Source organism: Eleutherodactylus coqui, chromosome 10, assembly GCF_035609145.1.
Source record: "Eleutherodactylus coqui strain aEleCoq1 chromosome 10, aEleCoq1.hap1, whole genome shotgun sequence".
NCBI classification, from domain to species: Eukaryota; Metazoa; Chordata; class Amphibia; order Anura; family Eleutherodactylidae; genus Eleutherodactylus; species Eleutherodactylus coqui.
The window spans coordinates 142,256,057-142,400,235 of record NC_089846.1 but is presented as its reverse complement, the minus strand read 5'-3'; the positions used below and the strand labels follow the sequence as shown (position 1 = coordinate 142,400,235).

General features: G+C 47.2%; 2 protein-coding genes across 5 annotated transcripts; one reads left to right on the top strand and one right to left on the bottom strand.

Moving 5' to 3' along the window:
- Window positions 1-29,149: 29,149 nt before the first annotated feature.
- Window positions 29,150-98,258, top strand: TMEM91 (transmembrane protein 91). Of its 4 annotated transcripts, none has more exons than XM_066579913.1 (4): window positions 29,150-29,212; window positions 77,743-78,416; window positions 93,804-93,947; window positions 97,684-98,258. In XM_066579913.1, the coding sequence occupies exons 2-4, from the start codon at window positions 78,024-78,026 to the stop codon at window positions 97,840-97,842; spliced, it is 696 nt and encodes a 231-aa protein (XP_066436010.1). In that variant the 5' UTR covers window positions 29,150-29,212; window positions 77,743-78,023; the 3' UTR covers window positions 97,843-98,258. The 4 variants fall into 4 exon arrangements, with proteins under 4 accessions (XP_066436010.1, XP_066436012.1, XP_066436009.1 ...); XM_066579915.1 differs by lacking the exon at window positions 29,150-29,212 and adding an exon at window positions 40,981-41,050; XM_066579912.1 differs by lacking the exon at window positions 29,150-29,212 and adding an exon at window positions 47,419-47,520.
- Window positions 98,259-128,808: 30,550 nt separating this feature from the next.
- Window positions 128,809-130,785, bottom strand: LOC136581167 (adhesive plaque matrix protein-like). The gene has a single exon (XM_066582148.1). It carries the CDS (start codon window positions 130,783-130,785, stop codon window positions 128,809-128,811), a length of 1,977 nt encoding a protein of 658 aa, XP_066438245.1.
- Between the last annotated feature and the right edge of the window lie 13,394 nt (window positions 130,786-144,179).

Here is a 144,179-nt window from a genome sequence, read left to right as displayed (position 1 = left end):
GAAGCACTCGGGGATGTCCGCTAGGACTGTTCTACATAAGTCTTCAGGATCCGAGCGTCTACTACACCTGCTGCACAGGGAGAAGCAAATGAAGATGTTGTAACACTTCTAATGAAGTGCACTTAATTAGCATCTAATTGACACTTATTTCATTAGCAGGTTTCTTCCAGCGTAGTACGAGGTCATATCACAGAATAGCAGAGGGTAGTGGTGTGATTAGAACACGAGGAGGCGATCAGGATGTTATGCCAGTGTTGTGCCTGCTGGCACAAGCTGAAATAAGACCTTGACCCTTGTGTTTGGAGGCCCATGGGTTCCACTGCTGTATAAGAGAGCCCATCACAGTGGGCAATGTGTGGGCAGAATGGCATACTGCAGTTTGTGCAAAGACATGCATGGCATTACAAGGGCAACGCAGGATTTTTTTCCATTGATGTCCACAACCAGAGGCGTAACGTAAAGCTCCTGGGCCCCAATGCAAAATCTGTAACGGGGCCCCAACTATAATGCTTTAGTCATAGTACTGGGCTCCCTATATGGAGAAGAGAAGCCTTATGGGCCCCCTAAGGCTCCTGGGCCCGGGTGCAGCCACATCTCCTGCACCCCCTATAGTTACGCCCCTGCCCACAACAGAGGTGGCAAAATATCCCTTCTACCATTTATTATAATCACAATACAGATTTTCGACATGTATGTATCGGGTGGCTTAAGGGTTATTGGTGGTATTCTTGTAATGTCCCTGGCAGTCTAGTGGGGTCTAGCAGCAGGGTCACACAAAGAACTCCTAAATACTGCAGTAATAGTTATTGCAGTGCAGTTACCTCCAGTGATCACAAGTTACATCTTCTCTGCTTTGCCTTTTCTTTTCCATCTGGCTGCAGGCTGTCGTAAATACTTCTTGACAAGTCGGTGTACACTCTTCCTGTGCCGCGGCTATCTCCAGTGCGCCCCAATGCCTCTCTCAATACCCACCATAGCACTAGTATCCCCTTTGTGGCCCCATTTAGCACTAGTATCCCCTTTGTGGCCCCATTTAGCACTAGTATCCCCTTTGTGGCCCCACTTAGCACTAGTATCCCCTTTGTGGCCCCACTTAGCACTAGTATCCCCTTTGTGCCCCCACTTAGCACTAGTATCCCCTTTGTGGCCCCACTTAGCACTAGTATCCCCTTTGTGGCCCCACTTAGTAATGGTGACCTCGTCCTTCCCGCTAAACCTCCATATGCCAGTAGTAATCTTCATACTGACACAGTCCCACATTTGAGTGTCCGGAGCGCTCAGAGCTCCATCCAACTCCTCTTCCTCCAGTCTTCTGCAGTCTGTACTCTTACAGCAGGAGGGCGAGATGAGTATGAAGATTTTTACTGACAACCGGTGGAGGGCTTGAAGCTCGGCAGGTGGGGTACGGGTGGGGACATTTGGCGCAGTCCTACAGCCTCTATTGGTGGCATGCCATGGTGCAGCAGGTAATACCCAGTATCTGTAGTGTGGGGTTTAATATTGGTATCAAAGCCAGTCTACGGTTCTGGATTACTATGTGATGCCCCCTGCAGTCTAGGGTGGCTTAGAGGTTAACATTTAGAGGGGTCGCACGGTGGAATTGTTTTCATGCCTGTACGAATATAAAATAATGAATAAAGCTATTCTCATCCTGTTTCCTGGCTTCTCCACTTACTTCTGTCCGATTGCACATTGGATCTATGCAATTACTTACTATTTCATATTATACGGTATACATTGTGATGTCATCACACACACAAAGCCAAATGACATCATAAATGAATAGTTGGAGGAACCCATTACCGGGTCCTGGGAGTTGTAAGCTGTGCAAGATCAAAAGTGATTACAACAAGAAGACAAAGTGCGAAGTGTTACTATAGTCAGTGGAGATCTAATAGTGCAGGCGCTCAGAGGATCGCCGAGGCCGGGGCTGCGCAGCTGACAGATGGTGACGGGCGGAGGCCGGAGCAGCACATATATAAAACTGACCTGTTACTAAAGGGGCAATATTATTTTCATTCCATCGGAGGGCACTTATTATTTAACCCCTTGGGGACCAGGCTGTTTTGGTCTTAAAGGACCAGACACTTTTTAGGGCTTTCACCCAAGCGGTGGTTTTACCATAATTACTTTTGCTGCAGTTTTTTTTGTGACATATACGGCTATTTTTTAATATGTTTTTTCACTGATTTTTTTCCCGTGTTTTAGTTTTATTCGGGGTAAAAAAACTTTAAAAGATTTTCTTTTTAACTTTATAGTTGTTTATTTTTAAAATTAGTAGATTTGGCTAAAATAAAGTACAGGAATGGTTTTCTCATTATGTTTTGGATTACAGGGTGCATATGGCAACGATTTTGGTTGGCGTCGGCGATAGGTCATTTTTGTTACGTTCGTGTGGGCAAATGAACACCAGGCCCATACAAATGTGACCCGGATTTATCGGAAACACCAGGTGAGACTACCACAGATTAACACCTCTTGCTATGTTCTACTAGGGTAAGTGATACTGAGCTACCTGAGTGGGGACATCGTCCCAATAGGGTGGCGGCCCAGTGGTCTTCGGATCTGGGCCATTACTGCCCCTAGGAACCCATGCACCCAGACGAGGACACATACACATGCCAACACCGACAGGAACAACTGGACAGAGTAAGAAGACACACAGAGCCAGAATCACACCATACAGCCGCCAATACACAAACACTAGTAGCCGGTGTAAATGCTATAAATGCCAGGTATTTGTTGACATTTTGGCCAAAATATGGAAGCTAGTGGGCCACGTCATGGCTCCGAGCAATACCCCTAGTCCCTACACTAACCAGGAGTCCAGCGACATAACCAAACAAAACACAAATCTTACTTGCAGCCACAACACATAGAACATGCTCACACCACACAGAGAGAGAATGAGAACAGAGAAAGCTGACCACCCCCACACCTGGGAAGACAGATGACCACGCCCACACCCGGGAAGACAGCTTTATGTGTACTGACCTGGAGTGATTGGCTGGCTGGAGACACACACACACCCAGCACAATCACCCACACCTGAGCAAGGAAAACTCCAGAGAACCTGTAGTACCACAGATCTCAGGAGACAGACGTGACAGTTTTCTTTTTTATATATATATACAAGCCCACGTGCTAATGAGGTTTTTTTAAGCAGACTGAAAAGTCATCTTAAACCACCGCGAGTGACAAGTGAGCGATTTTTTTCGCTTTCACATTGAACGATTATCACTCACTTTCGCTCGTTTGAATGAATTTTGAGCAGTAATCGTTGTGTGTAAAAGGGCCTTTAGTAGAGATGAGCAAGCATACTCGTCCGAGCTTGATGCTCGTTCGAGTATAAGGGCGCCCACCCACTGGCGTTTGCGTTTTCCGCGGGGAAAAAACGCAGCGTTTTCGCCGCGTTTACCGCGATTTTTCCGCGCGTTTTTCGGCTTTTCCATTAATTTCCATTGACTTTCATGGGTGCATTAGGAGAAAAATAAGGACACATATGCAACTGACAGTTCCTATGTTAAAAACGCAAACGCAACGCAAAAAAAACGCCAGTGGACAGGAACACATGTTATCTCTATGCCTGTGCAGGAAAAACGCAAAACGCAGGTAAAAAAACGCCAGTGGGTGGGCGCCCTTAGGGTGCTTGAGATGCTCGTTACTCGAGACGAACACCACGCGGTACTCGTCTCGATTAAACGAGCACTGACCATTGAATTCAATGGAGCCGGCAATACAGCAGGTTCCACTGAAAGCAATGCGCTGCGGGCGATCGCGGGATGAATTGTCAGGAAGGGCTTAAAAATATAAGCCCTTCCCTGCAATTCATCCTGAAATGTGTAAAAATAAAAAATATATATATACTCACCTTTCCGCTGCAGCCGGAGTTCAGCTGCGGCCGCCGGCAGTTCTCCTGAACTGCTTCTCTATACTATTCAGCAGTCGGGGCTTTGAAATCCCCACCTGCTGAATGAGCTGCCTCTAATTGGTCACAGCCTGACCAATCAGAGGCAGGTCTCACTCACACACCCATTCATGAATTCATGAATGGGTGACTGCTGCCTCTCATTGGCTCAGCGCAGGGACCAATCTGATTGGCTGTGACCAATCTGATTGGCTGTGACCAATCAGAGGCAGCTCATTCAGCAGGCAGGGATGGATTTTAAATCCCCGGCTGCTGAATACTACAGAGAGCAGTTCAGAGAACTGCCGCAGGCCGCCGCTGAACTCCGGCTGCCGGGACCGGGTGAGTATATATTTTTTTATTTTTACACATTTCTGGATAAATTGCAGGAAAGGGCTTATATATTTAACCCCTTCCCGACAATTCATCCCGCGCACGCCGGCAGCTCATTGCTTTCAATGGAGCCGGCTGTATTGCCGGCTCCATTGAATTCAATGGGCTAACATCGTTCTTCTCTGCCACAGCTGTTACAGCTATGGCAGAGGAGAACGATCTTTATGCTGACAGTGGAGAGGGGGGGGGCACTCTTTCCGCTATTGTGGCTTAATAGTGGGACCTGGGAACTTGAGATGCAGCCCAACATGTAGCCCCTCGCCTGCCCTATCCGTCACTGTGTCGTTCCCATCACTTTCTTGAATTGCCCAGATTTTCACAAATGAAAACCTTAGCGAGCATCGGCGATATACAAAAATGCTCTGGTCGCCCATTGACATCAATGGGGTTCGTTACTCGAAATGAACCCTCGAGCATCGCGGGAAGTTCGACTCGAGTAACGAGCACCCGAACATTTTGGTGCTCGCTCATCTCTAGTCTTTAGCCATTCATTAAGGAGTGATATCACTGTACAACAGATAGTACTAGCTTTCCTTCAGCACTGAATCTTGTGAACTCAACTACAGTACTTAAATATAATTTAGATAAAGGTTTTTTTGTTCAAAACTCCAGTACATATTAAGATCTGAAAAACTTATAAGGGCCCTTTTACAAGCAAAGATAATCTTTTAAATGACTGAAAGATTTAGCAATATATTTGCATAAAGTTTTAATGGCCATTAACACTTTATCATCTTCATTTGCATGTAAAAAGTTGTTTGCAGAGCCCAGTGTGTGTTTAAACACACTCCCAGCTGTGGACACAGCTGCATTGTTCTCATCATGGCTGCCGGCAGATTACATTGTTCTCTCCCGCCTAGTGTAGACATGCCGTGGAGAGAACAGCCTGCAGTCTACTGAGAGATAAATGTGTTTGCTTTATCTCTCAGTGGCTGAACAGTGGATTTTAAGTTAACTTTAGAATCATCGTCCACGATGTCCACATTTACATGTAAAGATTATTGCTCATTTTTGTCCGTTTGAATAATTTTTGGGTGATGATTGTTGCATTTAAAAGGGCCTTAAGTGTTGAAAAAATAGACAATGTCTTTCTTTACTGTATACTAGTAATTATTAGGAAATGATAGTGCCAGTGTTTCCACTTACTAATATAATATGGTGAAGAGATTGGAGTTGTAAGCACACGGCTGCTGTTTTAGGACTTGTGATGATGTTACCGTCATGTGATCAGGGGTGGAGCTGAGAGCCCCAGTGAAGGGATTGGAGTTGTAATCACACGGCTGCTGTTTTAGGACCATAGGAGCCCCAGTTACAGGGTAAACATCCCCCTGTAGTGACATCAGTCACTAACAATGCTGATCAGGGTCTGCTAGGACCCTGCAGCTCTGCTGTGACAGAGGGCACCCGGCAGTCATGTGATCACTGGGTCACATAGTGGAATTAACACTTCCGCTTTCACTTTTCAGTACGCAGTTCTCATTGAGTGCTATGTAGCCTGGAAAGGAGAAGGCAGAAGTGGTTAAAAAGCTTGATCTTTAGGGGTTGAAGTGGTTGTCTGAGTTATATAAAGTGACTTGTAATGAGTAACAACAGCTGATACTCAAGTCTTTTCCTCTGGCAAAATGCCGATCAGCTGAGCAGAAGTCGAATGGCCCGATTATGGTCAATGGGGTCCATTCAGCGCTGTTTGATTCTGCCATAGGACGCATTCGTTCGGCCGTGGGATTCCCATTCCCTGCTCCCTGAATGGCACAATAACATGGAATCCCCATGCAGGTATGAAAGCAGCCTTACTCAACAGTGATGGACTACCCAAAAAGTGTAACCACTGTGATGCTGGTATTTGTTATTAGTCTATGGTTCGGTCTTCTGGAAGCGCGCACACCATGCGCCTATGAACAGCAAAAGTCATTTTCACGATCTTTCCTAAGTGCAGATAGAGCCGCACACAAACATTGAGAGTCTCACCAAGTCATTGCCACAATATCGATAGGAAAAACTCCCCTGCACCGAACCCCATTACAATCACACCCGACAACCTCATTACTCCCAGCCGGGTGTCATTGCCTCTGTAACAGCTGACCGGGCTGACATGGCTGCATCCCCTGCCCAGCAATCATGTTGCATCTGTCCAGCTACACTGAATATAAATTGATGCAGATAGGGGTGATGCAAAAAGTCTCTTGTGTAGACCAAGGCTAAAGGCCTCTAGTACAAGTAGAACCAGATGATAACATATCAGCAGAGCCTGTTGGGTCAGTAAAGCACAGATATAACAGACACATAAGAGGATAGGAGAAAATGCCCGACCACTGGGGTCCACATCGATCAGTAGAATGGGAGCCCCGAGCCCCCCTTCTCGTTCCTCCTCATTGTACAACCACACAGAAAGCTAGTTTGACCAGAGTTCCTGCTGCTGCATTCAATGTCTATGGGGTGACGGATGCAGGTGGATACTGTGCTCAGCTGTCCAGGTGACCATTACTGCAGCCCAGTTCCATATAAGTTGCAATACCACACACAACCTGCAGATAGGAAGGGCATTTTGCTTGGGAGGAAGCAGCCATATTTTTATAGTTCTGTACAACTCCTTTAAGAGTGACCATAGCAGCAATGATAGATGGTAAGACATCTCCAAGTCAGCAGTAAAGGAGAGCTCCAAGTCATGATGGAACATAGTGGTAGAATTCTATATAGGATAGAGAGGGAACTATGGTGTAGAAAAAGAGGTTGGAGAAGATATGATTCAGCATATGCGGCCATTACCGGAATATAGGAGGTAGGGTAGATTAAAAGAAAGTTGTTATACAAATAGGGTCGCCCCAAAGTATTGTGGAGGCATCAGTGAGAACATACAGTTACAGCAATGACCCAAAGCACACAAGTAAATCTACTAGGAAATGGTTAAAAGATTTGTGTATAGAATGGCCAAGTGAGAGCCTTGGCATAAACTGAAGAGGAGTGCGCACACAAGATATCCCAGAAATATTGATGGACTGAAACATAATTGCAGGGAGGAATAGTCCAAAATTCTTCTCAATGTCATACAACTCTTAATTGCAGCTATGAGAAAAAAGTGAATGGAGGCGATTGCTGCTGAAGGAGGATCTCCATCTTATTAAATTCAAGGGTTCCCTTACTTTTTCTCCCTGCACTGTGGATTTTTACCCAGTGTGCTCAATAAAAGACATGAACGGTACAACTGACTAAGTGGTCAACGGCCGCACTGTTATACCTATCTTTCATGAGAAAAACTGATTTACCCATAACCAGGCTTTGCTTGTCTTTATTTAATAGGCAAAGCACTGGTGAAACCCACATTTTTCAATCTCATGTCCGAAATGAAGCACCTTTTGTCAATTATCTCTTGGAGAAGACATTAACAGAGGCTCACTTACTTTTTCTCCCTGCATTACTCAATGTGTTCAATGAAAGACAAGAATGGTACAACTGTCTGTGCTATTAGTTACTTTGTGTTTGTCTATAATTGCGGCTTAGATCAGAGCTTCCCAACTCCAGTCCACAAGGCCCTCCAACAGGTCATGTTTTTAGAATATCCTATAGTAAGAGCCCCTGTGGCAATGTCTGAGATGATGATAATTACATCACCTGTGCAACACTGAGGACATCCTGACAACATGACCTGTTGGTGGTCCATGAGGACTGGAGTTGGGGAACACTGACTTAGATAACAATTAGACCACATTTCATGAGTAATCAATGCGGAAATCCAAGAACTTCCAAAGGGTTCACTTACTTTTTCCTGCAACTAAGCTTGGTTTAAGCATGTTTGCTGCTATGTGGTCTTGTTAGAACAAATATTGTGTCAGTGTATCGGTTGTATAATTGTCATCTTTGACCTGAGCTGATTTTTTGCAGCCATTTTCAGTCTCTCCAAACAGATGGGGCCCCAAATAATGATTTGCCCAAGTCCTATATTGTCCTTGGCCCGGTACGGCCTGAATCGTTGGACTGACACGCTGAGATTCTAGCAGCATAGTGGTATTTGGGTCAGTACAGGAATAGCAGAGTGAAGTAGGAAGGTGTAGTGATGGTGGCAGGTAGGTTGATAAATGTGCCTGAGCTGTAGCAGAAGACTCTGGGGGCCGTGATTGAGTGGATACATGTAGGTCATCTTCCTCTCCTGTCTGTATATTTAACATCAATTTGATTCCGGCATTTTATATTTAGACTGGGAACATTTGGAGCCCCGGAGTCCCCGTGTCGCCTCTGACAGATTGTGATGAGTGACACAATGCCTTCGCGGTGGGATTTTAATACATTTTCCGGCGCAGGAATCAGCCGCGTGCTTCTTTGTGCTTTTGTTTTTCTGTATGTGTCTTAAAACATGGCCTGTCACAGCAGAGCTCACATGAACAATGGTCATGCGGCGGCCCAGGATGTGTGTTTGTCAGCCGCTGGCTGGAGTCCAGTCCTTGATGAGAACTGGGAGTATATCCAGCAGGTGCTGAACACTTACAAATGATTCAGAGCAGCCAGGCAAGGAGTGCGGAGCGAACGAAACGAGACGAGAATTGGTGATATAAATGCAGAAAGACTGAACGTAATGGACCAAAGCAGATGAGGAAGAGTGCTGGAGAGGGGGGAGAGGACCTTCTGCAACACCCGTCAATTTGTAGCCCTTCGGTTCTTCTGGAGCCATACCAGCTAGAAGCTTGTGAATGCTAAGGGGAGCCTAGAATTGTCAGAGCATGTCCTGTCAATCAAAGACTGCCAATATATGGCTATCATGCTGTCGAAAAACTAAAACGCCAAGTCAACACATAGCTGGGAGTGCCCTGTCACGTTCGGTTAGAGACAGGCTGAACGATGTGCAAAGCACAGGAGATTACTAGGTACTAGACGTATGAAACAGTACGAGAGACAGAGGGGGAGTCTGGGACCTACCCTGGATCTGCCCTTACTGCACCAAAAAGAGAAACTCCAGGGCTGGAGCTTAACTAGATTCCCTAAATGCCACTAGGTGTAGTATGGGAGAAAGGGAAACCACCAAAAGGGCAACACTGTATCAGAGGGAAAAGACAAAAGAGTAGCCGAAAAAGAAGTCCAGAATATAGTCCATACCAGAGGGAAGGGCAGAAAGTCCTAGTCAGAAGCACAAAATATCACACACTGAAGGTCAAACACCGAAACTCAAGCTCAAACCCACCAAACTCCCACAAGGGTCCAAGATACAAAAGTATTACTGGTGTCCTCTGGACAGATGCGTCGGAATACGTACCTGAAGAGAGATACTGATGAGCTGTCTGAGATGTTAGCACAGTCCTAGAAGGAAGATGTTTCTCCCTCGGCGTCCAGTGCCAAATGCCTCAATAGACCCATGCAGGAAGCTAGTCAGTGCTAGCGCCAGCGGGACATGACTGTTATAAAGTGGTTGTCCAGGACTAGAAAAACCAGTGCCACACTTCAGATTATATGTGGTATTGCAGCTCAACCCAATTCACTTCTGGAGCTGAGCTGCAACCCATGGACTGGTTATGACGTTATTTTTGGAATGGCAGTCATGTTTTTCTAATCCTGGACGACCACTTAATTAAAGGTGTTGGCGCAAGAAGACAACTCCTGCTCATTTGCCCTTTTAGGATATGTGGACATTATAGACATAGACCCCTTGCTTGGGACCTCCCTCTACAAGCCAGAAGAGCGGCCCCCATTGTGGCTCCCTTTGAGCTCTCCTTGTATTACAAGAACAGCCATTCATGTGAATGGCATAATGGCATTATGAAATACTACAGCGGCCACTGCAGGGGGAAGTGCCCACGGCTGCCCCTGCCAAAATCAGCTGTTTGCTAGGGGTGCAAAGAGAAGGAACCAAAGCCATCACCCCAGGGACTGCACCCTGAAAGCGGTTGTCTCTTTTGGTACATTTTTATTGCTACATGAATTAAGCATTATCTAGGTACAATACACATAGTAACCCTATATAATATTGACTGATGACGGGGTAAGTGAAATGTATCATTGCTGGTAGAGGTTTGTCCATACATCCCAGCAGTCCCATTATTCATAGGATTGCTACTTGGAATGGACCTCCAAGAGATAGGGATGTTTATGGGCATTCATAGGCAGTACTCAAAACTGAACGACAAATGGGGATTCAGAAGTTGGGAGATAAGGCTGTACCCTTGGCACTACCGGCAGTGGATTATTGTACCTTAGTAGAACAATGGGGTGGTAGGCCTCACCGCTATGAATAATGTCCCAAACATACAGGAGTCTTTCACATAAGATACATTAATATGGCATTTGGGGCATGCTTTATAGTACATCTGGGGCATGCTTTATAGTACATTTGGGGCATGCTTTATAGTACATTTGGGGCATGCTTTATAGTACATTTGGGACATGCTTTATAGTACATCTGGGGCATGCTTTATAGTACATCTGGGACATGCTTTATAGTACATCTGGGACATGATTTATAGTACATTTGGGGCATGCTTTATAGTACATTTGGGACATGCTTTATAGTACATTTGGGGCATGCTTTATAGTACATTTGGGACATGCTTTATAGTACATTTGGGACATGCTTTATAGTACATCTGGGACATGCTTTATAGTACATTTGGGACATGCTTTATAGTACATCTGGGACATGCTTTATAGTACATCTGGGGCATGCTTTATAGTACATTTGGGACATGCTTTATAGTACATTTGGGACATGCTTTATAGTACATCTGGGACATGCTTTATAGTACATTTGGGACATGCTTTATAGTACATTTGGGGCATGCTTTATAGTACATCTGGGACATGCTTTATAGTACATCTGGGGCATGCTTTATAGTACATCTGGGACATGATTTATAGTACATTTGGGGCATGCTTTATAGTACATTTGGGACATGCTTTATAGTACATTTGGGACATGCTTTATAGTACATTTGGGGCATGCTTTATAGTACATCTGGGACATGCTTTATAGTACATTTGGGACATGCTTTATAGTACATTTGGGACATGCTTTATAGTACATCTGGGGCATGCTTTATAGTACATCTGGGACATGCTTTATAGTACATCTGGGACATGCTTTATAGTACATTTGGGGCATGCTTTATAGTACATTTGGGGCATGCTTTATAGTACATTTGGGACATGCTTTATAGTACATTTGGGACATGCTTTATAGTACATTTGGGGCATGCTTTATAGTACATCTGGGACATGCTTTATAGTACATCTGGGGCATGCTTTATAGTACATTTGGGGCATGCTTTATAGTACATCTGGGACATGCTTTATAGTACATCTGGGACATGCTTTATAGTACATCTGGGGCATGCTTTATAGTACATTTGGGACATGCTTTATAGTACATCTGGGACATGCTTTATAGTACATCTGGGGCATGCTTTATAGTACATTTGGGGCATGCTTTATAGTACATTTGGGGCATGCTTTATAGTACATTTGGGACATGCTTTATAGTACATTTGGGACATGCTTTATAGTACATTTGGGACATGCTTTATAGTACATTTGGGACATGCTTTATAGTACATCTGGGACATGCTTTATAGTACATCTGGGGCATGCTTTATAGTACATTTGGGGCATGCTTTATAGTACATTTGGGGCATGCTTTATAGTACATTTGGGACATGCTTTATAGTACATTTGGGACATGCTTTATAGTACATTTGGGACATGCTTTATAGTACATTTGGGACATGCTTTATAGTACATTTGGCACATGCTTTATAGTACATTTGGGACATGCTTTATAGTACATCTGGGACATGCTTTATAGTACATCTGGGACATGCTTTATAGTACATCTGGGACATGCTTTATAGTACATTTGGGGCATGCTTTATAGTACATTTGGGACATGCTTTATAGTACATTTGGGGCATGCTTTATAGTACATCTGGGACATGCTTTATAGTACATCTGGGGCATGCTTTATAGTACATTTGGGGCATGCTTTATAGTACATCTGGGACATGCTTTATAGTACATCTGGGACATGCTTTATAGTACATCTGGGGCATGCTTTATAGTACATTTGGGACATGCTTTATAGTACATCTGGGACATGCTTTATAGTACATCTGGGGCATGCTTTATAGTACATCTGGGACATGCTTTATAGTACATTTGGGACATGCTTTATAGTACATCTGGGACATGCTTTATAGTACATCTGGGACATGCTTTATAGTACATCTGGGGCATGCTTTTTAGTACATTTGGGGCATGCTTTATAGTACATCTGGGACATGCTTTATAGTACATTTGGGGCATGCTTTATAGTACATCTGGGACATGCTTTATAGTACATCTGGGGCATGCTTTATAGTACATCTGGGGCATGCTTTATAGTACATTTGGGACATGCTTTATAGTACATTTGGAACATGCTTTATAGTACATTTGGGACATGCTTTATAGTACATTTGGGGCATGCTTTATAGTACATCTGGGACATGCTTTATAGTACATTTGGGGCATGCTTTATAGTACATTTGGGGCATGCTTTATAGTACATCTGGGACATGCTTTATAGTACATTTGGGACATGCTTTATAGTACATTTGGGACATGCTTTATAGTACATCTGGGGCATGCTTTATAGTACATTTGGGGCATGCTTTATAGTACATCTGGGGCATGCTTTATAGTACATCTGGGACATGCTTTATAGTACATTTGGGACATGCTTTATAGTACATTTGGGACATGCTTTATAGTATATCTGGGGCATGCTTTATAGTACATTTGGGGCATGCTTTATAGTACATCTGGGGCATGCTTTATATTACATCTGGGGCATGCTTTATAGTACATTTGGGACATGCTTTATAGTACATTTGGAACATGCTTTATAGTACATTTGGGACATGCTTTATAGTACATCTGGGACATGCTTTATAGTACATCTGAGACATGCTTTATAGTACATTTGGGGCATGCTTTATAGTACATTTGGGGCATGCTTTATAGTACATCTGGGACATGCTTTATAGTACATTTGGGGCATGCTTCATAGTACATTTGGGGCATGCTTTATAGTACATCTGGGACATGCTTTATAGTACATCTGGGACATGCTTTATAGTACATCTGGGACATGCTTTATAGTACATTTGGGACATGCTTTATAGTACATTTGGGACATGCTTTATAGTACATTTGGGGCATGCTTTATAGTACATCTGGGACATGCTTTATAGTACATCTGGGGCATGCTTTATAGTACATTTGGGGCATGCTTTATAGTACATCTGGGACATGCTTTATAGTACATCTGGGGCATGCTTTATAGTACATCTGGGACATGCTTTATAGTACATCTGGGACATGCTTTATAGTACATCTGGGGCATGCTTTATAGTACATCTGGGACATGCTTTATAGTACATCTGGGGCATGCTTTATAGTACATCTGGGACATGCTTTATAGTACATCTGGGACATGCTTTATAGTACATCTGGGGCATGCTTTATAGTACATTTGGGGCATGCTTTATAGTACATCTGGGACATGCTTTATAGTACATCTGGGACATGCTTTATAGTACATTTGGGGCATGCTTTATAGTACATCTGGGGCATGCTTTATAGTACATTTGGGACATGCTTTATAGTACATCTGGGACATGCTTTATAGTACATCTGGGGCATGCTTTATAGTACATCTGGGACATGCTTTATAGTACATCTGGGACATGCTTTATAGTACATCTGGGACATGCTTTATAGTACATTTGGGACATGCTTTATAGTACATTTGGGACATGCTTTATAGTACATTTGGGGCATGCTTTATAGTACATTTGGGACATGCTTTATAGTACATCTGTGACATGCTTTATAGTACATCTGGGACATGCTTTATAGTACATTTGGGGCATGCTTTGTAGTACATCTGGGGCATGCTTTATAGTACATTTGGGGCATGCTTTGTAGTACATCTGGGGCATGCTTTATAGTACATTTGGGACATGCTTTATAGTACATCTGGGACATGCTTTATAGTACATCTGGGACATGCTTTATAGTACATTTGGGACATGGTTTATAGTACATCTGGGGCATGCTTTATAGTACATCTGGGGCATGCTTTATAGTACATTTGGGACATGCTTTATAGTACATCTGGGGCATGCTTTATAGTACATCTGGGACATGCTTTATAGTACATTTGGGGCATGCTTTATAGTACATTTGGGGCATGCTTTAGAGTACATTTGGGGCATGCTTTATAGTACATTTGGGACATGCTTTATAGTACATTTGGGACATGCTTTATAGTACATCTGGGACATGCTTTATAGTACATCTGGGGCATGCTTTATAGTACATTTGGCACATGCTTTATAGTACATCTCGGGCATGCTTTATAGTACATCTGGGGCATGCTTTATAGTACATTTGGGACATGCTTTATAGTACATTTGGGACATGCTTTATAGTACATCTGGGGCATGCTTTATAGTACATTTGGGACATGCTTTATAGTACATTTGGGGCATGCTTTATAGTACATTTGGCACATGCTTTATAGTACATCTGGGGCATGCTTTATAGTACATCTGGGACATGCTTTATAGTACATCTGGGACATGCTTTATAGTACATTTGGGACATGCTTTATAGTACATTTGGGGCATGCTTTATAGTACATCTGGGACATGCTTTATAGTACATTTGGCACATGCTTTATAGTACATCTGGGGCATGCTTTATAGTACATCTGGGACATGCTTTATAGTACATCTGGGGCATGCTTTATAGTACATTTGGGGCATGCTTTATAGTACATCTGGGACATGCTTTATAGTACATTTGGGACATGCTTTATAGTACATCTGGGACATGCTTTATAGTACATTTGGGACATGCTTTATAGTACATTTGGGGCATGCTTTATAGTACATTTGGGGCATGCTTTATAGTACATTTGGGGCATGCTTTATAGTACATTTAGGACATGCTTTATAGTACATCTGGGGCATGCTTTATAGTACATTTGGGGCATGCTTTATAGTACATTTGGGGCATGCTTTATAGTACATCTGGGACATGCTTTATAGTACATTTGGGGCATGCTTTATAGTACATTTGGGACATGCTTTATAGTACATCTGGGACATGCTTTATAGTACATTTGGGGCATGCTTTATAGTACATCTGGGGCATGCTTTATAGTACATCTGGGACATGCTTTATAGTACATCTGGGACATGCTTTATAGTACATCTGGGGCATGCTTTATAGTACATTTGGGACATGCTTTATAGTACATCTGGGACATGCTTTATAGTACATTTGGGACATGCTTTATAGTACATTTGGGACATGCTTTATAGTACATCTGGGACCTGCTTTATAGTATATCTGGGACATGCTTTATAGTACATTTGGGACATGCTTTATAGTACATCTGGGGCATGCTTTATAGTACATTTGGGGCATGCTTTATAGTACATTTGGGACATGCTTTATAGTACATTTGGGGCATGCTTTATAGTACATTTGGGACATGCTTTATAGTACATTTGGGACATGCTTTATAGTACATTTGGGACATGCTTTATAGTACATTTGGGGCATGCTTTATAGTACATCTGGGACATGCTTTATAGTACATTTGGGACATGCTTTATAGTACATCTGTGACATGCTTTATAGTACATTTGGGACATGCTTTATAGTACATTTGGGGCATGCTTTATAGTACATTTGGGACATGCTTTATAGTACATCTGGGACATGCTTTATAGTACATCTGGGACATGCTTTATAGTACATTTGGGGCATGCTTTATAGTACATTTGGGACATGCTTTATAGTACATTTGGGACATGCTTTATAGTACATTTGGGACATGCTTTATAGTACATTTGGGGCATGCTTTATAGTACATTTGGGACATGCTTTATAGTACATCTGGGACATGCTTTATAGTACATCTGGGACATGCTTTATAGTACATTTGGGGCATGCTTTATAGTACATTTGGGACATGCTTTATAGTACATCTGGGACATGCTTTATAGTACATTTGGGGCATGCTTTATAGTACATCTGGGACATGCTTTATAGTACATTTGGGGCATGCTTTATAGTATATCTGGGACATGCTTTATAGTACATTTGGGACATGCTTTATAGTACATTTGGGACATGCTTTATAGTACATTTGGGGCATGCTTTATAGTATATCTGGGACATGCTTTATAGTACATTTGGGACATGCTTTATAGTACATCTGGGACATGCTTTATAGTACATCTGGGGCATGCTTTATAGTACATTTGGGACATGCTTTATAGTACATTTGGGACATGCTTTATAGTACATCTGGGGCATGCTTTATAGTACATTTGGGACATGCTTTATAGTACATCTGGGGCATGCTTTATAGTACATTTGGGCTATGCTTTATAGTACATTTGGGACATGCTTTATAGTACATTTAGGACATGCTTTATAGTACATCTGGGGCATGCTTTATAGTACATTTGGGACATGCTTTATAGTACATCTGGGGCATGCTTTATAGTACATTTGGGACATGCTTTATAGTACATCTGGGACATGCTTTATAGTACACCTGGGACATGCTTTATAGTACATTTGGGGCATGCTTTATAGTACATCTGGGACATGCTTTATAGTACATTTGGGGCATGCTTTAAAGTACATTTGGGACATGCTTTATAGTACATTTGGGGCATGCTTTATAGTACATCTGGGACATGCTTTATAGTACATCTGGGACATGCTTTATAGTACATTTGGGGGATGCTTTATAGTACATTTGGGGCATGCTTTATAGTACATTTGGGGCATGCTTTAGAAGCCTGCAAACATTCTGAATGATGGGCGCTGTCGGCAGAAGTGAAGGACTCATTAGTTTTAGTCAATCATTGATGCCGTAACCCAAACGCCGTGATGCTTACCTGACAGGTTGTCACCTTGTGACTCGCTCCACAGTGTTGTCAGATACCATGGTGCGGTGCGTGACGTTTGTGGTTGGCCGTGTTATGCGCTTTACACAAATACATTACATGAATTAACCAATTAATATCTTATTGCCAACCAGAAGTGCTGTACATAGATAACTGGGATGACTCTGAGGCTGTATTGTGGGCGCACACTGTACCAGGTTGATGCTCACTTGGAGGACATACTTAAGGTTTACTCTGCAGATGGTGATTTTTGCTTATTTTCTACCATGTAAGTAATACTTATCCAGCCATATGTGAGCCGCGCCATCATGTCCTTCCCTAAAGGAGCGGCCTGGTGTATTAACAAATATATATCCTACTAGGCAATTCTGGGGTCTTAGAGGGGTGTTCATTCAGGACCCGAGTCTAATAGCCAGAGCAGAGAATGACTGCACCGAGCATCTCCGGAGGACCGACAGCTCCATGCAATTCAGGGACAACTCATTGATTTCAGCAGGAAGTATATCACAAACGCTATCTTTTCTCCTTATTGAGAGCACCTAGACGGTGAGTGAGGAGACTTAAAAGGCCATTCATGTTTGTTGGGTAATATGCAAATAAGGGAGATTGAACAATACCTCTGCAGCGCCACCTATTGGAAGGCAGCATTCCTTCAAGTCAATGCCAGACTCCTTATACGAGCCTTGTAACAATGACCGGGAAATTAATTGCTTCTATAAGGGGTCTGGCATTGACTTGAAGGAATGCTGCCTTCCAATAGGGGGCGCTGCAGACGTATTGTTCCATCCTACTTATTAACTGGAGGTATATAATGCTTTACTCTTGCGGTGGCGCTGCAGAGGATTTGCACACTTGCTGCAAGTTTACCCTGCAGATTACAGCAGATCACTTGGGAAGCGAGAAAACGACTTATCATCAGGGTACACCAGTCTTACTATATTCCATGCTGTGGTAAGATGTGCCTAATGTATGAACAGGCACACATCTCTGCATACATTAGGCGCATCCACGCTCTTCCTAGCAAGCCACGCCTATGTTTTTCACAAGCCACGCTTGCACCAAAAATTGACTTTTTATGCCAATTTTTGCATGATATAAATCCCCCCAAAGTATTTACATATCACCAAAAGAGTTTATTCCTTATTAGGGCTCAGTCACACGGGCGCATCGGCGCTTGTGTTACTGCAGGAAGAAGACGGCCGCACTTCAGGGCGAACGTCTCTCTGCAGCGCCCGAAGAAAGAACATGTGACCGGCTTCATTGCTGATCATGTGTTCTTTCCTCGGCGCTGCAGAGAGACGTCCGTCCTAAAGTGCGGCCGTCTTCTTCCTGCAGTAAGGGCTCAGTCACACGGATGCATCGGCGCCCGTATGACTGAGCCCTCATTGTGTAGTGGGTGGCATCATAGCATTGGTTCCTTCTTTACCCCTTCGGATCCAGAACAAGGTCCCTGGCTATTGATGAGAGTTGGAAGGACAGTGGTGACTTTCTTACCATAGGGCACAATGGATGTTGCATCTTGATCACATTTTACCCTGATTGATGCCCGACTTCATGTTGCTGTACAGCCATCGCCTCGAGGATTGTCATGGTTTGCAAGCTGGCAGAAATCAGAGAGGTCTATGATAAAACAGGCTTTATTCTGCTGTTCTGTTGTTTAGTTGCCACCTTTAATAAGATTGACTGCGGGTGGCTTCCCTGCTGTGCCGCCTGATTCATGTTGCTGCTGCAGACACGGTGGCCTTTGACCCCAGTAAAGGCGATCCTGCTGATACGTAATTGCACAACCTAAACTTAGCACATCAATCTGCTCGCCAAAACTGACTTATTAAATTTGTCAATTTAGTGAAAATCCACAAAATTCTACAGTGCAGATGACAGAAGCTAGGTTCTGCTCTTCTACAAGGGATGCTGAGAGGTCCTCGGCTTCTTGATCTTCATTTGTTTTCACATCTATGAAAGTTTTATAATTTGAAAGCTCATTTTTTTTCAACACTTTGTGAGATTTCGTGCGTAATTGTTATGTAGTGCGGGTCTGAAGACAACATGGCGGAGGCTGCGGCAGATGTCACTGCAAAGGAGAGCAGAGCAGTGATGAAGCCCCGATTCTGAAAGGGATGTCGGCCAAAGACATTCATGCTGACACAGTGCAAACATTACGGACAAGAGCTCTTCATACGCCAAATTGGGTCGCCAGGTTTTAATCTGGCCATTTTAACACCAAAAATGAATACCAGACCTCCAGTGGTGACTGTTCTAAAACCATAGACACCTTCCATGACATGATTCTGGAAGACAGGCCAGCAAAGACGATAGCCGAGGGCTGAACATTTCCAGAGAAAGAGTTGGATCCATAATTCCTGATCATCTGGACAGGAGGAAGGTGTTGGCCAAGTGGGTTCCGAAAGGTTTGCCAGCAGATCAGAAGTGTGCCAGATGGAAGCCTCCTGGGGAATTCTGCAGCACTTTCAGCAGGATGCTGATACCTTCCTGTCTTGACTGGTGATGATGGATGAAATGTGGATTTTTATGTATGATCCGGAGTCAAAAGGGCAGTCAAAAGAAGTGCAGTACAGAGTGCAGAAGTCACCATCCAAAATAATGGTGCCTGTCTTTGAGATAAAGATGGGATACTGCTTGTGGACGACCTTCCAAAGGAGTTATTATCATGGCTGTGTATTACATAAAAGTTTAGGATAAATTGAAGGAGGCATTGAAGACTTAAAGGTGAGGAAAGTTGGCCCCAGGTGTTCTCACACAACAATGCCATCACCAAGAGCAAACCAGCTGGCCTTGAAGAAACACCTCAAGCTTTCATTAAAATAAAAGGAGCAGCTTGTATTGCTGGGTGCCAGGATGCTTTGTGGTTGGTCATATTGGCATTCACATATCATCCTAGATGTGCTTTGCCTGCATTAAAGGGACTTTATCACTACAGCAAAAAGTTTTCGAGCAGCTGGGTCCAGCTCAAAAATAAAAAACAGGCTATAGGTGAACTATTTCTATCTCAAATGGTGTGCACACCAGAAGTCTCAGCTGAGGCCAGCCTCACTTACAGTTGATGTGCAGAAGTTGCCACTTCTACTGAGCCCAGCAATCCTGCAGCATTATCTGGATTTAGGAGCACTACTCTGCGTTCCTCCTTTCATCTCTCTGCAGTCACTGGTTGATTCTGTCCTTCAGCTTCTTTAGCCATAGTCCTGTGCCAACTCAGCTTAGCTCTCTCTGGTGTTTTCTCACAGTCCCTGCGTGCCTATTCAGCCCACCATGTAGCAAAACTTGTCTGTTTTTATATCAGAGCATCACCTAATCAGTTACCGGTAGTTCTCCGTGAGCATGCTCAGTTCGGATATTCCAGAGTTTGACAAATGCCACGATTTTTTTTATCATTTGGGCAGATATAATTTAACCCCAGTTTAACCAAGTAAAGGTATGTGAATCCTTTGGATTTGTGCATTACTAATACAATGTGGTATGATTGTTATCTAAGTTACAATTATAAATGAATGCAGTGTAACTAATAGCACACAATCAGTTGTACCATTCATATCTGTTATTAAATACATTGAATAACCCTCCACAGTGCAGGGAAAAACCTAAGTCAACTTTTGTGTTATTGACTTTGCCAAGAGCTAGATGAGATTGGAAGTGCGAGCTTCCTGTGAGCTTTGCCCATTAAATAAAGCCACACAAAGTCTGGTTCCTGACAAATCTGTTGTGGAACCACTGTCTTAATGACTGATTTTGCTTTGAGTTACTCATGAGGGTTGCTCTAGTCTAAGGGGTCCCCTGATAGTCACCCTTTACCTCCTTTTTGAGGGATCCATAAAGGATCCCCAAGAGTAGTCTCAATATAGTAACAGCTGACCCAGGCGAGTGAAAGGACACCAGAGTGCAGTGCCAAAGAGGACAAGCAAGAGGTTAGTCAGAATAACAGGCTGTGGTCAGGATTGGGGGTGGAATTCCATCAACATGGTTAATAAGCAGAAGGTCACAGCAGGCAGTGTTGAGGCAAAGTGTTGTTAATATAATGGGTCAAGGCCATGAGAGGGAGAGTTCTGAAAGCTGGGTAATCAGACAGATGATCAAACCAAGAATCAAACAGGATACAGTTACACATTTACAGAACTACTAGGAATCTATTGCTCAGGCACCTTTCATTGGGAGAAAGTGCCCAAAATAACGAGAGAATGGATAGGATGAGGATGGATGGAAAAGATAGGATAGAAAAGCTGGGTGCATGCACTGGCCTTTTGAGGGGTGGGCTAAGTACATATGCACACCCGATGGGTAGAGGCAGCCGCTGAAGGAATAGTATGGTATGGGCAAACAGTAGATGATGAGCAGAAGGATGCTGGCAGAAAGGAGATGTAGAGGTCATTCTACAAGGGACCATTGTCATCCAATATGGGAATAATCTACGAGTGGCCCCTCCATATTTATGAGCAGGCATATCAATAACTTATAATCAGATCAGCATTTGCTGTCGTATCGGCCGTCACCAGAGCTATGACCTAATTCTCTGAACCTAACAATACAGTGGCTCATGGAGACCATGCTACCACTAATAACGCACTTCAGAAATGATATTTACACAAGGCACACTTGTCACCACATCCCATATGACCCGGATCCTTGCACTAGTTAAATGTTGACTTTATGAAGTTCGGTGGTCTGCTGCCTGCTTGGTGAGAGGAGGCAGCTATGTGCCCTCCAAAGTCAGTAAGTAACGGCCGTCTTCTGTGATAGACTTTATGAAATCTACATTTAAATTGTGTAAATTGTCCATTATTGTTTTATATTTTGGGGAAAAAACATCCCATAGATTTCAAACTAAAATCCTAACAGACTGAGGAACTGATACTTTGTTTCAATGTACATCTGATAAGTCAACACAGAAGTATCCGGCCTGGAGACACTCGATAACTCACTCTCTTCTTTCTGTCCTTCATTCTCTTTGTTCCTTCTTTCCTTCCTACCGCTTCCTTTATTCCATTACTGTTCCCTCCCTTCTTTCTGTCCTTCCTTTTCTTCCTTCCCTCTGTTTTTTTCCTTTCTTCTTTCTTCCACATGCATAATAATCCGATCCAAAATCTTCTATCCTTTCTTAATTTCTTTCCTCTATCCTTTGCTTTGTTTTTTTCCTTTCCTTCAGCTTCCACATGTATAATATTCCGGTCAGTAAGCTTCCTTCCTTACCTTTCCTCTCTCCCTCCCTCCTTCCTTCCTTTCTCTTCCTTTCCTTCCTCACTTTTTCATTTCTGTCTCTTCCTTTTCTTCCTACCATCTTCCTTCTCTCCTTCTTTCCTTCCTCTTGCAGCTTTCCTATTTATTTCCTCCTGTCTTTCTTCTTCCCTTTCCTCAATCCTTTCTTCTTTTCTTTCTTCACGCCTTTCTTCTTTTTCCTGCTGCCTTCCTTTGCCATTTCTTCCCTTCTTCCCTTTCTCTTCCTTTCTTCTTTCATTCCTTTCACTTCCATTCCTTTCTTCCTTTGTTCTTCATAACTTCCTTTCTGCATAAATACTTCATTCTTACTCTCTTCTTTGCTTCCTACTTCCTTTACAAAGTCTTTTCTTCCTTTCTTCCTAAGTCCTTACCTCATTGTGTTTCCACTCCTTTTCCCTCCCTTCCTTCCTTCTTGCACATGCATAATATTCTGGCCCATACTCTTCTTCTGGGTAACATTAAAGTCATCCTAGTACATTTTTCTTGAGGTTTTTCTGTTTTACATCTCATTGTTTCAAAAAATTCCAAATCCCTTCTCATTCTCTGTAAGAATAGTTATTATTTCACGCCCCACAGTTCACTATTATCACTAGTGTAACTACAATGCAAATACACATTTTGGGGCAAAATGCTCATCCACTGGGTTATATGAATACCAGTAGTCCTTTGGTTGTCTATACCAAATAAAGCCTTTAAAGGGGCTCTCCTCCTCAAACAATAACCATTTATTGGAAAGGACCATTGACCATAATCTGAACACCGTGTCCCCCTGCTGAGACCTCATAAATAACTGTAATCGGGGAGGGAGCTTGAGTAAGAAAAAGAGAGGCCCATGGGTCCCCGGTCTTGGGATTGGTGTTGGTCTCAGCGGGGAGACCTCACTGATGAGACAGTTATCACCTATCCTATGGCTAGCTGCTAAAAGGTAATTCTGGTATATCCTCTTTAGGCTCCTTTAAATGAAGCTTTAGATAGATGCGATAGCTCTGGGCACATACAGCAGTCGCCATGGTGTGCCCATTATTGGCCGCTGTTACAATGACATTCCAGCCTAATAACCCCCGGAGACACATGTTGTTATTCCCGTATCCACGCGACACGTGTTTTCTGACCACTAGACAAACACATTCTTACCTGATAAGTCAACATGTCCTACAGCAATGAGGACAGACTGAAGAGCCACGCAGAAGCAATGGGAGCCGTGAATCTCACTCTGTCCCCAACCCTTCTGGGCTAATTACTTCTACTCTGACCTCTGCTGTGGGCCGATGCGGAGCGACCTTATTTAATAGGCAATTAGTCCAGACTGAGTGTAATTAATTTCTTGGTGGTGTTTCTCCGAGCTACTGCTTTATTGTCGGGTAAATAAAGCTTCCTACGCATCTTCATGTCACTTACCATCCATCGCCTTATGGAAGACCATAGGGGCTGCAGCGGTGGCATCTGGGTCCTAGTGCCTTAGGGGAACAGAAATCCCCTTCCCACATAAGAATGAATCCAGCAGTTATTATAAATGGCCCATGCTAGGTAGGGGATATGTTACAGTAACGCCTGGAGCACAAAGGGATTGGAATAAGTGGATCTGATGACTATCGATTATGGCAGCAGGATCGCACTTGCTCTATTGCATTACTCATGCAGAACCATGTGAACAGATTGCCTTCATAGCCGGGGTGAACAGCCTTTACTGGTCCGAGAGGGATATTGTCTGCCCTAAGGCCTCGTGCCCACGGACGGAGCAGGATACGCTCGCAGATCTCCACCGCGGGAGTACTGCGTTTTAAATGCAAGCGAACAATTGCGTAATTCTGCCGTGGAAATCTCGAGGTCTCCATTAATACCATGTTAACGTTGACCTCCGGCAGCGGAACGCGGTAAATTGGAACATGCCGCGATTTTTTTCCAGCAGCGGAAATCCATGACAGAATCCCGCATGTGAGCTTTGAGCTATGAGCTTCAATAGAACCTAAGAGCAGCGGAATTCCATCACGAATTTACTCCACGGGAACCGCTGTGAAAATCCGGCATGAGCCCTAAAAATACATGTGAAGCATTTATGGCATCTTGATAGCGCATGTCGTACATATCTGACAGGAGGGCTTCATCTTATCATTCCTGATATATTGAGTTATTGGGTCCCAAAGATGGAAGCCCGACCTGCCGGGTATTTGTGGCCAACCTGAGCTACGTGCAACCCATGTGGTGGCACAGGGCACTAGACCCCCTTATATGGGGGGTATCATATCATGTAGGTTGGGGGTGATTGCCCCCCCTGGTACCCGGCCAGAGGATTTTCTTTCTTATCCTCCTCCGGCTCCTCACCTCTGATGTTCCTAAGCAGCAGTTTTATCCCACAACACAACTGATTAGCTCTGCTGCTGTGTTTATGTTATGAGCTTGGTTCTGTGTCTGTATTTATGTTATCAGTTTGGCTGCCATATTGTATCTATGTACTAAGGTGGGTTTGTGCTGTATTTATGTTATAACTTGGTTCCCATGCAGTATGTATTCGCTATGCTTGGTTCTGCTGCTGTTCTTATGTTATGAGCTTGGTTCTCATATAGCCTTCAATGAGCTTGGTTCTGGTGTTGTGTCCATGTACTGAGCTTGGTTCTGGTACAGTATTTATTTACAGTGAGTTGTCCTGGTGTGAGTGTGCTGCTATCCCGCTGCTTTCTGTACAAGCAGGATACATGCAGAGATGGCTATCAGTGCAATATTTATTGTTTTTTTCTTATTATGGGGGTTACTATAAAAACTCCTTCCATGCTGCCATCTAAGCTAAGGCTGGCACTGTGTGGCTGTCATGTGGCAGCGGTGCCTTTTGAACTGTTTAGACACATGGTACCTTACCGCACTACATCCTGGGTTGCGGGTTTTGCACCGCTGCTTGACAATCATATTGTACGTTAATTAAGGTGACATGAAGCTCCAGATTTAGATTTGTGAGCAATTATCTACAATCTTCCTCAAACCTTTCATTATGAGCGCTGCTAATCTACCATCAGGGCCCCTCACTAACGGCAGGATGATCCCCGGATGTCCGACTTCATTATCCCGTATCTGCACCGTCATCCAATGTTATAAATCACCTAAAGTATATTTCTTCCCTCCCAGATACCCATTTAGGCCAGTGGTCTCCAACCTGTGGCCCCCCGCCGTTTGCAGAACTACAACTCATAGTATGAAATTGCTAATATTTGCAGATATTGCTGGTATATAGCAATGCCATCTACTGCTCCGGAGATAGGAGATCTGCAATGCTGTCAGGATGGATGTTGCATTGTAACCAGTGCATATGGCTATAACTGAGGGCTTTTATGGGGAGCCATATAGCTGGGGATCGCGGGGCACATGTGGCCACTGATTTGGGACCACTGCCTTATGGGGAGCCATATAGCTGGGGGTCGCAGGGCACATGTGGCCACTGATTCAGGACCACTGCCTTATGGGGAGCCATATAGCTGGGGGTCGCGGGGCACATGTGGCCACTGATTTGGGACCACTGCCTTTTGGGGAGCCATATAGCTGGGGGTCGCGGGGCACATGTGGCCACTGATTTGGGACCACTGCCTTTTGGGGAGCCATATAGCTGGGGGTCGCGGGGCGCATGTGGCCACTGATTTGGGACCACTGCCTTATGGGGAGCCATATAGCTGGGGGTCGCGAGGCGCATATGGCCACTGATTTGGGACCACTGCCTTATGGGGAGCCATATAGCTGGGGATCGCGGGGCGCATGTGGCCACTGATTCAGGACCACTGCCTTATGGGGAGCCATATAGCTGGGGATCGCGGGGCGCATGTGGCTACTGATTCTGGAACACTGCCTTATGGGGAGCCATACAGCAAGGGTCGCAGGGCGCATGTGGCCACTGATTCAGGACCACTGCCTTATAGGGAGCCATATAGCTGGGGGTCACGGAGCACATGTGGCTACTGATTCGGGACCACTGCCTTATGGGGAGCCATATAACGGGGGGTCGTGGGGCGCATGTGGTCACTGATTCGGGACCACTGCCTTATGGGGAGCCATATAGCTGGGGGTCGCAGGGCACATGTGGCCACTGATTCGGGACCACTGCCTTATGGGGAGCCATATAGCTGGGGGTCACGGGGCGCATGTGGTCACTGATTCGGGACCACTGCCTTTTGAGGAGCCATATAGCTAGGGGTCGTGAGGCACATGTGGCCACTGATTCGGGACCACTGCCTTATGGGGAGCCATATAGCTAGGGGTCGTGAGGCACATGTGGCCACTGATTCGGGACCACTGCCTTATGGGGAGCCATATAGCTAGGGGTCGTGAGGCACATGTGGCCACTGATTCGGGACCACTGCCTTATGGGGAGCCATATAGCTAGGGGTCGTGAGGCACATGTGGCCACTGATTCAGGACCACTGCCTTATGGGGAGCCATATAGCTAGGGGTCGCGGGGCCCATGTGGCCACTGATTCGGGACCACTGCCTTATGGGGAGCCATATAGAAGGGGTCGCGGGGCCCATGTACCACTGATTCGGGACCAGTGCCTTATGGGGAGCCATATAGAAGGGGTCGCAGGCCGCATGTGGCCACTGATTCGGGACCACTTTAAGCTCTTTGTTATTCCGCAGGCCGGCTATAATGCATTCTCTCTTCTTCATGCTCTCAAGCCTTCTCTTCCAGAACACTATGATTTATGGATTATCATAAGAACCTCCCAGCTGTTGAAGCCTGTTGACGGCCATGATTACCAGCCTGAGACCCTATCAGGTTATTAATCAATCCTCCTGCAGGCTGATCCCACTCTTATAGGATAAATATGTCACTTATCTACACAATGAGCCACAAGCTGCCAAGTGCCTTCACAAGAAACCTCTCATCCTCTGCTACTCGCGTCTCTCCATCTGTCTTTCCTCAGTCTCTGGTGTCGTACACCTTCATTGAATAATTGCTTCCTTCCCCGGTAATGGGGTCTAAGTTTTAGCATCAGACAAAAGCTAAAATGACACCATTATTTTTTCTGTGTTTCCAAAAGCAGCAGTAAACCCTCGGGGCTGTTCTGGGTTCGCTCTATGCCGGTCATTTATAATACTTGTCACAAATGCAGATTGCAGCAAAAAGTAAAATTATAATATTCGACCATATTCAAAAGGGGATACGTGCCCGCTACACGGGGGTCCGGCCAACACCGGGACATAAACAAGCCTACATGCTACAAAACAGGTACTGCAAACACCTAGCCTATCACAAAGGGAGTATCAACTACCAGACTTTACTACTGGTAACCTATCATCTGGGTGGCTCATCAATATCAGATTCTTGGGGGTCTGATGCCTGGCACCCCGCCAATCAGCTGTTTGCCAGGACCAATACAGCTCCCTACATTGTGCATCTCCATATTCGGGGACTTAGCTTGCAGTACCATTCCAGTGTATAGCACTGTCCTAGTGAAAGGACTTCCTGGCAGGTAAGCCTACAAGCAGGAACTTTCCTGGACTTACTAAAGGGAAAACCGCGGAGCTGGCCAGCACTCCTTTTCTGATCACCATTGGAAACTACTTAAAGAAGGTCTGGTCGCAGGTCATACCCAGCATCCTGCAGCGTGTCGACAAATCACCTCAGACAGATCACGTCCAAATGGCGGCAGACCAATGCGGGGGAGACCACGGGCATCAAGATGGATGTCATGGGTGGCTCTGACAATGGTGGCAAAACGTCTCAGTCCAGTGGAACAGGAGTAATACCTCTAGCGATTAGGTTTAACGGTTGTGTCACGTGACGCCAGTACCTTTGGGGGTGAACGTCAGTAGATGGTAATGAAATAACTGAGACAACTCTACTTTAGCTTAGTTGTAAAGCGAAGGTACACAGTTTACTCAGCAATTTGTCAAACATGAAGAATGGGTACGGCTCAATGTGATGCAGGTTCAAGCTCAGTATTGAAATGCTATTGATTCAAGTGCATCAATAACAGATTTATTCTTCAACGCTCTCTCTTCGTTTAAGGTTACTCAAGACCAATCCCATCAGTCTTGGTTATCTGACAGTTGTTTCCAAAGGATTACTAGGAAGATATTTTGTTCGCCTGTACTTTCCCAGGCTTTGGGTGTTACAGGGACTTGTACCACTCACTGCTGCATAGAATGATCCCGGCTTCTTCTCCTCGGCTGCACTTGGTTTTGAAGCTTGTAGTCTCTCACTCCGAGTAACGCTAGATCCTGCAGCACCGCTGTGAACTTGGACGCTGCCTCCATAGAGCCATGCACATCCATGGCTAGTTTTCTCCTGTGTTCCTCCCTCCTCTGGCCACCATAGTAGACATGGCCACCTAGTCAGCGCCATCGATGGACCATTAGAGTTCTGCTTTCGGACTGTGAGTCCCTTCAGTTCGGCCGTGCGGTTCGCTTTACTCAGGCTCCTTGGTAATAGTGGATGTTTACAAGGATGTTGTGATTGTTCCTTGTGTTTAATTACAGGCTGTCTAATTACAATGCTCTGACAGTGAAGTAATAGACTGTAATGCGGTAGTGAGCCGCCTCAGTGAGCCGCTCGCATATTCCTCACGGCTCTGTGCGCTGCACCTGTTTTACACATTTTACTTCTGTACCTTCTCCCTGCTTGCTACATCCATTAGCCGTTCAGCAGGACTTCATTCGATTGAACGTAGCTATGTATTTAACAGTCTGCTGCACCATACCCGAGTGGAGTCATCCATCTATGTACATTTCCATTCCTCGCCTCACACCTCTTGCCGTAAGTCACCGCTGATCTTGTTTTATATCACATTTAGAGGATTTTTCCCACTGGTGTCTTTTTTTGCTTTTGATCTCACGGCTGAAGAAACTAGAAAGAGCTTATTAGACATCAACTGATTCCATATGTAGACACTATAAAAAGGTGCTACAACAAAGGAGCAGACGTCACCAGCGCTTCAAGAGAAGCTGTTCGTATCGGTCTATTTGCATCGTACAAGTACACACTCCAAACTCTGGCACTTCTTTTATTGTGGCATCTTCTTCCTCACTTTCCAGCAGACCGCAGTTTCCTTTTTTCTCATGCAAGTTCTTTGGAAATGTGCAAAAACGTTCTCTGTCCCAAATATAATACATAGCAGAACTGGGGCGAGGGGGTTGTAGCAACCATTTCTCTGTCGGTGAGACTGCATTCTATGAGGGTAGAGGAGGGGGATGCAGCTGCAGTTTCTCCGTGTCTGTGAAATGCATGCTATGAGAGGGGAGGAGGAGCAAGAATAGGTACGGTCTCTTTCATCACACTAGAAGGACCCAACCACTAAGCAGGCATGGAAAGTTTATAGCTTCTGTCTCCATGGGCTATCTAATTTAGAAAACCAGTTTTCATAAACCCTATAATAGAGGCTCAGCTAATAGAGGAAGGTCCTCATCTCAGTATTCCCATGACCAGTGTGGAGAGTGATTACAAAGACTGTTTCTCTCTCTGGTGCTCTGGTGGACCTATCCCTTCTGGTGGACCTATCCCTTCTGGTGGACCTATCCCTTCTGGTGGACCTATCCCTTCCCGCATTACATAGACAACATATTGATTCAATTGGGCGCTGTGCAATGCCTAATTTCCCCTGTAGGGGCATTGCAGGGGAGTTAAACAACTTACTGCCTGGTTTCCTCAGCTGGTTGCTGGGTTCACCTAGCAGGAGGACACTTTGTGATCAGTTTATTGTCAAGAGGCCCTCCTATTAATTGGGAATACTTCAAGCATCCTTAAGGACCACCGTTTTCTCCAGTGAGGACTAGTCCTTAAATATAGCTTAAAGGAGTATTCCAGTAATATCAAGGTATCGCCTGTGTATAGGTCCCAGTGGTTGGACCCCACCAATTGCCAGAAGTAGGGTCCTGTGTCCTCCTGTGTGACTGCCAATGAATGAAGTGGTCACCGCTCCATGCATTTCAATGACTGCTGGACATAAGGGCTTGAACTTGGGCCATTTCCAGTAGAATGGAGTGGTGACTGAGCATGAGCGTTGCCACTCCATTCATTGCCAGTCAAACAGGAAGACATGGGAATCGGTGGGCTCCCGATTGGTTGGGCCCCCTCTGATCAGGCAGTTTTCCTCTATACTATGAAGAGGGGATAACTTCATACTATAGGAATACCCCTTTAAGTTCAGACTAGAAGTGAAGTTCTGCCACCAGTAGCCGGCTGGAGAACCCTACTCATCGTTACTGATGTATTCATCGTGCCATCTGCATTTTTGGTAATGTCTTGAGGTGAAAGTCCTAGGATATAAATATTATATTTGATGATTTAGCTTCACACTGGGTTTCCATGACAACACTGCATGTGACCGCTGAAGGGGGGCACAGTGTCATTAAAATGTCTCAGTAGTGCAGCCTTAGGCCAGGGGCCTGTAACTTCAAACACCTATATCAGTCATGTAAATGTGTGCCGAAGGTTTCGGATTAACCCTTACCCTCCTGTATAGGTCTCATTTAGTTCCTTCAGTGCTACTCTGCCAGGATGAAATAGTAGACTCAAGTATTTGGAAAGTTTTGTAAAAACTGGCGCAGCCGATTAGATGTGCCTCAGGTTCGTGGGAGCTGCTGTGACGGGTGACGGCGGTCATCGCCTGTTTTATATGCACTACTGTATCCCCATGCCTCCTCCCTGGATGCGCGGTGCGTGGCGTGACGATGTATTTGGAGATACCTCCCGGTGTTTGATGATTTATTCTCAGTACTTGTAGCCTTTCTTCCTGTTTTATCTTATTGCGTGAGGTGCCAGCTATTTATCGGCGCCGTGCAGAGCCGGAACGCAGTGTACAAAACCTTACCGAGGAACATTCCAATAACAGATGTAATCTCCCCTCTCGCTCCTTGTTGTCTGTCCAAGCTCTGCCGCCCATCTGTCCGTCCTTCTCATCCTCGGCTCCATATATCGCTAACATATGGATCCTTTTAGGCAGGATGTCTGATTGGATTTGTACGTGACATCGAAGTGTCTCCTCACCGCATGTCTCACACATCGCTCTCCTCGGCTCCCATTGATTTCAGTGAACAGGCGGTGCATGCATTATGGTTCCTCTAGATCTATTCATGTGGGACTCTGGTGGGGTTCCATCTACTCGGCCACCGGTTGCATTTTATAGCCTTTTAGATATTGTCCCCTATGAAGAACATTTTAAAGGGATTTTCTGAACTATGGATGACCTATCTTCGGGAGTCTGCCACTTGGGAGCCCCAGTTGTACGGCCCTCTGTCAATGTCGGCAGTTCACAGGTCTGTCCACAATGCAGCAGCTCCTGATTTCAGTGGGAGCGGTGAGTGCATTACTGACCTGAGTTGCTCCAATGTGGACGGAGTTGTCAGCTTTCAGCTCCATCCACATTGACAGCAGGCCAGAAAACAGCTGATCACTGGGGATCCCAAATGGCGGATCCCACTAATGAAGTATTGCTGACCTATTCAGAGGTTAAGATATCCTGAACCATTGTGTGGTGCATCCAGTCTGTTAATGAAGTTTGCCTGAAGAGAGGGCTGACATTCACATTAGCATTCGTTCTATCTTCAGGTTAGGTCATCAATAGTTCAGACTTGGAAATCCCTTTAAGACTTTGTACCGTGTGCTTCAAAGGAAAAGAGCATGTAAACCCATAGATTGCCAGCTGCCCATTTGGGCATCAGGGCAGTGCCTTAGAACCCATGGCCAGAGGAGGCCCACTGCTCCCGAGAGAAGTGCAAGTGATAAGCGCTCCCTGCATATAATTTCTTAAACCAAGATTAGTCGACCAAACTATTCTCTCCAGCTAAAATGATGGAAATCTGCCAAAACGAGACAAAGGCTCACAATTTTTAGTGATTGCAGCCTATGTTTCAAAAGTTCCATCTGAACTCTGTTATTGGTGATCCGGACAGGGCCTGGGGATGTAACCCCGACAGGGTTTGAAAAGTCATGTGATTGTAGCCCAAGGCCCACATTTATTAATCAGTTTACGACACTTTTTGCTGAAAACCGGCCCTTAAAAAGTTGCAAATGATGGAGCGCAGCAAATTTGCAAAAAAATCTGCAACTTTTCTCTGCACTTGCCAAATTTGAAAAGTGTTGAAAATATGGATGTGGTCTTCAAGGAAGTGAGAATGGTCTCCGAGTTTTAGACTAATTTACTAAAAAGAATGCCAGAAAATGGTGCAAATCTACACCGTCTCGCGGCAGGCATTTATTTCATTTTTTGACAGTCGCAAATGTGACAAATTTATTAAGAGACAAGCGACTTTTCACAAATTACTCCAACTATCTTTTGTTTTGACTGGCATAAGAAGCGCCAGCCTTAGTCATTGTGGGCTTACGGACTGAGTGTTTCACGGCTCTGGTGGTGCGTGAGCAGAATATGACGGAGCCCCTTTAATGCAGGGGAGCCCATGTCAATATCATGCCATCCCTGAAAGAACTTGAATGATTCCCCATGGGGATTCTACAGGGTTGGTGAATGCATGTACTATCAGAGGTCTACATACCTGGAGTCAATACTCCACCTGCGTTATAATCCGTATAATCTGATTATACCTGGCATTATTAAGCGCTGCGGAATAAGTTGGCGCTATACAAATAAAGATTATTATTATTATTATTATATTATTACCGTGGGTGGAGTATTGACTCCAGGGATGTAGACCTCTGATAGTACATGCATTATGAGTGCTGCGGCCGTTTTTGGTTCTGCTTCTATGTATGTGGCAGACGTGGTTTAACCTGCACCCATATAGTTCTGTTGGGAAGTGCTGAAGGATTGGTAGGGAGTGATTGTCCATCATCTATCAGGCTGAACATCAAGGTCCGAAGGCGGTGGTGGCATTCTGAAGCCCAAAGACAATTGTTGAGCACGAGTGGCTTCTGGATGGCTACCAAATACTACATGGAGGCGACACTTTCTATAGATGATCTGATTCATCCTCATGTTCTCCATGACGTCTCCAGTGTGACCTCCCTGCATCAGGCGCCTCTCATGTGCCCTCCTTATCTTTCTTCTTCCTTCCATCCTCCACAGCCGGCACACGCTCCCTTGTTTCCTTCTCCTCCAGCTCATTATTATCTCGCAGCCGCCTTGTCTTTCCTTACAAATAAACATAAACTGAAGGTTTAGCAATGCCCTTTATAAATGTCCTTGAACTTTGGCTGCCATGACAACAGTACTCTGCCACCCGAAGATGCCAACCCTAGCCCCTTATCCCCCCACCTTGCCAGGCTCACATTTATATATAGAACAGAACGTCCAAATGTGACCAGCTTGCAACGCAGTGAAGTAATGAGCAGAGATGTAGCAGAGCTGGATTTGTCATTTGGCATAACGCATTGTGCAATTAGCAGTCTTAGGCAGGATTGTAGACGCTATTTAACTCTTCTGCATTGTCTTAGGTTGCTCATTTAGTGCTGCTGCAACAATAGCCCGCCTGGTGGCACTGGGAGTGATGATGGCATTGGGGGCTGCGCAGTGGGGGCGTTAGAAGGACACCCACAGGGAATAACAATGAGATCGACTCCAGATACAATGTGTGTGTATTAGTCACGCACTTGTCAGACATAACCACACGCACCTTGCATCTCCATGCTCCTGCTTCTCTATACTTGACTTTGACATCGCTCTCAACCTGAACGACAATGGACTTTAATTAGGAGGAGCAGAATTAATGGGTGACCTCTGGCAAGGAGACACTCAGGAGTAATTGTAGTTTGCACACATCTCATCTTCATGGCATGAAGTCCTGGGTGCCACAGTGCCTTGTATGAAGACCCGACGCTGATGGAATATGGCTGTTGTGCGGCGTTGATTAGGGGAAGACAACATTACCAGAAGTAGTGATGAGCGATTAGTGGAATAATCCGTTTATGTCAGTATTGGACCGATTTCAGGAAAATCAGGGTGAATTGGATGGTCGATTCTGACTCCCATGAAAGTCAATGGGAGTAAAAATTGGGTTCACTAATTTGCTCTCTAGAAGGTTCCCAATGCAGCCAAAGCCCCCCAGGAGAAGGAGAGCAGCACCACAACCAGCAGGAACGGCACCTTGAGGGCAGAGTGTGCTGAAAGCTGTAGCTCCGTATTTCCATATTGACATATTTTGCATTTGGGGGGGAAAGTCGAAGGAGGAAACATGTCAGAAGAAGGAGAAGAGCAGCCGCAGCACCGCAACCACCTTGAGAGCGCAGTGCGGGCTTTGATATAAATCTATGCTCAGTCATGTGATTAAATTACCTGTTGCGGAGCATTGTTCTAGTCCCGGGCACAACATAGAACATATGAAAGTTATTATACTACAAGACAACTTCAAATCTCAACGTCATGGAAGAATTTGGGAGTACAAGTTTATAACTATTCTTGATACTCTCAACAAAGGACTGAACCTCGGAGGGGGCTTCGTGCATCAGTGGAGAATATGAGAAATCTGGAGCAGAGAAAACACGCTGGCCTGGAGACCATTAAACCTTCCCATCCCTTATCAGTGGACTAATTAAGTATTTACCCCTCTACTCATCCTGTTCTGGTATTTGTGGTAGTGCAGATTGATCACACCATGTCTGTGCCTGTCCATATGTATGTGTATATATGTATGCCTCCGCTGATCTATTCCATTTAAGCCTGAGGACGAATCCTGAGTAGATCTGAAGGTTCGCTATAACATCATGCATTTTTGTAGCCATTAAAAGGTCTCCTATCTACAGGATGACTCGGTTTCTCTTACTGAGAACAATCAGATTTTAAAAATTGCCAGAAAGCTAACCAATCAATGGAATCTGCCACGGGGCTGCAGAATCCCGGAGAAATCCATGACTTGTTCAGTCTGATAAACATTAGGCGATCCATATTATATGTGGCCAGGCGGATTCCTCTGTCAGTTATCACACCCCAGCTCTACTGAACACCCCTTCTGATAGCCCACTGGCAGCGGGGCAGATGAGCACCTCTAAAGCATGTTGGCCAAGCTCTGGCCACTCATCCAGCTTGGACACCCAGAAGTCAATGTGGCCGACGCCATGTCTGAGTACATCCACACTGAAGCTGACACACTCTTGTGCCATCATGGATAAGTGCTCCCTGTGAATGTCGGTCCTACCCTATAGTTTTGCTGCAGCTCCGATAGGCTGAAAAAACTATTCCACACCTCTGTTAGACTTTGCTGCCACCAGTGGAGATGCTGCTGCGGTTTCCTGCTCATCTGCTATGAGCCACAGAGCTGCGATCCATTGTGGATGCATCCCCGCACCCATGGGGAAATGCTGTTCTCAAGCTGCTTAACAGTCTGTCCCAATAATGCTGCATTTTGAGATCCCTCTCCACTGCTGGAATGAGATTTGTCATTTTGGTCTTGTAGCAGAGATCAAGGAGTTTGACCACCCAGTAATGATCTGATGTTTTGATGTGGGATATGCGACGGTCCTTTTGCAAGCACTGATATGCTTAAAAGTGCCTAGGGGTGTTGGTCAACATTCCTCGGGGTCAGGCCTAAGAGTGTCCTTCTGCTGGTTCCACCATCCATGTCACTGGGATTAGTGATGGATGGAAGGACCGTTGGGTAGCCCCCTACCTCTGGACCTATATTGTCGCCCTTCTCTTCCGCCTCATCTTCCTCCTCTTTACTTCTCCCACAGGTGGAGTAACGTGTTGGAGAAGACGCCCTCTTTCTTGCCCAAAGCCACCCTCCCTGTGGTGTTAAGTGATGCCAGACTGTACAAGCAGAAACAGAAAAACATATAACTCCAATATAAATACTAACCACATAAAAAATGCCAGGTTCTTAGTATATAGTCTGATCAAAGTACATATATCGGCCCATCCACCAACGCCCAGGTGGTCATACTTTCAGTTGGGTCCTAACAGTAATACCAGGCATATGGGAAAGTAGGATACTAATGCCGGACTGTGACAACAGCATGTCCCTGAGGGCCTGTAGTGTCTGTCCAGCAAGCAGACAACAGAGATGGTCATACTGATCAGTACATCATCCCGACTGACTATTTTGGTTGCTTCCTCAAAGCAGGTTATAATGGCACCCGTCTTTGATCTGTAGCTACTTCACAGACGTCCAGTGAGCGACCTCCATACAGCGCCTGCTAACGGCACACACCATCTGATGCTCCATGATCGTTTCTGCTGCCGTCTTACCCTTTGCAACATATACAACGTGGGATTCCACCATGTAGGCACGTCACAGATGAGACGGTTGGGTGGTAGGCTGAACTGTTGCTGCACCTCTGCCAGATAAGAGGCGGCTGGGTGTAAACGCCGAAAGTGTGAACTGTTTCCTGGCCTTTTCCAGCAATGGATATAAACCTGGGTAATTGTTTAAGTGCTGCTCTACCAGGTTCATTACATGGGCCAGGCGAGGTACATGTGTGGTAATGCCAAGGTTAAGGGCTGACAGCAGGTTGGCTGCATTGTCAAAAAAGGCCTTGCCTGGCTACAGATTGTGCGTGGTCAGCCATGTGTCAGCCTGGGCCTGCAGAGCCCATGTGGTCAGCCATGTGTCAGCCTGGGCCTGCAGAGCCCATGTGGTCAGCCATGTGTCAGCTTGGGCCTGCAGAGCCCATGTGGTCAGCCATGTGTCAGCCTGGGCCTGTAGAGCCCATGTGGTCAGCCATGTGTCAGCCTGGGCCTGCAGAGCCCATGTGGTCAGCCATGTGTCAGCCTGGGCCTGCAGAGCCCATGTGGTCAGCCATGTGTCAGCCTGGGCCTGCAGAGCCCATGTGGTCAGCCATGTGTCAGCTTGGGCCTGCAGAGCCCATGTGGTCAGCCATGTGTCAGCCTGGGCCTGTAGAGCCCATGTGGTCAGCCATGTGTCAGCCTGGGCCTGCAGAGCCCATGTGGTCAGCCATGTGTCAGCTTGGGCCTGCAGAGCCCATGTGGTCAGCCATGTGTCAGCCTGGGCCTGTAGAGCCCATGTGGTCAGCCATGTGTCAGCCTGGGCCTGCAGAGCCCATGTGGTCAGCCATGTGTCAGCCTGGGCCTGCAGAGCCCATGTGGTCAGCCATGTGTCAGCCTGGGCCTGCAGAGCCCATGTGGTCAGCCATGTGTCAGCTTGGGCCTGCAGAGCCCATGTGGTCAGCCATGTGTCAGCCTGGGCCTGTAGAGCCCATGTGGTCAGCCATGTGTCAGCCTGGGCCTGCAGAGCCCATGTGGTCAGCCATGTGTCAGCCTGGGCCTGCAGAGCCCATGTGGTCAGCCATGTGTCAGCCTGGGCCTGTAGAGCCCATGTGGTCAGCCATGTGTCAGCCTGGGCCTGCAGAGCCCATGTGGTCAGCCATGTGTCAGCCTGGGCCTGTAGAGCCCATGTGGTCAGCCATGTGTCAGCCTGGGCCTGCAGAGCCCATGTGGTCAGCCATGTGTCAGCCTGGGCCTGCAGAGCCATCAACAGCATTTTGCTCCCCTAGATATATGCGTTTTAGGACAGCATTTTTGCGTTTACCACATGCAGCGCTCTATGGAGCTCGGATTTTGTCACAAATGGATATCTGTCTTGATGTGGGAGATGTTGAATGGTGGTCTGAAGAGGTGGAGGAAGAGCAGTAAAGGGTTGAAGAGAGGACAGACAAGGATGAAATTCTCACAACTCTTGGGGGTACCATGAAACGTGGACCACCACTTTTGGCTTCATGCCCCACCTGCTGGACATTGACCCAGTGTGCTGGACTACATGTCCATGTTCAGGTGCACCCTGCCACTGACAGCGTTCTTCAGTGTCATGGACATGTTATCCCTCACATGGTGGTGCAGGGCAAGGATGGCTTTCTGGGTAAAGAAATGGGCATCTGGTACTGTGGGTTAGCATGGAGCATCATGTTACGAAAGGCGTCTGTGCCCACTAGACTGAAGGGGAGCATTTCCATTGCAAGCAGATGTGAAATCCTTGCATTCAGGCTCTGTGCTTATGGATTGTTGGGGTGGCTGCTGACCTGGTGATCGTGGTGGCTCAACTTCTGCTCTCCATTTCCTATTCCTGGCTCTGAAGCCTGCAGCCCCATCATCAATGGTGGAGAAGTGGTCTGAAGTAGATGTGCTACTGCCCCTACACAAAACTGCCTCTCTGTGCTCAGAGGCTACTGTATGATCAGAGAGGAAGATGGAAGAAGGTGCAGTGGAAGAGGGAGCAGGATGAGGCTGACTCTTTGACCTCTGGCCCAGATGAACTTTCCAAGGCAGCGGGTGGTGGGCGTTCATACGACTGTTCGCACACCTTGTGTTGAAGTTGTTTACATTCTTGAGGCATTTTAAACACCGCAGATCTTACAAATGGCCGCTCTGCTGTTATCAAAGAATGCCCCGGCTGCACACATCTTGTGAGCAGACCTAGCTGAGGCCTGATGTTGGTGCTGCTGCGACTAGTAGTACCAGAGGGTGACGGTACAGCCCTTATGTTTGTCTGCGACTCCCTACTCCCTGTCTTAGCATGATGCTGCCCCGCAATGTCCGCCTCTTCCTAGTCCCCTGCGGGCTGCTATGATGACTCTCCCTGTCTGTCCAGGTTGGGTCAAGCACAGCCTCTTCCACTTCGCTGTCCTTCTCCTTTTGAGTGGACCCTATATTACTGGAAGCAGCCCCTCCATTTACACATCCCTTTGAGTACACGTTGCTAGTGGAAAAAGATGGTTGGGCATCAGTGCATTCAATGTCTTCGTCTTCTCCGTCTTTGTTTGGACTGCCTCGTTGACATCCATGACACTGAATGATCAAACAGCTCCTCAGACTAATCCATGTTGACGTCTGTGGTGGATGTGGGGGATTTGGTTTGGGTGAAGTAGAGGGGGATGCCCATGGCTGAATGCCTGCGAGTGTTCTGTGTACTGCGGATGTAACGCATGGGTAGAACCACTTATCATGAATGGCAGCGGGCTTGCCTCGCCTCCTGCAGAACACGGAGCTGTTGCTTTCAGTGGGAGCCACTTATAATGCCGACTTGGCCTGTTTTCTACCACCACCACAGACACGTCCCCATACCATTTCTTTCTTCATGCTTCCTTCTTATTTATTTAGTTTTTTGGGTTCACTTTTTAGTGTAGTTTCATGTAACTTATAAACTAAGGCCCCCTGTCCATGGGCATTGCGGTATCCAGTGGTGGATCTCCGCCGCGGGAGCCGCCGCCCGGGAACAGGAGCCGGCAGACGGATCTTTGCTGATCAGTCTATCTGACAGATAGTCTGACTACTGAGAATCACGCAAATCACAGCATGCTGCAATTTGCCGGCCGCGAGCGGAGAATCGCTATGATTCTCCGCTCATGGACAGGGGGGGGGAGCGCTCTCCATAGCAACGCTATGGAGAGCTTTCACTGCGTTCCCTGCGGCCGGATTATCGCCGCGGGGGAACGCAATGAAAACCGGCCCGTGGACAGGAAGCCTAACTTTGTAATTTGCAGAAAACCACTGCCAGCTGCGTAAGGCCTGCAAATAATTCGTAGTAGCTGGACTGGAGACTTTGAGCGCCGTCTGAGGCCGCTGACACACACTGTCTGTAGTTGCCATTTCCCTGTTTGGTTTTCTTTTTGTTTTATGTTATGCAAAAAAGCACCATCAACCAAATAATCTGCAGTCCTGGGAGGCAAGGGAGAACAGAAGGCCACACAGTATGCTGTATCTATGGGCACTGCTCCCAGTTGGCGCAGCATTACTGAGTTCCCCAAACCACACTGCTAGCTGCGTGAGGTCTACAAACAATTCAGACTGATCAGACTGACGACTTTGATTGACGTCTGAGGCCACAAACATACAACTGCGATATTCCCCATGCCAAAGCGTATTTTGTCTGCTTTACTGCTATATACATTGACAGCAGCAGAAATATACCCTCTCCCAATACACAGACCCCGTATAGGAATATAAACCTAATGCAGCTGGTATATAAGCTTTCACACCCAGCACCTATATATCCATATAACGGGATGCCACTTCTCTGCCCTGTAAAATGGCCGCTGGTTACACTGTGCCTATGTTATATATGGCTAGGTCATGTGATGCAAGTGTCCAATGAAACTGCTGCCCATATCCAGGATGGCGGACACATTTGGTGACATCAGCAAGGTGCCCTGGCTGCTGAATGGCTGAACACTGACCTCTGCAGCAGGCATAATTTGAAATTTTAATTTCCTGCGATTTTCCCCAAAAATTGTTACGTGCTAATCCGATATGATTTTGTGATAATCGGGACAATTTTATCGCCCAGCCAATCAGGATGAGCAGCACTGACCAGAAGCCCCATGCTGACTTCACACGCCTGTAGATGCTGCATCCTCCATACACGATGCGTACAGCTGAGTGCTGAGCATTGCACGGTCTCTGGGGACGTCGGCGGAGGATAATGTGCGTTATCAGGGATGTTCACAAGCTGTTGTGGTCTGTGTGTGTTTAGAGATAATGTATCCTGATGGGAGGGGGGCGGCCGGTTCGGATCGCTCCAAGAGGAGCAGAGTCGCCTACTGCAGTCACCTCCCTCTACATGGAGCCACTGCTGTACAATCTGCTGTTGGAGTCACCGCGGACGGTCATTCCAGTGACCAAGGTTCATTGGTTTGCCGAGATGTCGCTCCCACAGGGATCTCCATGGGGACAGCTGGGACTTTACACCAGCTTTGGTAAGCTGAAGCGCATCTACCAGCGGCTTCTCGCCCGGCGCCCCGCGGTGTGGCCATGTTTACACTGACTTCGCCCTCGTCAGACCTTATTCGGCTGATAGTCGCCTCATGTAAAGGTTCCTGCTCCAGTATAAATCCATTAGGATGAGGGAATAATTCCTTCACACGGAACGGTAACATCTCATTCCATAACCAGAACTTTTATTGCGAAGCTCTTCACGGAGATTTCTTGAATTTCAGCTGATTTCACATTAGACTTTTTTCAGCAGGACAGGAAGTCATCTTATTAGGTAATACCTGTTATAACGCTGGAGACAGATAATACCGCATGGCACCATTAGAGATTGGTAGGTGATGGGGATGGTGCAGCTCCGGCTCCCTCCTCCCCCTCTCTGCAGTGACCTCTGTCCTCTGTACGTCTCACACAACAAGATACGATGCAGACACCGTCTACAAAGATACAAACTATCACTATTAGACCGGGTAACGACAAGTAGATACGTCTGAACGAGATACATAAAAGATTGATAACTGCAACACTTTAATGTCCAACAATGAGGCCCGACTATCCCTGCCTAATGATGGCGCCCCGCGGTAACATAGTAACATAGTATGTGGGGTTCAGCCTGTTCCCCCCCCCCACCCTTGTGGATCTAGAGGAAGGCAAAAAAAACAATGAGGCAGAAGCCAATTTACCCCATTTTGGGGGGAAAGATTCCTTCCCGACTCCATAATGGCAGTCACAATAATCCCTCGATCAACATTTGGAAAGTTCCTACCTGACTTACTACGACACAGGCAGTCAGAAGATACCCGGATCAACTACCTTTCTGGTTATTTTATGTCTATATCCTGTAATATCCTTCCGCTCTAGAAAGACATCTAGTCCCTCTTAAACTCCTCTATGGATCCTGCCATCACCACGTCCTCAGGCAGAGAGTTCCACAGTCTCACTGCTCTTACAGTAAAGAACCCCCTCCTGTGTTGGTGATGAAACCTGCTTTCCTCTAATCGTAGCGGATGCCCTCTTGTTACCGTCGCAGTCCTGGGTATAAACAGATCCTGGCAGAGATCCTTGTATCGTCCCCTCATGGATTCATACAGAGTTATTTGGTCGCCCCTTAGCCGTCTTTATTCCGGGGTGAATAATCCCAGTTTTGGTGCCTCTCTGGGTATTCCAGTCCCGTCATTCCGTTTATTGGTAGATAGAAGATAGAAGATTACCCATGCATCAGGAAAGTCATGTCACACTTATGCAATGAGGGACAGTTCTATAAAATAGCAGCTTTCCACCTACGGTCAATATTTAATGGAGAGGTGTCCCAGAAGCCGATGCCCAACAAGGAAAAAGATCAGCTTTATCAAAGTCTTTACCTAGCCGGCCTGCTTACTACTTACCTCTGATTGCTCATCTGTGCAGAGGTACTTTCCTCACTGCAGTGTCCGCCTCACGATGACGGGGTTACAGAGTTTTCCAATATCTGCCATCAGTCTCCAAAGCATTCAACTGTAGAAGAAAGGATCAGTCCTAGTAATGGCTTAGGATCCATATGGCGGTGGCCGTTGTGAATTTGCAGTCCGAATTAATGCCGCAGTATGTTTCAGCAAATCTTCACAGTCCAGCGCCGCTACGGACGCAGCACGCTGCTCACAGACCCTTTCAGCTGCGCCTGGTCTAGAATAGCTAACCTGCATACTCGGAGACTCCATTCGCCTCCGTGTCGCCTTACTCTCGCACGGTCTTTTCTCACTTCCCCCATCCTCAGGATAGATTTGAGAGTAAAGCTGCTCTTTATTAGATGTTTCATTAGTGGATATGGTGATCCATTCTTAGAGTTCATACATCTCTCTTCTTTCCTTCTCCTCTTGCACTCACCATCCTCTCACTCAAATGTTTGTATACTAAAAGCATATATCATCATGGAGATCTGAGGGCTACCTGAAGGGTTAAAATGCTACCATGGAGATGAACTGTAACTTGTGCCAAGAATTACGCCAAAATCACCATGTATGTCAAAATCTTCCCCATTCTTTGGCACATTGGAACTGAGCATGCTCAGTAGGAACTTTCTGGAGAATTGGTTATAAAAAGGATACAGTGGGGAGACAGTGCTGAGCAGAGTGAGCTGGAGGTGCTGCTGAAGCTGAGCCTAAGGGAGCTGAGCAGACTGAACTGGAGGTGCTGCTGAAGTTGAGCCTAAGGGAGCTGAGCAGACTGAACTGGAGGTGCTGCTGAAGTTGAGCCTAAGGGAGCTGAGCAGACTGAGCTGGAGGTGCTGCTGAAGCTGAGCCTCTGAGCCTAAGGGAGCTGAGCAGACTGAGCTGGAGATGCTGCTGAAGCTGAGCAGACTGAGCTGGGGGTGCTGCTGAAGCTGAGCCTAAGGAAGCTGAGCAGACTGAGCTGGAGGTGCTGCTGAAGCTGAGCCTAAGGAAGCTGAGCAGACTGAGCTGGAGGTGCTGCTGAAGCTGAGCCTAAGGGAGCTGAGCAGACTGAGCTGGAGGTGCTGCTGAAGCTGAGCCTAAGGGAGCTGAGCAGTCTGAGCTGGAGGTGCTGCTGAAGCTGAGCCTAAGGAAGCTGAGCAGACTGAACTGGAGGTGCTGCTGAAGCTGAGCCTAAGGGAGCTGAGCAGACTGAGCTGGAGGTGCTGCTGAAGCTGAGCCTAAGGGAGCTAAGCAGACTGAGCTGGAGGTGCTGCTGAAGCTGAGCCTAAGGAAGCTGAGCAGACTGAGCTGGAGGTGCTGCTGAAGCTGAGCCTAAGGGAGCTGAGCAGACTGAACTGGAGGTGCTGCTGAAGCTGAGCCTAAGGGAGCTGAGCAGACTGAGCTGGAGGTGCTGCTGAAGCTGAGCCTCTGAGCCTAAGGGAGCTGAGCAGACTGAGCTGGAGATGCTGCTGAAGCTGAGCAGACTGAGCTGGAGGTGCTGCTGAAGCTGAGCCTAAGGAAGCTGAGCAGACTGAGCTGGAGGTGCTGCTGAAGCTGAGCCTAAGGAAGCTGAGCAGACTGAGCTGGAGGTGCTGCTGAAGCTGAGCAGACTGAGCTGGAGGTGCTGCTGAAGCTGAGCCTAAGGGAGCTGAGCAGACTGAGCTGGAGGTGCTACTGAAGCTGAGCCTAAGGGAGCTGAGCAGACTGAGCTGGAGGTGCTGCTGAAGCTGAGCCTAAGGAAGCTGAGCAGACTGAGCTGGAGGTGCTGCTGAAGCTGAGCCTAAGGGAGCTGAGCAGAGTGAGCTGGAGGTGCTGCTGAAGCTGAGCCTAAGGGAGCTGAGCAGAGTGAGCTGGAGGTGCTGCTGAAGCTGAGCAGAGTGAGCTGGAGGTGCTGCTGAAGCTGAGCCTAAGGGAGCTGAGCAGAGTGATCTGGAGGTGCTGCTGAAGCTGAGCCTAAGGGAGCTGAGCAGACTGAGCTGGAGGTGCTGCTGAAGCTGAGCCTAAGGAAGCTGAGCAGACTGAGCTGGAGGTGCTGCTGAAGCTGAGCCTAAGGGAGCTGAGCAGACTGAGCTGGAGGTGCTGCTGAAGCTGAGCCTAAGGGAGCTGAGCAGACTGAGCTGGAGGTGCTGCTGAAGCTAAGCCTAAGGAAGCTGAGCAGACTGAGCTGGAGGTGCTGCTGAAGCTGAGCCTAAGGGAGCTGAGCAGCTGCTATGTGGGAGGCAAAACTGCTGTGGCTGCTGACCAGAGACTGCCTGGTGTCTGGAGCCAAGAGAGAGAGAGACAATGTTGTGTCTACAGACCAGCGGGACACCTGGACAGCAACAAAGAGGGCAATCATGGTGGAGTAGCGCTCCTGACCCTGGACTGCCTGGGTCAATCAAACTGAGTACTCCAATGTCACACACTGTAAGTGAGGTTAGCCTCAATCTCACAATAGATGTGTGCACCTAGGATAAGCTTAAAGGGGTTTTCCAAATTAAAATTGGTGGTGGTGGATTACCTCCTGCAGCCGTGCTGCTTCTCTGCCAATGCCAATGCTTTTTTTGGTCTTCTCTTTACTTTGGCAGCAGCGGTCCAAAAGGAAGCTGGACAGAGACATCATCAATGATGTCCCATAGATTTGCCTCGGGGCTTTTACATTAGACGCCCATGTGATGGGTTTATGGGACGTGACCAGGCCTTCTCGTCCAGTAAATAAAATCTGCATGTCTGCGCGGAGCCGAGGAATCTCAAGCACATCTATGGGTGAATTGAGCGTCGGATCAACCGCGCCGGTGACAAGCCCCAGATCCGCAATTCAATTTGCCGTGTTCGCATGAGGCCTTAAGCTGGCTGCACAAAAACGGGTCGGATTCCGTATGTGGGAGCCTGCAGCGGAATCCGACCCTGTTCCCAGCCGGCGTCCGCACGTACCGCTCATTGTGTTTCTTCTTCTGTACTGTGGATCGACCCAGCGGCTCGCGTCGGACATGTGCAGTATAGATTTTTCTTTAAGCTCCTGCCTTACCCACATCATCGCTAGGAATCTGCGACCTTTCCGTAATGTCAATTGTGATCGGGCCGCGGGAACCGTCTGCCTGGAAGACGATCAAAAATAGGGCATGATGCTCTATATTAACTCTGCGAGCAGAAAATCACAATTGATTTCCGCTTGTGTGCAGGACAAAGTGCTTTTCCATAGCATGCTATGGAGAGTACTTGCTGCGGAACCCAGAGGTGGACGCCCGCTCCCGATTCCACAATGCAAATCTGGTCGTGTGCAGCCGGCCTTAGCTGGGACCACTGCCAACCTTGTAAGGTTTTCTCATGTAATGGTGTGGAGAATATACTGAAAATGGCGTGATCGAGAAAAAACATCCAGCGACAGGGGATCCTGTGGATGGAAACAACTTGTCAACAAAAGGGGTCGGAGGAGGATGGCAAGAATCATTCTGACAGTCAAGCAAATTGCAGTCGATCCCAATGCTGCTGCTCCAACTAGCATGTACCAACACACAAAAAGACACAAACAAGTGTCTTTTTGCGGAAATGCTGCGGATTTTGCCTACAAATTATGCACTATGGAAAATCCGCAGCACTTCTACTATGTGTAAACATACCCTAAGAAAAGACAGAAAGGCGAGACTGCAGAGGGCGAAAGAGCACAAACATTGGAGCGCTGAACATCTGCTGGTCCGATGACTCCCGGTTTCTATTGTTCCATGCTGATGGGAGGTCAGAATTCGGCGCAAGCAACAAATATGGATGACCCCTTCCTGTCAGCCGGTCAGCACATGTCAGGACCTCCATCTAATTTGCTGGAATTGCAAGAAACAAATGTATCCATATGGGCCGATATTCCAGAACTATTTAACACCCAGTTGTATCAACACTACGACGAGTCACTGCGGCTCTGAAGGCCAAAGGGGGTCCAACACGCTACTAGATGGGGGTTCCTAGTAAAGTGGCCATCCAGTGTATAAACCCAAGGGTGTAGGTATAAGGGGGGCTAGGTGCCTGTAAGGCAGGGGTGAAGAGACCTAGCCATTGCTCTGTGCAGGGGTAAGAGCTGCACCCGAACCATGGTGCCAGAGGAGAACAAAAGGACACTAGTACCATAAATGGCACATGGGGGGGGGGGGGGGCGCTTTCAGAGATTCTGCATTGAAATTGAGGGGCTTACATTTACACCTCTATATAGAGCTGTGCCCTGCTACCCAGAGGAAGAGTTAAATGAATCCTACTACGCAGGCACATGGCCAAATGCTTCACTTTTGGATCTGCCCCAGGCCAGCTGCTCTGCCTCCCCATATTTATAACCTTGGTCCATTAACCCATTTCATATCTGCACCTTTCTGCATGAAGTATATGATGGTCTGCAGCGGGTATCAGTAAAGTCCAATAACGGGGCAGCGGAGGTGACTTTAGTGCTGACCTCCCTCTATACGCCCTAGTATATACATCCCGGATTGTCCTGTCTCCGGGGCTGTAGGGGCATCACCACTAAAGATGGTAAGCAAGGACACTTAGTAAATGTCGCACATCTGTCCAGAAGGGAGTACAGTGTCTGACATGTGGATTACAGGGGATTACACCGAGGGGATTTGTATGTGCCAGATTAACCCTTTGTGAATGGGAGAGGCTGCCCATCTACCCCGTTAGCCTTTTTCCTGTCCCCACGCATTGATGATCTCATTATGATGTACCTTCACATTGGTTTGGACCCCGGGAGACCATATAGATAGCGTCTCTCCCGAATGTCCTGTCTTCAGGCAGGGTCTCCAGTCTTCTGAAGTGTCCATGGTGCTCATGATTGATAAGATGCATTTCTTTCTACTGCTCAGCGGGGGTTAAAACATTCCACTCAATGCTTCTCAAGCGTTTAATGTGTCGTTTATATAGAATTGGCCAGGTCTCTTTTCACAAGCTGTTTGTCAGCAGTCGTGTACCACGGTGGCACTGAATGGGTTACAGCGCACAGCATCCTCTGCTCCCTCCCTTCTTTCCTAGCAGAGAATCAGAAGCAGCCGGAGCGGAGGACGGAGCACACCGCCACTCTGTACATCCAGGTATGTGATCTATACCGCACAGAAGTCAGGGTCCCCAGGATATAGCTATGGGCATGGATCAGACCGTGTCCCCTTCATACAGGGAGCTGCCAATGGGGTCCTGACCTGCCTATGGAATAATCCGTTACCCCTGTACTTCTTGACCCTGACTCTTCCAATGAACATTTCGTGTCCAGCTCAGATATCCTACACCTGTACCTGTCCGTGAGTTTCTTCATCATTACTTCAGATGTGCAGTAAACACAAGACCCCACAGAATCCATTGTACATCTTGTAACTTGATCTCTAGATCCTACACTTTTAAAACTAACCCGGTATGTTCCATACTTTTGATCCAAGTATATCCTACTCTTGTTATCTGACCCATCGATCCTACATGTCTACACCTGATCGTCCTTCACAACAGCCAAGTTAGGATCCATCAGCCATCCTGATTCTATCCTGTCGAACATCAAAACAGGTGGTTCCAAGATATTGCATTTCTGGGATCTCACTAGATGGAACGAAGCCTTCCCATGCATAGGTGGCCCCTGACCTCATATCACTGTCATTCAGATTCCCTACTCTAAACCTTAATATTCTTGCCCCTAGACGCAGCCCAATGCTCTACTGTGGAGCCCTACTTTCCATAGTTCTACAATTGACTACCACATAACTCTCATATCTACATCTCATTTTGCCAATCCTGATGCCAATACTATACTGTCTACTCCTTTGTCACGTCCAAGGTCACCAGGAGCTACTGGTGTAAATGGTGGTCTACGAGGAGCCCATTGTTTTCCACTCATTTGCTTTCTGGTCCTTTATATTATTTTATATCGGCATTATCCATATTTTATGCTACTTTTGAGTTTTGCTACTTTGTCAGATGAAGTTCTTCATGTTCCTTTTAATTCTGAGTCAGATATTGATTAATGATGGACCAGGACATTGGATGAATACTTGTGGGCTCTGGTGTGGATGGGGCCTCATATACAGTCCGTATGACCCGTATAATTCACACTTTGTGCTGATTGACGTTTTTAAACCTTTGTAGTACCTGCATGACAGGTGATCTATTGTATGGCCACACGATCTGTTACCGTCTTCTATCCAGCTGTCTCATCTTGTATAGTCATGTGTCTAGGGACTGCCTGATGTACACCACCGTCTAAAGACTAGGAGTGCTTTGTGTTCTTTGCTATTGTATTATATGGCAATAATTCTATTTTCCACTCACTAAGTAAATCTCCTCAACTCATTTCCCCATTAATGTCTCCTGAGCCTCCTTTTTCATCATTGGATGTGATTACTCAAGTCCTTTGCATGTCTCTTCAGCACCCGTCCCTGTCCCTGAGTTTCTCCTCACTTACCTCCTCCACCGTATCACAGTCTATCTGCTCAGTCCACATCTCTGAATGTCTACCCACAACTTCTTTGGTTATTTTACCCCACCGTCTCAAAGTGTCTCTTAACCCCATTCGCCACCGTTGCTGTTTTTATTTATATCCCCATCCCTTTTACAGTGTCTTCTCAGTTGACCCTCACCAAGTCCCCCTCTACCCAACCAAGGTTGTCTTCTGAAGTCTCATTTTGTATGTTATCCTCATAGCGACCCTTATGTATATCTCTACACTTCTCTTAACTAATATTGTCCTTTTAATTCCCCATATCTTATACTTTGTAATCCTCCCACACCCGTGCTCTCCTAATCTTCACTTCACAGTGTATCTCATTAAACATCACCTCCTTAGTGCTCTGTTGTCTTCCATTTACTGAAGATGATCCCATGTCTTCTCCTAACCAAGGATCTCTCCTCAATTTAGAACAACCGCTCCTTCATTTAATAAATGTCCATATCCTGTCTATTCTTTGGCAATATTTCTCATTGTTCCTCCCATTTATTGTTTCGTTAGATATCTAACTCAAGGAATGTTCTACAAGATCTATGTTCCTTGAGTGTTACCTTGTATGTCCGAATATCCCCATACCATTTATCTAGCTCTGAATCATCCAAAATATGGCATTGGATGAAAATGTAGGATTCATAGACACAATTCAGATTATTTGATTTAACTGAGCAAAGCCCTTTTACATGCAGTTGCAAGAAAAAGTAAGTGAACCCTTGGAAATTATGTGGATTTCTGCACTGAAAACTATTGAAGTGCAGACTGATTGTTATCGTAATCATAACTATAGAAACATGAACTAATAACACACAAACAGTTGTGAAGTTCATGTCTTTTACTGAGCATATTGCGTAAACATCCTCAGTGCAGAGAGAAAGAATAAGTGATCCCTAGAATTGAATAACCCGTAGATTGTGCTTTAACAGCAATCACCGCCATCACATTTTACTGTAGCTGCAAATAAGATTTGCACAATGTTGAGAAGGAATTTTAGGCCATTCCTCCCCGTAAATGTGTTTCAGTTAATCAATATTTCTGGGATGCCTTGAGTGCACAGCGCTTTTCAGGTTATGCCACAGCATCTCCATAGGGTTCAAAGGTCAGGACTCTGACTTGGTCATTCCAAAGGAAATAATATTCTTTTTTAAATAGAGGGTTGTTGTTTTGTTGCATCACCCAGCATCTCTTAGCATGGACCGCTGCCGTCGGATATTCCTGTAAAATATTTTGATCCTTTGATCCATCTTAGAATTCACTGTTCCATCAATGATCGCAAGGTGTCCATACCCTGGAGCAGCAAAGCAACCCCAAACAGAGGAGGAGCAGGAGTAGTACAACTGAGAGTTACATAAAGTACACAAAAGTGAATGTGTGTGCCGTATTCTGCGTCTGCCGTATTCTGCGTCTGCCCTATTCTGCGTCTGCCGTATCCTGCGTCTGCCGTATCCTGCGTCTGCCGTATCCTGCGTCTGCCGTATCCTGCGTCTGCCGTATCCTGCGTCTGCCGTATCCTGCGTCTGCCGTACCCTGCGCCTGCCGTATCCTGCGTCTGCCGTATTCTGCGTCTGCCGTATTCTGCGTCTGCCGTATTCTAAGGTGTGCGGTTTGAGATTCGGTGCAGATTGCTGAATGCATCTCTGCCTATTTTATTTGCATTTAGTTATTTGTGTCTTGTATCAAGTCGTCGTAGTCTTTTATCTTATACATTGTAGCTGTATTGTTTCTTCCTAGAGGTTAAATACATTGTGCTGAAGGGGTTGTTGTAGGGTTATTGTTGTTAGTCGTTTATGACCCTCGGCGACCCTAAAGGCAAGCTTCTTCTCATGTATTTAAGTTTTGCACTGTTTCTTCCAGTTGTGTGATATCCATGCCAGTATCAGCCGTGACAGTATCGGCCATCGCGTCCTTTGGCATCAGGTCGTCTTTTGTCACTGATGTGTCCAAACATTACAGTTTTTTCTAGCGACTCTGCTTGCATTACATGGCCAAAATCTGTGAGTCTGAGTCCGGTCATCTTGCCCTCCGTGAGTCTGAGTCTGGTCATCTTGCCCTCCGTGAGTCTGAGTCCGGCCATCTTGCCCTCCATGAGTCTGAGTCTGGTCATCTTGCCCTCCGTGAGTCTGAGTCTGATCATCTTGCCCTCCGTGAGTCTGAGTCCGGCCATCTTTCCCTCCGTGAGTCTGAGTCTGGTCATCTTGCCCTCCGTGAGTCTGAGTCCGGCCATCTTTCCCTCCGTGAGTCTGAGTCTGGCCATCTTGCTCTCCGTGAGTCTGAGTCCGGCCATCTTGCCCTCCGTGAGTCTGAGTCTGGTCATCTTGCCCTCCGTGAGTCTGAGTCTGGTCATCTTGTCCTCCGTGAGTCTGAGTCTGGTCATCTTGTCCTCCGTGAGTCTGAGTCTGGTCATCTTGCCCTCCGTGAGTCTGAGTCCGGCCATCTTGCTCTTCAGTGATACATCGGGCTTTATATGATCCAGGACTTCTCTGTCTGATACTCTTGCTGTCCAGGTCATACGCAGCAGCTTTCACCAGCAGCACAGCTCGAACGCATCAATCCTCCTTCTATCAGCTGTTTTTCAGGTCCAGCTCTCACATCCATACAAAAAGGTTGACAGGATGCAGCCTTGTCGGACATCTTTGCCATTCCCAAACCAATCTGTGTCCCCATACTGTGTTCTCACAGTGGCTTCTTGATTAATAGATTAGATGTGCCAATACGCCCGGCTCTTGTAGGACGTTCCATAGCTTGTCATGGTCGATGCAGTCAAAGGCCTTGATGTAGTGGATGAAGCACATGTAGATATTCTTTTGATATTCTTGAGCTTTTTCCATGGTCCATCGCAGGTTTGCAATATGGTCACGGGTGCCGCGTCCTCACCGGAATCCTGCCTGCGCATCAGGGAGGGCCGCTTCAACTACTGATCTCAGTCTTTCCTGTATGGTTTTGAGAAGGGTCTTGCTGGCATGTTGAATGAGGGCTATTGTTCGGTAGTTGGAGCGATTCTGAGAGTCGCCTTTCTTTGGTAGAGGATGAAGACAGATCTTTTCCAGTCCTGTGGCCATTGTGTGGATGCCCATACTGCCTGGCACAGTACCATGATGATTTTCACTGGTACTGGCAGCACTAGCTCTGCCAATATGTTATCTATGCCCGGCGCTTTATTTTTGGCTAGTTATTTCATTGCCATAACCACTTCTGACTGCATAATGGAGGCTCCAAGTCCACAGGATCCGCCTCTTGACCTGTGAGAATAGGCCCCGGATATGGCCTTTCATGCTTCTGCTCCAAGTTGTTCGCAGCGCTCATTTCAGTCCATTTTCCTGTGCTTCTTGCTGCTCACTGACAATTGGCATTTAGTTGCCGCACTTCATCTTTGTTGCCGGCGGCCTTTGCTGCTCTCCTTTTATCGGCTATTCTGAGGGTTTCCTTGGACAACCAGTAGCGTGGTTTTTCTTGCCTCTTATAGGTGAGATGCCTACAGGACTGTATTTGCGCCATAGTTCCTCTGGATGCTTTTCTGATGTGTCACGCAGTTCGAATCTGTTTGCTACCTCAATAGTATATAACAGGGGGATCTCAGAAGAGTCACATTTTCTCAGTGGTAATGCTACAGAATGTAATCTTGATCTTAGCTGCAAGGAGTTGATGATCAGAACTGCAGTCGGCATCATGAAAGGTTTTTATTGTAAGGACTGAACTTCGCCAACGATGATGACACGGGATGTAATCGATCTGATTTCGATGGAGGCCATTGGGAGACGTCCGCGTGTCGTCAGTAGTTGGGTTGCATAAGCCGTGTGTTTGTTATCCTGAGGGGATTTTCTTGGCAGAACTTTACCAGGCGATCACGGCTTCATTTATTTCACCAAGCCCAACTCTCCTGTGATATTTGCTTCTGGCTGCTGACTTTGGAATTGAAATCCTCCATAATGTAAATCATGTCCTTCTTTGGACCTTCATTAAGAGTTTTCTGGTGTTGGCATAAACCTGTAAGATTGAGATGTTCACTGGCTTACCACATATCTGGATAGCAATGATACGGTTGCTGATTGTTCTAAAACTTTCTACTGCCTTTGAGGTCCACTTCTTCGTAATAAAGGCGACTCCACTCCTCTTGGTTTCCTTGTGTCCGCCATAGTGCAATGTGAAGTCATAGACTGAAGATCTCCATTACCTGTCCAGTGCAATGTTGGAGGGTTACATTTGAGTCACTGAGCACACAATCGCTGGGGTAGATGTGGGGGTGGATGATATTATGGGAGTGCAGAATAATAAGGCAGCAGGTTGGGTAACAATTAGAAGGAGGGGTAGAGGGAAGAGTGTCAGAAAGACTAGTCCTAAACTGGAAGACCGCAACAAGTTGGCAAAGTTGGCAGATGAGGTAGAACTGCTGCAGGGGAATCTCTGTTCTAGTAAGAAGGGGAATAGGAACAGTAGGGCTAGACAGGTCCTGGTGGTGGGATACTCAAATATTAGGTGCACAGACAGGGCAATCTGTCACAAAAACAAGGATCTTACAGCAGGGTACTGTCTTCCTGGCTCTTGAATTTGACACATCATGGAGGAGCAGATTAACAGATTACTGGGAGGGGCTGGTGAGGTCAGAAAGCACATTAGTACCAATGACAAGGTTAGAGGTAGGTAGAAAGTCCTTAAAAATGATCTCAGGGAACTAGACGTAAGTTTAAGGCAAGGACCTCCACAGTAGTATTTTCTGTAATAACCTTTACCACATGTCACATCTAAAAGGTAGCGGGAGATTAGGGAGGTAAACAAGTATTTTAAGAGTTGATGTAGGAAGAAAGGGTTTGGGTTCCTGGAGAACTGGACTGACTTTGATGTCGGCTATCGTAGTGAAGGGCTGCATCTCAATAGGGAGGGTGAAGCTGTGCTGGGGAGAAGATGGCTAGGAGGTTGGAGAAGGGTTAAATCAGGGACTGGGGGAGGGCAACCAGAGTGACAGAGGGGAAGACAGCATAGACAGTGATCTGGGATTAAGTAATAAAAAGGGGGTGGAGCAGTGGGAGGGGTTAGTAGAGTTAGAACTGGCAGAAGAGTTAACAGGAACACACCCAATATAACAAATAAACAAAAACCTTTAACTGCTTGGTGACTAATGCTAGAAGTCTGACCAATAAGGTTGACAAACTGGAAGATACAATATCTGAGGAAAACTATGATATAGTGGGAATAACTGAGACCTGGTCAAACAAAACCTGTGATTGGGTGGTTAACCTACAGGATTACAGTCTGTTCAGAAGGGATCGTAGAAAACAGAAAAGGGGAGGGATTTGTCTTTATGTAAAATCCTGTTTAAAGCCCACACTATGGGTAGATATATGTGAGAGAGATGAACATGTGGGGTCTCTATGGGTAGAGATACATGGAGGAAAAACAATAATACAATCCTTATAGGGGTTTGCTATAGGCCACCAAATATAACAAATATATCAAATAGATGAAGTGGCAAATCACAATTACCTTTCCTAACTTGTGCAGGAGCCACCTAGAGGGACGGTCATTTGGGACTTAATATTAACCAACACACCAGACAGAATAACAGGGGTGCAGGCCCAGCGGGCATCCAGGAAACACTGACCATAATATCATTTTCAACTTGTCTTTATGACTAAAATGTTCGATCACCTTGGAGATGCCCTTAACTTTATGGACTGGGACAGTGTGCTCAGAAATAACAGTACAGACAGTAAATGGGAACTATTTAAAAGCATCATAACTCTTCACTGGAGCGGTTCATACCTTACTGGAATAAAAGGGTTAGAATAGGAGAAATTAATATGTAAAGGGGGCAATAAACAGCAAAAACATTTAAACTACTAAAACAAGAAGGCAACAAAGAAGCACTGAAACCTATAAGGAAAAACTACATTATGTAAAAAGCAAATAAAAACAGCAAAGATGGAGACAGACTCATTGCCAAAGAGGGTCAAACTAACCCTAAACTGTTCTTTAACTATATAAATACTAAAAGGATTAAAATGGAAACTGTTGTCCCATTAAAAAATTGTAAAGGGTGATGAGAAGGTTCTTTACTGTAAGAGCAGTGAGACTGTGGAACTCTCTGCCTGATGGCGAACTCGATAAAAGATTTCAAAGCGGGCCTGGGTGCCTTTCCTGAGTGCAACAATATAACATGTTATAGTCCCTAGATTACAGGGCTGGACTGGGACTGCAAAGCAGCCCTGGGACACAAACCCCACCAGCCCACATACAGAATCATCCCTATTGGGGAGAATTCACTGCATACCACGCTCGCAGCAGCAACCTTTGCTTTCCTTGGTCCCGCTCAATGCCGTTCATTTAAAGGTGTTTCTTCCCTTTATCATTATTTTCATGAATTAGCTGGAAACAGCGATATATTAAAAAGTGTCTAATGCTGTTTACTGAACATTTGTGAAAGTAATGATAAACTAACTCCTGTAAACATGTAACCTACCTCATTACCACCTGAAGGAAGGTAATAGGGGAACATATCAACAACTTATCACACGGTCAAGCACAGGTGCACATACGCCGCAGACAGGAATTCCGTCGGCCGGGGGGGAAGACTTTAGCGCTGCTAAAGTCTCTCCCCCTCTCTTTGCCAGCTGATCGCGGCAATAGAAGCTCCCATAGAAGCCTATGGGAGCTGCCGCCAAAGGGAGGAAAGGGACTTTAACAGCATTTGCCATGCTAATTTCCCTCCCCTATGTCCCCAGCCTATGGGAGCTGCCGCCAAAGGGAGGAGAGGGACTTTAACAGTGCTTGCCATGCTAATTTCCCTTCCCTATGTCCCCAGCCTATGGTAGTTGCTGGCAAGGGGAGGAGGAGGGACTTTAGTAACGTGAGCCGCTGCTAATCTCCCTTGCATCTTCCTTCCCCTCCCCTTTTCTGACGACTCTCATAGGCTCCCATAGGTGTCTATGGGAACTGGCTACGTTTTCCGGTAAAAAGTTAGGACAAGTCCTATTTGTTCCAGCTGCGCGTAAAAGCGGCCGGTCGGAATGCACACCGTATGAGAAATCTTTTCCGCCTGGCTGATTTTACGTGCCGGAAAATTGCCCACCTGAGCAGATGCTTTGGAATCCAACGCTTCAGATGGTCGCGATGTTCGGATGGCGCTTTATTGTGGCAAAATGCTCATGTGAAAGAGGCCTCCTAGCGCACTGCGGGGCTAATTAGTGGACTGATGGGCCGTTTACTGGGCTGCTGGCCACTCATCAGCAAAGCAGTCTTTTCAGTACTGTCACTATGAATCAGTAGCAAGGGACCAGGCGCCGCTTCAACCCCCCAAATCTGATGTGTTGACTACTAGTGACTTTCTTTGCTCATGGACTCCACTGACTCCCCCACACCTGACAGCAGGCAGCGTTCTGAGTGGGAAGCGGCTCAGATAGATAATGAGTCAAGAGGCGCCAGGAGGAGTCCGGACTTGGCGGCAACAGTCTTAGTCTGTAAGGAAGTGGCTACAGCAAGTCTGCAAATGTGCAGAACAAGATGCCGGGGAACTTCAAAGGTGGAGCTAGAGTAAGAGGCTAAGATACTGGCAAGTCGTGGGGAGACGGAGCCAAGATTGCCACAAGCAGACAAAGTGTTAGCTCTGCCCTGCTTCATGAGGGAGAAATGTGTATTGTGACCAGCAGCGGGCACTACACAAAAATGTTGTGTTATGGGTCGGAGTTAGTGGCCTAATAAGTCAGCAGGCAGCGCAGCCTACGCGGAATCTGCCCGGTCCGTAGATTGCCAGTCCATGCCTCTTAGATGACTTCACAAGGGTTGTTAGTCCTGGGAGTTATTCTGACTGCCAGACATGGAGTTGGGAAGTAATTCTTACCCTACAATGAGTAAAATTGGCTTCTATCTCACTGGGATTTTTTTGCCTTCCTCTGGATCAACACGGCAGAATAACAGGCTGAACTGGATGGAAAAATGCCTATTATAGGCCTATGTCACCCCAGACAAGGCTCTTCCCTCCGCCGGGCTCCATGGTTGGATGAGGGTTTGGCCTTGGTGTTTGGGGCTCCATGGTTGGATGAGGGTTTGGCCTTGGTGTTTGGGGCTCCATGGTTGGATGAGGCATTGGCCTTGGTGTTTGGGGCTCCATGGTTGGATGAGGGTTTGGCCTTGGTGTTTGGGGCTCTTTCCCTCCTGACAGTGTTGTGCATTTATGCTACAAGATTTCACTTTTCTGTCCCTAGAACATTTCCCAGAAGCATTATGGAGGCAAACTCAAGATGTTTATTTGGACAGAGGCGAGCTTCCTTTATGGTGTCCGTCCATTAATATCCTCCTTGTTCGATGTTTTCCTCGTGGTGGACAGCTAAACAGAGGTTTAGTATGGAAGTATGGAAAGTAGCAACAGTCTATATTTTATTAGTAATCAATACAAAAATCCAGGTCATTTCAAAAGGTTCACTTACTTTTTTCTGGAAACTATATACATGTCATGCAGCGTCTCTTACAAACCGCAGAGCTAGCAATCTGTGCTTTGTTCAGGCATGGGGGCTACATCCCGTTCTGCCATCTCCTGGTGGCATGGAGCTCCCATCTGCTGGTACATCTGTCCCTATCGGTAACACTCGTCATCCTTCACTCAGGTGTGACATCGCAGCAAGGAACAGGCGCCCTGACTGTCTTATTGCCGGGTGTCAGTTGTCACTTTGCCTTCATGTTTCTTGCGTGTTGCCTACAATATTGAGTTATACATAGTCTGTTTCCTCCATTGTTTTTCACATCTTCCTCTTCTTGCTTATCAGAATAATGTCATTTCTTCTTGCTCTCGGAATCACACACCTTTCCTGTGAAGTCACCATCGTGAATCAAGAGTCATAAAGACCTGTTGATAACATCGTCCCAGTATATACATATACGCTTTACTATCCTTTTTTGTTCCAAGGGTCCATCATCAACAAGCTGGTCCCCAGCTGTACCGCTTTTGCACTGTAATCTCAGTGGACACTCGGCAGCAAGTGTTCAGTTTTAATGCAGTGCCCCCACAGGAGAAATAAGGCATAACACGCTGCCCATTGAAATGAATGGGATATTCATGTAATGCACAGACAAATTAGGTCCTCCAGAAAGGGAGATGCTCTTTTTTATAGCCCCTCTCAGTTGTGGCCAATTAATGAAGGTTCTGCACAAAAGATACCCTGTAACAAATCCGAGTGTTCTAGCATTTCCCCTACATAAATCATTACCCACAAATATGAATCCTTGAGTTATCTTCTGCCTGATTGTTAAAAATCTGTTTCTGGGAGAGTCGGGTGGTAACCTATATGGCCACCATTACAACTCCAGCTGGGTTGTCACCTAGCTTTCCCAGACCCCTGAATGTAAAATGGCCTAGTTCTCTGGTAATATAGGAAAAGAGATGTATCACTACTTAATTGGATGGATTTGCTATTCAAACATCTATAAAAGCTAAGTGACAACAACACCTGAGGGAGCCGTAATGGGATATTGTTTGGCAACCTTTCCGTCAGCATGTGTATAGCTCAGGAATGATGTGTATCCCATTGTATCCATTCGACGGCTCGCACTGTTTGACGTTTAGGCGGAGATGATTAATTGTGATTTGATTTACAGTGGAGCATGGATGGAAGGATTTCTATATTGCCAGCAGTTGTCCTTCCAACACAGACTGTTATAGGACAGACTACAGGCTAGATAAATAGAATATCCTAGCTCACCTGTCTTCTCCCCACTTCCAGTTAGGGAGCATGGATGGATCCTTGTTGAGATCCTCAAGTTGAGAAAAAGCCAGAATGCAGCTCACAAAATTGTCACGTCTCATGGACAGGCGTAAACAAGCGACTAACAAACACCCAAAACATTCACCTAGCATAACTGAACGCATAAACAGATGGCATTGCCACGGCACAAGGTATTGGTTCATATTTTGGCCAAGACATTTAAGCCCATGAGCCTGCAACAAGGGTCCTCGTTGTTTCATGGGTCCCTACTCTCACAAGACAACTTACCCCATGAAGCCTGCCTGCAAGCTGCCCAATTGGGACGGCTCCATGCTGGAAACTAAGGACCTGCCTTGCTCTAGATGGAAACCAATTCAAGCAGAACAGGACACCGTTCACACCAACACATAATGGAATGCATACTAACCGGAACAGAGCTGTTCACACCATATGTCCGGTCGCCTGCGCGGACACACAGAGCACATCGTAATTCACAACTACAGAACTACACGCATGAGTGCGAACACAAGGGGGAATGAGGAAACCAGCTACCTCTAGCCAGAGGGGCTGGTATTTATATGCAGCAGACCGGTGGGGATTGGCTCGCTGGAGACCCCACACCGAGCCAGCTTAAACAAGCCACGCCTGTGGCAGTGTGCTCCTAGAAACCCATAGAACAACAGGTCTCAGGAGCGCAACCTGACCTCTTCTTTATTTAAAAAACTCCATTAAAAACGAGACCAAATAAAGAATGCAAACGCCCTGAAGCATGTTGGGACTAGGAATGCTGAGGGGTGTTTGAAACGTGTTGGAATTCGCGCTCCGTGTCAATTTGGTTACATTTTTTCTGGAATTTTTTCCATAAAGAAGATTTTCTAGTAGGATTTTGTGAGCTGGATTTTGGCTTTCTGTCATCCATGTCTGCTGGTATTCTGCTCAGGGGCGTAACTATAGAGGGTGCAGGGGATGCGGTTTCACCGGGGCCCAGGAGCCTTAGCGGGGCCATAAGGCCTCTCTTCTCCATATAGGGAGCCCAGTACTATGAGTAAAGCATTATAGTTGGGGCCCTGTTACAGGTTTTGCATTGGGGCCCAGAAGCTTCAAGTAATGTCTCTGTGCAGCATGGTTTAGGTATGGGTACGGGTACAGATACAGATAGAGGGGGGCCCAGCTCACGTTTTGCATCAGGGCCCCTGAGCCTTTAGTTACGCCCCTGATTCTGCTCACAGGTTGGCCAAGCTAATTGGTTCTCTGTTTAGTCTCCTGCTTCTGGTCTGGTGAAATGCCATATTATGTTGCAGTTCTGTGCCGGACTTTGTGAATTGTAGATTACAACCCTATAGGGTTCAGCCATAAGGAGTTTACGTTAGAGTTGGTTAGATGCAATTTAAGGGCTGCTTTCCACTGGCGAGGTAATCGCACGTTTTCAGTGCGATGCGAGAGTGCGCGCTCACGAAGGAAAGTCCCCCATGTTGTTCTATGACAGCCTTTCCACTAGCGATGTTTAAGGGCGAGCCGCGATGCGAGGGTTAACAATCGCAGCAGGGGGATTGTTTCAGCGTTTTGCATTTTTCTGTCGCCCATACAGTGCAATGGCAAAACAGATTCTCGCATCGCAACACAAAAGCTTGAGATTTTGCAGCGCTGTGATGCGATTTTAACATTGCGATTTTCTGGCAGCGATATCGCTATCGCCAGTGGGAGGAGCCTTAATTCATGCATGAACCCAGGATAGGTACGCAGCAATTCAGATTGAACACACTGAAGATTGACTTGGCACAGAGCTCTGCAGTCCCGGCGGTGGGCCACGCCGGCCTCTCACTGCCCACAGCATGCTGACTGACAGCTCGCTCCCTGCCTGTGTAGAGGGAGAGGGCTGTCAATCAACATGGGAGAGGCCAGCAGGGCCCGCCTCTTTGACTCCGAGTCAAACTTTAAAGTGCGTTCATTCAGAATAAGGGCTTTACCCACTAGCGTTTTTTTACTGCAAGTGTCAATGGGATTTTCTAATGTTAAAATCGCATTGCACAAAAATCACAGAAGCGCAAACGTGCAATTTTTGTGCGATGCGATTTTTAAAAAAAACCTCTAGTGGGTGAAAGCCCTCAGGATGCATTCACAGGGGTGAGAGCGACAATGGCTTTCAGTGAGAGTTTTTGCATCTCTTGTGAACGCACCTTAACACGTCCATGGGGGCAGCGGGCATGTCTGTCCTGGGTTCATGCTGTCTGTGGTTCGGGCAGCAGGAACCTCCTAACGGGGTCCCTTTAAACCAAAACCAGCCATTTCCTCGCCTCCCTTCTCAGTCCGTTTTCCTGCCTTGCCTGCAGGACGATCCAAACGACATCCCGAGATTACTGGAGTTTATAAGTGCTCTCTATAGAAAGTAATCCATCTGTGGACCCGCAGGGGATCTATCAGGAGTGAATCCCCATTATATCCAACACCAGAGCCTGCGGGTCTCTTTACAATGACTAGATCAATATACCATTATTGGAGACAGCTATAGGGGGTGCAGAGGCAGCAGTGGCACCTTGGCCCGGGCGCCTGGGGCGACCCAAAGCCCCTCTGCCACATTAGAAGACATCAGTGTTATAAATTGTACATGAGGGCTGGATTTGCCACTAAGCACTTCTTCTGGCTCAGTGTGCCTAACACATGTCCCACTGAGGCTGCCCAATACAGTCCCCTATACAGCAAGCTTGGTTCTGTGGTTGTGTCTATGCATAAAGCAGTTTATCTTGGTTCTGGTACCATATCTTTGTACTGTGGTAAGCTCAGTTCCTTTACCACACTTATGTTGTAGGCTTAGTTCTGTTTTTGTATCTATGTTGTAAGCTTGGTTCTGGTACTATATATATATAGGTTCTGGTACTGTATTTACATAGTAGACTTGGTTCTGCTACCGTATGTATATAGTAAGGCTGGTTCTGTTACAGTAGCTATGTGATAGGCTCATCTTTATTACTGCATTTATGTAATAGGTTTGGTTCTGTTATTAAATATCTATGTGGTAAGCTTGGTTCTGATACCATATCTATGGAGTGAGCTTAGTTCTGGCACCATACATATATAGTAAGCTTGGTTCTGTTACTGTATCTACATAGTATAGCCAGTTCTGTTACAGTATCTGCAGTATATAATAAGCTTGGTTCTCAAGCCATATATTTGTACTAAGTTTAATTCTAGTCCCGTAGTTATGTCCTAAGTTCAGTTCTTTTATGGTATTTATGTAGTAAGCTTTGTTATCATATTAATTGAGGGAGCTTGGTTCTGGTACTATATTTATGTATGTTGTAAATTTGGTCCTGGTACCACATATATGCAGTAAGCTCGTTTCTAGTGCCTAACGAATGTTTGGCCAACAGCCATCTAAAGTGTATGGGCAACAGCTTGAACCTCACACTAGTTTAGGGCAGTATGAACTGTGAATGTGGCCTGACACACGGTAGATGAGAGCCCTGTTACAGAGTTTGCATTGGACCCGGGAGCTTCTAGTTGCCTCACAGAGTATATATATATATTTGAATTGATGTAGACAAGGGACATTTATTTTAGCAGTGTGCCAAGAAATGTTGAGTATTCGGTAGCGTCCGGCCTCACGAAGGAACTAACTTTGCAAAAACATTCCAAGGCTGAAGTGAGAGGGGGACATCCAGCAGATCTGCACACTTGGGTTGATATTTGCAGAGCCCAAGCACAAGGGAATAAGTGTCATACAGGCAATACTTGTGCCTATGGATGGTGGGATGTCAGCTGAAGTTGCCTCAAAGCCTCTTACCCATGGGTGGGGTCTGCACAGAGCTTCAGCTCTCCATGCTGCAGCGCCAACCCCATTGAGAACATATACTGAAGATTGCTCTCCTCTGCCACAGTTGCAGAGGAGCACGATGTGCTCCCATTGAAAGCAATGGGCTGCTAGCAAGCCCTGCACTGATTTTCAAGGAAGGGCTTAAAACATAAACCCTTCCCTGAAAACCATCCTAAAAATGTGTAAAAAATAAAAAATAATCTATACTCACCTCTCTGCAGCTGCCAGGGCTCAGCTGCGTCCAGTCACTGCTCTGAGGAGTATTCAGCAGGCAGGGATTTAAAATCCCCGCCTGCTGAAAGGGCTGCCTCTGATTGGCTGAGCACTGTGACCAATCAGAAGCAGCTCTCAGCTATTGAATGACAGCTGAGAGCTGCCTCTAATTGGTCCCTGCGCTAAGCCAATCAGAGGCAGCACTCACCCATTCATGAATTGTCACAGCCGTAGGAGAGGAGCGCGATGTTCTCTGTATGTCAGTGGGGCCGCCGCAGCTGCCGCCAGCCCCATTGACCACAGGAGAAGCCCCTGGATGTGACAGCATCCATGGGTTTCACATCCAAGGAATACCCTGCTGCAGCTCTCACAGGGGATCGCGGGCAGTGCACGTTTTGAGCGGATAAACGCTGCAAGGTGCGGTTTATCTGCTGTGATGCCCACTTCGGTCATGCACATTTTTGAACGCATCAGTTAGGTGCACAAAAATTTGCGCATCAAAACGCCCGTGTGACTGAACCCTGATAGGTGGTACAAACTTAGACTAGAGAGTCTAAGTTTGCGCACCCAAAGTTCCCATGGAAGTCAATGTGGATGTGCAGATGTGCGTGCAATGCACTAGGCGATGCGTGAGACATGAAAAAGAACACATCTGCAACCCATTAGACTAATTAGCCATTTGAATCGCTGCTTCTGTTTCCCACACGTAACTGAACATTCCTTGTGGGCGCAAAAAGTACAGAAAATACCCCAATAGGCACCAAAAATAGGCGTATGCTTGTGTGAAGTCGGCCTTAATGCATCCTTATGCTGGTCGGATCACCAGATTCAGAGCTCGGCATCCCCTCTATAGACAGAGAATTAAAGGGAATCCCTGGCACAATCTATGATTCTCCATTACGGATTTCTTCCAAAGAGGAAACTCTAAAATCAGCATTACAGTCCGAAAACGACAACGTCGGCTCTGGTAATCAGCGGCATCCATCATGTCCAATGCTTCCAGCGAGTCGCTCCGCTGCTGGAGAATCAGTCACAGGCACATTTATAAAAAAGTCATTGTCTATTTACTCGGCGCACATTGCGCACAACTTGCTTGCATCGGCTGCAGACCGCCGCGCCTTCATGGATTCACTTAGCAGTTTAAATGATTAGAGGTTTCAAAAGGTTTATAGATTTCCTATAGATGGGACTGGCACGCAGGTCTGAACACTCTCTAAAGAGGAACACTAAAAAGAGCAGCAAGCAGCATCCACACGTGTGTACAGCATTATTATGGAGGCTCTCAGAAGGGTAATAAAGTAGGGATCACGGGGCAAGCAGTCTGCAGTACAAATAGTAATAATCTTTATTGCCCGGCTGGCAGGAGCTTACAATCAGTGAGTTGGCACAGAAGGTAAAAAGCACTTCTTTCTATAATAGTCCAGGCATCTGCAGATAGGGCGGTATACACAATGGTGCGTGCGCCAGTCACCAGCCAGTGTCTTCACATGCACCAATATGTAATGCACTAAGACGCAAGCTGTGGGGTTAATGCCGGATGAAGGGGTCAGCTTCTGAGGAATAATGTAGAAAAAGGGGAAAAGGAAAAAAGTCAAAAGGTGTTTTGGGGCACTTTACAAACTGTGGACATTGAGAAAGAACCTGATTATCCAGGGTAGCGCATTCCAGAGAACAAGTGCAAACTAAGAAGTTTTAGAGACAGGAGGGGGAGGTTCAGATTATGAAGGGCGTGTTATGTACATACAGGGCTCAAGTATGGTACCCCTCACAGATGTCACCAACATGTCAGATAAGACGTAATTAATGTCTACAATGGACCAATATAGACATATATCACCAGAATGCAGGGAACACAAGTTAGGGCAAATAACGGTAACAGATATACAGTGATGGGAGCACTAACTGTGGTGTGGCAGAGCTACCCTAGAAATAGAGCCATCGCCAAAATAGAGGCTGTCCCATGTCAGGATCCCAGGGGGCCTAGTCTGTGCCTAAATGGAAGATCTTATATGCAGAGAGATAGAGCAATGTATATAACAAGCCCCATACAGAATAAATACCCACAGGCACTTAGCTGACAGGAGACCTCACCAAACACCACAGGCAGAACAATAACCGGCACCGATGTAGAGGTGTGCCCAGAAGAAATACAGTTCCATGATGGCTGATTGGTTGGTTGAGGAAACACCTCCCTGCCAGCCAATCAGTCCATACACCACAGGGGATGTTGTCACAAGGTTGTGAAGCAAAGGTGATGGAGCAGACATAGGGAGCTGGAGCAATGTGGAGAGCTTTGTGGGTGAGAATGATAAGTAAGAGCACTAAAATCAACCTCTTCTTCTGGCTAAGAGAGAACAATACATTGTATTCAACTGCACAGTAAATGAAAAGCTACATATTAGGTGTACTGTCCCTTTAAAGCATCCATAGGCATTGAAGGAAGTCCTCTCCCCCAGTGATCTGCTGATCCTGCAGGGCTAGATGCTGGGCGGTTGGCATCACAGTAAAATGAATGGGTGGCTCTCTACTTTGGCTAACACGGGGGGCTCCCTGGTGGGGGACCTACAGTATGTCTGCAAAGGGCATAGGAACAAGGGTGGACCAGCGTGGACATCCCCTTTAAATGCCTCCGGGTTGTTTCAAGCTCTGAAAAAACATACATTTTAATGATCTTTCCATAAAAATACTTTTCTTTTCCACTCAGCAAAAGCTTTAGAGGAGAATTTTCACAGCTGGTGATAAAATGCCGCGTTCAGACTCCTCAGAGCTTTTCTTTTTGCTTAACCAGTTCATCTCAAGGGAGTTAGACAACAACCAGTGACAGCTATTAAAGCTCCCCGTGTAACAGATGTGAGGAAGCTAAAATCGCATTGAAGAATCTTTGTCCTTTTCTTCTCCTCCTAAATCCGGCAGTTTTGCTCAGGTAAAGCACAAACATCAGAAGGGTTCCTGTGTAACAACCTCAAAGGAAAACTCCGTGTCAATGGCAGAACATGCAACTGCTATGGAGCCCACAGTACACGGCTTCGCCTGCTTACTCTGATGCTGTCATAGTGGTTACCTGCAGCCACCACTAGGGGGAGCTCAGTGCATACAGAAAAAGCAGTGCTTATAAATGGACTATGTGTCCATATAAAGTGTCTAATAGAGAATGCCACATTTTTGTTTTTCTGCTGCTATTGGAGGCATAGGGAGGGTAACAAATATCGCCATAAAGTCTAGGGCTGCCATATTACTGCTGCATAGAACAGTAATACGTCCATGTGCATGCAGGGAAGGATGGGAGCAGAGACTATAAACCAGGGAGACTCGGGCTGAAAATGGCTACTGCAAGGCCCGCACAGAAATAGACCGTGCCGCGATTTGTTTTCCGTGTTTGTGTTTTCACGCGGACAAATCGTGGCTGTCTGCATAGGATTGCGTTTTGTAATGCACTCCGATGCAGGCGGGCACGGGCGGAAACAGGACGGCTCTCATTCTGTGGACCCGGCCCATCTAGGGTCGATGATTTGGTTTGTTGGCGGATAATACTACCCCCGGCAGATGTACGGCCCTCCATGATCACTGGGGGTCTCTGAAGCCGAACTCACAGCTGGAAGATACAGTATCCGGGGGAAAGAAAATAACAATTGGAGTTGTTGGTCCCTTCGCTCGGCACGCAATACTCAGGGGGCGTATCAGTAGATCAACCTGCTCAGCTGCTGTGTATCACCTGCCTACAGGTAGGACTGCATGCAGGTGAGAGGTCCCTTTAAATAGAGGAAGTGCCCGGTCCCCACGAAGCGGGGCGCGGATGGAACTTGTAGCTTGGCCTGAGACTAAGAGGACGCAGCTCTGGATGTATCGCTCCATCTTACACCTCCTGCTGGTGTGATCAGAGGACGGCCATGAATCCTCCGCCCTGCCGGCCGTCATCCGATGTCTTGTCTGGGATTTTAGGTCTGTTTGCCTCTCTGGTCATCAGGCCAATAATACCTGCAATGATCAGCGTGAGCGCAACAAGGCACTCAGGGTCCAGTAAGGCTCTTAGGGGATCCCATGCTCTAATAGGTTTGGCCATGTAATAAGATTGTTATCGATTGCCCAGCGCCGCCATAATAATCAGACATTGCAGAGATGTAGATGGGAGCCGCTCCGCTCACATCTCTATTCCCGAGCAGAGAAACTCAACTAATGGATTATCTGTAATGAAGCAGAAAGCGGAGAGGTCAGCTCTCTATACATCCTCCGCGCCTCCCCGCCTGCGCCCGCCACAAATCCCCCGCAGACGCACGGTTAAGAATAGTAACAATAAATTGGATTCTTTTTTTTGGCTTCATGAAGCAGCTGCAACCAGCGAAGGCATATAGGATAAAATGAGGCTTACACTCCGAGGACAGCGAGGTCCCGGCTGCAGGACTCAGTTCACGTTATCCCAAAACTCCCACAAAAGAGCCATTTGCTCAGATTACCAGAAAATGAAGCATTAAAAGAGCCTTATATACATCTATCCTGCCGCCTACGCAGCCTTGTATGCTTCAGGACCAGAATGGGAAGCAGAGGCTTTGTCTTCCTTGCTTAGATCAATCCGAATTGATTTCCTTATGTTCTAGAGCGTCGCGGGGCTTATTCTATTATGGTCTATTAGGTGATACAAAATCCCAGCAAGGTAGAAAAGGACGGCGGTGCATTACAGCAGGATACGTCTAGGAGAACCATCTACAGGGGCCCCTAAACATATAATATTACCTGATTCCGGGACGGCCAGTCTATGCTGTAACCATAACCATAACTGGAGGCCTCCAAAATGTCACCCAAATGTAATACAGGAAAGAGAAAACGAAGCAGAGAACTAATAGAGATAAAGCAGGTCTGACATGTCAGAGGGCTGCTGCAAGATGTAAATCACTTCCTATGGGGAGGACAGCAGCTTCTCCACGGTCCTCTACAACACATATGGCACCAAAAGAAGACATGCCCATGCGGATTGGCTGTATACTCCCCATGCTACAGATCCGTATTGTCTGAGACATTGTATGTTGTGGCCGGGAAAGACCATTGTATACTGAAAAGTATTGCAGAACCCAAAGTGGCCCTCCAGTCTGGGGCTGGCCTACCAGGGAGCCAGTGAATCCCCGGTGGGCCGCTGAGCCAGACGTATTGGCAGATTATAGCGTGTGGGCCTGCATGCTATAATCCCCTGGGGAATGGCCTGGGGCTGAAGGCTTGGGCGTGTGCCGTTAATGTTAGTTAAATCCGAAGCCTCTTACTTCGAGGCGGTCACCTAACGGATGCAGCGGCAATCATGTGACGATCTGTGTTTGGTATGTTCTCTTTCAGGTCACTGAGTGTCCCTTCCTAGCATTAGACGTCACCGGCACAGTCTCTGATTGGCTGGGTGTATCTGTCACAGGCTGCTGCAGCCAAGCGAAGACCTCAGTGCCCGAGTGATTAGCTGCAGCAGCCGGTGATGTGCCGAACATAGGCTAACTGCACAGCGTCGCAGGAGAAACCTGGAGCTGCGGCCAGAACATGCAGGGAGCTGCGAGGAGGGACTCTATGGCTGCCTATTATCTTATGTTGGAGAACGCCTTCGAGTGGAGATGTGATATCGCACGCAGCAGCATTCAGAGAGTGCAGCGGCCAGGACTTAGCGATCGGGCGTCCGGTGATATTGGCATGTAGCTGTACGGTGGGCCACCAGAATCCGTTGTGTTGGTGGGCTCTAGGTGAAGCATCTGGATCTGGGAGCTCAGGCTGTATGACAATGGCTCCCGCCGCGTCTGATATGAGAATGAATTATTGTGTGAATATTTGATAGATTCCTCCAAGGTTATGACAGATAACAGATGGAGGACCTATATGTATCTCCAGCAGCAGGGACCCGCAGCGCCGTATCGGCAGGTTATCTATATTAATGGCCTCCCCTCCAGGCCTTCTGCCTCGCTGTCTACACAGATTCATGTTTCATTCTGCGTCTGTGTGGTTCGTCTGGAACAAGACAGTCCGAGAAGGAAAGTGACATTAAGGATGTGGTGTTATTAAAGGGGCCATTAGAGCGCAAGCTCTGCGGCCAACGTCACTTCTTACAGCCTTTCTGTTGTTGACAGTTAAGTATATGTGGAGTCAGTATATAGAATATACGCTGTGCAGCAAAAGGGGTTGGGATCAGAGCAAGAACCAAAAGGAGAATTTACTTACATATATTGAATGGAAGCCGTCAGCATAATGTAGGTTGTGTTGGGGGACGAGGCAAGGAGCGGGGTGGGGTATTATTCGGACTCTTTTCAGAGTGCTGTCGCTGCGTCTCCCATACAAGTTCATGTCACATCCCCAACAGACCAATAACTCCGTTTATGATGCTTCGGGGACGTGACGGTTCCCCTTAAAGGGGTTTTTAAAGATTTTTTTTATATAAATTGAGTTCCCACTGCCATAATACCAGAAGTAGTCACCTCTCCCAGCTCCCCGCTGTGTCCTGCATTGCCTCTCCAGGTCCCTCCCCGCATGACATCAGATTTATAGGCTTCCCCTGGCTGAAATGTCACAGGGCTGCAGCCAATGACAGAGTGCAGCAATCAGGTGCAGAGCCGCCATTGGCTGCAGCCCTGTGACATTCCGTAAATCAGGCTAGACTGCAGCCTGTAAACACCGGGAGCAGCAGCGGATACAGCAGCGGGTACAGCAGCGGATACAGCAGCGGGTACAGCAGCGGGTGTGGAGAGCGGCCATAACTTCTTTATGGCAGGATTTTGTTTTATATTTTAAAAAATCTTTGAAAACTTCTTTAATACTCAGCGGGGCTCCATCGGCCCCAATGACACCGGATACGGTCCGTGACCTACTTTCTACTAACTTCTGATACACTTCAGTTTGTATTTCCCTCCTTTCGTCCTGCTAATCTCTAGCGAGTTCTCTCAAGAGAAGATGCATCAGCCTATCTACAGTGGTGCATGGGCCGCTACTGGACAGTATAGCAATGGAAGAACGGACTGTGGAGTGAGGAATCATGATAGTCCATCTTCTAATCAGATGAAGGCACCTGGGTAAGGAGGATGTCTGGGGAACACCTTCTACCTGAGTGTGTTGTGCCAACAGGTAAGTATGGCGGGGGTTCTGTTATGGTCTGGGGATGTGTTACGTGGCATGGTCTCGGTCCGTTGGTTGTGGTGGTAAGAACCATGAGCACGGAGGTGACCCTGACAGTCTACACAATAATATGCGGCCAACAATGTAATAATACTCTGGAAACGGTCGGCCATACTTCCAACCAGACAAGGTACCTTGTCACAGATCCAACACTGGTTGGTTTGAGGATATGGATATTCCACGCTTGAACTGGCCTGCATGGAGTCCAGACCTGAACCTACTGAACATCTTTGGGATGAATTGGAACATTGCGTCAGAAAATATAAACAGAATCCACCTTTTTTTATAGAACTTGCCAGACATTTGCAGGGTGAATGGAGGGAAATACAAGGAAGTTATCAGACTTAGTAGAAAGTATGCCAAAGAGAGCATCCAATGTCATTAGGGCCAAAGAAGGCCACAGTAAATATTAGCATATGCAAATAAATACAGCTTTTGATTCTTGCTCTGGTGTCCATTTCCTTTTGGTAGTCTATAGGGTATAATAATTAGAGATGATATTACAGAGTAATATATAAAAGTACAAGGTAGGAGAAGGGGGCTGCTACATACCTTTTTACCCAGTTATTAAAGGAGCACAAAACCTACAGAAGAAACTTAGTAGAAAGAACTTCTAATATATTTCAAAAACATGTTTAATATAATAATACTAAACTTTATTTGTATGGCGCCAACATATGCCGCAGCGCTTACACAGGGGGATACAGAAAGACAAAAGGACAAACATTACAGAACCACGGTTACATAGTAATCAGCTGATGGAGACAATAGGGGTGCGGGTCCTGCTCCAACCAGCTTACATACTACAAGTAATGGGGGATACAGAAGGTAAAGGGGCTGGAGATGTGCACTGTATGGGGAGGTGGAGATGTGCCCGGTATGGCGAGGTGGAGATGTGCCCGGTATGGTGGGGTGGAGATGTGCGCGGTATGGTGGGGTGGAGATGTGCGTGGTATGGCGAGGTGGAGATGGGCACAGTATGGCGGGGTGGAGATGGGCACGGTATGGGGAGGTGGAGAGTGAGGGATGTTATACACAGACAATGGTCAGACATTTGGCCGTGTGATGGCAGGATCGGTATGACTACAGGAGCGGTTTATGATGGCTAGCAGGGATTGCAGTCAGTAGGTCAGGGAGCATGTTACCAGGGGGGTACAGAGGGGTTTGTTTAGGGAATGCGGTATGCCTCCCTAAAGAGGTGCGTTTTTAGAGCACGCCTGAAGTCCTGCGAGTCCTGGATTGCTCGGGTAGCCTTTGGTAGTGCATTCCAGAGGACCGCTGTTGCTCTGGAGAAGTCTTGGAGGAAAAGCCTCATACACACCACCAATCTGCATGCACAGAGCCTCATGAAGTCCCACTCCCTATAGTTCTGTATTACAGTTTCCACTAACACCATATTTTTGCATACTTTCATAATGCAGAAGGTAAAAGTACAGGTCATAATCCAGGGTTGATGGGAAGGAAATTGGAAGCATGCAGAGAAACAGAAGGGGCCGTAGATATGTATGGTTCTCGTATGTTAGATCTGTGATATGGTTGTGTGCTTAAAACCTAAATCTGGATCAACAGGCCTGAATTTTCTCCATTTGTGGATAATTTGTTTAACCCTGATTGATGTACTTCCAGGCCTTTAGCAGTGCTTTGTGGTCTTTTCCAGCTTCATGCATCTCTAAAACATGTTTTCTGAGATCTTCTGAAAGTTGTTTACATGAATCATCGCACTAACCAATCTTTCTTGAGAAGACCAGATTTGTCAGTAACCAGGCTCTATGTGACTTTATTTAATGGGTAAGCAACGGTGAAACCCACACTCCCAATCTCATCGCCCTAATTGAAACACCTTTTGCCAATTAGCTCTTGGAGAATTAATTAACACTGTGGTTCACTTTTTCTCCCTGTACTCTGGATGATTACTCAGTGTGCTTAATGAAGACATGAGCGGTACAACTTTTAGGCTGGATTCACATGGGTGTAGGCATTATTATGTGCGCCCGCCGATGCCGTAAAAACGCGTGAACGGGCGCACAAATCTAATGTGAAAACGCTGGCCGTTATATGTTCCTGTGAAAAAGCCCTAAGGATGAGACTTGTTCACATGTCATACCTGGCACTACCATCTGCAGGACGTACGGGATGTGCACACATTATGTCCAGCTTCCATTGTATCGCCTTCATTAAAGCTGGTGAGCCCCCCCCTGTAATCACTCTATACTGTGCAGCCGCTTGTATTAATTGCACCCTGTGGATGATTAGCCCTATGACACTACATGATAAGTAGCCTCTACAATTCCATTCCTACTAAAAAACCTCCTCTCCTAATTGCGCCATTATAATTATACCTTTCAGACGGGCACATTGCCAAGTTCGGAAATGGTCCTACGTGAGTCACACAGAGAGGACCCTGGGAGATTTCCTGCCTACGCAGAGAAGACTTGGGTGGTTTTAAATATCTAATGCGGCCGATGAGGAGAGGCGATGAATGCTACTGACACAACAAAGAGAATGTAAAGTGAGCCTGTGAATGCCGAATTATTGCATGTCACGGTATTCGAGATGGGGCACTGGCGTCCTGCGCGCCCCGCCATCCCCGCCATCCCCCCTCCTGCCAGGCTCTGTCATGTTCCAGCAGTGAGATAGATGTTATATGCCCACTTGCAGTTCCACGCACCGAGGGAGCGAGGCAGCCAGGGCTTCCATCACTCAGACAGCTGCCTTAAAAGCCTATTAATATTTTATTACATGGTTTGCTCGCTCTTTATGCTCCCCTGCTTTGCCTATGACTGACACATTATCATGTAGTCTCACTCCCTTAATAGGGGCTGCCCCAGGGAACCTCACAAATTCTAGGATAGATTTTTATTTCTTGCTCTAGAACCTGGAATACTTGTGGTTCCTATAAAATAGTATTTTACATAAAACTCCACATTAAAAGGAATGCATGGGACTAGAAAAGCACGTACCCTCTGCGTGTAAAGTGCTGCGGGATATGTGGCAACATAGCTGGCATCTGGTATTGCAGCTTAGCTCCATTATACTTAGTGGGACTGAGCCGCAGTACCACACACAACCTGTGGACAGGTGGAGTGGCTCAGAGTAATGGGGTGCCCTCCAGAATGCTCTAAGTCACTGTCTTGTTTGTAGAGTGCATCAGATTTATGTGTATTACTGTTAGCAGGACTGAGAGGCCTAATGTCTGGAATGCTCTGTCCTGTCTGGAAAATGTATCGTTTTGTGTGTCGTTTGTGGTCATGTGATGATGTTGGCAAAGAATGCAATGCAAGTCAGTCTAGAAGTCTGTCAGTCTTGGAGTTCTGAGAGTCAGACACACACTAGGGAGAGAGAACAGGCTGTGTGTGGAGTTTGGAGGAGGCCGAGCAATTGCCTGATGCTCAGCCCGTTCAACCCAAGAGTCCTCTGTACTACTGCTGAGTACTGAGAGAAAGGAACTGCTTATCAGCAAGAAGAGAAGAAAGCAAGTGTGAGTGGTTTGCTGATGGAAAAAGTGATTACCGTGAGTGAAGGACCTGCAGATAACTTGGACTGTGGATTGTTCCAATACCCATGAGTTCCACCGAGATAGAAGTCTTGTCTGCTGTGATTTCTGCAATTGTTATTGGCTTTATTGAGAAGTTAAGTAAATGGACAAGATCGACCGTTCCCGGTTTTGTTCCAAAATATATTCTTCTGGTGTTGGAGTATTTTATTCATCTGCAAGATCCACTCCAGGAGGAGGAACATTGGCGTCACGAGTGAGAACTGGACTTAAGGTTACTATCCCTGTGATCTCCCCCACGGCAACAGGGTCGGGACCCAAGCTACCCTCAGGGGAGGAGATGGTAGAGCCCCGTGACAAGGTTAACATCTCTACCCCGCTGTCTCCTCGGCTGTGGCCCTGCTCCTTGGATGCTGCACAAGCATGGCACTGTTTTCGGAAGAAAGCAGCACAGTTGTGCAGTTTCCCAAACTCACAGCTTTTGTAATGATCAAGCAGAGTACTAACGAAGCACTCTGCCTGATCCCAGTGAATACTGTGCAGCCATACAGTTACACAGTTCTCTCTCTCCTCCCTGCAGTCATCTCTATGATCGGAACAAGGAGGAAACACGAAGCTGAACTATCCATGTTCAGCAACATTGCAATGGACCTGGCTGCAAGCTAGTGTGAGAGCAGGGAGCAGTCTGTGAGAGGGGAGCAGCTTGCATTGAGGAGGGGCGCAGTCCATGGGAAAAAGGAAGGGGCCTGTAGAGCAATCTGTGAGTGCGAAGGGGCATGGGTAGTCTGTAAGAGACGGTGGCATGAAGTGTAGTCTGTGTAATAGAGAATGGCATGGTGTGCAGTCTGTATACCAGATGTGGGCATGAGGAGCAGTCTGTGAGAGAAATAGAGGTGCATAGGGAGCAGTCTGCATAATAGAAAGAGCATGAGGTGAAATCTGTGCAACAGAGGATGCATGGAGAGCAGTCTGTCTAGCTCTACTATCTTCAGGGCACTGTCTGTAGGGATTTATTTGCGAGGGTAACTGTAGTTATGACATAATTATTTCTGAAGTTCGGTATTTGCTGGTACTGTGCCACACAGCATGTACAGTGATAAGGGCAAATGGGGGAGCAACAGGCACAGAATTGTATACGCTGGTAAGAAGTAGAGAAAGTGCTGGAAGCATGAAGAACCAAAGAAACCTGGCCAGCAGACTCTGCAGACAAGTTGTGTCTGGAAGACGTTGTCATAATGGCCAGGGCAATATGGAGAAGATGGGAAAAGTGAACAACTACAATCAGAGAAGCAGTCAACGGTGAGCCACTGGATATAACTGTACTGTAATCAGTGTAGAACTACATGGTCAATGTACGGGGGTAATACTGGTCTTTGCATAGTGATTCTTATTCATCACCAGTATGGTAACATTCAGACACTGTGTAGAGATGATATGTGGACATGGCAGTATTATCTGCCCCTCGTCTATTGGTATTATTGGCAATATGGATCTTTGCATTGTGCATTCCGGTGAGTAGCAGTATGGAGGTAATGCTTCCTCTCTGTATGGCAGTAACATTTGGTCCTGGTATAGCGGTATTGTTTGACAATACTGTATGTGTATAGAAATCATTCTGGGGGGGGGGGGCATGCACCTCGGGACTTGTACCCCTGATATTTTAAGGGGGGGGCATGCACCTCGGGACTTGTACCCCTGGTATTTTAAGGGGGGGCATGCGCCTCGGGACTTGTACCCCTGATATTTTAAGGGGGGGGGCATGCACCTTGGGACTTGTACCCCTGATATTTTAAGGGGGGGGGGCATGCACCTCGGGACTTGTACCCCTGGTATTTTAAGGGGGGGGGGGGGGCATGCACCTTGGGACTTGTACCCCTGATATTTTAAGGGGGGGGGGCATGCACCTCGGGACTTGTACCCCTGGTATTGTAAGACAATACCCCTAGACATGCTAGAGATCATGACCTTCTGAGTAGACTGACTGTGGGGTTGGTACAGGATCTCAGCACTTGGGGCCCCACTGTTAACATACTTAGTCGCAGACCGTCCCTGCTAATGGGGAAATTCTATAGAGTTCCACAAGATTGACATTTAGGATCCCTAAACACTTATAAATCCTGTGACAGCCCCATAGGGTGAGCGATTACATGGCGGTGCCATATACTTGGCGTATCTCTACATGCTTCCCAGAGGTACAAGGTGATTCCTAACGGGGATATTAATTACAGTAAGAGAGCAGTTAATAATCTCACATATACAGTATCTCTCCCCGCTGCAGGGCGAGGGCCGACCTCACATAACGTCTCACCGTCTACTACATATGTTTACTCTGCTACTGGTATAAAGACACTTATGTACAACCTCCATATCTGTGGGCTGCAGAACAGACCTGCGTGCTTAGATAGGCAGATGGGAGAGACGGGCAGTCAATAGTGGGACCACAGAGAGATGGCATCAATTAGGGGAGGGCTAGCACTGGAGAAGGAGGCAAAGGAGGGCAGATAATGAGAACGACGAGAGGCATCCAGGGGAAGACGAGAGGCGGATGACAATGACAGGCAGGTAGACAATACCAGTGAAATTGAAATGTAGAACGGGGCGCTACAGCGGAGCCCTCCACCCCAGGACTGGGATCGGCCAACAGGTGTTGTAGCCCTCGGGGAATGAGGGACCTACCTGGGTCAGGTGATGCAGCGTCCTCTTCAGGGTACCCGGCATCCACTTCATGCGCCCAACTTGCCAACAGATTTTGAGCAAGCCTTTTGCCCTCCACTCTTGGTAACCGGTTTTCCTTCTGGCTCTTATCACAATGGGTGGTAATCTGTTAACTTTTCATCGGAACTCTATTCAACGGTGCGTGGCTTTTGTCTCTGGGTGCGGGGTGGCACACAATGTGGAGTCAGGATCTAGTCCTCGCCTCATTTGCCCCTCCAAGGCCGTAGGCTTGCTCACTTGGCACACTAACTCAGATTGGCTTCCTTCCACTCTGCCAGGGGCCACCCCACCTTTTCTACCATTCCCTGGCTTCTAGGGCAACAGAGATTTTTGGTGTGTTGCACCAGACACAGGTTGCCACAGCCAGCACCCCGTGGGCAAAGCGTGATAACCGAATGTTGTCTGCAATACACTTCAGAAAAGGACAGTACAAAGAGTCTATTCAACATTACAATAAAACCCAAGGGCTTCGCACCAAAGAAAAAGGCAGTAAGGCAGGCAATGGGAGTGAAAGGTGGGAGGGCAATAAGGAAGCTATAGGCAAGCAGTAGGGAGGCAGAGAATTGGGCCTAGGAAGGAGAAGAGCAAAGAGGTGAGAGCAGGCAATAGGAAGGCAGGTAAATAAATGTAGGTAGGCAGTAAGGAGCTGAGGGCAGGTAGTAGATAGACAGGGAAGTAAAGGCAGGCAGTAGGGAGGCAGGGAGGTGAGGGGGGATAGTAGAGAGGCAGGAAGATAAGAGCAGGCAGTAGCGAAGCAAGGAGGTGAAGGGAGGAAGGTAAAAGGAGGCAGGGAATTGGAGTAAAAGGTGGAAGGGCAATCAGGAAGCTATAGGCAAGCAGTAGGGAGGCAGAGAATTGGGCCTAGGAAGGAGAAGAGCAAAGAGGTGAGAGCAGGCAATAGGAAGGCAGGTAAATAAATGTAGGTAGGCAGTAAGGAGGTAGGGAGATCCAGACAGACAGAGAGGTGAGGGCAGGCAGTCAGGAAGCAAGGAGGTGAGAGCAGGCAGAGAGGCAGGGAGGTGAGGACAGGTAGTAGATAGACAGGGAAGTAAAGGCAGACAGTAGAGAGGCAGGGAGGTGAGGGGGCATAGTAGATAGTCAGGAAGATGAGAGTAGGCAGTAGCGACACAAGGAGGTGAAGGTGACCAGTCAAAAGGCAGGAAGGTAAAGGGAGGCAGGGAATTGAGGGCAGGCAGAAAGTAGAGGTAGGGAAATGCAGACAGGCAGTAGAGAGGCAGGGGGTATGGGCAGGCACTAGTGAGGCATAGAATTGAGCCCAGGAAGTAGGGAGAAGGGTATTTGAGGAAAGGTCAAGCAGTAGGGAGGCAGGAAATTAAGGTCAAGCAGTAGGGAGTCCGGGAGATGAGAGCAGGCGGTAGGGAGGCTGGGCATGGGGGGCAGACAGTTGGGAGGCAGGGAGGTGAGGGTAGGCAGTAGAGAGCCAAGTAGGTTAGGGCAGGTACTAGGGAGACAGGGAATAGAGGGCAGACAGTTGGGAGGCAGGGAGGTGAGGGTAGGCAGTAGAGAGCCAAGTAGGTTAGGGCAGGTACTAGGGAGACAGGGAATAGAGGGCAGACAGTTGGGAGGCAGGGAGGTGAGGGTAGGCAGTAGAGAGCCAAGTAGGTTAGGGCAGGTACTAGGGAGACAGGGAATAGAGGGCAGACAGTATAGAGGCAGGGAGGTGAGTAGGTTCGCAGACAGAAGAGACAAGCAGAGGCAGGATGGTGACATAAGCTGTCCTACCTGGGAGCTTATCATTAATTCTCCTCTCATTTTCGTCTACAGGAAATATTGGTCTCAATCTTTTGGGAGCAGAAAAGATGCAAACAATGAATGATCCCTACGTGATCCTCCTACCACGACCCACCTGCTGCAGGTAAAGACTCGGCTCCTTACATCTGACTATCAGCCCAATACAGAAATCATGAAGAATTTCTCAACACTTGAAAATTAAAGAAAAGCTGGAAAATAAGAGTCAGCCATAAGAAGGCCAGGCACAAAGCTTCACTTACTGGACAATGGCTTCTCCCAGAATCCTCTGGAGACAACAGCAATACTGAGAGGTAATGGAGTGTCTGCATGAGCTACAGCACCCTCTACTGGACAGGTCGATGGGGACAGGTATGCTCACCCCTCTCCTCTCTAAAGATGGCGGGGGGGAAGGATTCATCTGGAAATGTCTCCCACACCGTAAACAGCAAAGTGGAGAACTACCCCAGCAGTTCCTGGACCCAGGGAGCCTCCGCAGGACTGTGGATTCTGGGGGTGGGAGGGTTGCAGACGTCTCTTTTTGGAGGTCAACAGATCCCCGGGTCTGGAGGGGAAAAGACTATTTAGAGACTACCTTTGTAGACACTCAGGGAAGTCCAGATATCTGCAAGAAGTTACTGTACACCCCAGAGAAAGACATTCATACTGTGTCATGTGATGTGCGGGATGATGATGTCCTGGATATGGAGGTAGGTCCACATTTCGGCATCATTCTGGCAGGTCTGACCCTGACATTGGACCAAACTCATTGTGATATCACCATTGCCTTCAAATCCTCCAGCCGGTCCTCCAGCACCCTTTCCAATACTTTAGACTCCAATGATCCCAGTCGGCAGCTCTACAAGTGACCCTACACACCCCTCGTCTATTTGCTCAACCGTCCCCCTTTAAGACAGTAAAGGAACAGGCAGCAGGGTTTGAAACAAATCTTTTGTGGCGTAGGCCACACTTTATTATAGGCCAATACATTGGGAATCGCAGCACTTGATCCCTACGGACTGTCTGGGCCTCAGCCTGCCACGTGGCTCGGAGGCGAGTTGGGCCATGCCTGCTGCCTGACTCTTGTGCACACTGCCATCCGCACGGCCTCACCACTGCATTTAATACCGTGCCTTAACATGAGCCTCCTGCTGAGACTTACCACTCTGCCACGGCAGTAGCCACATACCGCATTACCAGCGTGTCCGCATTATCAGCATGCCAGCTAGCTTATCATTGGCCCCATAGCTGCCGTACCCACTGAACACTGGCTACACATTGGCCACCTAACGGGAGGCCTGCCCGTTGAAACTGAGTGGCTATCCTCCCCCAGGCAATAGCGCTTCGGCTGAATGCAGGACTGCCATGCCGCGGGCATCTCCTCAAATATCCTCATCCTGGGATAAGTGATTCCGCCATCGACAAACTAGGGCTTCCCGAGTCTGCCCTACTTTGGGTCTAACTGCTCTTCCCTCTCCCAGGTAGACCCCTTTATCCACCCTTAGGAGTCCTAGCTGTCACCTTTAGGCGCCCCTTAACTCTGAATGACGGACCCCATAATTAGCTCAGCCCCAACAGCTAGTGACGACCACCCCCCTGCATGTAGCCAGAGAGACCGTCCTAGATCACCCCCTTATGTCTCCCTTCCATCCCAATGAGTCCACAGCACCCTTTATGGCTCCTCCTTCCTAATCTTCATTGCCCCTTAATGCACTTTGTTCTCGCTGTCCGAAATGCTGGAATCCCTATGGGGCCCTCTCTTACAGTTATGGGGTCTATTGGAAAGCAGTGCTTCTATGGTGGTCATCTCTCCATTATAAATAGAAGATCTGATGCGAACGTGCGAAGAGTGTGAGCGGGGATTATACACAGAACTGCAGAGAAAACCGACCGCATTATATTGGAGAGTTATGGCCCATTTACACGCAAAGACAATCTTTCAAACGATTGACAGTTTTTGCGATCATTTTGCATAAAGTGTTAATGGACACTAATCTCCATTAACACTTTATTAGCTTCATTTGCGCGTGAAAGGGCCTCTGGGAGCTGTTTGTAGAGCACAGCATGTGGTCTGAGTTTTGCACACAGCTCCATTGTTCTCGCATGGGCTGTCGGCAGAATACAATGTAATCTCTGACTCCCGTGCAGAATACAGTGCGCGGACCTGTTGCGTGTAAACGGTGGCAGCATTTACACGCAACATTGATCACTCATCGGCAGTCAATGGACCAAATTTTAAGCGATAATCGTTGCATGTAAATGGGCCTTTATGCTGGGTTCACACCAGCTCTATTATTTCCATTGTTCGGCTCCATCATAAGAGGTGAACAACAAAAATAATGAAGTTGCCAGACCTGGCACTGAAAGGGATTCTCCCCTATTCTGTCCTCCGGATAAGTAATCAGTAGTTAATTGGCAGAGGTCTGTCGCTTGGGATCCCTGCTAGTCAGCTGATCCCAGGGCCCGCTGTCAGTGCTGGAAGCAGATATGGCTGTCTGTATAGCAGCGCCCCAGTTTGGCATTGCAAGCACAGTTCCCACTGAATTCAATGCGAGTTGTGTTTGTAGTACCAGACCACCCCACTGCGATGTGGACAGCGCTATTTGCTCCTAACACTCTCTGCAATGACAGCGGGCGCAGGGATCAGTTTATCGGTAGAGATCCCAAGTGGCAGACTCCATTAATCAACTTTCGATGACCTATCCTGAGAATCAATAGTAACATAGAATCCCTCTAGCTGACATGAACGGTGCCTGATGGACCCCATCGAATGTAAAGGGATCCGTCGTACATACCTATCACCGACTGGAATAATTGGTGTTATTGGTCTGGGATCTTGTGCTGGATCTGCCCTGGATCTCACGCCGATCTGTTGCACTGGTGTCTGGTAATTGGGGGCTCAAAGGTACCGAAATATGGTTGATGGGGCCCCAATTACAGTTTTTTTCTTGGGGCTTTAGGTTCCGCCTTCATCATTCTGCGTAGCGGTCTTGTGCTCAGCGTGGCGGTGTTGTTTGCCTTGTGTTACGGCATTGTGTCTAACAGACAGTGTTTGCACGCTTGGCTGCCCTACAATTGTCAGGTCGTTTACAGTCTGATTCGAAGCGAGCCAGGGATGGATGAGGCACAGCGGGGGGGGGGGGGGGGGGGGGGGGGGTGGATGAGGCACCGCCGGGGGTGGGGGTGGATGTGGTGGCCGGGAGGTGGGGTGGTGGTGGCCGGGATGAGGCACAGCGGGGGGTGGGGGTGGATGAGGCACAGCGGGGGGTGGGGGGGTGGATGAGGCACAGCCGCAGGTGGGGGGGGTGGATGAGGCACAGCGGGGGGTGGGGGTGGATGTGGTGGCCGGGAGGTGGGGTGGGGGTTGGCTGGCGGGGGGGGGGGGGTGGATGTGGTGGCCGGGATGCGTTTCCTTCATATCCACCATCCTTGTTGCCATTTCTGCATAAGGTTCCTGCTGGTCGGAGCCGTTTAGTATTTCTCCGAGACATTGAAAATCTCTAGAAGCTGCAGTGAAATGCGACGTTTGCAGCTTTTCGGTGTAATTAATGTGTCGGAGTTGCAGCAATGTGATTATATGTAAATGTGTCCATTCTGGGATAAAGCTGCTGCAGAGAGGAGTCGGATAATCAGCATGAAGACCCCACATTGTGCTCCTTCCATCTGCTAGCGGGGGCTTGTGTGAAGCCCCCCATGGGCAGCGCGTCCGATCTATGAGGAAGGGGTCAAAGTGTCCATAACCAGGATCATAACACTGGGTGAAGAGCGGCTTCCCGCACGCCGCAGTAACCGCGTTTTGGGGTATGTTCACACCAGGAGATCTGTAGCAGAACGCTGCGCGTTTAGGTCGTATTCACACGGCCATATATATCCCTCCGAAGCGTTCGGTTTCCGATGTATCCATTCAGACCAGCGATATTTAGTCACGGAGAAAAAATAGTGGTGGGAATATTAGGGCATCGGCGACTGAAAATGGCGCCCGATTTTATACGCCGCGTGAAAGGATACGTCTTGCCCTATCTTCTGCCGAGATACGCCGGAGGCTCCCAGAGAAGCGGAAAAAAAAGGAGGGGGGGGGCTTCCAACGCCGAGAAACAAAGGCAGCCGGCTCTGTTCAAGCACAAAGAGTCATTCCGAGGATTCCTGCCGACCGAGGGATTTCCGCGCGGCAGCGTTTTTTTTTTCGACAATAAGCCGCAGCCGCCTGTTAGGACGGACGACAAAACGTGGCTCAGACTCGGGACGTGACTGCGGCTATTCTTCACTCACACGATTTTTAGTGACGGTCGTCTGAACGAGGCCTTCACGGGAATTTCCACCTCTTATTTTCATTTGTGGTGCCGCTGGTCGGTCCGTAGATTTCAGCCTCATTCACCACATCATTAATGTGTGTAGTAAACGCGGCGTGGACTCGGCGCAGGAAGGGACACCATCATACTATGACATCACCATCCGAATGAATGCCACGCTTGTGTTGTTACTGCTCTGTAAGTTTGGTGCATGGCCTTAAGACGTTTTAGGTAGATCTGAAAAGGTGTGTAAGTGGGGTGCCCCGGAGGGGCCACCCAGGACACGGGGCCCACACAGAGGAGTTGGGGGGGTAAGGCTGTCATGGGTCACGGCGGCACTCACCAGTCTCCTTCCCGGAGGGCTACACGTGACCTCGGCCCGGGTACCACTAGGCCTCCTCCAGACACCCCTAGGGTGGGGATGGCCAATGAACATTGAGTTGGATGGTAGGTTGTCACGTGACGCCACCGCTCCCTTTTCACCGGAATAAAGTGATAATAAGACAAGTCCACAGACTGTATATTAGATCCCTCAGTCCCTGGGAACGGTCCGGGCCTGGTCAAACTCTACTGTGGGTAACCGGAACACTTTACAAAAGCCCAACGACACACCGATGCAGGCAACACAGAGAAAGAGGGTCTGGGAGGAACTCAGGATGATGCTGGCCCTACAGTCCTTGATAATTGTACGGGACCGCTCCTCGAAGGGAATATACTCAGGACGACACCGGCCCAACAGTCCTTGTTATCTGTCCAGGACCGCTCCTGGACCAGGAAGGGATAGACTCCTCAGATACACTCTAAACACAATACCTCTGCACAGAGATGAGGTTCTTCTGTCGCTCACTATATCTCTCTACTCCTCAGTGGCCCCTGGTATAGCAGGTTTCAGGGAACCACTCCTCTTCCTCCATTATTCACCACATAGGAGTTGATGGTACCCCCCTGCGGCTGGCACTCCACTCAAAACTAAGACAACACTAGATCAGGTTAGAACGGAACCCCACACTTTGATGGACTCCACTCCCTACTCTCTGATGGACTCCACTCCCCACACTCTGATGGACTCCACTCCCTACTTTCTGATGGACTCCACTCCCTACACTCTGATGGACTCCACTCCCTACTCTCTGATGGACTCCACTCCCTACACTCTGATGGACTCCACTCCCTACACTCTGATGGACTCCACTCCCTACTCTCTGATGGACTCCACTCCCTACTCTCTGATGGACTCCACTCCCTACTCTCTGATGGACTCCACTCCCTACTCTCTGATCTACCACACCCAAATCACTCATGTTTATAATCTCAAGCATACCCCATGACAGGACATGAATTGTTACATCTGCAGACATATCCCAGCCTCATGCAGACATTAACTCTTCATTTGCTGCAGCGATGCAATACACATAACAAATGGCAGGACAGTTTCTGCACAGCGCATCTACACAAGACATTACATGCATGACATTTATGGAGGGGCCAGGAGTATATATGTATACACAAGTAAGGCCAGTGTCATACAGGCATAAACACATTTACACACGCCATGGCGGTGCGTATTTGAGCAATGATCGTTGTGTATTTGTGAGTGTACTTTTTAAGCTAGCAAATAGTGCGCCCGCGACCAGTCATTGAAATGGGAGAGCAAGTTAATTACTTCAATATGCGCTATTTTAAGGTGCAAGTGTGCAGAAAAATAGAACATTCTGCATATTTTGTTGCGCAAACTAAATGCGTGCGTTAAATACGCCATTGAAATCACTGGGCTCCGTTCATGCCTGCTGTGTGCACAAATCATTTCTGTGAATACGGCCTAATCCGTGCCATACAGAGAGGAGAACCTCTAGATGTCAGCGGGTTCATTCACATGCGCATGTATTTCATTAGAGCACAGATTGAACTAATTAGCTTTTCAATTAACATTTCAGTGAATGGGCATACGGTTGTATGTTTCTCTGCAAGCACAGGAATTACAGGAACACGCACATGTGAGCACAAAAAGGTAACACCCATGTCACCGGTTACCCTCCAGGTGGGAGATGGCAGAGCCACTGTGACAAGGCCCAAACTCTACCCCGCTGTCTCCTAGGCCGTGGCCCTCAGGTGCTGCATATGAGTGTATGTATTCATGCCTCTTCGGATCTATTCCATTTTAGCCTGAAGAACCCGAGAGGCTCACAAGCTCGCTGTAACATCATGTATTTTTGTAGCCATTAAAAGCTATCATATCTACAAGACGACTTGGTTTCTCTTTCTGGGAACAATCACACTTAACATTTGGAAACTGGGTTTACAAAACAGGCAATGCCTCAATAACAGGAAAGGGGGCCTTGTTAATGGCATCATCACAGACACTTTCTGAGCATCTCCATCTGAATATTCTCGAAAACAATGTTAGAACAGTGCCATGGGCAGTGCCAGCAGAGTACCCCCTTAATCAGTGGAAATGGCATGCCCCCATAAACAATACAGGCAGAGTGCCCCCATAAACAATACAAGCAGAGTGCCCCATAAACAATACAGGCAGAGTGCCCCCATAAACAATACAAGCAGAGTGCCCCCATAAACAATACAGGCAGAGTGCCCCCATAAACAATACAAGCAGAGTGCCCCCATAAACAATACAGGCAGAGTGCCCCATAAACAATACAGGCAGAGTGCCCCCATAAACAATACAAGCAGAGTGCCCCCATAAACAATACAGGCAGAGTGCCCCCATAAACAATACAGGCAGAGTGCCCCCATAAACAATACAGGCAGAGTGCCCCCATAAACAATACAGGCAGAGTGCCCCCATAAACAATACAGGCAGAGTGCCCCCATAAACAATACAGGCAGAGTGCCCCCATAAACAATACAGGCAGAGTGCCCCCATAAACAATACAGGCAGAGTGCCCCCATAAACAATACAGGCAGAGTGCCCCATAAACAATACAGGCAGAGTGCCCCATAAACAATACAGGCAGAGTGCCCCCATAAACAATACAAGCAGAGTGCCCCATAAACAATACAGGCAGAGTGCCCCCATAAACAATACAAGCAGAGTGCCCCCATAAACAATACAAGCAGAGTGCCCCCATAAACAATACAAGCAGAGTGCCCCCATAAACAATACAAGCAGAGTGCCCCATAAACAATACAGGCAGAGTGCCCCATAAACAATACAGGCAGAGTGCCCCCATAAACAATACAGGCAGAGTGCCCCCATAAACAATACAGGCAGAGTGCCCCCATAAACAATACAGGCAGAGTGCCCCCATAAACAATACAAGCAGAGTGCCCCCATAAACAATACAGGCAGAGTGCCCCCATAAACAATACAGGCAGAGTGCCCCCATAAACAATACAGGCAGAGTGCCCCCATAAACAATACAGGCAGAGTGCCCCATAAACAATACAGGCAGAGTGCCCCCATAAACAATACAGGCAGAGTGCCCCATAAACAATACAGGCAGAGTGCCCCCATAAACAATACAAGCAGAGTGCCCCATAAACAATACAGGCAGAGTGCCCCCATAAACAATACAAGCAGAGTGCCCCCATAAACAATACAAGCAGAGTGCCCCCATAAACAATACAAGCAGAGTGCCCCCATAAACAATACAAGCAGAGTGCCCCATAAACAATACAAGCAGAGTGCCCCCATAAACAATACAGGCAGAGTGCCCCATAAACAATACAGGCAGAGTGCCCCATAAACAATACAGGCAGAGTGCCCCCATAAACAATACAGGCAGAGTGCCCCCATAAACAATACAGGCAGAGTGCCCCCATAAACAATACAGGCAGAGTGCCCCCATAAACAATACAAGCAGAGTGCCCCATAAACAATACAGGCAGAGTGCCCCCATAAACAATACAAGCAGAGTGCCCCCATAAACAATACAAGCAGAGTGCCCCCATAAACAATACAAGCAGAGTGCCCCCATAAACAATACAAGCAGAGTGCCCCCATAAACAATACAGGCAGAGTGCCCCATAAACAATACAGGCAGAGTGCCCCATAAACAATACAGGCAGAGTGCCCCCATAAACAATACAGGCAGAGTGCCCCATAAACAATACAGGCAGAGTGCCCCCATAAACAATACAGGCAGAGTGCCCCCATAAACAATACAGGCAGAGTGCCCCCATAAACAATACAAGCAGAGTGCCCCCATAAACAATAGTCCCAGCAGCGCTTGCTGCTTTACCAGAAGTATGGAAGATGTCCCCATAGTCTAGACACTCTTGTACAGTATGGTCCATTCTCAAGCTGTGCGACCTTCCCTTTTTATATTATTTTACCGTACCGTCACCTTGACCCTTGGAAGAGTGCTGGCATAACTCACAACTGGAAGGGTTATAGTTCCATACAAGCTTAATACATAACCTATAGACTTCTATGGGTGTCTAGTGTACCTAATGTGGGTGCATTCAGGAGCACGAGGGCCATTACCTTCATCATCTGCCGGCATTACCAATCTTATAATGGACACAGGGACCTCTGGCGAGCCTTATGTTCTGCGTACGGGAGCACCTATCAAGCACCTATCTTTTGGGTACTGGCTCTCCACATCCGACTTTGGTTGTGTTTAATTTCCCAGCAGCTTGTCCTTGGCACCTCTGTCCCTCCCCGGTGTCTATAGCAACATATACACATACAAGCTGACACAACTCTCTCAGTAACGTTCAGAAGTATTCACCATATCTTGGCTCACCGTGAGCTTTACCCTATGCAGCATCCGAGGAGCGGGAGATAGCAGGATAGCTACCATCCCTGGGGGTGGCTCGGGACCCGTCCAAGTTACTGTTGGGGGGGTTGCAGGGAAAATGTAACCAAAGTTTACCCGCAATCTTCTTGTCACTCGTGACGCCACCGTTCTCTCCTCTGCAATGAATCTCGGTGAATTAAATAATCTAGTCCACACACAGGGATACGGGAACGGTTTGTCTGTAACTTCAGCAAAGTTTCAACGTTTAACAGTAGTTTGGCACAAATTATACTTCTAGAAGGCAGTGTGACAGGGAGGACTTCTCGAGGTAATCTGGACAATCCACAGTCCCAGTTATCTATGTGATCCCGCGCCCCGCGACTCTCCCTTCAACACTTTACTGGTCAACACTCACGCTTCTGGTGCCTTTCTCTTCCTCTCTCTCTCAGTGCTTAGTGGTTGCATTGGCACATCCTGGGTAGGGTAGGCCCAGGCTAAGCAGAAGGGCATCGCTCACCTTCTTCCATTCTTCAGATACACAATGTCTGTGCGGTTCACTCGCTTGCAGACTTGCTAACTGACTCTCACTCTTTGCAAGCATTTCTTCCTACTTTTACAAGAAGATCCACTCTCTGCACTTTGCACACACATATATATATAACAAGGTCACATGACACACAACAAGATACATTTTCTAGACATAACCCAGACAGTAACCCATCAGTGCTGCAGAGTTGCAATACACATACCAAATGCACACTACACATAAGACACTGACAATACAATGGAACGAGACAGACATATAACATTATGGAGGGGCCCCACTAGTTCTGGGCCCCTGCACCATACTTGTTGCCTCTCAGTGACTAGAAAACATTGGGGAAGGCATCTGTCTCCCACCCACCCCCTGCAGGGTCTTGCATCCCTTACTCTATTGCCACCCCTACATCTGCTCTAGCAGCCGCTACTACATGCCTTTACATGCCGCTCTACTGGCCCACTCTATCGTGCTTTTCTAGTCATTTCTCAGCTTGGATATTCAGTCTCCCTGTCTTTTCATGGCAGCTGACCTCCGCCACTTTAAAAGTTTATATTGCTGCGTCACTCCTCTAAACAAGATGGCACCTGCTGCTGTTTTTCTATTCTCCTGCAGGGGTGTGGTTTTGGTACCCTTCACTATCCCTAATTCAGGGTCTGTTCCTCTGGGCCGATATGCACTCATTGCTCCACAGGGGCAGGGCTTCCCCGCAGCGCTTGGACCGCCTCTTAGTACTGTCACTGGCAGGAGGCGGCCGACCACTACACAGGGGTTGGAGCAGCAGCTTCCACTCCGATCCCGGTGTATCCCGACAGGCGCTGCCTGGAAAGCCCCTTTAACCTTCCCGCTTCAGCGGGCCGACCTCTCTGCATACAGTGCGAGCGTCAGCTGTTTATTACAGCTGACACCCGCGGCTATTAACCTTTTAAATGCCACTGTCAATTCTGACAGCAGCATTTAAAGCCCCAAACGCTGTTCGGGCGTCCTGTACGGCCCCTCCTGCAGTGAGATGGGAGGAGCCGTGCAGGCGCCATGGCAGCCGGGAGCCTTCTGAAAGGCCCCAGGGCTGGCTCAGGAGACTGCCTATCATGCCATCCTCGTGGGGTGGCTTGATAGACTGCCTGTCAGAATGCAGTATGACGTAATGCTATAGCATTACGTCATACTGTAGGAGCTATCAAAGTATCGCATATTGTAGTCCCCCAGGGGGACTTAAAGGTAAAGTTAAAAAAAGAGCAATGAAGTTTTTTTAATTGTAAGAAAAAAAAAAGTAATAAAAGTTTAACCCCCCCCCCTTTTGCCGTATCTGTAATTAAAAAATCTAAATCATTAAACAAAAATACATATTTGGTATCGCCGCATCCGTAAATGTCCGATCTATGAAAGTAGTGCATTATTTACCGCGCTCAGTGAACGTCGTCCGAAAAAAATAAAGAACGCCACAAATGCACTTTTTCAGTCACCCTGTCTCCCAGAAAAAACGCAATAAAAAGCGATCAAAAACTCATATGTATTCCGAATTAGTACTAACGGAAATTACAGGACGTCCCGCAAAAAATTAGCCCTCGCTCAACGACGTAAATGGAAAAATAATAAGTTATTGTGCGCACAAGATGGCGGCAGAAAATAATTGAAAATAATTAAATGTCTTTGAAAAAAAAAGAGGAGTATAGTAAAAACAAAAACTATCCAAGTTTAGTGTCGTAGTAATCGCACCGACCCGCAGAATACGGTTATCAGGTTATTGTTGCAGTTTGTGCGCCGTAGACACAAGACGCACTGAAAGATGGCGGAATGTCATTTTTTTTTCTATTTACTCCACTTAGAATTTTTAAAAGTTTTTCAGTCCATTATAGGGTGCACTAAATAGCACCACTGAAAACTACACCTCGTCCCGCAAAAAACAACAACAACCCTCATACAGCGACGGCGATGGGGAAATAAAGGATTTATGATTTTTTAAAGGGGGAATTAAAAAACGAAAATGGAAAAAAAAAGGGGGGGTGTCATGAAGGGGTTAATGTCGGCTGAGTGATCTCCAGCCTGGAAGCCGTGGCACCCCTGGTGAGTTCTCACAGCGCACCAAGCCGCCACGGCACCCCAGTTTGTAGTTACTGACCTATTGGGACAACAAGGGTCCCAAGTCTTCTCTTAGAGTCAGGCTACCATTGCAGAATTGAGTTTAAGGAAACCTCATTGTCCTGAGAGGTGGGAGACTCATCTGCAGACATCCATGATATACTAATGCTTCTAGTCATCTTGTAGACAGAATACCTCTCAATGGCCAACTAATAAAATGGTGATGTGAACACCGCCAGCTTCCAGGGCTGCTGGGCGTCTTCATCTGGTATGGGTCTATCACTCCTGATGAAGGCTCGAAAGCTTGCGCGGCTAACAGCATTTTTTAGCTATAAACACATCATACTTTATGTTCCAGATCATTCATTTCTCTCACTGAAAGCAACACCATTTCCTTCTACAGGCTAACACGGCAACAAACTTTTCTTTCATGATACACTATAAAAGTATAAGCGGGATATGAGGTATAAGGTGTGAGATTCCCTCGGGGTTGGTCCACGCGGGCGGAGGTCGGCCCGGCTTCTCTGCAGGGGATTCCGCCTCTTTCTCTCGCTCGCTCTCATCTCGCTCGTACGGCTGATTGAGGAAAACATGATGGAAATGACAGCTATTCTTTAACTTATGGTTTTCTCAGCAAAGTGAAAGGACTGTAAAGAGGGGGCGTCCGCAGCGAGCGCCCCGTGTTATTTACATGGTGCGCAGCCTTTCATATTATCCAGCTTGGCAGAATCTTGCCCGTTTCAAAGTGAATTCTATAGTGTATCTCTTAATAAATGGGCTGCTTTTAACTTTTTTTGGAACAAAGCCCATTTCTTGCGATGTGCTGAGGAGTTATGTATGCAGCCTGCCTGCGGCTCGGACTGATCATCTGTATACCAGGGAGCGGGCATTATAAATAACCTATAGGAATACATTTGCATCAAGAGCTTCAAAAAGTGATAACATGCTTGTTGTCAGATGTGATTACTCTTAACTGACAACATTCGCCAACATGGGGGGTAAAAACCGGGGGGGGGGGGGGGGGGGGGGTCATATAATTCATCAGACCAATGGCTGAAATGTTTGAGAAGTGACAAACCCGCTTGTGAGCCAAAAATGTGCATAGAACAGTCGTTACTCCCCCACAGATATGGGACAGTTATACAGGTAGCAGGAGCAACCCATGAATGATACAATGTAGCTTTCATGCATTTTGTGGGAGACGTTTCAGTATCTATAACAGCCTGATTCGAACCCCCCACCGATCTGAGATCCATCGATGTTGGATCAGCAGAGCCGTTGTGGCTCCATTATGAACACAAGCCGACTAATGTGAACAGGAGGTGTTTTCAGTTCTTTTTTTGCTCTTTTCACATGTATTTCCTTTTACTTTGTACAGTACAGGAAAAAAGTGATGTTGTATATGGAAACCGTCAGCAAGCTGCTGTTCATTGGTGTGTTATTTATTGTGTGTCTCTGTGTCGGCTTTGTTCACATCGCAGTTTTGCTTTCTGTCATAGGAACAAAAAAACAAAACAGAATACCATAGCCAACCTATGATGAAACTGAATGGTGCCGAATGGACCCCAATGGCTGGAAAAGGGTCCTTACAGCTTCTGCCGCCATCCGGTCCACGCAGCGCCGCATGCTAGGCTATTTTGTCTGAGACTTTTGGCTAGAGTTGTGCTGGAAGTTACAAATGGAGCCTCAGGCACAGATGTGAACAAAGTCTTAGTACTCTAAGTGCACAAGGGTGTAGTAAATTCAGTGTACGTCTCATGTCAAGCCCGTATTATTAGGGTGGCCTTACAAGCATCGTATGAATAGTCACTCCATAGAGCCAATGTAAACTCACCTTAAAATAGTCATGTTTGATTAATTACTGTCTGATGTAAATAGGTAATCACTTGTTTTTCAACAGCCAACAACGTTGCAGGGAGGTAAGCTCCCAGCGACTGCGAAGATGAACGACTGAAGAGCAATCGCTCTCCGTAAAAGTGCGCAAACAGCAGTTGTTCATATTCAAACAACTCTCTGCAGCGATTATTGGACAATACTTGCCCTGTGTAAACCCGCTGTGAACCATCATTTAGGCTCGGGGTGGTAAGACTTTTATTGTACACAAACCACATTTAATGATTTTTTTTTGTGATATCCTTGGAGGGAAATTAGGAAGAAGCCATTTTGCTGTGTGCAGAGTGTGCCAGGCATGTTCTTTGCATCACTTTAGTCCCCCAGTGAGAGAATGCCCAGATGCCCCCATTACAACAACATATAACAGTTGGCACTGGCCATAGTCCTCTTCACATTGCTTACAAGCCACAGCGGGTGCCACCCACAGATACCCCCTACTAGAGTGCCCTGGACGTTCCTAGGCTGGTCAGAGCCATCACATAGTGGACAACACTCAGCAGTCAACCGGGAAGTTGGCGATTGACTATTCGGCCCCTCCAGTGTCAGATTATGCAGATGCAGCAGCGTCTTACGTGAGAGTCCGGCTCTGCAGGACAGAAGATATCCTCACAGTGCAGATCAATGCAGCAGTCAGTATTAGATTCTCATCAGTATTAACCAACGGCCAGATAATGAAATGATATCAAATTGTAATAAAAATCAATACCAGGCGGGGGTGCTGCTAAAAGCTGATCGGGCATCAGCAGCCACAATGAAGCTCGTTACATGGTGTTTTAATTTTGCCACTTACTCAGGAATGAAAATAATGAAACGAATCACTCATTTAATTACGGTGAGCGGACGGCGGCAGCGAGCGCAGCTGGTATTTACTGTAGGGTATGGTCTTGGGTGTTTACAGACTCGGAGAAGCGTATGGTGCCAGCCAAGGACAGGCCTGGCATGTAGGTAGGCCTTCTGTTCTCTACTAAGTCCATGTTGTAGGGTATACTTGCTAGACAACATGCAAGCACGACCAAGGGTCACATATCCACCCCCTTCTTCATGGAAAAGAAGGGCATTTTGAATCAGCATCATCTGATCTTGGATTATGGCCTTAGACCACCAGGGGTTTAACTACAATATTAACCCCTTCACCATGGATTTACCATTACCCTCTTCAATAACACAGACCAATGGAGGGTTCACCATTAACCACCTTGCCACCCTAGACCACTAGGGATGTCCACCAGCTCAGACAAGCAGAGATATGTTCATTAAACCCTCACTATTTTACAAAACCTGGGGCCTCACAATTAACCCATTCACCACAAAGAATAATTCTATGCAAGCCTTTAACACCCTAGACCAACTAACAATATTTTGGGGCATAATCCCTTCACTTTTGTAGACCACCATAGATTTATCAATACCCCCTTCAATAATGTGGACCAATAGAGAGTTCACCATTAACCACTTTGCCACCCTGGGCCAGTATGGATGTGTTTACCAGCTTAGACCACCAGAGATGTTTTCATTAACCACTCACTATATTACAAAACCAGGGACATCTCAATTAACCCCTTCACCACCCTAGACCACTAAGAATAATTCTATGCAAGTCTTTAACACCCTAGACCAACAGGGATGTTTCTGTTAAAGGGGTTGTGTCACAATTAATTTTTTATCACCTATCTTTAGGATAGGTGATAAAGGTCTGATCAGTGGGGGTTTCACTGTTGAGACCCCCACTGATCCTGAGAATGGGGGTCCCATGCCCCCCTCTTCTCATCACTGCGGACTCACTACACCTACCCACAGTGGCATCAGACTGAATATAGCGGTGGTCGCATGTGTGCAGTACTGCTCCATTCATTTCAGTGTGACTGATGGACATAGCCAAGTACACACACCCGGCTATCTCCAGCTGCTCCACTAAAAACGAATGGAGCAGACTTGCATATGTGTATGCCATTCCATTCAATCTCCTCCTCACCGCTGGGCATTCAGTGATCCTGCAATGAAGAGGAGAAGGGAACACCAGACCCCTGTTCTTGGGATCAGTAGGAATCTCAGTAGTGAGACCTCCACCAATTAGACAGTTATCCTATGGAGAGGTGGTAAAAGCTGACTGTGGTACAACCCCCTAAACTCTCTTTAACACTCCAGATTGAAAAAATCTGCATTATGCGGTGGTATTATTTGGGCATTGAATGGCAGTATCATGTGGATTCTATGGGGCATTGTTCCTAACTAGATGGGTTGAGGGGGCTTTTAGTAGACTGGAGAAAGCTTAGCTCATTAGAGGTTTTGCAATTGCATGCATTGAGTAGTAGTACGATATTAAAAACTACCGTCTTGCTTGGCTGGCGAGTCTGACCCTTTTAGCGGAGGTCATTCATAAAGACTAGCGCTATCCATATTCTGGGGCATAAATGGTGAACTGTTCATTTAACTCTGAATGTCAGTTTTTGCCTCTTTTGCACTTTTCCATTTTGAAAGTTGCCAGCAAGACATGAGTAGTCCTATACATCATCATCACCCATGAGGAGTCATTAGTGGCTATACACTATATGTGTCGGAGGGATTGTTGCTGAGCATCACCTCTGTCTCTCTTCGCAGAACGATTCATCCAGTGACAGTGACACAGATAGTGAGAGTCACTTCTCGCTGCTCCTGCCCCAAGACTACCTGGGACTCGCTGTGTTCTCCATGCTCTGCTGTTTCTGGCCCCTGGGCATTGCTGCTTTCTTCCTGTCACAAAAGGTAAGAACTGGTGACATTGCCTTCTAGTGCTGTCTGCTCCAGCGGACATGGATTAAGAGAATGACAGAAGAAGGTTCAGAGAAAACAATGGTTGGTAAGCTTGTGCAGATCCCTAGCAATGCATGTATAGGAGAAGGGGCCCATGGTAATGGGTCATGTAGCGTCAGCGACCCTTCACCCCATGAGATTAGTTAGGTAGACTGATATGACCCTTGGTTCAGTGATAGGAGCCCCCACATGATTGTACCACCATTGGTTAGCAATATTGGCTGAACCTGAGCTTCTGCTCCCCTCTTCATGACTCTTGGGCTGAAAGGTGGTTATTTGCTAATAGGTCTATGAAGAAAAAGAACCCCACCTGTTAACACCACCATTGGTAAGGAGTAATGCCCAACATGAGCTAGTTTCCCCTTCTTTTTATGACCCTTGTACTGCATCCAATGAAGAGAGGGATCCCCACTTGTTAATAAACCCCATCCCCCACTCTTCATAATCCTTGGGATGTATCTATGATGTTTCATAACATTGTAGTATCTATAGAAAGACTGAACCTCACATGTTCATCCCACCGTTGGTAAAGGACATTGACCCATCATGAGTCCCCCCCCCCCCCCCCCCCCCCCGTCGTCATGACCTTTGGACTGGATCCCTACGGTTCACTATCTGTGCAGTCCATGGGTAGAGGAGCCCCCAAATGTTCACATCTCCATCAATGTAGAATATTGGCTTGCTCTCCACAAGCCGAATCAAAGATGCATGGTCTATCTATGTAAACCCTTGGTCACCATACACAGATAAATGTAAATACCCCACTGACCCACCCACCCACCCACCTACCCACCCACCTACCCATCATTTCAACTGCATAGAAACCTGGCATTTAGCAGCTGCAGCTTCCAAAATGCTTTAATCAAGTTAACAAATATGGAAATAACTGTAAGAGCTGTAGACCCTCGCTTCGGTCTGAAGGAATAGCGTTTTGGCTGCAGCCATACTTACACAATATGTCAATAGCAGGGTAGATTGTATTTAAAGCAACCCTCCAGTCAGGATCCCAAATTTGATGCATAAGTCAGTACCTACAGAGGACGCTTTCCTGCTATTTTTCTTCTTTTTAGCTCAGCGCTATTAGGACAGAGCTGTGATCTGTGACTATAGTTTACTACAGTGTCTAATCTGAGGTAGTCTTGGACACGCCTCCTGTCTCATTATTGGTTCAGGCTGCAGAGGAGGCAGTCAGGGGCGTGTCCTAGACTGCCTTAGATTAGGCACTGTAGCTAAACTGTAGTCACAGCTCTGTCCTAACAGCTAAATTGAAAAGCAGCCAAGGAGCAAGACCCACGGAAAACTACATATCAGGTAATCATCTGGTTAGGACTGGCTTACAAAGCAATTTTGAGCTCCTGACTGAAGGGTCACTTTAAACTAGAGTTTCCAAAGAGCAGATGAAGATAGTGACGACTGTGACGATAACACTTACAGTCTTCATAACGAACATGCCGTATATCTAGGTGTATACCCACATGACCGCCCACAAAGCCAAAGACCAGACGGCGTTCATCACAATGCGGTAATCGCTGCTTATGTCTTTGGCGTGACTTGAGCCGGCCGCTTGTCATGCTTCTGGTTCAGGTCCACAGGCTGCATTTAAAATGTTCCTTCTACTCTGCAACTGAATTCCTCCTTCCCCTTCTGTAGCAGGAGGCGGCTCAGCGCATGCATTATGGATGCCCCCCGCGCCATAGCCTGGGGGATTCTTGGAGGCTATTTCCATCCAAGTATAAAAAGATAATGAGTGGAAATAGTCCAGAGTTCACTTTTAGCCCCGTTTACCGTAGGCAGCTCGGTATAATCTACATTTAGTGCCGGGCAGCTTTGCAGTTCTTTGCTTGGTCTATCCTGTGCCGCTCCTGAGTCACATGGGCTTGCAGCCGTCAGATATGTCACCTGACTCCCATAAGTATGCGCAGGATTTCTAGTACTGAGCCAACCTTCTAAGCGAAGTGTCACGCGGCTCTATACGCATTTATGCGCACAATGGATGTTGTGCAAATGTCCGTGTGACACTGGCCTAAGACTTTGGGATTATCAGTAGACGATAAAATGTACTTTAGCAACCAGTGCCAGGTAGCTGCCCCTACAGCAAATAAAGTCATGGGATGTATTTAAGGAGGAGAAATGTTGATAAACCAAAACAGCACTGAGCAAAAACGTTAAGGAGGTGTAAAACATACTGCAAAGAAAGCTTTAGAAACAGAAGTGCTGATAGTTTGTATCAATTTAACACAATGCAGAGCGAATGGGCAAAAAAAGAAACTGAAATCAAATCCATATTCGGTGAGTCCAACCTTCGCCTTCAAAACTGCATCAGTTCTCCTGGGTTCGCCGCACAGATGGTGGTTTTACACGGGCGAGAAAATCGTGCGAAAGTCAGTTAAAAAAAAAATGCTTATGAAACCGACGATTTAATGATTTCCTTCCCATCTGCGATGTTCAGAGAGCAAACAATGGCGGCTGCTCCATTATTCTGCAATTTGCGATGTTTTATCCCCCATGTTCCCATGGAGCCTCCTTTGTATCGCAACACATTTCTGTTGCAATGTGACTTTAACATTAAAAGTCCTTCTGATTTTCGCGATACAAAATTGTGCGTTTTTAATCTGCAGTTTTACCGCGGGCGGCAGCGGTGCGGTGTGAGGCTATTCTTCAAAAATAAGCATTGCCGACGCCCAAAAATTGCGGGAACAAAGACACAATTTTGTCGCAATTTTCTTGCGGCAAAATCGCTAACACCCGTCTGAAACTAGCCAAAATCAGGGACTTTGTAGGATTATACTTAGGTTGTGATTAATCAGTTATACCACACTGGTGATCGGCAGGACGCAGGCGCTCACACAGTCCATGGGAAGTCCATCTAGGTGTATTTTATTCCAGCAACAGAAGAAAAGTGGAAATAACAGCCCCTTGTGGCAAGTAAGCTTTGTGCAATACACAGAGATACTACACCTGCCCGGCAGGCCACTAACTAGACAGCACTTTGCTGACCTAGTAATAACATGCAGCATGTGTCAGCACATAATCAGGTGTTCACACTGCACAATGCTCACTCCCAGGCTCACAGTGCTCACTGCACAGTGCTCACTCCCAGGCTCACAGTGCTCACTGCACAGTGCTCACTCCCAGGCTCACAGTGCTCACTGCACAGTGCTCACTCCCAGGCTCACAGTGCTCACTGCACAGTGCTCACTCCCAGGCTCACAGTGCTCACTGCACAGTGCTCACTCCCAGGCTCACAGTGCTCACTGCACAGTGCTCACTCCCAGGCTCACAGTGCTCACTGCACAGTGCTCACTCCCAGGCTCACAGTGCTCACTGCACAGTGCTCACTCCCAGGCTCACAGTGCTCACTGCACAGTGCTCACTCCCAGGCTCACAGTGCTCACTGCACAGTGCTCACTCTCAGGCTCACAGTGCTCACTGCACAGTGCTCACTCCCCTAATAAACTGTGTGCAGATAGACCCAGAAGAACTTTCTGTTTTGTTCATTCACTTTGCATTTGGTTAATTAGCCAAAAATAAACTATTGGCGCTTCTATTTTTGAGAGCATCCTTCTTTCCTTATTTCCTTCTTTCGCAGCACTTTTGCCACATCTGCCTAAACTTTAGCACAGTGCTGCAGTTTTGACGATTGTGATTCTTTTATGATCTGGTAATGAAGACTTGCCTTTTTCTACAGACCAACAAGGCCTCGGCTCAAGGTGACTACCACGGGGCAAGTGTGGCTTCCAGACAAACTTTTCTGCTGGCTGTTCTATCCATCTTCCTTGGCATTTGCACCTATGTGGGTGCGGTGGTGGCCCTCATTGCATACCTGTCTAACAGAGCACCAACCTAGGAGAACATCACTGCTCTACATAGGACCACGGTGCACCTACCTTCTATAGGAACAGACCAGAGATCCATGCACTGGCAGAACTGGATACCCATTGGAGCCTGTCCCCGGATCGTTCCATTGGACGCACTTTAATCATTCGTGACCCAGCCAGACCCTCGTGTTATTTATCTCTTGCACTTTCTTCTCAGTCTATCCTGTATTGGATCAAGTGCAAATGTATCGCTTCATTCATGAAACCTGATGATTTGGAAATGGGCCGCTAATGAAGGAGTAGGACTATGCAGAATATTTAGTTCTTTTGCAATGATTCTTAGTTGAATGATTATTAATGACACGGCTGCCTAACTATTTATTTCACTAAAGTGAATGTTGTTAAATTCATATCTTCCAGAAAATAATAATTGGAAATATTCGTATCCTTGTTTCTTTTTGCATCTAGCTGAATAACACACCACAATTATCAGAGATTGATTTAAAAAACAAACAGCGCCACCCTTGTCAATAGACTGTTTCTGGTATTACAGTTCAGCTCCATTTACTTACGCATGTAGTGCCTGCAATACCAGACGCAGCCCCCAGAGCGGCGCTGTATCTGGGACAAAAATGGACTCCTTTATTCCAACCCCAAGCCATCCCTGATTATCATATACAGAAATATACTGTGATCCTTTGGCACCAACATAAAGTGAGGCCGGTGATACACGGGTGGAAGCGCCTTAACAACCCCATTTGTGCAATGGGTGTTATGTATTCGTTTCACAGTCATTCTTAAATGCGCAAAAATAGCAGACAACGACGATCCCATTGATTGCAACAGACAATTATGTTCAATCATTCAATATGTTCTATTTGTGTGCAAGTATGCAGAAACGTAGGGCCCGCTGCGCGTGTAAAGTACACTTATGTGAATGACCCCATTGGAATCAATGCGGTCCATTACTGTGTGCTCTACGCAAATCCTGTGCGCGCAAAACACTGCGCAAATATGTTTGTGTGACACCGACCCAAAGCCATCCAGACATGGGAAGCCATATAAACTACAAGAGCGCCATGTCACGTAATACAGTATATAACAAAACATCTGGAGAGCTGCTGTCCGCCGGTCTGAGCCGAGAACAAGCTGGCAGCAGATTGATCAGCCAATCACAGGCTTCAGCGGCGATGGAAGAATCATGGCGGAAGCCTGTGAATGGCTGAGTGGTCATCTGCACAATGACCGGCACGTGATCACCACCAGCTTGTTCTGGGTTCCAAGCGGCAGGCACTGAGGCTCCAGCGCTGGATGGGACACAACTGGAGCACCAAGGGGGAGCTTTTCATTATTTTATACATTTCTGAGCCAGTTAAAAAAAAATCTAAAAAAAAAATGACCCCTCGGTTTTCAAACTAAATTTTGTCCTGGGGCAGTAGGGACAGGGGGCATCGTGCCTGCACTTGTTCTCTGCCGCCCGTCTGATCAATCCGTTTCAGTCCCGGTTTTCAGCCATCACACGAGACGGACACTGAAAGTTTCTATGTAGCTAATGCTGACTCTGCACTGCTCTCTGATTGGCTAGAGCTAACGATATGAACAGCACTGGCCAATCAGAATGCACTATGGTTATTGGGCCATCTGAAGACTCCATCAGCCATCATGGGTGGCTGACTTTGGGACCCGAAACTGGCAAATCCGATGGACAAGAGAGAAAAACAAGTGTAGGTAATACCGTATAACCACAGAACTCTCTGCTCATTGGACAGAACTTTGTTCCAAAACTGCAGGGTCTCTTTAAGGTGACGGCTGGTATGTTTGTAAACAAATGTATCACTGATGTTTCAGCTGATGATTGACAATACTTCATACATACAGCACAGAGGTCAATGCTTCCATCCCCCATCCATGACAAGGGGGCCTCCTGTTCATCCAGAAGAAGAAGTGTTTCTACATCATTATAGAATGCAGCTCCTTATCGTAAGAACAGTGACAGTAGGGAATTCCGGAAGTCCCGCAGGATGCTGTGATGGCTCATTCTTCCAAGAGACGTCTTTTCTTGAGAGCTCAGACTACAAGTTATATATCCTACATACAGAGACTGCAGAGGTTTTTTCAGATATTCTCAGATTTGGAGCCAAGAACCTGTTGTTTTCTTCCAAAATGAGGACAAATGGTACCTGCTGGGATTTGTGGATCAGCACTGTAGGATAATGGGTGGAACTGGGTGGAGAATGTCAACCTGGCTATGTTATTCTACCAGACTGTCATGGTTTTGCGTATGCTGTCCAGCCAGCGGCATAAAAATGTTCACATCGATATTCCTGTCCATAAAGGTTCTCACCTTAGTTCTTCTGACCAACATCTAAATGGACATGAAATGTGACAACCAATTTCCTGGGCCATAAATGTGTACACAATAGTTGTCACTTCCCCTCCACCACTCATACAAATGGTAAGCACCTGACTCAGGAGGAGCCACAGACATTAGTTCCTCCCAAGGAAAAGGGAAATTTGCGGCTCATCCTGAGACATGATATGAGTATTTGTTCAGATCTCTACATGGAAATGGTCAGGGTCCCTAGACTATTTTTTCCACCAAGCCCAACCTTGCACCTTACTGCATGCATTTGGTCGGCACCCGAGGGCAATTGTTGAACTTGTGACCCAGTGATTTTGAAATAAAGGGGAATAATAAGACCTAAAAGGGGTTCTCTGGGACTTTTACTGTAGATGACAAATCCTCCGGATAGGTCATCGATACTTGGAATACCCCTCAATCAGCTGATTCCCAGCACTGCTCTTAATGCAGACACCGCTGGAAGCAGATACCACTGTCAACATTAGGGTGGCCCAGTTTGATATTACAGGCACAGCTCTCACTGAATTCAATGGCAGCTGTGCCTGCACTACCAAACCGGGGTGCTGCAATTCGGACAGCGCTATTCACTTCCAGTGCTAGGAATCATCTGATCGATGGGGATCCCAAGCGGCGGACTCCTGCCAATCAGATACTAATGACCTATCTTGAGAATAGGTCATCAATAGTAAAAGTCCTGCAGAACTCCTCTAATGCAGCCCCTCAGATCTACACCATATATTTAGAGGGTCCATAGAGGATGGAGGACAGAATATTAATGGGGACCTATGTATATACACTTATGGGAACGTTGCCCGTCATTGCCTATTAAACAGGACCCAATCATTTTGTAGCTGATGGATAGTGGGTGGCAGCCTATAGTGGCAGTCCATACATGTGTTTGGGCCCCTTATTTGCCGCTGTCAGTGGTACAATATGTTGAGTAACATTGTAATATTCCGCAGTCATATATCCCACCCGTTGGATTTCTGTATGCATGGACATTCTGTGATCCTCCACAGATAACCCTCGATACATTTCCCATATTATGTCCATTAAAGGAGATGTCCCGAGGCAGCAAGTGGGTCTATACACTTCTGTATGGCCATAATAATGCACTTTGTAATGTACATTGTGCATTAATTATGAGCCATACAGAAGTTATAAAAAGTTTTATACTTACCTGCTCCGTTGCTGGCGTCCTCGTCTCCATGGTGCCGACTAATTTTCGCCCTCCGATGGCCAAATTAGCCGCGCTTGCGCAGTCCGGGTCTTCTCCTCTTCTCTATGGGGCTCCGTGTAGCTCCGTGTAGCTCCGCCCCGTCACGTGCCGATTCCAGCCAATCAGGAGGCTGGAATCGGCAATGGACCGCACAGAAGCCCTGCGGTCCATGAAGACAGAGGATCCCGGCGGCCATCTTCAGCAGGTGAGTATGAAGACGCCGGACCGCCGGGATTCAGGTAAGCGCTGTGCGGGTGGTTTTTTTAACCCCTGCATCGGGGTTGTCTCGCGCCGAACGGGGGGGGGGGGTTTAAAAAAAAAAAAACCCGTTTCGGCGCGGGACATCTCCTTTAAGTTGCTAATTTGCACTGGCCTTGATAGCATTGCTCATGAGCTTCCAGCAGGACATGTCCTTCCTGCCTGTGCCCTAGCAGGCGGCTCCACGGATAATAAACTTGTCCCTAGACATCTTACTGACACTTTCCATCCTCCCTGTGCCCTTCAGTAGATATAATTAACAAGCCGCGGTTTATCCCTGATTATCTGGATGACAGAATGCTTCCTCAGGATTAGTGCCGTCAGCGCAGGGCAATGGCGCACCCCAAGCGGCTCCTGGATGGGACTCGGTACATGGCGGCTATAAGTGCTCAGTATTATTATTAATCCGCAATTATCACACAATTTACGCGGACCCCTTATTGACCAGAGGGATTCGGTTACGGGGAAAGCAGCCCCTGTTAGGATGTTAGTGACTGCCAGAGCTCATCTGAATCTCTCCCAGCAGCTATGCCAAAGGGCACCAAAGAATTAAATGTCCCTGAGTCCAATAGAGCCGGCGACAATGCCGCTGCCTCTATTCACTCCATAGCACTTACTGATACAGCCGAGCATCCAACCTGCTAGATTGTAGCAGCTTTAGGGTGCCGTTACACATTGCGCGAATGCTGAGGATTTGTTGCGGAATTTACGCTGGCGCTCCCATAAACCAACTGTATGAAAGGGTTTTGTTGCTCAGAAGTCTGCAGGCTCTTTATTGTATAGCAGGTGTGGCGCTGTACATTGTATAGTGGTTGTGCCTGGTATTGCAGCTCAAACCCATTCACTTGACAGGGTGTGAGTTGCAGAAGGGCCATGTGACCAACGGATGTTATGTCACAGGTTAACGAAGAGTCTGTAGAACTCGCCCAAGCAGCAAAGCTCCTGAAAACAAACTCACTGGCAAACAGCAGATTGGTGGGGACCCCCATCAATCAACTATTGATAAAGTTCAGAAGTAGACAACCCCTTTAACTATTTTGTAATATTTTATACACATGGGCATCATTAGTGAGAGGCAGTTCCTGCAGGATGCTGTATATGGACATTATGGATATGGTGCAGGCACATCTCCTGTGTGAGCCTGAAGGCGACTAACCCCTAGACTCACACTATAATGGCTAGAAACAGAGATAATTCCAATTCTAGGCCATGTAACCCCTTAAATGCTGCAATTAATGCAACTTCTAAGCAGTTTGCAAATTCAAGGGGCTCCCTCTATCACCGCACTGGCTACCCACTTGATGCAATGAAGAGGTGTCAATGATTTGCTATTTCGGCCAAGGGACTAACAATGGCTTCGCCAGGTTTGCCATTTTACACCTATTATGCCTTTCCAGAGAGAGGACCTAATAGGTTGCCTGTTAGCATTTCACAGATAATACACTGCGATACACAAGTGTTGCAGTGTATCATAAAAGCAATTAAGTGATTGCATGCTCAAGTCCCCTAATGGGACTATACAAAAATGTAAAAGACAGAAGCCTTCCCTAATAGTGACTAGATGTGGAAATAATCTTAGCTTGTAACTCAACGGCTGTGTGGCTACCTCTTCCTAAGCCATGGAGGGTATACAGGTACTAAGGTGCATTCATGGTGGGATACCCCTCTAATATCCAAACCAGGAAGCCCATGTAAGAAGCCTCACCTGAGCTGCAGTACTCAGCGTATCTAATACATTGCCATCCATCTGAGTGCCGTATTAGCCAATGTGCCTCACATAATATGTAGACTTAATGTGCACGATCTTCGGGGTTACAGCGCCGCTTTAAGGGATTTTTCGTTTTTACCAATGCTTTACTGCCGCTCCTTCCAGTATTTATGTAGGAGGCATCACTGGACTTGTCAGGCCGAGCAGCAGCAATCATGGGTCACAGCTCTACAAGACGTCTCCAGTTTCCACATTTGCCACAGCGCTGAGATGATGATGGGTGAACACTTACAGTCTACCTGACAGATCGGGCTACACTTACAGCTGCCAACCAACCGCTTCAGACAGGAAACAGTAAATGGGAAATGTTCTCCTCATGTCACACAAGAACAGTTCTACCCGTATGGGATCCATCACTCTATGGAAACCTGGGTGATAAGAACTAGACTAGTGATCACCGCCGGCACCACCTCTGCCTCCCAGATGTAAAGGAATCTCCATGCACTGACCCATAATGCTCTCCATAATTACAGCCGAGGGCACGATGGGGCTGAGCTCGAAAACACCTGGAGAAATCACCTATGGAGGTAAGTAGCAGGGTGGTGAGTCTAGCAGCTACGAGGGGGCCCGGTAATAGAGGGGGTAAATCCCAGGTGCACTCAGTGATAACTGTGGACAATAATCATAAGGTGTTCATGTCTAGGTGGAGTATGGCCCCATTCCAAGTTTTGCTATGGGGATCCTTATGCTCTTTTGCTACAGCTCTGGATCCTGCTGCAACTGCAACCAGTATCTATATCTATCTATCTATCTATCTATCTATCTCCTATCTATCTATCTATCTATCTATCTATCTCCTATCTATCTATCTATCTATCTCCTATCTATCTATCTATCTATCTATCTCATATCTATCTATCTATCTATCTCCTATCTATCTATCTATCTCCTATCTATCTCCTATCTATCTATCTCCTATCTATCTCCAATCTATCTATCTCCTATCTATCTATCTCCTATCTATCTATCTATCTATCTATCTCATATCTATCTATCTCCTATCTATCTATCTATCTATCTATCTATCTATCTATCTATCTATCTCATATCTATCTATCTATCTATCTATCTCATATCTATCTATCTATCTATCTATCTATCTATCTATCTATCTCATATCTATCTATCTATCACATATCTATCTATCTATCTATCTCATATCTATCTATCTATCTATCTATCTATCTATCTCATATCTATCTATCTATCTATCTATCTATCTATCTATCTCATATATATCTATCTATCTCATATCTCTCTATTTATCTATCTCCTATCTATCTATCTATCTATCTCATATTTCATATCTATCTATCTATCTATCTATCTATCTATCTCCTATCTATCATATCTATCTATCTATCTATCTATCTATCTATCATCTATCTATCTATCTATCTATCTTCTATCTATCTCCTATCTATCATATCTATCTATCTATCTATCTATCTATCATCTATCTATCTATCTATCTTCTATCTATCTCCTATCTATCTATCTATCTATCTATCTATCTATCTATCTATCTATCTATCTATCTATCTATCTTATATCTCTCTATCTCCTATCTATCTATCTCCTATCTATCTATCTATCTATCTATCTCATATCTATCTATCTCATATCTATTTATCTATCTATCTCCTATCTATCTATCTATCTATCTATCTCATATCTATCTATCTATCTATCTATCTCATATCTATCTATCTATCACATATCTATCTATCTATCATCTGTCTATCTATCTCATATCTCTCTATTTATCTATCTCCTATCTATCTATCTATCTATCTATCTCATATTTCATATCTATCTATCTATCTATCTCCTATCTATCATATCTATCTATCTATCATCTATCTATCTATCTATCTTCTATCTATCTCCTATCTATCATATCTATCTATCTATCTATCTATCTATCTATCTATCATCTATCTATCTATCTATCTATCTATCTATCTATCTATCTATCTTCTATCTATCTCCTATCTATCTATCTATCTATCTATCTTATATCTCTCTATCTCCTATCTATCTATCTATCTATCTCCTATCTATCTATCTATCTATCTATCTATCTCATATCTATCTGTCTATCTATCTATCTCATATCTATCTATCTCATATCTATCTATCACATATCTATTAGAGATGAGCGAACGCGTTCGTCCGAGCTTGATATTCGTGCGAATATTAGGGTGTTCGGGATGTTCGTTATTCGTGACGAACACCATGCGGTGTTCTGGTTACTTTCACTTCCTTCCCTGAGACGTTAGCGCGCTTTTCTGGCCAATTGAAAGACAGGGAAGGCATTACAACTTCCCCCTGCAACGTTTAAGCCCTATACCACCCCCCTGCTGTGAGTGGCTGGCGAGATCAGGTGTTCGCCTAATATAAAAGTCGGCCCCTCCCGCGGCTCGCCTCAGATGCGGTGTGAGTTAGATGAGGGACAGTGCTGTTTATACCGGAGCTGCTGTAGGGAAAGAATTGGTAGTTAGTGTAGGCTTCAAGACCCCCCAAAGGTCCTTATTAGGGCCACTGATAGCTGTGTGTTGGCTGCTGTTAGCAGTGGCATTTTTTTTTTTCTCAAAATCGGCTCTGCAGAGCGTTGCACCTGGCATTAGGGACAGAAGTGCTGCATAGGCAGGGAGAGTGTTAGGAGTGAGTGTAGCCTTCAAGAACCTCAACGGTCCTTTCTAGGGCCATATTTATCCGTGTGCAGTACTGTCCAGGCTGCTGTTAGCTGTGCTGCATTTTTTTTGGGCTTCTCAAAATCGCCTCTGCAGAGCATTGCACCCTCCATTGATACTGCAGGGAAAGAATTGTATAGGCAGGGCCACAACACAGTTATTATTCATAGAATATACGCAGTGCTGCCTTTTGGTGGAAAAACAAGTGAAAACAAATCTATTTGTCCAGCCTCTGTCCGTCCTAAGGGCTGTGGACACGTGTCGGCTGCGTGAAAAACATTGCTAAATCATACGCACCCAGCTACGCTTTACTGCTGGCTTCGCCATTTGCTTTCCTTAATTGGGAAAAAAAATACCTGCTCTGCCAGAGTTATAATAACTCTGCTACCCTCACGTTCTGTGACACATAAGCAGGGACACAGCACAGTTATTAAACTTAGATTATTCATTCACTAGAGGCAGTGGGGCCTTTCGTTTTCCCAAAAGGGCAAAAATTATATTTGGCCTGCAGTCTTGCGCCAATTTATTTCCTGCCTGTTAAATCAAATCACTGGTAATACAGCATGCTGAGGGGTAGGGGTAGGCCTAGAGGACATGGACGCGGCCGAGGACGCGGAGGGCCAAGTCAGGGTGTGGGCACAGGCCGAGCTCCTGATCCCGGTGTGTCGCAGCCGACTGCTGCGCGATTAGGAGAGAGGCACGTTTCTGGCGTCCCCACATTCATCGCCCAATTAATGGGTCCACGCGGGAGACGGTTATTAGAAAATGAGCAGTGTGAGCAGGTCCTTTCCTGGATGGCAGAAAGTGCTTCGAGCAACCTATCGTCAACACGCAGTTCTGCGCCGTCCACTGCTGCCAATCCGAATCCTCTGTCTGCTGCTCCTCCTTCCTCCCAGCCTCCTCACTCCACTACAATGACACCTGCTCAGGAGCGGGAACACTCCCAGGAACTGTTCTCGGGCCCCTGCTTAGATTGGGCAGCAGCGGTTCCTCTCCCACCAGAGGAGTTTATAGTCACTGATGCCCAACCATTCGAAAGTTCCCGGGGTCCGGGGGATGAGGCTGGGGACTTCCGCCAACTGTCTCAACAACTTTCTGTGGGTGAGGAGGATGATGACGATCATACACAGTTGTCTTGCAGTGAGGTAGTAGTAAGGGCAGTAAGTCCGAGGGAGCAGCGCACAGAGGATTCGGAGGAAGAGCAGCAGGACGATGAGGTGACTGACCCCACCTGGTGTGCAACGCTTACTCAGGAGGACAGGTCTTCAGAGGGGGAGTCAAGGGCATCAGCAGGGCAGGTTGCAAGAGGCAGTGCGGTGGCCAGGGCCAGGGGTAGAGGCAGGGCCAGACCGAATAATCCACCAAGTGTTTCCCAAAGCGCCCCCTCGCGCCATGCCACCCTGCAGAGGCCGAGGTGCTCTAAGGTCTGGCAGTTTTTCACAGAGACGCCTGACGACCGACGAACAGTGGTGTGCAACCTTTGTTGCGCAAAGCTCAGCCGGGGAGCCAACACCACCAGCCTCACCACCACCACCATGCGCAGGCATATGATGGCCAAGCACCCCACAAGGTGGGACGAAGGCCGTTCACCGCCTCCGGTTTGCACCCCTGCCTCTCCCCCTGTGCCCCAACCTGCCACTGAGATGCAACCCCCCTCTCAGGACACAGGCACGACCGTCTCATGGCCTGCACCCACACCCTCACCTCCGCTGTCCTCGGCCCCATCCACCAATGTCTCGCACCGCACAGTCCAGCCGTCGCTAGCGCAACTGTTGGAGCGCAAGCGCAAGTACGCCGCCACGCACCCGCACGTTCAAACGTTAACCGTCCGCATCGCAAAATTCATCAGCCTTGAGATGCTGCCGTATAGGGTTGTGGAAACGGAGTCCTTCAAAAGTATCATGGAGGCGGCGGCCCCGCGCTACTCAGTTCCCAGTCGCCACTACTTTTCCCGATGTGCCGTCCCAGCCCTGCACGACCACGTCTCCCGCAACATTGTACGCGCCCTCACCAACGCGGTTACTGCCACGGTCCACTTAACTACGGACACGTGGACAAGCACAGGCGGGCAGGGCCACTACATCTCCCTGACGGCACATTGGGTGAATTTAGTGGAGGCTGGGACAGAGTCAGAGCCTGGGACCGCTCACGTCCTACCCACCCCCAGAATTGCGGGCCCCAGCTCGGTGCTGGTATCTGCGGAGGTGTATGCTTCCTCCACTAAACCACCCTCCTCCTCCTCCTCCTCCTCTGTCTCGCAATCAAGATGTGTTAGCAGCAGCATGTCGCCAGCAGTCGGTGTCGCGCGGTGTGGCAGCACAGCGGTGGGCAAGCGTCAGCAGGCCGTGCTGAAACTACTCAGCTTAGGCGATAAGAGGCACACGGCCCACGAACTGCTGCAGGGTCTGACACAGCAGACCGACCGCTGGCTTGCGCCGCTGAGCCTCCAACCGGGCATGGTCGTGTGTGACAACGGCCGTAACCTGGTGGCGGCTCTGCAGCTCGGCAGCCTCACGCACGTGCCATGCCTGGCCCACGTCTTTAATTTGGTGGTTCAGCGCTTTCTGAAAAGCTACCCACGCTTGTCAGACCTGCTCGTAAAGGCGCGCCGGCTCTGCGCACATTTCCGCAAGTCCCACACGGACGCTGCCACCCTGCGCACCCTGCAACATCACTTTAAGCTGCCAGTGCACCGACTGCTGTGCGACGTGCCCACACGGTGGAACTCTACGCTCCACATGTTGGCCAGGCTCTATGAACAACGTAGAGCTATAGTCGAATACCAACTCCAACATGGGCGGCGCAGTGGGAGTCAGCCTCCTCAATTCCTTTCAGAAGAGTGGGCCTGGTTGGCAGACATCTGCCATGTCCTTGGTAATTTTGAGGAGTCTACCCAGGTGGTGAGCGGCGATGCTACAATCATTAGCGTCACCATTCCTCTGCTATGCATCTTGAGAAATTCCCTGCAAACCATAAAGGCAGCTGCTTTGCGCTCGGAAACGGGGGCGGGGGAAGACAGTATGCCGCTGGATAGTCAGGGCACCCTCCTGTCTATTTCTCAGCGCGTACAGGAGGAGGAGGAGCATGAGGAGGATGAGGAGGAGGGGGAAGAGACAGCTTGGGCCGCTGCTGACGGTACACCGGCTGATTGCCTGTCATCCTTTCAGCGTGTATGGCCTGAGGAGGAGGAGGAGGAGGATCCTGATAGTGATCTTCCTAGTGAAGACAGCCATGTGTTGCGTACAGGTACCCTGGCACACATGGCTGACTTCATGTTAGGATGCCTTTCTCGTGACCCTCGCGTTGCACGCATTCTGGCCACTACGGATTACTGGGTGTACACGCTGCTCGATCCACGCTATAAGGAGAACCTGCCCACTCTGATTCCCGAAGAGGAAAGGGGTTCGAGAGTGTTGCTATACCACAGGACCCTTGCGGACAAGCTGATGGTAAAATTCCCATCCGACAGCGCTAGTGGCAGAAGGCGCAGTTCCGAGGGCAAGGTAGCAGGGGAGGTGCGGAGATCGAGCAGCATGTACAGCATAGGCAATGCAACACTCTTTAAGGCCCTGGACAGCTTTATGGCTCCCCACCAAGACTGTGTCACCGCTCCCCAGTCACGGCTGAGTCGGCGGGAGCACTGTAAAAGGATGGTGAGGGAGTACGTAGCGGATCGCACGACCGTCCTTGGTGACGCCTCTGCCACCTACAACTACTGGGTGTCGAAGCTGGACACGTGGCCTGAACTAGCCCTGTATGCCCTTGAGGTGCTTGCTTGTCCTGCGGCTAGCGTGTTGTCGGAGAGGGTGTTTAGTGCGGCTGGGGGAATCATCACAGATAAGCGTAGCCGCTTGTCAACCGACAGTGCCGACAGGCTAACACTCATCAAGATGAACAAAGCCTGGATTTCCCCAGACTTCTGTTCTCCACCAGCGGACAGCAGCGATACGTAAGCAATACGTAGGCTGCACCCGCGGATGGAAGCTACGTTCTCTCTCACCATCCAAAACGGGGACATTTCTGCTTCATCAATCTGTGTCTAATATTCCTCCTCCTCCTCCTCCTGCTCCACCTCCTGAAACCTCACGTAATCACGCTGAACGGGCAATTTTTCTTAGGGCCACAAGGCTCACTCAAATAATTTTTCAGAACAATTTTTATAAGTTTCAATGCGCTTAAAAGCGTTGGAACTTTAACTTGAACCAATTTTTCGTTACACTGGGCTGCCTCCAGGCCTAGTTACCACTTAAGCCACATTAACCAAAGCGATTCACCTGCCATCTTGGTTGGGCATGGCCAATTTTTACTGAGGTACATTAGTACTGTTGGTACACCAATTTTTTGGGGCCCTCACCTACAGTGTAATCATAGTAATTTCTATGTTCTTCGCCTGCACTCATGGTACAGAAAGGTGTGTGGGGTTGGCCTACACTTTAGCTACATAAATGTCACTTGTGCCTTGGCTATACTAAGGCTACTGAAATGGAACTAAGACTGCGCTCCCGCTATACTGCTGCTTCAGAATTGTTACTGGGGCCTGTCTTGAGTGCTACTATTGCTTACATGGAACGAAGACTGCGCTCCCGCTATACTGCTGCTTCAGAATTGTTACTGGGGCCTGTCTTGAGTGCTACTATTGCTTACATGGAACGAAGACTGCGCTCCCGCTATACTGCTGCTTCAGAATTGTTACTGGGGCCTGTCTTGAGTGCTACTATTGCTTACATGGAACGAAGACTGCGCTCCCGCTATACTGCTGCTTCAGAATTGTTACTGGGGCCTGTCTTGAGTGCTACTATTGCTTACATGGAACGGACACGTGGAGAGGACACGTAGTGCCTCAAAAACATCCCCCTCCTCCTCCAACAGGGAAAACATTGTTGGCAAATGCCTTTGCATTGGTTCGTCTGGTGGCAGTCCAAGAATTTCACCTTTACCGACACTACAAGAGAGCCCCCACACCATCCCCCCGCCACGGCCCACTTAATCCTGGCCACATTCCGAAAACCAACAAAATACAACCGTGGTACTAGGTCCGCAGTCACCACCACATTACCACCAACGCGGTTACTGTTAAGGTGCATATTACCAGTCTGACTGGGGCATGCAGACACCTTGACAGAATGAATAGTGTGTGGCACATAGGTTCCCCATTGCTATGCCCACGTGTGCAGCTCCTGATGGCGGTGGCACAGGATTATATTTCTCATTGCTTCTGTACAGCATTGTGGGCTATCGCCCCGCCCCTATTAAAGAGGGTCGCTACCTAGCCGTGCCAACCTCTGCAGTGTGTGCCTGCAGTTCCTCCTCATGGCAGACGCACTTCTAAATAGACATGAGCGTGGTGTGGCATGAGGGCAGCTGAAGGCTGCGCAGGGACACTTTGGTGTGCGCTGTGGGGGGGAGGGGGGGCGGTTGGGCAGCATGTAACTCAGGAGAAGTGGCAGCGGAGTGTCATGCAGGCAGTGATTGTGCTTTGTTGGAGGTAGTGTGGTGCTTAGCAAAGGTATGCCATGCTAATGAGGGCTTTTCAGAAGTAAAAGTTGTTGGGAGGGGGGGGGGCCACTCTTGCCGCTATTGTGGCTTAATAGTGGGACCTGTGAACTTGAGATGCAGCCCAACATGTAGCCCCTCGCCTGCCCTATCCGTTTCTGTGTCGTTCCCATCACTTTCCTGAATTGCCCAGATTTTCACACATGAAAACCTTAGCGAGCATCGGCGAAATACAAAAATGTTCTGGTCGCCCATTGACTTCAATGGGGTTCGTTGTTCGAAACGAACCCTCGAGCATCGCGGGAAGTTCGTTACGAATAACGAACACCCGAACATTTTGGTGTTCGCTCATCTCTAATATCTATCTATCTATCTATCTATCTATCTATCTATCTATCTATCTATCTATCTATCATCTGTCTATCTATCTATCTATCTATTTATCTATCTCCTATCTATCTATCTATCTATCTATCTATCTATCTCATATTTCATATCTATCTATCTATCTATCTATCATATCTATCTATCTATCTATCTATCATCTATCTATCTATCTATCTATCTATCTTCTATCTATCTCCTATCTATCTATCTATCTATCTATCTATCTATCTATCTTATATCTCTCTATCTCCTATCTATCTCCTATCTATCTATCTATCTCCTATCTATCTATCTATCTCCTATCTATCTATCTATCTCATATCTATCTGTCTATCTATCTATCTCATATCTATCTATCCCATGTCTATTTATCTATCTCCTATCTATCTATCTATCTATCTATCTATCTCATATCTATCTATCTCATATCTATTTATCTATCCATCTCATATCTATCTATCTATCTATCTATCTATCTATCTATCTATCTATCTATTTCCTGTCTATCTATCTATCTATCTATCTATCTACCGCCTATTTTTTCTATCTATCCATCTATCTCATATTATAATAATAATAATATAATAGTCTTTATTTGTATAGCGCCAACTTATTCCGCAGCGCTTTCAGGCATGGATAAATGCAAACAATACAACAATTACAATGTGAGATACATTGGGTTAGACACAAATGGGTTGGGGGGGGTACAGGAGGTGCAGGGGGTGGGGAACACAGGCAATAGGAAATTTTATGTACAGATCATTTATATGAAGGCAAACAGGGTGGAGCACCATAGTGAGGGGCAGGGGACTAGGTCAGGAGATTTGGTATGCTTCCCTGAAGAGGTGCGTTTTTAAGGCACGTCTGAAATTTCGTGCATCGGGATTGTCCGGATGCCTTGGGGTAGAGCATTCCAGAGGATGGGTGCTGCTCTAGTGAAGTCCTGTAGGCGAGTATGTGAGGTTCGTATTACAGGGGTGTTTAGTCTGAGGGTGTTAGCCGATCGGAGTGAGCGGGCTGGGTGGTGTACTGACAGGAGGGAGGCGATGTATGGTGGTGTACTGACAGGAGGGAGGCGATGTATGGTGGTGTACTGACAGGAGGGAGGCGATGTATGGTGGTGTACTGACAGTAGGGAGGCGATGTATGGTGGTGTACTGACAGTAGGGAGGCGATGTATGGTGGTGTACTGACAGGAGGGAGGCGATGTATGGTGGTGTACTGACAGTAGGGAGGCGATGTATGCTGGTGTACTGACAGTAGGGAGGCGATGTATGGTGGTGTACTGACAGTAGGGAGGCGATATATGGTGGTGTACTGACAGTAGGGAGGCGATGTATGGTGGTGTACTGACAGGAGGGAGGTGATGTATGGTGGTGTACTGACAGGAGGGAGGCGATGTATGGTGGTGTACTGACAGTAGGGAGGTGATGTATGGTGGTGTACTGACAGTAGGGAGGCGGTGTATGGTGGTGTACTGACAGTAGGGAGGCGGTGTATGGTGGTGTACTGACAGGAGGGAGGCGATGTATGGTGGTATACTGACAGGAGGGAGGCGATATATGGTGGTGTACTGACAGTAGGGAGGCGATGTATGGTGGTGTACTGACAGTAGGGAGGCGATGTATGGTGGTGTACTGACAGGAGGGAGGCGATGTATGGTGGTGTACTGACAGTAGGGAGGCGATGTATGCTGGTGTACTGACAGTAGGGAGGCGATATATGGTGGTGTACTGACAGTAGGGAGGTGATGTATGGTGGTGTACTGACAGTAGGGAGGCGGTGTATGGTGGTGTACTGACAGTAGGGAGGCGGTGTATGGTGGTGTACTGACAGGAGGGAGGCGATGTATGGTGGTGTACTGACAGGAGGGAGGCGATGTATGGTGGTGTACTGACAGTAGGGAGGCGATGTATGGTGGTATACTGACAGGAGGGAGGCGATGTATGGTGGTATACTGACAGTAGGGAGGCGATGTATGGTGGTGTACTGACAGGAGAGAGGCGATGTATGGTGGTGTACTGACAGTAGGGAGGCGATGTATGGTGGTGTACTGACAGGAGGGAGGCGATGTATGGTGGTGTACTGACAGGAGGGAGGCGATGTATGGTGGTATACTGACAGTAGGGAGGCGATGTATGGTGGTGTACTGACAGGAGGGAGGCGATGTATGGTGGTGTACTGACAGGAGGGAGGCGATGTATGGTGGTGTACTGACAGGAGGGAGGCGATGTATGGTGGTGTACTGACAGGAGGGAGGCGATGTATGGTGGTATACTGACAGTAGGGAGGCGATGTATGGTGGTGTACTGACAGGAGGGAGGCGATGTATGGTGGTGTACTGACAGGAGGGAGGCGATGTATGGTGGTATACTGACAGTAGGGAGGCGATGTATGGTGGTGTACTGACAGGAGGGAGGCGATGTATGGTGGTGTACTGACAGTAGGGAGGCGATGTATGGTGGTGTACTGACAGGAGGGAGGCGATGTATGCTGGTGTACTGACAGTAGGGAGGCGATGTATGGTGGTGTACTGACAGGAGGGAGGCGATGTATGGTGGTATACTGACAGTAGGGAGGCGATGTATGGTGGTATACTGACAGTAGGGAGGCGATGTATGCTGGTGTACTGACAGGAGGGAGGTGAGGTATGGTGGTGTACTGACAGGAGGGAGGCGATGTATGGTGGTGTACTGACAGTAGGGAGGCGATGTATGGTGGTGTACTGACAGGAGGGAGGCGATGTATGGTGGTATACTGACAGTAGGGAGGCGATGTATGGTGGTGTACTGACAGTAGGGAGGCGATGTATGGTGGTATACTGACAGGAGGGAGGCGATGTATGGTGGTGTACTGACAGGAGGGAGGCGATGTATGGTGGTGTACTGACAGTAGGGAGGCGATGTATGGTGGTGTACTGACAGGAGGGAGGCGATGTATGGTGGTGTACTGACAGGAGGGAGGCGATGTATGCTGGTGTACTGACAGGAGGGAGGCGATGTATGGTGGTGTACTGACAGTAGGGAGGCGATGTATGGTGGTGTACTGACAGGAGGGAGGCGATGTATGGTGGTATACTGACAGTAGGGAGGCGATGTATGGTGGTGTACTGACAGTAGGGAGGCGATGTATGGTGGTGTACTGACAGGAGGGAGGCGATGTATGGTGGTGTACTGACAGTAGGGAGGCGATGTATGGTGGTGTACTGACAGTAGGGAGGCGATGTATGGTGGTATACTGACAGGAGGGAGGCGATGTATGGTGGTGTACTGACAGTAGGGAGGCGATGTATGGTGGTGTACTGACAGTAGGGAGGCGATGTATGCTGGTGTACTGACAGGAGGGAGGTGATGTATGGTGGTGTACTGACAGTAGGGAGGCGATGTATGGTGGTGTACTGACAGGAGGGAGGCGATGTATGCTGGTGTACTGACAGGAGGGAGGTGATGTATGGTGGTGTACTGACAGGAGGGAGGCGATGTATGGTGGTATACTGACAGGAGGGAGGCGATGTATGGTGGTGTACTGACAGGAGGGAGGCGATGTATGGTGGTGTACTGACAGTAGGGAGGCGATGTATGGTGGTGTACTGACAGGAGGGAGGCGATGTATGGTGGTGTACTGACAGTAGGGAGGCGATGTATGGTGGTGTACTGACAGGAGGGAGGCGATGTATGGTGGTGTACTGACAGGAGGGAGGCGATGTATGGTGGTGTACTGACAGTAGGGAGGCGATGTATGGTGGTGTACTGACAGTAGGGAGGCGATGTATGGTGGTGTACTGACAGTAGGGAGGCGATGTATGGTGGCGCGGCACCATGCAGAGCTTTATGGGTGAGGTAGAGGAGGTTACATTTAGTTCTGCAGTGGATGGGCAGCCAATGCAGCGACTGGCAGAGTGCAGAGGCGTCTGAATAACGACTGGATAGAAAAATGAGTCTAGCTGCTGCATTTAGTATGGATTGGAGTGGAGCGAGTCTAGTGCGGGGGAGGCCAATGAGTAGCGAGTTGCAGTAGTCAAGCCGGGAGTGGATGAGCGCAGCCACGAGCGTCTTTAGCGTGTCCGTGGTTAGGAACGGACGTATTTTAGCAATATATCTGAGGTGCATGTGGCATGTTTGGGCCAGAGATTGGATATGGGGGGCAAAGGAGAGGTCAGAGTCCAGTGTGACCCCAAGGCATCGGGCATGCCGTCTGGGGGTTATGATGGTGCCAGACACTGGAATGGAGATGTTGAGGGGAGGTCGGTTACAAGGTGGAAAGACAAGGAGGTCAGTTTTAGAGAGGTTTAGTTTGAGAAAAAGGGAGGACATATCTATCTATCTATCTCCTATCTATCTATCTATCTCCTATCTATCTATCTATCTCCTATCTATCTCGTATCTATCTATCTATCTCCTATCTATCTATCTCATATCTATCTATCTATCTATCTATCTATCTATCTATCTATATCCCATATCTATCTATCTCCTATCTATCTTCTATCTATCTATGTTCTATCTATCTATCTCCTATCTATCTATCTATCTATCTCCCTATCTATCTCTCCTATATCTATCTATCTATCTATCTATCTATCTATCTATCTATCTATCTATCTATCTATCTCCTATCTACCTATCTATCTATCTATCTATCTATCTCCTAACTATCTATCTATCTATCTCCTATCTATCTCCTATCTACCTATCTATCTATCTATCTATCTATATCCTATCTCATATCTATCTATCTATCTATCTATCTATCTCATATCTATCTATCTCCTATCTATCTCGTCTCTATCTATCTATCTATCTCCTATTTATTTATCTATCTATCTATCTATATCCTATCTATCTATCTATCTATCTCATATCTATCTATCTATCTCCTATCTATCTATCTATCTATCTCCTATCTATCGCCTATCTATCTCATATCTATCTATATACTATCTATCTCATATCTATCTATCTAGTCTCTATCTATCTATCTATCTATCTATCTCCTATCTATCTATCTATCTCCTATCTATCTATCTATTTATCTATCTATATCTCATATCTATCTCCTATCTATCTCCTATCTATCTATCTATCTATCTCATATCTATCTATCTATCTATCTATCTATCTATCTATCTATCTATCTATCTATATCTCATATCTATATATCTCCTATCTATCTATCTATCTATCTTCTATCTATCTCGTATCTATCTATCTCCTATCTATCTATCTATCTATCTATCTATCTATCTATCTATATCTCATATCTATATATCTCCTATCTATCTATCTATCTATCTATCTATCTATCTATCTATCTATCTATCTATCTATCTTCTATCTATCCCCTATCTATCTATCTCCTATCTATCTATCTATCTATCTATCTATCTCTCTATCTATCTCATATCTATCTATCTATCTCTCTATCTATCTCCTATCTATCTATCTCCTATCTATCTATCTATCTATCTATCTATCTATCTATCTATCTCCTATCTATCTCCTATCTATCTATCTATCTATCTATCTATCTCCTATCTATCTATCTATCTATCTATCTCTCTATCTATCTATCTATCTCCTATCTATCTATCTATCTATCTATCTATCTATCTCATATCTATCTATCTCCTATCTATCTATCTATCTATCTATCTATCTATCTATCTCCTATCTATCTATCTATCTATCTCCTATCTATCTATCTATCTATCTATCTATCTCCCATCTATCTATCTATCTATCTATCTCCTATCTATCTGTCTATCTATCTATCTATCTATCTATCTATCTCCTATCTATCTATCTATCTATCTATCTCATATCTATCTATCTATCTATCTATCTATCTATCTATCTATCTCCTATCTATCTATCTATCTATCTATCTATCTCCTATCTATCTATCTCCTATCTCTCTATCTATCTATCTATCTATCTCCTATCTATCTATCTATCTATCTATCTATCTATCTATCTATCTATCTCATATCTATCTATCTCCTATCTATCTATCTATCTATCTATCTATCTATCTATCTATCTATCTATCTATCTATCTCCTATCTATCTATCTATCTATCTCCTATCTATCTATCTATCTATCTATCTATCTATCTATCTATCTCCCATCTATCTATCTATCTATCTATCTCCTATCTATCTCCTATCTATCTATCTATCTATCTATCTCCTATCTATCTATCTATCTATCTATCTCCTATCTATCTATCTATCTTTCTATCTATCTATCTATCTATCTCCTATCTATCTATCTCCTATCTCTCTATCTATCTATCTATCTATCTATCTATCTATCTATCATCTATCTATCTCCTATCTATCTATCATCTATCTATCTCCTATCTATCTATCTCCTATCTATCTATCTATCTATCTATCTATCTATCTATCTATCTATCTATCTCCTATCTATCTATCTATCTTTCTATCTATCTATCTATCTATCTCCTATCTATCTATCTCCTATCTCTCTATCTCTGTACTTTATTATCTTGTTACAGCTGTGGCTACAAATACCAGTACAACATTTTTTATGATTGCAGGATTGTCATCAGATTGCAGATGTTCCCAGTGCCGCTATAGATCAGACTCACATAGAAATGCTTTAATGCATTCTGGTGCGGTTCTCACACAGGATTCCGCTGTGCATCTCATTAACCATGCACAGTCATAAATAGGTATTGCTGACAGCGGGACGAGGACGGTTAGTCTTTCATTATCTTTGCCTCTTGTACTGTTCGCACCTTTGGATGCTTTATGTGATTTCCGCCTAGTTATAGTGAGTGCTGATGGCTCACGTGATATTCTAATTATAAGGGCTGACATGTTGAAAAATGGTTTTAATATATGGCTTATATTACCATAAATATGAAGCAGCTTTAGTGTGAAATTACCGCTGAGCCAAGATTATTGAATTTCTACATTTGTATGTTATCATTCTATAAAATGGTCAGGTTCAGCTGGGGGCCACACATCTAATATTGTGAGTGCTGATGCTGCAAGCTCCTAAACTAATCTCCTAATTGTTAAGCCGTGTGCCCACTTAAGATTGCAAATGCCGCACTGTGTACTATAAGACACTGTAACCAGCAAGCTGAGTTTGTCCATTAGTTGGCTTTCACCTCCAAGCCGTGCGTGCCTATTAGAGACTGTAACAAGCAAGTTGATGATGCCCATTAAAATATGTACTTGCCAAACTGAGTGTGCCCATTATGGACTGTGTAGTGGTTTAGTAATCTATTCCTGGCCCCCTCCATAAATGTCATACATGTAATGTCTTATGTTGGTGCACTGTGCAAAAGTGTCTTGTCATTCTGTTCTGTGTATTGCACAGCAGCAAGGGAGGACTTAAAGGGGTTGTCCCGCGGCAGCAAGTGGGTCTATACACTTCTGTATGGCCATATTAAGGCACTTTGTAATGTACATCGTGCATTAAATATGAGCCATACAGAAGTTATTCACTTACCTGCTCCGTTGCTGGCGTCCCCGTCTCCATGGCTCCGTCTAATTTCGGTGTCTTCTTGCTTTTTTAGACGCGCTTGCGCAGATGGGTCTTCTCCCTTCGGCTCGGCTCAGCAGCATCGGCGTTTTGGCTCCGCTCCCTTGTACGCGTCATCGCGTAGCTCCGCCCCGTCACATGTGCCGATTCCAGCCAATCAGGAGGCTGGAATCGGCACATGTGACGGGGGCGGAGCTACACAATGACGCGTACAAGGGGGCGGAGCCAAAACGCTGATGCTGCCGAGCCGAAGGGAGAGGACCCATCTGCGCAAGCGCGTCTAAAAAAGCAAGAAGACACCGAAATTAGACGGAGCCATGGAGACGGGGACGCCAGCAACGGAGCAGGTAAGTGAATAACTTCTGTATGGCTCATATTTAATGCACGATGTATATTACAAAGTGCATTATTATGGCCATACAGAAGTACTTAACCCCACTTGCTTTCGCGAGACAACCCCTTTAAGTGTTTGCATGAGCCTGGGAGTTGTTTGCAATGTATCAATTTGTCTTGTAACATGGTATGAGTGAGAATATAAATAGGAGTGCGTGAGAGCGAGAAAGGAATTCTGTTCTTCTGGGCTCCTGAGAGTGCAGGCCACATGGGGCTACCTTTAACTTCCATGGGGTGAAGAATGGAGGAGGAAGAGCAGTTCCTGACTACCTGTGTGACAGCAACCATGGCAGAGTGAGTCCCTTGAGAAAGAGAGAGAGCATAAGCAAGAGAAGGTGCTTACAGCTAGGCCTAGTGCAGAGGTAGTCAGTGATTATTTTTTCTATGTGGCCATCCTGAAGTCTGGGATCACCGGGTGGAGGTACTCTCAAGTCTGCGTCTTTACCTGCACTGCTAATTTGTGTAACAGAACAGTGGCGTCACCTGTGACATCTGCTATCACTGTCCTCCAGTTTATTTGGCATCCCTATCCTAAAGGTGTCTGGAAGAGGCCCGGCGCTGCTCTGGCCGAGGCTATCTGTGTCCCTTTGGGAGGTAGCCTGGTAAGTACCACCGTGACAAGTGACCACTCTACTGTCCCAGCTCCTCAACATGTGCGCTGTGTCTGGGGTCACCCTGCAGCAGCCTATTTCTTCTTGGCATCAGGAACAGGATAGTATCCTCTGTGCTGCATCATCCTTCCTGCGATAATGCAGAGGTACTAGCCAGAAGAAAGATCCGTAAAGTTTCAAAAGAGTTCCAGGAATTGAAAATGGCGGCGCCACCTATTCCTGCCAAAATTGCTCAAAATAGCGCTCAATCTCCATCTTTCTCCTCTCTCTGACTTGTTCCCGCCAAAATGTTCCCATCAGACATTTGGCGCCAAAAGGACCGCGCCCTGGCTGAGTGCGAAGTAGGGGGAAGACTACCCCCGCAGCGGTGCTGAGAGTCAACTCAAAGACAGCCCCTAAGGGGAGGAGTTAACTGCAGCTGCAGACTCCTTATGTCAGTCTGTCAGAAAACTTCACCTGGGCAAGATTGATCCAGTGTGCAGACACCTACAGCTACGCCCTATCTCAGACGCTGCAGCCAAATCGTCTCCCAGGAGACAACCTTTTTACTGGGAGGTGGATCCCCAGCTTATATGGTTACCTACCAATCTTACTACTGTTCCGCTAATTGACATGGTCACCGGGGATTCCACAGAATCTTTGAATCCCCTCTGCCTTTTCAGGAGAGACAATGTTACCGCCAAGGCGGAATGCCCTCCGTGGATACTCATCCACAATCATAATTCTGTGGTGAAGAACTACACCCCAGAACTTTTGAGGTCCTTCATTCTGGAGTTTGAGAACTATAATTTCGCTTTGCATTTCACTGGGGAGCATCAGGTTGTTCCTGGCCCATCCTTGTGCCACCTCTGAGGAGACCTGCTACGTCCCCGATCACCGTTCAGGACACTTCATCCTCTGAAGGGAGTTCCGTGCATGCCTCTCCCTCCTCCGCCAGTTTTGCTCCATACGGGGGTGACAAGGAAGTTGGTCAAATTGTGCAGAGCAGTTCTTCAGAGAGCTCTGTGGTGGAGGTACCTGTGAGTAACGGACCCTCGTCCGTCATCTCGTTGACAGATTGAGCAATGAAGGTGTGAGAGCTCCTCAACGTGTGCCTTGTGTCTGGGGTCACCCTACGGGACGCTGCAACTGTAACCTCCAAGCTGAATGTGTCCATTAAAGACTGTAACTGACAAGCTAAGTACGCCAACCAGAGACTGTAACTGCCAAGCTGTGTGTGCTTATCAGAGACTGTAAGGGTCCTTATATATGGGATCACTGTTGGGCGCTTAAGTGCCTGACAACCATCCTAGCGATGATTGCTTTTGTGCTTTCAGTGAATGGAGGTGGAGCAGGCCAGAGTTTGCTTCTGGCAACTCACCTCCATTCACAGTAAACAAGCAGCTGTTCATAGATGAACGACTACCTGTTTACTCCAGCAGATTGTCATTTGAGGGAACAGATTATCATTTGTCGTTCAGTCACCGGGAGAGTTTACACTGAATGATTATCGTTTAGATTCACATGATTCTGCGCGAATCTGATAGATAATAGTGCAGTGTAAATGGGCCCTAACTGCCGAACTGAGTGCAGCCATTAGAGACTGTAACCATAAAGCTAAGTGTGCCCATCAGGGACTTTAACTGCCAAGCTGTGGGTGACTATCAGAGACTGTAACTGTCAATCTGAGTGTGCCCATTAGAGACTGTAACCACCAAGTGAGTGTGCTTATCATGCACTGTAACTGTCAAGCTTTTTGCCCATAGAAGAATGTAATCTCCAAGCTAAGTACTACTGATGTAACCATCGCGCTTGCTGCCTCCAATCAGAGTAAAGTTCTTTTGACTGTCCTGTGACCACTTCTATTACCCCGTTATCCTCAAGTGAAGTCCCATGTCAGGGTGAAGGCCCACACAGAAACTGACCCGCTTACACACTTCCTATAGGAACATTCTTATTCAAGCCGCAGCATTACTTCTCTGTGATTAATGAATAAATTGAGAGATTTGAGACTGAGCAGCGAGCGGGGATTTAATTGAAGATGTGTCCTAAGATATTTCCTGGCACTGGTATGTGCATTGCTGAAACTGAATAGGATATAGTGCCATCCCAGCGACGCCCGATCCCCACAACTCAAATCACATGAGGAGCAATTAAAAAATAATGACTGATATGAAAATGTATGCTAATGCCTCCGGACATCAGACAGGACCGCAGCAGAGGTAGATCCCACTGTTAGAACAGGGCAGGCTCAGCAGACTCGGATGTGCACATAGATTTGGATATCAAAATAGGGACAAACCTCTTCCATACTTTCCAAAAAGTTCCAGGACTTGAGTGTTCATTTACGTTTACTGATTAGCCTTAGGGTCGTCCAGAAACATACAAATGGGATGAGCAAGACATCCATGTAAATGAACCCACTGTTAAAAAGCAAACCTGTTGCCCAAAAACAAGAAATGACCCTTAATAGATAAAACTGTTACCATCATAAACAGAGGACACTGTGCTTGTTATGGGGACACTGCAGCAGTGTGCAGTGTAAGTTATAGAGCGAGCTCAGGACGCCGCATAGACATTGTCTGGTGATGCTACAGTTGTTGCATGTTGTGATTAGTAGAACAAATGTTTTATTGTGTTTATTGTTGATGTTGCATTTACTGTAAAGGCTCATTTACTCGAAAAGACAATCTTTCAAATGATTGAAAGATTGACAGCTTTAGCAATCGTTTTGCATAAAGTACTAATGGGCACTAATGCCCAGTAGCACTTTATCAGCTTCATTTGTGTGGAAATGAGCCCCCAGGAGCTGCTTGTAGAACTCAGCAGGTGGTCTGAGCTCTGCAATCAGCTCCTTTGTTCTCGCATGGGCTGTCAAGGGCTGCCAGCGTGAATACAATGTAATTAGCCGCTCCCATGGAAAACACAGCTTGCGGTCTGTGTTTTCTACTCTCCTGCTGAACCATGGATTTTAAGCTCACCTTGAGTAAGGGTGAACAATAGGAGCATTTACACTCAACGAATATCGCTCATATGCCATCGTTTTAAGGAATTTTTAGTGATAATCGTTGCGTGTAAATGGGCCTTTAGATATGGTGGTATTTGGTACAAAGGTAATGCTCTTCTAAAGTAGTGCTGGGGGATCCGTCCCAGGACGCTATAGTTGTGGGGGAATGTAACTGTTATTTTCCCAGTGGCATGAGCACTAAGGAGGCAGGGCTGACTCATGTTAGATGGGCGCTGGCATACTATAAAAGGGCATCCTTTCCCCCCTTAGAGCTTGGTTGAACATACACTGGTGCTTGAAAGCTTATAAACCCTTCAGAATTTTCCAGATTTCTGCTTATATTTAACCGAAAATCACATCAGACGCTCTAAAACTAGATAAAAAGAACCAAATCAAACAAGTGATCAAAAATATTAGACTTGGTCACTTATTTATTGAGGAAAATGCTCCCAAATCCTGTCTGTGAGACCCAAGTATGTGCCCCTCTGCTCTCAGAATCTGGTGTGACCCCCATGGGCAGCAATAACTGCATCCAGACGTTTCCAGGAGTTGTTGATTAGTCCCGCACATTTTAGAGCTTCAGCTCCATTATATCGGTGGGTGACCCTCCATGACCGCTCGCTTCAGGTCCTTCCAGAACATTTCTATAGGGTTACGCTCAGGACCTTTATTTTATTCTTCTTTAACCACTTAATGACCTGGACTAATTTGGACCCAAGGCCACATGAGGGCGAGTGGAGTTATAGTTTTTATGGTACCATTTTTGGGTACGTATGATGGGCTCAGTAAGTTTTAGTCCTTTCGCAGGAACTCCTTCCCAGCCAGAACATACATTTACATCCTTGGATTGACCATTGTTTTGTAGAACGACTTATGTGCTTTGGGTCATTATTTTGCTTCATGACCAACGTTCTCTTGAAGTTCAGATGTCCTGACATTTTCCTTTAGAATTTGTTGGTATAATTCAAAATTCATTGCTTCATCATTGATGCCAAGTGGTCCTGGCCCACAGGCAACAAAACAGGCCCAAACCATGACACTACTGTAACTGGGGGTCAGGGGACCCTTAGGTGGAGGCTCCCCTTCAGTTCAGAGGATAGGGGACCTACCTCGTGCGCACCTGGTGTCAGCTGCTGGGAACCCGGTCCGGGGTGGATAGCTGCAGCTATATGGCGTCTTCCTCCCAGGACAATCATTCTGGGTAAATACCCCCTGTGTGGTGGCCAGACCGTAGGCCCTAAGGTAGGCCCATTCGCCTGGCTGCATCAGGAATGAGACAGGCTGTGGACAGAATGGCTTATTAACTTGTTTAAATCAACAACATTGTCAGTATGACAACGAGAATGTGAGAATGACAAATGGTCGGCTTTGGCAAAGGCACAATCTCATCTCATAAAGATTGCAATTGAACACAAACGGGTTCGAGAGGCAAACCAAACAGTCTCTATATCTAACTCAGAAGATTCATCTCCCCAGCTGGGAGAGTCTCTAACAGAGTCCACGGGGAATAACTGTGGTACTTTCTCTTCAAGAATTGCAGAGGTATATCAGCAGCAGAAGAGTAGAAAGCCTCTCGCTGTTGTAACCCCCACCTTGATAAAGACCAGTTCTTGGTCGAAACGTCGCCAAGTATACTATATGGAGGAATAGAATGTATACTTTTATATACATCGTTTGCTGCCACGGACTTTATATACTACTCCGGTGGTACTTTTTCTCTGAGAGTTAACACTTGCTGGGACCCGGTGGTAGTTCTGGTGTCACAGTGGTCTACGTGGCATAGAAGGCAGCATGGCGAGAAGTACCATGAGCAAACTCCAGTGAGGGTGCAGACCAGAGCGCAGTCACTTCTGAATTTTGTAGCAGTCCCTCACATGAGGATTAGATGCTGTCTGGCTATAAGCCACTCACTGGAGGCTGTGGACTGTTCCTCAGCACTACTCAAACTAGGGCTCGCTCATAGAGTATATCCCTGGCCACAGGCAAAACACTCACTGATCCTGTCTCTCCTCTTCCTGTCTCCAGCCTACTGCCCAGCCTAGCATGCTCCTCGGCGCCACCAGCCAATAGAATCCCACTTACTGAAATTACATTTATAATAGGGGAACCATTAACCTCTTTGGCCACAACATGGCCCTCAGACCCCAAAGAATAAGGAACTGCATGAAATATTAACAAACAGTATCATCAAACTGTAATTGACTAGGCACAGTGGGCCACGGTGAGCCGCACCTCGCTACACTACTCACGCCGTGCTTCACAGATGGTATGAGCTTTTTATTCTGTAATGCAGTGATGTTTCTTCTCCAAACATAGCGCTCCTCATTTAAGCCGAAAAGCTTTATTTTGGTCTAATCCGTCCTTATAACATTGTTTCAATAGCCTTCTGGCTTGTCCAGGCGATCTGGGCAGAAATGGTCTTTCTGGAGAGCTCTGGCTTTCTCATTGCCATGCACACGATTGTTAAGGCCCATTTAGACACAACAATTATTGCTCAAAATTCACTCAAAATCCATCATTGTCTATAAATGGGCCCATCTTTAGGTTAAACGGAAAAAAGGTTTGATACCTTGTTAGCCAGCAGAGCGAAGTGTGATTGTTCCCAGTAAGAGAAAACAAGTAATCTTGTAGATATGAAACCTTTAATGGCTAACAAAAATACATGATGTTACAGCTTTTGGATCTTCTAACAATCCTTCCTCAGGCTAAAATGTAACTGGTTTGGACGGGGCACATATATAATATACACATGCAGAGAGGACGCCCCTCTTGATCGAAATACAAATGTTCACACACAGAAATTTGAGACTGTTTTGCACTCAAAACTCAAAACAGACAAACTGAGCTGAGATATAAATACTTAATCAGTCCACTGAGCTCAGGAATGTTTTATGATGTGTCTTATCTCTTCTTCAACCTGCACATGGAAGGAGATGCAGCACCACCTATTGCAACATTACTACAAGTCAAGTTCTGAATTTTTATGAAGTTTAAAATAAATAAATAATAAGATTGGGAAGAGGACACCCATCTTGACCTACTTTAGGTCTTTCATATTTTCCACTTATGGAAGAATCCCAGGCTGAGCTTCATTCCATTCTTGAGGATGTCAAACATGGCCATAAAGTTGTACTCCCAGATTCTTCTGTGATGCTGCGACTTGAAGTTGCCCCTCAGTATGATAACTCTCATCTGCTCTATGCTGTCCCTGACCACAAAGATGTTTTGCCACAGGTAATTCTGTCTTTCCCTCTCTAATTGAGTGGTGATGAGATCTCATCCTGGCTCTCAGTTTTTGTCCTGTTTGCCGTGCCCGCAGACATGAGCCAATAAATAGTTTTACTCACCTGTCCGTACGCGGTGCGGGTCTCCTCCGTCGCGGCCGGCTCTTCTTTCTTCTGCACGGCGGATGTGCACGGATACTCAATGATAATTTATTGGCATATTGAGCTGCAGATCATCTGCACAGGTGGCCCATGCGGATTCCGTGGGTCCATGGGTCCTTGTTGACAGACCATCTTCTCCCCTGCACTTTACTGTACTGAAGCCAGATGCCACCGGCTTGGAGGAGAACTAACTGTCCGTGGGGACCCTTTAAAGTATAGCAATCCCATCCTCGGGTCCCTGACATATCCCCACAACCGGTTCTTACGCTGTTTTTACGCTGGCTATTTTCATGTGAATGGCTGTGTTTGCCAGGAAATTCCATCAACAGCTATGCTATACTAGTGAGAGTGAAGCCATTGGTGACAAAGGGTTCTATTCTCTGTGTATTTGATTGCCGGAAACAAAGGAATAACTCAATATGGAACGCCTTCATGTCGGAGACTCAGGAAGAGAATTCAGCAGCTGCGGGATTTATCTGAAAAAATAATTGAAGAAGCAAAACTAGTTGCTAAAGAAGTTGGCGTTCCTCTTGACCCACCAAAAAGAGCAAGACAGTCAGCGCCTAGGAAAGAAGGATTTCCTGTGGTTGCAGAAAAACCAGGGGAAGACAAGTTTAAGCCCTTCCCACTATAGGAGGTACGTCCTGCGGGGGCGGGGTATTATGAAGAGAGATCACGCGGCTGTCTCTCTGTATACATCGCGGGTGCAGCCGCTTTATTCCATCTATGCAGTATATCACCCCCTATTCCTCACCAGATCTTAGGTATCATGGTTAATCTATTAGTGCCGTTTCTGGATGTCAAGTCCCAAATCTCCCTCTAATAATTGCAGGAGGCTGCTGCCTTTCCTACAGAGGTCTGACTCAAGATACAGAAATCAAAGAAAAAAATAATAAAGATGGCAGATAGAAAAACCAACAACCCTGATGGTGGATTACTGGTGCAAGTGATACTTAGGAGCTGGTGAAACCGAGGGGGCTGATATACTGCATAGATTGTTGGCAGAGATATAGGCGCTAACATTACTGCAGAGGGGGCTTTAACTATCCTCTAGGCTGGCGGCTGAGCATCCATTCTTGAATGCTGCAGACCTATAGATCCCCCTCCCCCTTGCCTTTCCTGTTTCAGCCCTATATTGGGTGATGAACAGAGAGTAAAGGCATCTCTATCAGAAATGACTAAGGTTCTAAAAAGAGTTACATACCTAATGCCAGGGGGCGCGTGTGAACAGTTTGCACTAACTAGCACATTGAGAAAAAACATACAATGAGGTTCTAGCGGTCCCTGAAGATCTACACCTCAATGAAACGCGTCGGTCCATTCACTATAGGACTAATTGTTAGACCAGTGCTTAGGACCGTTTAATGTATTGTGACCCCTACACACTATGGGGAGCCAACAGCGGACCCCACCCCACAGGATATGGAGTGTTTGGTGTGAAGGCATTGATTAAACCTTAGTACTGGTCAGTAGCCTCGGTTCACTTATCTGTCTTTATGGTGGTTTTCTCTTCGTTTTCAAACTGATGCCAGCTTTTGTTGTTCATGTCTCGATGTTCTTGTATGTTATGTATGTTTTCAATCGGTTTCGAGAAAACTCCTATTTTTACATAGTTTAGTCAGTGAAAAGAGGTGCAGGAGAGACGGGACTGGAGATCCATTCGAAGAGACTGCAGACATAAAGAGGATGAAGCAGTGTTGAGTGTACAAGCTCCCATGGCTCCGACTCCAAGCTGGTCACAATTGTTCCACCCTCAGGGGATATCTGTAAACGTCTGTCTGGCTCTCCGGCTCCTTGCACCCGACCAGTCACTGCAGTATCTTCACAAAGGTCCTGGAGTAGACTCGCGAATCCATTAAAAACACAGCAGAGGAGGAAGGCTGAACAAGTCAGCATTACGGCCATAGGAAATGAGTTCTCAGATATCAGCAATCAATTTGATGAAATGAAAGCTCACAAAAAGCTGAGTAAGTGACGGGATGATGGGATGGGACGATGGGATGGACGATGTGATGGGACGATGGGATGGACGATGTGATGGACGATGGGATGGGACGATGGGATGGGACGATGGGATGGACGATGTGATGGACGATGGGATGGGACGATGGGATGGGACGATGGGATGGGACGATGGGATGGGACGATGGGATGGACGATGTGATGGGACGATGGGATGGACGATGGGATGGGACGATGGGATGGGACGATGGGATGGACGATGTGATGGACGATGGGATGGGACGATGGGATGGGACGATGGGATGGGGCGATGTGATGGACGATGGGATGGGACGATGGGATGGGACGATGGGATGGGACGATGGGATGGACGATGTGATGGGACGATGGGATGGACGATGTGATGAACGATGGGATGGGACGATGGGATGGGACGATGGGATGGGACGGACGATGTGATGGACGATGGGATGGGACGATGGGATGGGACGATGTGATGGGACGATGGGATGGGACGATGGGATGGGACGATGTGATGGGACGGTGGGATGGGACAGTGGGATGGGACGATGGGATGGGACGATGGGATGGAACGATGGGATGGGACGATGGGATGGACGATGTGATGGACGATGGGATGGGACGATGGGATGGGACGATGTGATGGACGATGTGATGGGACGATGGGATGGGACGATGTGATGAGACGATGGGATGGGACGATGTGATGGGACGATGTGATGGGACGATGGGATGGGACGATGTGATGGGACGATGGGATGGACGATGTGATGAGACGATGGGATGGGACGATGGGATGGGACGATGGGATGGGACGATGGGATGGGACGATGTGATGGGATGATGGGATGGGACGATGGGATGGGACGATGGGATGGGACGATGTGATGGGACGATGGGATGGGGCGATGGGATGGGACGATGTGATGGGACGATGGGATGGGACGATGGGATGGGACGATGGGATGGGACGATGTGATGGGACAATGGGATGGGACGATGGGATGGACGATGTGATGGGACGATGGGATGGACGATGGGATGGACGATGGGATGGGGCGATGTGATGGACGATGGGATGGGACGATGGGATTGGACGATGGGATGGGACGATGTGATGGGACGATGGGATGGACGATGTGATGGACGATGTGATGGGATGATGGGATGGGATGATGGGAAGGACGATGGGATGGGATGATGGGATGGGACGATGTGACGGGACGATGTGATGGGACGATGGGATGGGGCGATGTGATGGACGATGGGATGGGACGATGGGATGGGACGATGGGATGGGACGATGGGATGGACGATGGGATGGACGATGGGATGGGACGATGGGATGGGACGATGGGATGGGACGATGGGATGGGACGATGGGATGGGACGATGGGATGGGACGATGGGATGGGACGGTGGGATGGGACGATGGGATGGGACGATGGGATGGAACGATGGGATGGGACGATGGGATGGACGATGTGATGGACGATGGGATGGGACGATGGGATGGGACGATGGGATGGGACGATGGGATGGGACGATGTGATGGACGATGTGATGGGACGATGGGATGGGACGATGTGATGGGACGATGGGATGGGACGATGTGATGGGACGATGGGATGGGACGATGGGATGGGATGATGGGATGGGACGATGTGATGGGACGATGGGATGGACGATGGGATGGGACGATGGGATGGGACGATGAGATGGGACGATGTGATGGGATGATGGGATGGGACGATGGGATGGGACGATGTGATGGGACGATGGGATGGGACGATGGGATGGGACGATGTGATGGACGATGCGATGGGATGATGGGATGGGATGATGGGAAGGACGATGGGATGGGACGATGGGATGGGACGATGTGACGGGACGATGTGATGGGACGACTCATGGAGAACTCACTTTGTAGTTTAGGACCACTTATCTAATAAAATAACTTTATCTATTGTTTGATCTTTTTCCACCTTGACTAAAACACGTAGAGATCTGTAAGAGGAGGGTGGGGGGGGGGGGGTAGAAGGTGGATGGGCTAGGAGGTAGGGCGTGACAGGAGGGCCCTGTTGGCATTCTGGTATGGGGGCCCCTGAAAAGATGTGGGGGCCAAGCTGCTAGGCTGCACAAGCATCTGCCGCCTACAACTGTAGCTGTAATGGGGACAATGGTTATTATTATATGGACGTCATAATTGTTATCTGCGCACTGTGGCTCCGACATGGGTGCACTGTGGTTGTTGTCCTGGCACTGTGTTTTTAGTGGGGCACTCTAGATATTTGAGAACTGTAGCAGTAGTATGGGGGGGGGAGGCATAGCTGTTATGGCAACACTTTGGTCGTTATGGTGGCACTGCAGCTTTTAATTAGGCAATGTAATTGTTATGGAGTACTGTAGTTATTTGGGTACTCTTGCTGTCATGGTGGCTTTGTAGCTGTTATGTGGGCATTGTGGTTGTGAGGGCACAGTGGTTTCTGTAGGGGCACTGTAGTTATTTGGGAACTATGACTCTTATGGTGGCATGGCGATTGCTATGGGAGTTCTGTAGTTATTTGTAAACTGAAGCTGTCATGGAGGCACTGTACTCATTAGAGGACTATGCCCGTTAGAGTGGCACTGTAGTTGTTAGGGTAACACTGTGTTTGTTATTGAGGTCTTCTAGCTGTTCAGGTGACACTGTGGCACTCCAGCTGTTATCTAGCAGCAACCCGGAATTTGGGAGACATTGTGAGACCAATAGGGATGAGCAGCTCAGTGCCATAAGGATACAATATGACAGTCTTAAGATGTGAAGTAAATATGATGGCACCATAAACGGTGCTATTTCAAAGAAGGTTTTCCCTTTATTTCTTGCACAAATGGTTACACCTTCTTTGAAATAGCACCGTTTATGGTGCCATCATGTTTACTTCATCTTGGAACCTACAGATCTGACCGGATCAGGATCTTTCAGGTGGCTTTGCATATCTAGTCCATCCCTTATGGGTACTTAAAGTGTGCTGCTGACGTATCCTTTTACATATTAGTCTTAAGATGTGTTTTCATTCAATCCCAGAACAGAATGGCGCATTGTAGCATATTGTGGAAGCAGTGACAGAGGAGGACGAGATGCAAGCGCTGTGTCACAGCTGCCGATGTCAGAGCCGCAGAGAAGTACTATTGAGGGAGGATTTGTGGTAATTGGATTAGTAATAATTAGGATGGATCTCTCATCTATTGTGAGAATAGCAAACATAGCCATCGTTAAAGGGATATGCCGTCACTGTGATATGGATGGCCTATCATTAGTGATTGGTGGAGTAATCGGTTGGTGTCGATATCGGGCCGATTTCACGAAAATAATTGTGAATCAGGATGGTTGATTTTGACTCCAATTAAAGTCAATGGGAGAAAAAAATTGGGTTCACTAATTTCTCCTCCAGAAGGTCCCCAATGCAGCCCAAGCCCTCCAAATTGCATGGGAATACAGCCACAAAGCTGGGGAAAATTGTGTTCCTCCCAAAGATTGGTCAAAATAGTGTAAAATGGTGTAGGGATCAATCGTAGCACATGAGTGTCATTGATAACAAAAGGAGGCCCATATAGGGTCTCCCAGATCAGACATTGTGCCCACGAAGATAGCGACTGTGACGCTTGTTTTAAAAGCAACGTCCTACATTTTACAAGGAGAAGTTCTGCCAGGTGAAGACAACACTCAAGCTCGGACCTTCTCCAAGGAACAGCTGGAAAGCAACACAAAATTTTACTACACAAGACAGCAGGTGTGATGCTTGTTTTAAAAGTAATGTCATAAAGTTTGCAAGTGACACATATTATCAGGTGAACAGAACAGCCGAGCATGGACCTCGTCCAAGGAAAAGCTGTAGAGCTGCAACTGCTTCTTGTACTTTAGAGAAGGAGAAGGAAACATGGTGGAAGCAGGAGAAGGAGAACAGCAGCCGTTCCACCACCAGCAACAACACCTTGAGGGCACAGTGTGGTCATTGATATAAATCCATGCTCAGCCATATGTGAGTAAAAATTGCCCACGTGCTAACTAATCAGTGAAATCTGCCATGGGGGTGCAGAAGTCCGGGAAATCAACGCCTGGTTCATTTTTATAAGCATCATATTATATGTCGATAGGTGAATTCCTCTGTCAGTTATCACACCCCAGCATGCTGAACACCCATTCTGATAGCCCACTGGTAGCGGGGCAGGCAAGCACCTCTAAAGCATGTTGTGCCAGCTCAGGCCACTCATCCAGTTTAAACACCCAGAAATTAAAGCGGCCAATGCCATGTCTGAGTACATTCAGCAGTTAAGTCCTACTCAAATGAATTGAACTGAGCTGCAATACCAGGCACTACCACAACTTCAGAGGGCGATGCAGTAATATGGAGTGCTGAACCTCCATTGACTTGCATTGGGGTATTCAAGCATGCATTTTTCACAAGCATGAAAAAAATCTCAGCATGTCTTATTTTGATCCATATTACAGAAATAGCCCGCTGATTGCCAAATATACAGTGAATATGCAGGATACATTATATTGACTGCGTATTTATGCATGAAAACAATAGGCTTTATTCCATCTTTATTTGCATACGTAAATAAAAATGCAAGAATGTGAAAATCCGCACAGTTTAGTTGTGTAAATACATAGCATCTATGTGACCAAACACGCTGCACCCGTGGGAACCCTAAAGGGGTTTTACTACGACTAAAAATTGCTGCAAAGCCTCTTTTCCTTTCTGGTTGCTGCTGACCAGGACATGTGACTCCTGCAGCCAATCACTGGCCACAGCAGTGAACTTCTACATATAGCCAGTGATTGGCTGCAGGAGTCACATGTCCTGGTCAGCAGCAACCAGGAAGGAAACAGTGGCTTTGAAGCAATTTTAAGTCATGGGAAAACCTCTTTTAGGCCGGCTGCACACGGCCGTGACGGGCTCCGCCGCGAAATTCCGCGGCGGAGCCCGTCACAGCGTCCCCCAGGAGACCCCATACTTACCTGTGGATCCGGCGTCCTCGCTCCCGCATGACGCTTCCCCGCCCACCTCCACCGCGTCATGTGACACGCCCATCGCGTCACATGACACGCCCATCGCGTCACATGACACGCCCATCGCGTCACATGACACGCCCATCGCGTCACATGACGCGGCCGGCCGTGTCATATGACGCGGTGGTGGTGGGCGGGGAAACGTTTTCACGTTATCTTCCGCTATGCTACAGCAGAAAATAGCGTGAACGGACGGCTTCCATTGACTGCAATGGTGGAATTCCACACCATGAGCACTGAGCTATTAGGTTCAATAGAACCTAGTAGCTGCAGGCAACGCAATGGATTTCCGCCGCGTGGGAAGGAGGCCTAAAGAAGAATATCCAGCAAGGAAACAGCTGCTAAAAATATTTGTTTCTTTATTGAAAATTCAATATTTGGAAAAAAAAACAAAAAATGCAAATCCCCTGCGCATTGCGGATTAACGCTTTAGGCTGCCTGTTCACAGCGATAATCTGACTGCAGGGAACGTAGTGAACGCTCGCCATAGCGTTGCAATGAAGAGAGCAGCCCCCCTGTCCATGAGTGGAGAATCATAGTGATTCTCGGCTTGTGGACGGCAAATCGCAGCATGCTGCAAACTGCTGCGATTCTCTGCAGTGAGCCTATCTGTCAGATAGGCTGACAGCGGAGATCCATCTGCTGGCTCGTGCTCCCGGGCTGTGGCTCCCGTGGCGGAGATCCGCCGTGGGATACTACAACACCCGTGGACAGGGAGCCTTTACTCATGACATGCTGGATCTCCTTTCCTTAAACATCACGAATGGTATTCTAAAGACTCAAGGATCCCCCTGTGCAGGGAACTGCTCACCAACTTCACAGGTGAGCTGATGATCCTCACTCTATCACTGATCACCATTCAGGGGCGTAACTATAGGGGATGCAGGGGATGCAGTTGCACCCGGGCCCAGGAGCCTTAGGGGGCCCATAAGGCCTCTCTTCTCCATATAGGCAGCCCAGTACTATGGATAAAGCATTATAGTTGGGGGCCCAGTTATAAGTTTTGCATTGGGTCCCAGGAGCTTCAATTTACGCCTCTGTCACCACTGGTTGGTGGTGTTTCCAAAGGATAGCCATAAATATTATAGTCTTGGATCACCCCTTTAACAGGGTACTCTGCCATTTATGACATGGGATGTACCATAAATGTATCTTCAGCGGAGATCCCATTGCAGTTGGAAGAAGTTGTCGGGAATCTGCTCATGTACTTGGTTATTTCAATACTTCCCATAACCTTTAAAGGGCTTGTCCTGGACTTTTTCTATTGATGACCTAATCTCAGGATAGCTCATCAGTAGTTGAATGGCTGGGATCTGCCAATGCCTGGGCCCACTGTCAGTACGGAATGTCTTTATTGCAGTAACCTGGTTTGGTACGGAATTGTTGTATCTTGTCTCCACCGGAACTTAGGAGTGGAGACAAGGATTAGTCCTGCTCGACCTCTGTCATTCTGGGCCCCGCCCTCTCATCTTTGTGGGTCTTACCTAATTTTGGCTGGCGGCTGATGCCAGTGTCCCTACCGTGCAGCCTTTCCACAGCCCAGCATTCCATCTCTGTTGGTGTAGGTAAGATGATGTCACCTTGCTGGCTCGGGTGAGTGGGGCTAACGTTCTGGCTTCTGCCCTTCCACCACCGGTGCTCTCTGTCGTCCCCAGTCACCCTGGCTGCCTCACCTCAGCGATAAACTGTCTGCAGCGTTCTTAGTCTGCCCCATCTGCCGCGTTCTAACAGCCCGTCAATGGTCTATTTGCCTCCATGGCGACGGTCAAGCGCCTTCCTACAAGGTGCCAGCGGTAGGAGCTAGTCTGGACAGTGGAGCAGAAAGAGGCATGAGGCCGGGCACTGGAGCAGTGGCTTGAGTCAGCAGGGCAGCACAGCGGCACTCGGTGCATCTGCACACAGTTCACCCCAGCTGGCCATCCCCTGTCACTGATGACAGCTTACATAGCCGGTGAGCGAAGGACTGTCGGACGCCGATACTAGCAGGGACACAGGAGCTGACATGTCAGTCAACGCAGTGCAAGGGGGATACGGGACAGCCAATAAACAGTTGGGGGCGTGCACTCTGCCTCCACCAATTCTCCTGCCCAGCCAATCAAGTTGGGGGCATTGTTTGTGGGCTTATGGTTTGTCTCCACCCATTTTTGTGGTGGAGACAAGATACAACAGTACCGTTTGGTACTGCAGGTACAGCTCTCATCAAGTTTATTGGGAGCTGTGCCTGCAGTACAAAAGCGGGAAGCTCCAATACAGACATCTCTGTATGTTTCCAGTGCTGTCGGTACTGACAGTGAGCCCAGCTATCAGCTGATGGCGAGGATCCCAAGTGACAGACCCCCGCCAATCAACTATTGATAACCTGAGGATAGGTCATTCATAGCAAACGTCCTGGACAACCCCTTTAATGAATGCACTGTTTGACCCCCACCCATCACAGTGAATGCCCTGTGACCTGCGCTGGTAGCTTATCTTATACCGTTCTATAGAGCTTATATACCGGTCCCAGTGCTCAGCTGTATCTGTAGATCTTGGTTTTCTCATGATAGATGTGTAATAGGCTGAGTAAACACAAATCTCCCTAAAGCCGGGAGCTGCCATTCCTTCCCCTTATTTAACTGTCGGAGCTTCTTGTCATTCCAGCTGTAATTTTATTATATAATGACATATTAATCTCCTTTACTGAGTATTAGTCACGAGCTGCAACGTCTTCTCATATACCGGCTCACAATGTTCATACCTGCGAATGCACTTAAAGGGAGATGAGCCTTGAAGTAGCGGCTGTGAGCCGAGGATAATGGATTCATGTGACATTGTGACAATCAGTCAGAAGGAAGTCACATCACTACTTGGTTGTATATTGGCCCGTGGACAATGGCCAGCATGAGCAGAACTGTGACTGCAGACGGGGGAGAGAGAACCCCCAGGAAGAAGCCCAAAATAACATAAACCACCCAATATCGGCTGCATATGGAATCTCTGCTGAAAAGTCCGTTTCTGGTTTCATGAAATTTCACTTTGTATTGGAAAAAGTGCCAGATGTTTAGACTTTGCATATTGTTATAGGAGTCAAAGCCCAGTTCTTCTGATACGGAGCTGCATATCTTCTACATAGGGATAGCATTAAAATTCTGAATGCCTGCAGCCACCACTAGAGGGAGCTTCCTGCATACTGTGGTATTATAACAGTATTGTATTCTGGTATTCTGGGCATTTACTATTGACAACCGATCCTCAGGATAGGTCTTTAATAGTTGGTTGTCGGAGATCCGCCACTCGGGATCACCACCGATCAGCTGATCCAAGTAATTCTCAGGTGGTCATAATGAGATCACTTCACCCACCTGAAGAGAAGGACTGCAGGAAAGCTCAGATAGAGGGGATAACTAATGGCAATACTTGGTGAATTATAATGAGGGACTAGTTACACAGTGGATGAACAAACACATTTCACCCGAGTGGCCGATTAATCTTAGCCTCTACTCATTACCAGTTTGGGCGGGGGGGGGGGGGGGGTGTTAGCGGATCTGTCATCCATCCACACAATAGATGAGAAGTCATTGATCGCTGCTGTCTGACCACTGGGAACACCAAGAATGCTGAGAACAGCGCCGCCCCAGGTGAATGGAGTAAAGTAGTACATATGGGTGACGAGCTATAGATGAGCGAGCATTGCCTTTAGCGAGTACCTGCCCGCTCGAGGCTGCAGGTTCGGGTGCCGGCAGCGGGCACGGAGCTGCGGGGGAGAGCAGGGAGGAACGGGGGGGAGAGCAGGGAGGAACGGAGGGGAGATCTCTCTCTCCCTCTCTCCCCCCGCTCCCTCCTGCGGACAGCCGCTACTCACCGCTCCTCCGTGCCGGCACCCGAACCTGCAGTCTCGAGCGGGCAGGTACTCGATAAAGGCAATGCTCGCTCATCTCCATTCACAGTATAGGGATACAGCCAAATGCAGAGCTCTCTTATCTCCATCGGCCCCACAGAAATGAATGGAGCCATAGTCATGCATCGCACTGCTGCTCCATTCACCTGGGGAACCTGGGCTGATTTGGGATCCCGGGAGCCCCAGTGGTCGGACCCCTAGCGATCATTTATCACCCATGGTGTGAATCAGTAGGTTAACCCTTTTACCGTGTCTCTAAACCGGACATATCCTGAGGTGTATAGCTGTTGGGCAAACCAAAACATAAGGCATACATGCGGGGAATGCCATCCGCCACCCACAGGCTGGCATCTTAAAAAAACATATATGCTCTTTTTTACTGGACAGTGCGAGATTGTGTCGAATTGGTATCCTGAGAAGTTACGTTAAAGGGGCCGTACCAAATCACAAGTTATCCCCTATCCGCAGGATATCCACACCATAGGCGATAATTTGCTGATCGGTGGGGATCTGATTGCTGTGATCCTCAGTGATCTTGAGAACAGGTTCCCGTGTCCCCCATCCGCTTCACTGCGGGAATACTGCACCCCCCACAGTGAGGCCGCAAGCACACGGCACACACGGATTCTGCATGGGGAATCCCGCACGGAATCCGCCCGTGCCCGCAGCCCTGCTTACCTGTCTTTTCCTCTGTACTGTGCCACCATTGTGTCCACAAATAAAATTTGCATGTGTGCGTGGAGCAGAGGAATCTCCGCTCACATCTATGGGCAAATTGAGCAGCGGATCACCCGCATCGGTGACAAGTGCGGGATCCGCAATTCAATTTGCCACATGTGTAAGAGGAGGAGCAGACTGGATGGTGCGCTGGTCACACAAGCATGCTGGCGCTCCATTGGGTGTGACTGGCGGAGATGGCCAAGCAGAAGGCGCTCGAGTATTTCCGTCAGCCCCAATGAAAGTCCTTGAGTGATGACCACACGTCAACCAGCACTCCATTCAATCTGACGTCACTGGCAGGAGGCAATCCTCCAATGATGGAGAACAGGGGGACCTGGAACTCCCATTCTCAGGACCGAGGGGGTTAGAATTAAGAGACACTCCCACCTATCACCAAGTCATCCTGTATCCACAGAATAGGGGATAATTGGAGATTCTGGTACAACCCCTTTAAGAGTGGACACATCTGAATATCTGGGCGACAGACTTCCTCTGATTTTTGCAAAATTTTAAAGGGGTTTTCTGGGACTCAGGCTCAAAATAGTGTAAAATAAAGAAGACAATGTATACTCCCTTGCTCTGGCGGCTTCCTTTCAGCACTGGAGCCCCATTACCCACCATTTGGAACCTGGAAGAAGCTGCCGAGTGGTCACATGCTATTTATTGTGCATGCCACTGCTCAGCAGTGATCCTTCCATGGCCACCGGAGCCTGTGATTGGCTGAGCAGTCATAGGACAGTATAAGGCACCTGACCGCACCCTGGGTTCTTCCAGGTCCCCAGTGCTGGTCTAGGTGAGTAGCCATTCTTTCTTTACTTTACACCATTTTAAGCCTGTAAGAAAATGTTTAAGCCCTTTGATCTTAGCGCAATATTCCGAAAGGACAAGTTGCCTTTACTCTCCACCAATGTAAATTCAGGGCACATCCTTACCCTACATAGCAATACAGTAAGGAGGAGGCCGGTGCCTGGTGGACATCTACGTGATGAGCCACAGTTTACCTATATTGCAGTTTGCAGGACACTAGCGCATTTCACCCCCAGTGCTTAGTAACATAGTAACCGATTATGACTGAGCTGTGGGATAGCCGCGTAGTAAGGCATCTGCAGGGTGCGTAATAAACAATTCCTGGTTTGCTTCTTATATCTCAGCTCGGCGGTGTTGGCGGCGCGAACTCCATTAGCTCGGTGCTCTGCCGATGGATATCAGAGGGGACATCACAGATGGGTACACAAACAATAAATGCACCTTATTACGGCCCCGTCAGATAACACAGGCGATGTATTAGCTGCCCACAAGGACAGCGCTGCATTCATAGGAGGTTATTAGGTCTGTGACAGAAGCGGGCAGTGATTTACAGAGGGTGGAGGCAGATGCATTGTGTGAACACAATCAGAGGCGGCCGCCGAACACAACAGCGACATCACATTAATACAAGAGAGCAGATGTGATTACTTCAGGGACGTTCTCCAATCAACCTGTCGGGGGGGGGGGGGGGGGGGTACAGGATATTGGGGAGATTCTGTATAGACATTCCTCCACAGAGATACCGTCTCCGTACGCTCAGTCCTTTACATGAGTTGTTACAAGTCCCAAAGCCCAACTGTTCCTTCTGGTGAGATGGATGCGAGGAGGTAAAGATCCGAGGCTTAGGGAAGGTCCGTGAGAGAAAAGCTTCCCCCGTGATGGGTAACAAGAAAGTTCAGGTGGTAAAACCATTGATCCAATTTTGTTCCTGTTATACGGGAAGTAGTCCGGGACGCTGAGCCCCACGGTGCCGCTCGGAAGGTTCTGCACTGTTGGCAAACGTCTTCTGGGACAGCTCTCTGCCTTCTGGAAGTTGGAAAGACTTTGGGGTCGGCAGCTATACTTGCATGCTGAACTGAAAATGGAAGATAGATAGGCTGAAGTCCACGATGAAGGAAAATGTGGTTGGCCAATGGTCTCATCAGTGGATGAGCAGAAAATGCAGAGAAGCCAAACCTGGACTTATGTTTTTCACTTACATGCATCTGTTTTGGGCTGCCTGCAATATTGATCAGTGTTAGTCCCGCTGCTGAGACCCCTCACTGATTGCTGGATCACTCGGTCGTCCTTGGCTGTCTCTGCTGCCTTTTGGGCTTCTTCCGGCAGGGTAATTCGGCTGCATAAAGGTGTATGGCATTTTTGTAGACCTCTATGCAGGCCATCTTCAGCGGCCAGGAGCCGAAAAGTAGCAAAGACCACTGAGGGGCCACAGCACTTGGGTGAGCCCTACAGCCTCACATTCTAGAGATCAGCGGGGGTCTCAGCAGCAGGACTCCCACTGATCAGTCCTGGTGACATGTCTCTGTGAAGTGTCAAAAGTTAGTTGTAGGTGCAGCTACTCTTTAATTAAAAATGTTGGACCATTTGTCTTCTGCAGCTTCTACATATCACTGTATATAGACACTGCAGTCTAAGCCTCAGCAGCAGATCTGACAGAGGGGCTGGACCGACAGGCTGATTACTTCTTCTCTCCTGCACTTCTTATCAGCTAAAATATGACCACAACAAAGATAAACATTGTACAGCCTCCCGTAGGGTGAGCCCGCACACAGGGCATACGTTGAGGAGGGGGAGGGTAAGATGCTGGCTTGTCATGGCAGCACTTACCAGGCTCTCTCCCAGATGGACGCACGTAGCCTCAGCCAGGGCAGCACTAGGCCTCTTCTGGACAGCCCTCGGAGAGGTATGCCCAATAAACTGGAGAACAGGGATAGGGGTTGTCACAGGTGACGCCACCGTTCCTTTACCCATCGGAAAGACCCTCGGCAGTAAATAAATGAGCTGCATACAGAATTGACGTACCTAAGGTCCCAGGGAACGGTCAGGGCCTGGAAGAACTTTACTTGAATAAACTTTGGAAAATACAAGGCACAATTGACAGTATTGGAAGTGCAGGCATGAAATAGACTGGAGTAGTAGTACCTCCACACGGTGATCCCAAACGTTAGGACGGCCATGTGTGACAAATAAATAAAAGTACCTCTACACAGTAATCCAATAGCTCCAGACGGCCGCGTAGGAAAGTAGGATAGCAAGTACCTCTGCACTTGGCCTTGGGAAAAAGTGCACTTACTGATTGCTCATGCCCTCTCTCTGCTTAGGACTTGCTCTTCTCTCATCATTGGGACATGCACTCTAGGGAATCTCTCTTCCTCTTCCATCTTCACCACATGAGGGTTGAAGGTACCCCCATGTGGCTTGCACTCTGAAGAATGGACCTCACTCTATAAATGTGAGTGTGTGACCTCACACAGTCACATTTTTAACCTCACTCAATCCCCAGGCTTTTGAAGACACTTAACCCATCACACGCTGCAGCTGTGCAATACATATAACAGAATGACTAGACAGATTTGCACAGTGCACCAACATAACACATGACATGTATGACATTATGGAGGGGGCCAGGAATGTATGTACTGGGCCACTACACTTGTTGTGGTTATGAATTATCCGATAAGAAGGTGCAGGAGAGGAGAGAGCAAAGGGAAACTTAGGGTTCTTTTACATAAGTCGGGTGTTAGTGTATCTTGACACCACCACGAAGTCCTGGTGGAGTCAAGAGTGACAGCTGGGTGAAGCACCCCAGTACCTGATAGGCTGTAGAGATAGCTCCCCTGCAGGTCCTGCCAGGCCACTTTCATCCACATTCAGGGCTGCCGGCCTTGAATGAAGGTCCTCACTGCTGCCGTCACTCTCCCAGATCTGAATTTGCCGATCCCGTCGCACAGCCGGCATTTGGCACATCTATGCGCTGCGAACGTTGCTTGCCCTCCTGAAGCACAGTGATAGAAGGCTGCTGAGAGACCCGGCGGTACGGACATTTCATCCGCAGCTGAGCGCCGCTGGGCCAGCACACCACTCATAGCCGCTGCATGGTGGAGGAGATGCTGATCGGTGGTGGCCTTCATGTGGGAGCACAAGGTGAGAGGCGCTGGGCTGCATGGGGGAGAAGATGGGGAGCGGTGGTGGCCTGCATTGGGGGGACATGTTCAGCCGCGTTGGTCTGCATTCGGGGACGACATGGTGAGCGGCGCTGGGATGCCTCCAGCACTGCTGTAGAAGGCACTGTGCAGAGACGGCGGTCTATTGTAGTGCTGTTGACCGCCGCTGGGGAGAGTACCGCCAGAGGAGGAGAGCAGGGAGCTGTTACAGCGCGGGGGGGAACAGTCATTCAGGCCCTCAGGGAGGCAACAGAGCCGGGGCTAGTCAGTGGCAGGGGCTTACAACAATGCATCCTAGGACCTTGTATTCTTGCACCAATCGGGAGCTGGAGGTTTGAGAGGGGCGTTTCTCCTGTCAAACCCCTAGCTTCCGGTGGCATCAAGATACACTAATACCCATGGGTCGATAGTCACCTGAATAATAAGTCAAACAAGCGATGATTATGGGTGACTGTCGGCCCGTGTAAACACTGCACCCGACAGGGTACCGAGCAAAAAATCACTCAGAAGTCGCTAGTCGTTCCGTTTCAGGTCATCACTGAAACAGAACGACTAGTGAGCATCTTCTCGCTCAGTAAATAAGGAAGATGGAACAAATCCTCCATTGTGCCACCTATTTAAAGTCAGACTTTTTATACAAGCCTTGTTACAATGACCAGGAATTAAAAGCACAGCCAGACTCCATGTACAGACAGCTGTTTCAGGCTTTTTGCCCTTCATCAGTGTACAGTAGGAGTCTGGCTTGGCTAGTGAGAGGCCTGGGTTGGGGCGTCAGAAACGCTATCTTTTCTCCTTAGGGAGAGCAACTATATACTAAGTGAGGAGACTCAAATGGCCACGCTTGCTCCTCTGGGTAATATGCAAATAAGGAAGATGGAATAAATCCTCCCGGTCATTGTAACAAGGCCTGTATAAAAAGTCTGACTTTGACTTGAAGGAATGCTGCTTTCCAATAGGTGGCACCGTGGAGGATTTATTCCATCTTCCTTATTTGCATATTACCCAGAGGAGCGTGCGTGGCCATTTGAGTCTCCTCACTTAGTATATAGTTGCTCTCCCTAAGGAGAAAAGAGCGTTTCTGACCCTCACTCAGTATAAACAGCCAGTTGTTAATCTTTGAAGTAAATGGAAGCGGGTGGGCTGCAGAGATCTCCAACATGTTCCACCTCCATTCGCTGAATGGTTATTGCTCCTGTGTGAAAGCCCCCCTAAGGCAGCTCTCACACGTGTCCAGAAATCGCAGCATTTTACTGTGATTTTGAATACATTGTGCGGCGTTTTGACACCCCGTCATTGTGATGCGTTAAAAAACATGAAAACTAAAACAAACAGCGCTCAAAAATCATGTTGGAGCGCAGGTCTGAGCAGCCCCGTTAAAATCAATGGGAGCGCTGTATGGCGCTTAGCGCGGCCCACGCATGAGCCCTACTATGAGATCGAGACAAGTGCTACCAGGACTCACCAGTCCTCTAGGGTCCAGTTAGCAACCTCCCTTGCCCATGTGAGGCGCTGTGCCCGGTGTCATCGTCTTAACAGATGCACTCGGGTGGGTCTGCTGCTCCCATGGAGCTTAGAGAACGCTGCACGGACCTGCGGGTTAGGTGTGGGGCCTCCTGCAATGAAGGCGAATTCTGCCAGAGACGCATGACTGTTCGCAGATGCCACCGGTAAAGATCATTAAG

Coding starts and splice junctions, on each gene's coding strand:
- TMEM91 (XM_066579913.1), top strand. CDS start 78,024: ATGGAGTGTCTGCATGAGCTACAGCACCCTCTACTGGACAGGTCGATG. Junction 78,417..93,803: donor ATGATGTCCTGGATATGGAG/GTAGGTCCACAT, acceptor CTCTCTTCGCAG/AACGATTCATCCAGTGACAG. Junction 93,948..97,683: donor CTTTCTTCCTGTCACAAAAG/GTAAGAACTGGT, acceptor CTTTTTCTACAG/ACCAACAAGGCCTCGGCTCA.
- LOC136581167 (XM_066582148.1), bottom strand. CDS start 130,785: ATGAGTCGTCCCATCACATCGTCCCGTCACATCGTCCCATCCCATCGT.